This window comes from Macaca fascicularis, chromosome 19 (assembly GCF_037993035.2).
Source record: "Macaca fascicularis isolate 582-1 chromosome 19, T2T-MFA8v1.1".
Lineage (NCBI taxonomy): Eukaryota > Metazoa > Chordata > Mammalia > Primates > Cercopithecidae > Macaca > Macaca fascicularis.
This window is the reverse complement of record NC_088393.1, coordinates 66037262-66175423: the sequence shown is the minus strand read 5'-3', so window position 1 is coordinate 66175423 and position 138162 is coordinate 66037262. Positions and strand designations below refer to the sequence as shown.

General features: G+C 51.6%; 8 protein-coding genes and 3 long non-coding RNA genes across 26 annotated transcripts; 5 read left to right on the top strand and 6 right to left on the bottom strand.

Moving 5' to 3' along the window:
* Positions 1–8168: 8168 nt before the first annotated feature.
* Positions 8169–19332, bottom strand: LOC135968596 (uncharacterized). Its single transcript, XR_012428060.1, has 3 exons — positions 18797–19332; positions 9840–10111; positions 8169–9707 (listed from the first exon to the last, which is right to left on the bottom strand). It is a non-coding gene; the product is annotated as an uncharacterized lncRNA (long non-coding RNA).
* Positions 19333–19610: 278 nt separating this feature from the next.
* ZNF132 (zinc finger protein 132) lies at positions 19611–26993 on the top strand. The gene is made up of 3 exons (XM_015441469.4): positions 19611–20025; positions 22561–22729; positions 24541–26993. Exons 1-3 carry the CDS (start codon positions 19963–19965, stop codon positions 26430–26432), a joined length of 2124 nt encoding a protein of 707 aa, XP_015296955.2. The 5' UTR covers positions 19611–19962; the 3' UTR covers positions 26433–26993.
* A 15461-nt stretch (positions 26994–42454) lies between these two features.
* ZNF584 (zinc finger protein 584) lies at positions 42455–51800 on the bottom strand. Of its 3 annotated transcripts, none has more exons than XM_005590602.5 (4): positions 51284–51800; positions 50362–50512; positions 44969–45091; positions 42455–43965 (listed from the first exon to the last, which is right to left on the bottom strand). In XM_005590602.5, the coding sequence occupies exons 1-4, from the start codon at positions 51299–51301 to the stop codon at positions 42989–42991; spliced, it is 1269 nt and encodes a 422-aa protein (XP_005590659.3). In that variant the 5' UTR covers positions 51302–51800; the 3' UTR covers positions 42455–42988. The 3 variants fall into 3 exon arrangements, with proteins under 3 accessions (XP_005590659.3, XP_015296954.3, XP_065392105.1); XM_015441468.4 differs by having other exon boundaries at positions 50362–50488; XM_065536033.2 differs by having other exon boundaries at positions 50362–50447.
* A 10542-nt stretch (positions 51801–62342) lies between these two features.
* RNF225 (ring finger protein 225) lies at positions 62343–63606 on the bottom strand. The gene has a single exon (XM_074025055.1). The coding sequence runs from the start codon at positions 63481–63483 to the stop codon at positions 62473–62475; it is 1011 nt and encodes a 336-aa protein (XP_073881156.1). The 5' UTR covers positions 63484–63606; the 3' UTR covers positions 62343–62472.
* A 1220-nt stretch (positions 63607–64826) lies between these two features.
* Positions 64827–72911, bottom strand: RPS5 (ribosomal protein S5). Its single transcript, XM_005590600.4, has 6 exons — positions 72841–72911; positions 71940–72048; positions 66472–66681; positions 66170–66298; positions 65040–65138; positions 64827–64949 (listed from the first exon to the last, which is right to left on the bottom strand). The coding sequence occupies exons 2-6, from the start codon at positions 72045–72047 to the stop codon at positions 64881–64883; spliced, it is 615 nt and encodes a 204-aa protein (XP_005590657.1). The 5' UTR covers position 72048; positions 72841–72911; the 3' UTR covers positions 64827–64880.
* Positions 72912–73416: 505 nt separating this feature from the next.
* On the top strand, positions 73417–77206 carry LOC123570335 (uncharacterized). 2 transcript variants are annotated; one of them, XR_012428066.1, is made up of 2 exons: positions 73417–73701; positions 76668–77206. It is a non-coding gene; the product is annotated as an uncharacterized lncRNA (long non-coding RNA). The 2 variants fall into 2 exon arrangements; XR_006694439.3 differs by having other exon boundaries at positions 73625–74007.
* Positions 77207–79779: 2573 nt separating this feature from the next.
* ZNF837 (zinc finger protein 837) lies at positions 79780–94018 on the top strand. 3 transcript variants are annotated; one of them, XM_074025048.1, is made up of 4 exons: positions 79780–79870; positions 87433–87554; positions 91735–91844; positions 92300–94018. In XM_074025048.1, the coding sequence occupies exon 4, from the start codon at positions 92329–92331 to the stop codon at positions 93907–93909; it is 1581 nt and encodes a 526-aa protein (XP_073881149.1). In that variant the 5' UTR covers positions 79780–79870; positions 87433–87554; positions 91735–91844; positions 92300–92328; the 3' UTR covers positions 93910–94018. The 3 variants fall into 3 exon arrangements, with proteins under 3 accessions (XP_073881149.1, XP_005590653.3, XP_005590652.3); XM_005590596.5 differs by lacking the exon at positions 87433–87554; XM_005590595.5 differs by lacking the exon at positions 87433–87554 and having other exon boundaries at positions 91735–91945.
* On the bottom strand, positions 90077–98702 carry LOC102132746 (uncharacterized). 2 transcript variants are annotated; one of them, XR_006694442.3, is made up of 3 exons: positions 98540–98702; positions 97030–97093; positions 90077–90351 (listed from the first exon to the last, which is right to left on the bottom strand). It is a non-coding gene; the product is annotated as an uncharacterized lncRNA (long non-coding RNA). The 2 variants fall into 2 exon arrangements; XR_012428064.1 differs by lacking the exon at positions 90077–90351 and adding an exon at positions 95051–95600.
* On the top strand, positions 98444–106064 carry ZNF497 (zinc finger protein 497). Of its 2 annotated transcripts, XM_045380549.3 has the most exons (3): positions 98444–98608; positions 101984–102427; positions 102727–106064. In XM_045380549.3, exon 3 carries the CDS (start codon positions 102741–102743, stop codon positions 104232–104234), a length of 1494 nt encoding a protein of 497 aa, XP_045236484.2. In that variant the 5' UTR covers positions 98444–98608; positions 101984–102427; positions 102727–102740; the 3' UTR covers positions 104235–106064. The 2 variants fall into 2 exon arrangements, with proteins under 2 accessions (XP_045236484.2, XP_015296952.3); XM_015441466.4 differs by lacking the exon at positions 101984–102427.
* Positions 106065–107967: 1903 nt separating this feature from the next.
* A1BG (alpha-1-B glycoprotein) lies at positions 107968–114508 on the top strand. The gene is made up of 8 exons (XM_045380536.2): positions 107968–108056; positions 108133–108168; positions 108263–108532; positions 108911–109183; positions 109769–110065; positions 110827–111123; positions 113739–114029; positions 114334–114508. The coding sequence occupies exons 1-8, from the start codon at positions 108023–108025 to the stop codon at positions 114339–114341; spliced, it is 1506 nt and encodes a 501-aa protein (XP_045236471.2). The 5' UTR covers positions 107968–108022; the 3' UTR covers positions 114342–114508.
* A 5403-nt stretch (positions 114509–119911) lies between these two features.
* Positions 119912–137209, bottom strand: ZSCAN22 (zinc finger and SCAN domain containing 22). Of its 9 annotated transcripts, none has more exons than XM_065536030.2 (4): positions 137119–137209; positions 135672–135775; positions 126121–126574; positions 119912–123637 (listed from the first exon to the last, which is right to left on the bottom strand). In XM_065536030.2, exons 3-4 carry the CDS (start codon positions 126521–126523, stop codon positions 122559–122561), a joined length of 1482 nt encoding a protein of 493 aa, XP_065392102.1. In that variant the 5' UTR covers positions 126524–126574; positions 135672–135775; positions 137119–137209; the 3' UTR covers positions 119912–122558. The 9 variants fall into 9 exon arrangements, with proteins under 9 accessions (XP_065392102.1, XP_073881150.1, XP_045236466.2 ...); XM_074025049.1 differs by having other exon boundaries at positions 126137–126574; XM_045380531.3 differs by lacking the exon at positions 135672–135775 and having other exon boundaries at positions 136917–137209.
* Positions 137210–138162: the final 953 nt, after the last annotated feature.

Sequence of the window (138162 nt, the reverse complement as noted above, 5' to 3'; positions counted from 1 at the left end):
TATATAACCTCTAACTTTAGTCAGTAGGGAGGGGTGGATTTGAGACTTGTCTTTCTTCTCCAGCTATATGCATTGTCTCAGTGATTGAATTTCAGTGTGGCAAACAATGAGACCTAGGCTGAAACACTGATGTTTGGCAATGCTCCTAAGTGTTATTTATTTTTAATAAGCTGTCTGGAAAATTTTGATCCAGTCTACCACCTCTGGCTTGAGCTGGACTCCCAGGCCATCCTAGTTGGAGGTGAGGCCCCAGGACAGAAAAGGGCCAGGACCTGAGGGCAATGAACACCACAAGCCAGAGTGCCAGCTTCCTTCTGGGGAAGGTCCTCATAGAGAAGAGTCAGGGACGACTCCTTGAACATGGGGGCACTAATGTGAAGGGGGATGATCTCACATGGCAGGAATTGCAGTTGCTCTTCCGGCTTTCAGTCTACGGTCAGTTGGTGCAAATGCAGGGAAAATGGGTGCATTTAGTCATAACTGCAGAGAAGGTGCAGTCATAATGAGACTTCTTTTCACTAAAAGGAGAGTGTCAATTGCTGTGGTCACCTGAGCCCCTAGAAGACAGAAAAGAGGACTGATCCAGAGGGCCTGAAATGCAGAGAATCAAGGGGAGCTCGATCAACATCCAACAAAGATGCCACCTTTATACCCCCGATCACAGTTGCCAGTTTACATTTGCTAGTGTGATTTGATTAATGTTGTCAACACACTGCTGACAGAGCAAAGGTTCAGTCAGTAAAGAGACAATAAGCTCCATACGGATTTAGATAGTTTATGGTTTACATAGGCATTAAAAAGTAGCCAAAGGTGCCAGCTCTCTGGTCCTGTCCCACACACCCAAAAAGGACACTAAAATGAAGGGGGCCAGAGAACTGCAACACGAGTTGGGGGACATCCCTTTGCTGAGAGTCCAATTCCAGACTCCAGCTAAGTAGCTGTATTGTCTGCACCTGTACCCCGAGGGCGAGGGAAAGGCAGGTATCCTCACGCCTCATCAGAAGGTTGGGGGCAAACAGAAACAGTCACATGATAGCCTCACAGTCAGAAAGAGGCAAGCAGGAGACGGCCTTGTAGCAGCTCCTCCTAAGCTTCCCATTCTCTCCTGTTCTGGGAGGATCAGGAGGCAACTGCTAAGTCTAATAAGTCGTGACTCAGACCTTCGGTGGCCTGGTCCACGTGGGTACCCGGGAGGTGGAGCTGTTCTACACATGCTTACCTCTCTCACTGAAAGTCAGCTCCCCGGGGAAGGGCACTTGTGCATTTTGTTCGCTGCTGAGCTAGTCCACTGCCCACCACAGTGGGGCTGAGGCAGCACATGTTAGGTAAGTGAACATGTACAAGATACTTGCTTGGGTGCAGCAGGGTATAGGGCATTTCAATCACCCCTCACAGTTCTCTTGTGCTTCCCTGCAGTCAACAACTCCACCTCTGCCCCATCAGAAAACTGGTTTGGGAGCCAGGTTCAAATCTATTTTAGCTTCTTGTCAGTATGGATTAGTTTTGACTTTTCTAGAACTTCTAATAGATGCAATCACAGTAGTACAAACTCTTCTGTGCCTGGTTTCTTTTGCTCATCATTTTGTTGATAATGAGAGTTATCCATGATCCCCTTTATTGTGAAGTAGGATTCCATTATATGGATGTAGGACAGTTGATTTTTCCATCATCCTGTGGTTGGACATTTTGGTTGTTTTCAGATTTTTTAGCTATTGAATGAAATTACTATGAACATTGTGTAAAATTTTGGTTTGGGACACAGGTTTTCATTTTTCTTAGGTGAAAACTAGAAGTAAGCAATTATATGTTTAACTTCATAAGAAACCAAGGAACTATTTTCCAAAGCTATTTTACTACTTATAGTCCCACCAGCAATGTATGAGTGTTCCAGTGGCTCTTCATTCTTTCCAACACTTAAAATATTTTAAAATTATTATTTTTTTTTAGACAGGGTCTCATTGTGTCACCCAGGCTGGAGTGCAGTGGTGTGATCTCGGCTCACTGCAACCTCCACCTCCTGGGTTTAAGTGATTCTCCTGCCTTAGCCTCCCCAGGAGCCAGGATTACAGGTGCACACCACCATGCTCGGCTAATTTTTTTTTTTTTTGTATTTTTAGTAGAGACAGGGTTTCGCCATGTTGCCTAGGCTGGTCTCGAACTCCTGGACTCAAATGGTCCACCTGCCTCAGCTGCTCAAAGTGCTGGGATTACAGGCATGAGTCATCCTGCCCGGCCCAAACTATTAATTTTAATTGTGGTAAAATACACACAAAATTTACTATCTTAATCATTTTAAAGTATACCTATTAACCAATAACTTCCCGTTCCCCCTCCATGCCCCTGACAAACACCATTCTACTTTCTTTCTCTATGGATTTGGCTACTCTAGGTACCTTATGTAAGTGAAATCATTTGCCAACACTTTTCAACTGTTATAGTGGGTGTGTGGCAGGACCTCATTGTGATCTTAATTTTCATTTCTCTGATGATTGCTGATATTGGGGATCTTTTCATGTACTTGTTGACCATTGGTGCTATCTGAGCTTCCTGAATCTGTGCTGTTTGTCATGAATTTTAGAAAATTCTTGCCACCATTTTTCGGTTATTATTTTTTCCTGTGTGCATTTTAGCTTCAGAAGTTTCCATTGGCCATGCACAGTGGTTCTCACCTGTAATCCCAGCACTTCAGGAGGAAAGGGCAGGAAGATCACTTGAAGCCATGAGTTTGAGACCAGCCTGGGCAGCAAAAGTGAGACCCTATCGGTACAAAAAAAAATTTTTTTTCTTTTTTTTTGAGACGGAGTCTCGCTCTGTCGCCCAGGCTGGAGTGCAGTGGCCGGATCTCAGCTCACTGCAAGCTCCGCCTCCCGGGTTCACACCATTCTCCTGCCTCAGCCTCCCGAGTAGCTGGGACTACAGGCGCCCGCCACCGTGCCCGGCTAGTTTTTTGTATTTTTTAGTAGAGACGGGGTTTCACCGTGTTAGCCAGGATGGTCTCGATCTCCTGACCTCGTGATCCGCCCGTCTCAGCCTCCCAAAGTGCTGGGATTACAGGCTTGAGCCACCGCGCCCGGCCCAAATATCTTTTTTCAACAAATGGTCCTGGAAAAACTAAAGATACACATACAAAAAAAAATAAATAAATCTAGACATAGACTTACATCCTTTCCAAAACTTAGCTCTGCCCTGGTCTCTCAGCAGGTCGGAAAATACACCAAAGTTCCTGGAAGCTTTCCCATGCTTGACACTCCCAGAGTATCCCTCCACTGGAGACAGACATGTGATTCCACATCTGGCTGAGGGAAATTTCAGAAATGCTCATACTGTCTCTCACATGCAATTCATTTTTTTTCTTCTTTTTTCCAAGGTTCATTTTAAGTTCAGGGGTTGCATGTGCAGGTTTGTTACATGGGTAAATTGCATGTTGCTGGAGTTTGGTTTACCAATGATGTCACCCAGATCGTGAGCATAGTAACCTCTTCCTCAAGTTTTTTGTTTTTGATCCTCATCCCTCACCCTCCACTCTCAAGTAGGCCTGGGTGTCTATTGTTCTGTTCTTTGTGTCCATGTGTACTCAATGCTTACCTTCCACTTAATGAGTGAATATGTGCAATATCCGGTTTTATGTTCTTGTATTAAGTTTTTTTATTTTTAATTTTTTTTTTAGACAGTCACACTCTGTTGCCCAGGTTAGAGTGCAGTGGCAGGATCTCGGCTCACTGCAACCTCTGCCTCCCTGGTTCAAGCGATTCTCCTGCCTCACCCTCCCGAGTAGCTGGGACTACAGGCACCCGCCACCATGCCTGGCTAACTTTTGTATTTTTAATAGAGACAGGGTTTCACAATATTGGCCAGGCTGGTCTCAAACTCCTGACCTTGTGATCCACCTGCCTTGGCCTCCCAAAGTGCTGGAATTACAGGTAATTTGCTTAAGTTCATGGCCTCCAGCGGCATCATGTTGCTGCAAAGGACATACTTGCATTCTTGATTAATCCATGTGTAGTATTCCATGGTGTATATGTACATTTTTAGAAATCCAATCCATTGCTGATGGGCATGGAATCTAGGCTGATTCTATTCTTTGCCATTGTGAATAGTGCTGCAATGAACGTACAAGTGCATGTCTTTTTGGTAGAACAATTTATATTCCTTTGGGTATATGCCTGTAATGGGATTGCTGGGTCGAATGATAGTTAAGTTTTTGTTTGTTTGCTTGTTTTGTTGTTGTTGTTTTTGAGACAGTCTTGCTCTGTCGCCCAGGCTGGAGTGCAGTGGCACAATCTCAGATCACTGCAAGCTCCGCCTCTTGGGTTCACGCCATCCTCCTGCCTCAGCCTCCCGAATAGCTGGGACTACAGGTGCCCGCCACCACACCTGGCTAATTTTTTTGTATTTTCAGTGGAGACAGGGTTTCACTGTGTTAGCCCGGATGGTCTCCATCTCCTGACCTCGTGATCCGCCCGCCTCAGCCTCCCAAAGTGCTGGGATTACAGGCTTGAGCCACCGTGCCAGGCCCAAGTTTTTTGAGAAATCATCAAATGGCTTTCCACAGTGGCTGAACTAATTTACATTCCCACGAGCAGTGTGTAAGTATTCCCTTTTCTCCACAACCTTGCCAGCATCTATTATTTTTTGACTTTTTAATAATTGCCATTCTGACTGGTATGAGGTGGTATCTCATTGTGGTTTTGATTTGCATTTCTCTAATGATTAATGAACTTGAGCACTTTTTCATATGCTTGTTTCATAAATGTACGTCTTCTTTTGAGAAGTGTCTGTTCATGTCCTTTGCTCATATGTTAATGTTTTTGTTATTGCTTGTTAAATTCCTTATAGATTCTGGATATTAGAACTTTGTCAGGTGCATAGTTTGCAAATATTTTCTCCCATTCTGTAGGTTGTCTGTTTACTCTGTTAATAGTTTATTTTGTTGTGCAGAAGCTCCTTCCTTTTTTTTTTTTTTTTTTTTTTGCAATTGCTTTTGGAGACTTTGTCATGAAATCTTTGTCAACGCCCCCGTCCAGGATGGTATTTCCTAGGTTTTCTATAGTTTTAGGTCTTATATTTGTCATTAATCCATCTTGAGTTGATTTTGTGTACATGGAGTAAGGAGGTTCAGTTTCAATCTTCTGCATATGGCTAGCCAGTTATCCCAGCACCATTTATTGAATAGGGAGTCCTTTCCCCATTGGTTTGTTTTCCCCATTGATTTGTTCCCCATTTGGTTCAGCTTTGTTCAAGACGAAATAGATGTAGGTGTGCAGCTTTATTACTGGGTTCTCTAACATGTTGCATTGGTGTATGTGTCTGTTTTTATACCAGCACTATGCTGTTCTAGTTACTGTAGCCTTCTAGTGTAAGTTTGAAGTCAGGTAGTGTGACGCCTCTGGCTTTGTTCTTTTTGCTTAGGATTGCATTGGCTATTCAGGCTCTTTTTGGTTCCATGAGAATTTTAGAATAATTTTTTCTAATTTTGTGAAAAATGACATTGGTAGTTTGATAGGAATAGCATTGAATCTGTAAATTCCTGTGGACAGTATGACCATTTTAACAATATCAATTCTTCCTATCCATAGCATGGAATGTTTTTCCATTTGTTTGTGTCATCTCTGATTTCTTTCAGCAGTGTTCTGTGGTTCTCATTGAAGAAATCTTTCGCCCCCTGGTTAGCTGTATTCTTAAGTATTTTATTCTTTTTGTAGTTATTGTGAATGAGATTGAATTGTTGATTTGACTCTCAGCTAGGATATTATTGGTGTATAGAAATGCTACTGATTTTTGGCCAGGTGTGGTGGCTCACGCCTGTAATCCCAGCACTTTGGGAGGCCAAGGCAGGGGGATCACGAGGTCAGGAGATCGAGACCATCCTGGCGAACATGGTGAAACCCCGTCTCTACTAAAAATACAAAAAAAATTAGCCAGGCGTGGTGGTGGGCGCCTGTAGTCCCAGTTTCTAGGGAGGCTGAGGCAGGAGAACGGCGTGAACCCGGGAGGCGGTGGAGCTTGCAGTGAGCGGAGATCGCGCCACTGCACTCCAGCCTGGGTGACAGAGTGAGACTCTGTCTTAAAAAAAAAAAGAAAAAGAAAGAAAAGAAAGAAATGCTACTGATTTTGGCACATGATTTTGTATCCTCAAACCTTACTGAAGTTGTTCATCAATTCTGGGAGCCTTTGGGCACAGACTATGGGGTTTTCTAGGTATAGAGTCCTATGATCTGCCAAGAGAGAGACTTTGACGTTCTATCTGGAAATCTTTATTCTTTCTCTTGACTGACTGCTCTGGCTAAGACTTCCAGTACTATGTTGAAAAGGAGTTGTGAGAGATGGCATCTTTGTCTTTTTCCAGTTCTCCAGGGAATGCTTCCAGCTTTTGCCCATTTGGTATGATGTTGACTGTGAGTCTGTCATAGATGGCTCTTATTATTTTGAGGTATGTTCCCTCAATGCCTAGTTTATTGAGGATTTTTAACATAAAGGGCTGTTGAATTTTATGAAAGGTTTTTCAGCATCTATTGAGATGATCATGTGCTTTTTGTTTCAGTTTCTGTTAATGTGACGAATCACATTTATTTATTTGTGTATATTGAACCAACCTTGCATCCCACGATTAAAGCCTTCTTGATGGTGGTGGATTAGCTTTTTGGTGTGCTGCAGAATTCACTTTTTATTTTCTTTTTCTTTTTTTTTTTTTTTTTTTGAGACAGAGTCTCACTCTGGTGCCCAAGCTTGAGTGCCGTGCCATGATCTCGTCTCACTGCAACCTCCGCGTCCTGGGCTCAAGCGATCCTCCTGTCTCAGCCTCCTGAGTAGCTAGGATTACAGGTGCCCACCACCACACCCAGCTAATTTTTGTATTTTTAGTAGAGACGGGATTTCACTATGTTGACCAGGCTGGTCTCGAACTCCTGGCCTCAGGTTATCTGCCTGCCTTGGCTTCCCAAAGTGCTGGGATTACAGGCGTAAGCCACTGTGCCCGGCCGGGAATTCATTTTTATACTGACAGGATAATAGCAGCAGGGCTCTGAAGTGTCACTTAGGTTTTATGTTTGTTTTTAGAGCCAGGGTCTCCTTATATTGCCCAGGCTGGTCTTGAACTCCTGGGCTCAAGCAATCCTCCCACCTTAGCCTCCTGAGGAACTGGGACTACAGGTGCATCCTATTGCATCCTGCCCATTTTTATACTGAAAATGTCACAACAGCAGTTGAAGGGGTTTCTAGGTTCACTGCACTCATATGCCTTTTTCTAACACAAACCTTGGTGCTAAACGAGTGCACTACATGGGCTAAACATTTTCTCACATTTGCCACATTAATAAAGCCTTTCTCCAGCATGAACTATTTGGTGCCTGTCAGGAACAGAGAAGGGACTGAGATTTGACCCTATGGCAAGTTACAAGTTACCCTGACAAACTATGAGAGCCAAGCTTTGAGCCTCCAGAATAGGTCTAGAATCCACACTCTCAACTTCCTTTTTTTTTTTTTTTGAGACAGAGTCTCACTCTGTCACCCAGGCTGGTCTCAGCTCACTGCAACCTCAGCCTCCCGAGTAGCAGGGATTACAGGTGTGCGCCACCACACCCAGCTAATTTTTGTATTTTTAGTAGACACGGGGTTTCACTATGTTGGCAAGGCTGGTCTCCTGACCTCGTGATCTGCCCGCCTCGGCCTCCCAAAGTGCTGGGATTACACGTGTGAGCCACCACGCCCGGCCCATACTCTCCACTTCTTATCTCATAAGATTGTAGGGAGGATACAATAAAATAATATGAATTAAGTGAACATGAGCATAACTGGTCCAGAATAAGCAGTCAGCAAACAGTACTGATGTTGGGGCTGGGTGTGGTGGCTCATGCCTGTAATCCCAGCACTTTGGGAGGCTGAGGTGGGCAGATCAGCTGAGGTCAGGAGTTCAAGACCAGCCTGGCCAACATGGCGAAACCCTGTCTCTCCTAAAAATACAAAAAATAGCCAGGCGTGGTGGCAGGTGCCTGTAATCCCAGCTATTTGGGAGGCTGAGGCTGGAAAATCACTTGAACCTGGGAGGTGGAGCTTGCAGTGAGCCGAAATCACACCATTGCACTCTCCAGCCTGGGCGACAGAACAAGACTCCACCTCAATAAGCATAAAAATAATAATAGTATTGATGTTATTAACATCATGGCTATTCCTTTTGTTTGATCAATGTACATTGGTTTTTCTAGGTCATAAGGTATGGAACAAGTATGTCCATCCTAACAGCATGTGAACTAAGGCCTGGAGGCTAACAGCCTGGGCCTCTAGATAGGCGTCTTCTGTGGATTGAGTGGGCTGAGCTGCTAAAACAAGGGGTTAAAGGGAAGGATTGAAGCTTGGAGGGCCTTCCCCCACCCCCTTTCGGGTTTGGACTTCAGTGAAGAGAACTGGAAACCAAAAGGTAACGCTCTCTGCACTCTCAAAGGCAGGATGGGTGGCAAACGAAGGTCCAGGTCTTGGATAGAACCAAGGCGAATTGCAGAGCCAGTTCCACCTCCAGGAGGCACTGCAACTGACATGCCAGCCACTGTGGCTGGCTTCCTCAGATGCCTCACAGAAGCCTCAGATTCAGTCCCCTGCTGTGCAATCATCTTACTTTTAGGTAATGGCATCTTAAAATCTTGACTATTTCACAAAAATTAGCTGGGTGTAGGCCAGGTGTAGCGGCTCACGCCTGTAATCCCAGTACTTTGGGAGGCTGAGGCGGGCGGATCATAAGGTTAGGAGTTTGAGACCAGCCTAGCCAATATAGTGAAACCCCGTCTCTACTAAAAATACAAAAATTAGCCAGGTGTGGTTGCATGAGCCTGTAGTCCCAGCTAGCTATGCGGGAGGCTGAGGCAGGAGAATCACTTCAACCTGGGAGGCAGAGGTTGCAGTGAGCCGAGACCACACCATTGCACTCCAGCCTGGGTGACAGACTGAGACTCCATCTCAAAAAAAAAAAAAATTAGCTGGGTGTGGCAGCACATGCCTATAATCCCAGGTACTAGGGAGGCTGTGGCAGAAGAACTGCTGGAACCCAGGGGGCAGAGGCTGCAGTGAGCCGAGATAGCTCCACTGCGCTCCATCGTGGGCAACAGAGTGAGACTCTGTCTCAAAAAACAAACAAAAAAAAGGAATCCTGAGTATTTCACAAGCCCTTTGGGGAGCCTCAAAAGCAACTGTTACCTTGGAGCTGGATTTCCCAGACAGCCTTGGATCAGGAGAAAGCTTGGGAGGTGGAGATCGGTCAGGTCCTAAGAGAATGGGTAATTACTGGGCTTGGTAGTGGTGGGGATAAAGACAGAGCCTGGGGCATTCACAATACCTGTGTCAAAGGTTTTCCAGAGACAACTTGGCAGATGACTGCAGTCAGGCCTGAGTCTAGGTGTCAAGGAAGGGAGTGGGGAAAACAATATCATCTCCTTTTAGGGAACCACAGGGGCTTGTGGGTAGAGGAACAGTATTGGGAGAGTCAGGGGTTGTTGATGTGGCCCCTGGCACTGAAGTCTGCAGGCAAAGGTGCTCAGTGGATTCCACATCCAGGAATCTTGGTGTCCCCATAAGGCCAGCATGGAGGCTACCGTAAGCGTTCACAGCATCTCTGGACTTCTGGGCAGGTCAAAGGATAAGGTCAGCAGGCTGTGGCACGGGCTGTTCTGGCATCACCATGGAAACATCCCCACTGCACTGACCCCCAGCATGGCTGTTACCTAATGGCCCAAGTGGAGAGATTAGAGCACAGAATGGGAGCAAGGTGTTCAAGATCTAACTGTGGCTGCCCAAGCAATGTACAATTAAGCTCTGATGGCCCATGCCACTCTCCCACCCTTCATGCAGCTTACCTGGACATTTACTCGGGCTCCACTGACCTCTGTCTCCAGTAGTGTTGAGAGAAACTTCAGAAGGTATGTTTTTCAGGGCACATACTTTTTGGCGTGGATGTCATTTCTTCCTCTAGACGGGTAGGTCTGAAGCAACCTGAGTAGTCCAGAGGACTTCTGGAATTACCAGGGAGGTGTCAACTTGGCTGACTGTGTTTTTGCCAACAATGAGACTGGACAGGGTATATAAGTCCTTCCATGGGTGATGTCATCTCCTTCCTCTCTTCATGGTGCTAGGTAGGGCAGACAGGCACAAGGGCATGAGAGACAGCAGCAGTTGCCACTCACCCAGTGACATAGTATGGGGCAGACTTGGGGCTCTCCATCCTTCTCAGGCCAGCCCTTTTGAGGGCAGGGTGCGTTTAGGGGGTTTAACCCTTATCTGGAAGTCATAGCGTAGCCCGGGGATCATTCATGGACTATACATTGGTTTTGCTGAATAGAACCTTTTCCTAACTCCTTAAGTGTTTTGTAAATAGGTAGGAACTTTTACAAACGAGGTGATTTCCACATACAGTTACCTATCTCCCATTCCTCTTGGAAGTCTGGAGAATCCAACAGTCTTGTGTTACCTTGCCCACCCGCTTCCCATTCCTTGTTGGGGTTAGCCCTGCCTCAGTGAGAATGTAACCAGAAAGGAATGAAGATCACAGCTGCTAGAGTCCACCAGGAAGCCTCGCTGAGTCTCGCCTTTCTAACAGTCCTAGAGTTCCTGACCGCATAGTGATGCCCAAAAGGTGCCTGGTCCAAGGGAGCATGACAGGAAGGTATAAAAATTATTTTGGTGGCCGGGCACAGTGGCTCACACCTGTAATCCCAGCACTTTGGGAGGCCGAGGCGAGCGGATCATCTGAGATCGGCAGTATGAGACCATCCTGACCAACATGGAGAAACCTTGTCTCTACTAAAAATACAAAAAAAAAAAAAAAAAAAAAAAAAAAAAAAATTGGTTCTTTTTTTTTTTTTTTTTTTTTTTGAGACGGAGTCTTGCTCTGTCGCCCAGGCTGGAGTGCAGTGGCCGGATCTCAGCTCACTGCAAGCTCTGCCTCCCGGGTTTACGCCATTCTCCTTTCTCAGCCTCCCGAGTAGCTGGGACTACAGGCGCCCGCCACCTTGCCCGGCTAGTTTTTTGTATTTTTTAGTAGAGGCGGGGTTTCACCATGTTAGCCAGGATGGTCTCGATCTCCTGACCTCGTGATCCGCCCGTCTCAGCCTCCCAAAGTGCTGGGATTACAGGCTTGAGCCACCGCGCCTGGCCAAAAAATTGGTTCTTTAAAAGGCCAGGAGCGGTGGCTCATGCCTATAATCCCAGCACTTTGGAGGCTGAGGCAGGTAGATCACGAGGTCAAGAGTTTGAGATCAGCCTGACCAACATGGTGAAACCTCGTCTCCACTAAAAATACAAAAATTAGTTAGGCGTAGTAGTGTGCACCTATAATCCCAGCTACTCAGGAGGCTGGGGCAGGACAATCGGTTGAACCTGGGAGGCAGAGGTTGCAGTGAGCCGAGATCGCACCACTGCACTCCAGCCTGGGTGACAGGGCGAGACTCTGTCTCCAAAAAAAAAAAAAAAAAAAAAAAAAAAAAGCCTTTTGGCATTTGTATGGCTTTGATAGATGTGCAAGTCTGCAGGTCCTGAGAACCTTACCCTGCATGGACTCAACCATCAAAGCAAAGTTTTGGCTGTCCCTATGGACTGGATACAGTTCCTTCAGGTCACTGATCTCACTCACTCCCTAATTCCTCACACCCGTATTTCCTTACCATTTAGTATACCGACTTGGCCACTGTCTGAATACAAGGAAGTGACACTGCCTAACACAGTCTGGCGTCCAGATGGCAAATGTTCATAACAGCATTATTTTTTATTTATTTTTTTTTTTTGAGACAGAGTCTTGCTCTGTCGCCCAGGCTGGGGTGCAGTGGCCGGATCTCAGCTCACTGCAAGCTCCGCCTCCCGGGTTTAGACCATTCTCCTGCCTCAGCCTCCCGAGTAGCTGGGACTACAGGCGCCCGCCACCTCGCCCGGCTAGTTTTTTGTATTTTTTAGTAGAGACGGGGTTTCACCGTGTTAGCCAGGATGGTCTCGATCTCCTGACCTCGTGATCCGCCCGTCTCGGCCTCCCAAAGTGCTGGGATTACAGGCTTGAGCCACCGCGCCCGGCCAACAGCATTATTTATAATAGCCAAAAACTGAAAACAATCCAAAAGTCCATCAACTGGTGAATAAATAAAATGTGGCATATCCATGCAATGAAATGCTATTCAGCAACACAATAAATAAAAGAGTGATTTATAATATGTATGAACCTCAAAAACATTCCAGTAAGTGATAAAAGCTGGACACAAAAGGCCACATATTACATGATTCCATCTACATGAGATATCCAGAAAAGACATAAAAAGGATTAGTGGTTGCCAGGGGCTGGGGGCGGATCTTAGCTGCAAAGGCTGTAAAGGAACTTTTGAGTCTGATAGGAATGGGCTAAGATGATGTTTGTACAACTGTATAAATTTACTTAAAATCATTAAATTGTACACTTATAATGGGTGAACTTTATATGTATATTATTTGACAGTTCAATTAAACTGTTTTTTAAAAAGGAGGTATAGAGGATGTTTGTCACAATCCTGGAGTTCCTGACCACATGGTGGTAACCAAAAGTACCCAGCCCACTAGGAAATGACAGGAATTCATAAAACCTTTTGTTATGAGTAGAGCTGTGGGAGATAAACGGGTGGACAGGCCTCAAGACATTGCACATCCTCATTCTGCAAGGGTTCAGTCACCAAGCAGTTTGCTAGGCTCCCCATGCTCTATTTCCTCACATCCAGTGTTTCCTTATCCACCTATGATACTTGACCTAGTGCTTGTATGAATACCAGAAGGTAATATACTACCAAGGTGTGGCCTCCAGAGGGCTTGCTTTCGACATTGCTGGGGGAGACATTCCTTGGAAGAGAGGCCACTTTCTTGCTTCTTCCAGACCAACCACTCCCCTCTCCAGGCAAACTCCAGGTCAGAAGCTTCAGAACACAGCCTTTCATTCTTTCCCAGGGGCAGCCACAATTAGACAGAGAGATGCTCCCTGCTGCTGTGCTCTGAGTCAAGTGCACAGGGGCTCCTGGTGGCCAGTCTGAGAACACCTCCATGCTCAATTCACTCCATCCTCTAAACAGGACTCCAATACCAAAGGTGAACCAATGAGTGATGAATGCATTATGACACAGTCCAGTGTACTCTCTGAGGTAAGGGCACCAGAGCTAGGTGATGACAAGAATGCATAAAACCTCTGTTATAAGTACTTAATGAAGACATCATGGATGTCAAATGCACACTTTTCTTTTTTTTTTTTTTTTTTTGAGACGGAGTCTCGCTCTGTAGCCCAGGCTGGAGTGCAGTGGCCAGATCTCAGCTCACTGCAAGCTCCGCCTCCCGGGTTCACGCCATTCTCCGGCCTCAGCCTCCCGAGTAGCTGGGACTACAGGCGCCCGCCACCTCGCCCGGCTAGTTTTTTTGTATTTCTTAGTAGAGACGGGGTTTCACCGTGTTAGCCAGGATGGTCTCGATCTCCTGACCTCGTGATCCGCCCGTCTCGGCCTCCCAAAGTGCTGGGACTACAGGCTTGAGCCACCGCGCCCGGCCAAATGCACACTTTTCAATGTCTGTGGAAAATGGGAAACTTACCCACAAGTCCCTCAGAAACTATCCAATCAGGGCTGGGCGCGGTGGCTCACGCCAGTAATCCCAGCACTTTGGGAGGCCGAGGTGGGTGGATCACTTGAGGTCAGGAGTTTGAGACCAGCCTGGCCAATATATGGTGAAACTCCATCTCTAGTAAAAATACAAAAATTAGGCAGGCATGGTGGCACCACCCTATAATTCAAGCTACTTGGGAGGCTGAGGCAGGAGAATTGCTTGAACCTGGGAGGCAGAGGTTGCAGTGAGCCGAGATCACACCACTGCACTCCAGCCTGAGCAAGAGTGAGACTCTGCCTCAAAAAAAATAGAGAGAAGAGAAGAGAAGAGAAGAGAAGAGAAGAGAAGAGAAGAGAAGAGAAGAGAAGAGAAGAGAAGAGAAGAAAAAGAAAAACAGAGAGGCCGGGCACAGTGGCTCATGCCTGTAATCTCAGCACTTTGGGAGGCTGAGGCGAGTGGATCACGAGGTCAGGAGATCGAGACTATCTTGGCCAACGTGGTGAAACCCCGTCTCTACTAAAATACAAAAAATTAGCCAGGCGAGGTGGCACGTACCTGTAATCCCAGGTACTTGGGAAGCTGAGGCAGGGGAACTCTTAAACCTGGGAGGCAGAGGTTGCAGTGAGCTGAGATCGCACCACTGCACTTCAGCTTGGCGACAGAGAAAGACTCTGTCTCAAGAAAAAAAAAAAAAAAGAGAGAGAAAGAAATTATCCAATTAGGCTCCTTACTTGGAATGGGGTCATGTCCATATCAGAGCCCATCACGAGTGAGCATGATACCACCCCAATGCGTGCAAGGCCCCTACCATCCCTCCAAGGTAGTATAAGCAAGAAACAGGGAGTGACTTACATTGAAGAACTAGGAAGTCACCATCAAACCCAGATGGGCTTCCACCACAGGACCCAGTGGTGTCATAGCTCTGCCAAGGTCCCTCAGTGGGCTGCAGAACATGGGTTCTGTCGGCTTCTCCACATGCAGGGCCATCATGGAGTGTCTCCTCAGGGAGGAATCCTCTACACAAGGTTTAGCTGTGGCCGAAGGCTACTCATGTAGGGCTTTTTGTTGTTGTTGTTGTTTTGAGATGGAGTCTTACTCTGTTGCCCAGGCTGGAGTGCAGTGGCATGATCTTGGCTCACTGCAATGTCTGCCTCCCGAGGTCAAGTGATTCTCCTGCCTCAGCCTCCTGAGTAGCTGGGATTACAGGCGCCTGCCACCACGCCCGGCTAATTTTTCTGTTTTTAGTAGAGACGGGGTTTCACTATGTTGGCCAGGCCGGTCTCGAACTCCTGACCTCAAATGATCTGCCTGCCTCGGCCTCCCAAAGTGCTGGGATTACAGGCATGAGCCACCATGCCCAGTTGTGTCTCTATTTTTTTTTTTTGGTGGGGGAGACAGGGTCTTGCTCTGTCACCCAGGCTGGGGTGCAGTGGCTCCAACTCAGCTCACTGCAACCTCAGCCTCCTGATGTCAAGCGATTCTCCTGCCTCAGCCTCTGGCGTAGCTGGGATTACAGATGCGCGCCACCACGCCCAGCTGATTTTTGTATTTTTTGTAGAGAGGGGGTTTTGCCATGTTGGCCAGGCTTGTCTTGAACTCCTGACCTGAGGTGATCCCCCTGCCTCAGCCTCCCAAAGTGCTGGGATTACAGGCATGAGCCACCACACCTGGCCAGTGTGAATTCTTTTATATTAAATAAAGGAGCTGAAGACTTTCCTACATTTACTATAATAAAAAGGCTTTTCTCCAGGGTGAAGTTTCTGGTGCCAAGCAAGGCAGGAGCTGTGGCTGATGCTCTCCCACACTGGCTGCACTCCTAGAGGTTTTTTCCAGGGTGAATCACTTTGTGCACATCAAGGCAGAAGCTGCAATTTTTTGCTCTCCTACATGCTGCACTCACAATGCTGTAAAGTAGCTGGTGCTAAATAGGATTAAAACTGTGAGAAGAGGCTTTCCAACATTAGCTGCATGCACTGGGCCTTTCTCTGGTGAGAATTCTGCAGGATGAAGTTTCATACTTCACTGAAAGCTTTCAAGTAGTTATTGCATTTGTACAACCATTCTCTGGTGTTAATTTGTTTTTGCTAATGAAAGCAGAGCTCTGAATATAACATTTATGAACCTCAAGTCAGGTACCAGGGAAGCCACCAGGACAGCTGGCACTGCCCCACTTTCCCTGAACTTAGGAGTCCTTCATAGGGTATGACCATTTTGGTGCAGAAGAGTTTTGCAAAATTTTGCTCACGGCTGGGCCACACTCCTTGCGCTTATGGGGACTTTCTCTGGGGTGAATATTTTGGGCTCAAAGGAGGTAGAGTTCTGGCTGGAGGATTCCCCATGTTACTACACTTGTAAGGCCCTTCGAAGATGTGCGTGTACTCCTACTTTCTCAGGATGAAGACAAAAGTGAAGGCCTTCCCATGCTCATAACACACTTGCAATTTTTCCCACTGTGAAGTTTTTTGGTAGGACAAAAGGTTTGCTTCTTCTCAAACACCTTTCCATATGCTATGTATTTATCAGATATCTCTTCAGTGTCAGTTCTCTGTAGGTTCTGCAAAATGTGGAGCTGCAGGGCCCTCGTGTCTGGTGACAGGCCAGTACCATGCAGTGAGCGAAGCCCGGGTCTTGAACCATTGACACCTATGCCCACACTCCTCAAATGGAACAAGCCAGTCTCATGGAAGAACGGGTTTTCAAAAACTATGTATTTATGTTCTATTTATATTGGAGATAGGATCTCGCTCGCTATGTTGCCCAAGCTGGACTCAAACTCCTGGACTCAAGCGCTCCTCCTGCCTCAGCATCCCAAGTAGGTGGGACTATAGGTATGAGCCACCATGCGCAGATAACAACTATTTAAAGATACATTATCAGTTCAAGACACATTACAGGGAGGCCAATGGTAGGAGATCTGGCCATTGGAGGGGAGGAGGGGAGAAGGGGAAAGAATGAGTCTTGGAAGACAGAGAGGAGGCCATCCAGGGAACAGGAGTCAGGGGAAAGTAGGATAGAGTGTCAGAAGAACGTCAGGAAAATTTTTTAAAAAGGCATGTCTGGCCAGGCTCACGCCTGTAATCCCAGCACTTTGGGAGGCTGAGGTGGGCAGATCACCTGAGGTCAGGAGTTCGAGACCAGCCTGAACAACATGGAGAAACCCCGTCTCTACTAAAAATACAAAATTAGCCAGGTGTGGTGGTGCATGCCTGTAATCCCAGCTACTTGGGAGGCTGAGGCAGGGGAATTGCTTGAACCCGGGAAGTGGAGGTTGCAGTGAGCCGAGATCATGACATTGCACTCCAGCCTGGGCAACAAGAGTGAAACTCTTGTCTCAAAAAGAAAAAAGAAAAAAAGGGCATGGCTATACATCCTGGTGCCAGGACAATAGAGGTCACAACTCAGGTACCAGGTGAGCCACCAGGGCACTGCCAACAGCTCTCCCACAGCTGTCTTCCATTCAACAGAACTGGTGCACCATGGGGCCTCTCTGTCCATGGCCTAATTCAAGCCACCCTGTCCACCAGCCAGGTCTCTTCATTAGTTCTAGTTAGGTGATCACAAGGCACGGGTGGCGGCAGTGATCCTATAGAGCTCTGATCAAGTGGTTTGTGAGAAGGCAGCCCACGTCAAGGTGATCCACCCCATGACAAACCACCGTAGGCGAAGATCACCTGTCCAGGTATATAGCTGGGAAGAACTGAACCTCACAAAGTCAATGCTCAGTGACCCCACCATCAATGACCCTGTCAGTGCCCACTGGGACTCGCAAGGGACAGCTGGCAGAAAAATTCTACTAGAGTGAGGGGATGTGGCAGAAGGGACAGAAAAGTGACAGATCCTGACAGCGTAACCTAGCCAGGAAACCACCCAGCTGCATGTGATATGCTACACAGGTTTTGAGACTTATGATTCCAGGTCGGCGTTGAGGGGCGGGACTTCCGGCACCGCCATAGTGGTCCTCACTTTGCGGCTGGTGTGTTGGGCTACAGGAGACCTCGGGAGCCGGACAAGGGCGAGGGAGTGGGTGCAGGGGCCGTCACTGCAGCTTCACAAGGTTGTCAAGGTCCCAGGGCAGAAGGTGTGGGGGTTTATGAAGCAGCCAGGGATAAGTCGCAGAACACTGGCCAGTGCCAGGGCCAGCAGCACCTCCCACAGGGAACAAGGGAAAGGCGGAGGAAAACCTAGATTTCATGTGTAGTGGAAAGAGGAGACACAGTAGCCTTACCTAGTGAGCACAGGAATACAAAGCTCTGTAGCATCACGTCACTATAGAAGCCCCCCTGGACCTCACTAAGGAGCCCCACATTTTTGGAAGATGTACTGACCCTGCCCTTAAAGGTCACTAAGCCCTGCAACACCAAGTCAATGGGCAGACAGATGTGATCTAAGCACTGGGCATCAGCCCTAGCCACTGGTCCTTAGTCTCAACACTTCACCGCGAGGGCCCATCTGTAACTCCAACCTAAAACCCCCCTTCCCAAATCCTATCCTCAGGCCCTTCCCTGGTCCAGGCCACCAACATAATGCAGGCTGGAGGTCCGGAAACCACACCAGAATGCTATACATCCAGAGGCCCATTTGACTCCTCCACTCACAGGCCTCCAGACAATTCAGACCCTATAACTACAAAATCCATCACTAATCTTCCAAGAAACGTCCTCCTCCTGCCAACTGCCAACCTCTATTCTCCACAGGAGGCATCCTAATTCTTCCTAACTACTTGGGATGGTCCTTCACCCCTACTCATGCTTATTCCACTTATCTAAGGTAGCAAAAAATTCCATTAGCTCTATCTTGAAGATCTATTGGGAATCAGATCACTTCTCCCATCTCTCTTGCTTCCGTTCTGGACATGCCACTATCATAACTGTCTGGAACAATACTGCAATAACCTCCCCACAGTCTCCCTGCTTCCAGCCCCGCTACAACCACCTTCTCCAGTACTGTGTTCATTCAGCAGCCACTGGAATACTTTCCAAATTCTAAGTCAGGTCATGTCCATCCCTTTTCTGTCCAACACCTTTCATGGCTCCCAGCGCCCTCAGTGTGCCAGGAGAGGCAGGACTCCTCTTACGCTCTCCACTCACTGCCGAGGGGGCACGAGATCCTTCCTGAACGCTCAGGTCAGTCTCACGTCCAAGTCTTCGCATATGCAGATCCCTCCTTCTGTACCCTCCACGTCTCAACAAACTGGATTCTGAAATGGTGACCCCCCTACCTGTGAACGCTCCACACTGTTCGGTGGGGCTGCAGAGGACCTGGGGAAGGTACTTCTCAATTGGAGACTTAGGGCAATGGTGCTGAGTCCAGCCGAGTGGGTGCCAGGAGACCCTTGGCACACGCTCCAAGCTTGCAGCCGGGCGCACGCTGGGTCAAGACCTCCCAACGCGTGGCTTTTCTTGGCCTCGGCCTCGCGCTCCTTAAAGCCGACACAACGCCAAGGGCGACCACTCCCGGGAGCCGCGGACACCTCCGCGCGGTGCGACCTGAGGGTCCCATTGGGCCGGCTTTATCTACGGCCGGAGGGAACACTGGGGCTCGGGGGGCGATATTCGCCGCGGTCGGGGCGCTTATATGTCACGGAGGCGGAACTTCCCCGACTCTCGTGCCTTCCTCACTCCTGTTTTCATGGGCCCAGGGAGCCTCCAAGATTCCGTCCCTCGCCTGACAACGCGGTCCCTTCAGATGCAGACAAAATCGAGAAATGCCAAAGTGACGGTCCGAGGACGACGACAGAAGTCCCGCTTGCAGACTGATTGGCCCGCGTCTTCCACCCCGCCCGGAAGTGCCCTTCTCCTGGGCTGCCAATGGCCAGCCCTGAGGCACGGCGAGGGTCCTTCTGGATAATGTAGTTTGCGTTGCGTGAGCGGCGACGCGATAAACGCCTTTCCTCAATCACCTTGGCAACGGCCTAGCGGCAGCGTGACGGGCATAGGAAAATAGCGTCATAGTCGGCGGGGAGCCTTGAGCCAATGAAGGCGCGGACCAGGAGCAAGTCAGAGCCGGCATTGAGGGGCGGGACTTCCGGCGCCGCCATTGCGGCGCTCATTTTGCAGCTGGTGGGTTGGGCTACAGGAGGCCTCTGGAGCCAAACAAGGGCGCGGGAGTGGGTGCAGGGACCAACAACGCGCCTTCGCACGAACCATAACCCCCGGCTAATTACTATGCTTTTATGAGCCAAGGTGTTCCCGAAAGTGGAGCCAGCGCCACGCGTCTCAGGGGTCTCCATCCCCAGCCTTCGTCCCTGCGGTGCCCGGAGGCCTTGCGCGCATTTTGTATTAGGAAAGACAGGTCCTGAGTGCGACCGTCACCCAGCGTTCGCGCCACTCAGTGGAAGTGTGAGGGTTCGGCTGAGCGGCAGGGCTAGTCCTAGCGCCTCCTAGTATGGCCCTGCCCAGCCCACAGGTTCCAGTGGGGTTGCCAGCGTCGCTGATGGGCCCGGCGCAGGTGAGTGGAGTGTGCCCCAGGCCCTCACCCGCTGGGATTCCGGCCCTTAGGATCCTGAAGCCCAGATAGAGGGGATGTTGGTGTCCTGGGGCGCTTGGCCGTGTCCTGTCCTCACACGTGGGTCTTGGGCCCTGCCCTGGGAGTCACTTACCCTTACCATCCTGAATCCAGGCCAGGCGTTATATCGAGGGATTCCCATTTCTGGAATCCTGTGTAATGAGATCTGGAAGGCTGTCCCAGGCACAGGGACCAGCATGTGCACCTTGCTTGGTTGTGATGAAATGGAAGCATTCCAGGGACTGCAGGTCTCCATTTAGTCTGGTGGAAACAGAGCAGGGAAACCAGAGTTAGGCCTGGAATGGCAGCCTGAGGAGCTGGGCCTGTATTCTGATGGTGGTGGGAGCCATGGAAGGTTTGGAGCAAAGGAAGGAGGTGCTCTGACTCCAGTCTTAACAGACTCCCTATAGATGCCTAGTGGGCAGCAGACTGGAGGGATGGTGAGGGTGGAGCAGGAAGGCCAGTGAGGAGCTGACAGACGTGGTCCAGATGTGTGCTTTGGGTAGCTGGACAGAGGGGTGCCCATGGAGGTAGGACAGATGGTTGGCTTCTGAATCTGCCCAAATTGGGCCATAGATTACCGGATGTGGGACAGTGAAAGAGAGTGAAATGTTAAGATTGACTTTAGGCTGAGCGCAGTGGCTCACACCTGTAATCCCAGCACTTTGGGAGGCCGAGGTGGCCGGATCACTTGAGGTCAGGAGTTCAAGACCAGCCTGGCCAACATGGTGAAACCCCGTCTCTACTAAAAATACAAAAAAATTAGCCAAGGCATGGTAGTGCGCGCCTGTAATCCCAGCAACTTGGGAGACTGAGGCAGAAGAATCGTTTGAATCTGGGAGATGGAAGTTGCAGTGAGCTGAGATCATGCCACTGCGCTCCAGTCTGAACGACAGCGAGCCTCTGTTTAAAAAAAAAAAAAAAAAGGTTTCCAGGCCCAGTGGCTCGCGCCTGTAATCCCAGCACTTTGGGAGGCCCAGGCGGGCGGATCACGAGGTCAGGAGATCAAGACCATCCTGGCTAACACTGTGAAACCCTTTCTCCACTAAAAATACAAAAAATTTGCCAGGCGTGGTGGCAGGTGCCTGTAGTCCCAGCTACTTGGGAGGCTGAGGCAGGAGAATGGCATGAACCCGGGAGGCGGAGCTTGCAGTGAACCGAGACCACGCCACTGCACTCCAGCCTGGGTGACAGAGCGAGACTTCATCTCAAAAAAAAAAAAAAAAAATTGACCTTAGATCTTTCAGATGTGGAAGTTGGTGTGAGGAGTAGATTTCAGGGGGAAGATAAAGAGTTGGATTTTGTTGTATTTGAGATGTCCCAGACACTACCAAATTGAGTTGCCAAGTAGACCCCTAAACATGCGATTATGAAATTACGTCGGGTTTAGGCTGGAAACATCCAAGGGATGGATGCTTGTGGGTGGGCACTGCATGCAGTTGTGGGTTGGGTTCAAGATAGTGGCCGAGCCTCCTAAACAGAGAGTAGGTCTAGGACAAAAATGAAGCATAGCGGCAGAAGTAGGATGAGAGTTGGGCTTTGGTTTAGGTTGATTTATCTCTCTACAGCTCACTACATTGTCGTGGCCATCCTTGTGGTCAGGGCATGTTACCTCCTCTTAAGTAGGGTCCTGGGGTTTTTGTCAGGCTGGTGTAGTGGCAGGATCAGAAAGGATCAGCCTAAGCTGAGTCCCCAAGCCAAGGTGGGGGCCAATGGGTCTTGGATTTGAGTGTTAGGAAGAGCAAGGACAGCTATGACTGGGAAGGAGACAACACATACAAAGGCAGATATATAAGAGGGAAGAGATATTTGAGATCTGCTTATGGTTCTGGGCAGCTGATGGTTGAAGAAATAGGGAAAGGACGGGAGGCATTGGCTTGAGGGGCTATGGCTGCCTCTGGCAGTGGGGTTTTTGGAGCCCTGTTGTTGGCTTGGACCAGGATTGGATCCTGCTTGCGTCTGTCAGGTATGCTATGTGCATGGTGAGATGCTAGGGAGAATACCTACAGTGTGAACAGGGAGGAGGTGGAAATATAAGAACTGTATGGTCTGAGGAGTCACGTGTAAAGGTGAGGGAATGTGAACTATTGGGCCCATGGCCCTGGTACAAGAGTCTTAAGAGAAAGGGAAGCCCAAATTTTCTTATGTTTGGGAGGTATGAGCCAGAAGTCACAAGGAAAATTGACCAGCAGGAGGGAGGAGGCAGCATCCATCTGCCCACCTGCCTGTTGTTCCTCTAGGTTGGATTGGCCTGGATACAGTGACCAGTGGGACTACTAGGAGAGAGGGGCACCATTAATTCCAGGGCATGTTAGGCGGGGGCCCTGAGGAAGAAGATAAGCTGCGGATGGGTGAGTAGTGGATGGACTGAGAGGATCATAAGAAAAAGAGATGTTAGTGGTAGATGTGGCAGGATTCCGAGTCACACGGCAAGGGCCTGCATATTTCCATTTGACCAATTGTTTGTTTCTTTGTCAGCATACCTCTTGGCCCTGTGGCTCAGCTGTCCCCGCATTGAAGAGCCTGGTAACCTTTGAAGATGTGGCTGTATATTTCTCCCAGGAGGAGTGGGAGCTCCTTGATGCAGCCCAGAGGCACTTGTACCACAGTGTGATGCTGGAAAACCTCGAGCTCGTAACCTCACTTGGTAATACCCTGTCCCAGCATGGTGATGACCAGCTTATGCCCTGTGTCTTTTCCTCATAGAAAGCTCTGTTCATCCCAAAGCCAGATCACGGGTACTGCTTCCTTCTCAGGTTTCCTGTTGTAGGTGCTGGGGTGCTGAGACTCTGCTGTGTGTACTTCCCCTATCGCTCTCTGAGCAGCCTCATGAGCTTTCCTAATAGCTGTTGCCCAGAAGCCTTGTGGAGGCAAAGGTTGGGGATCAGACATCTCCAGTCTGCCTAACAGATCCCACTGAGCTTCACCAAATCCCTGGTTGGGTTACCCAGTATGAAGCCATGCCCAGATTTTGTCTCTGTCTCCAGTGAGATTTTTTTTTTTTAGATGAACTCTAGCTCTGTTGCCCAGGCTGCAGTGCAGTGGCGTGATCTCGGCTCACTGCAAGCTCCAGCTCCCAGGTTCATGCCATTCTCCTGCCTCAGCCTCCCAAGTAGCTGGGACTACAGGCGCCAGCACCACGCCCGGCTAATTTTTTTGCATTTTTAGTAGAGACGGGGTTTCACTGTGTCAGCCAGGATGGTCTCGATCTCCTGACCTCTTGATCCACCTGCCTCGGCCTCCCAAAGTGCTGGGATTACAGGTGTGAGCCACCGCGCCCAGCCCTCAATGAGATATTTTTTAAAAACAGCTTTATTAAGATAAATCATACAATTCACCTTTTCAAGTACACAGTTTAGTGATTTCTGTATGTTTTCACATGGTATAATCATTGCTATAATGTAGTTTTAGCATGTTTTCATCACCTAAAGAGAAACTATAGATCTCATTAGCAGTCCCATTAGCTGTCACTCCCCATCTTTCCTTATCCCTTTCCTTCCGGTCCTAGGCAACCACTAATCTACTTTCTGACTATATAGATTTACCTTTCCTAGACATTTTATAGAATACTATGTTTTTCTGTGACTGGCTTTCTCTTAGCATGTTTTTGAAGTTCATCAGTGTTGTAGCATGTATCAGTATTTCGTTCTTTTTTACAGCCAAATATTCCAGTGTGTAGATGGACTACAGTTTGTTTATCCATTTATCAGTTGATGAGCATTCAGCTTTTTTCCATTTTTTAGGTGTTAGAAAAAATGCTACTATAGAAGCTGGGCGAGGTGACTATAATCCGGCTACTCAGGAGGCTGAGGCAGGAGGATCACTTGAGCCCAGAGGTTTGAGACCAACCTGGGCAACGTAGCAAGACCCTATCTCAGTTTTTAAAAAATACTGCTATGAACAGTCTTGTACACATTTTTGTGTGGATGTGTTTTTAGTTCTCTTGTGTAGCTCTGTAGGAACAGACTTGTCAAACTATTTTCCAAATTGGCTACACCATTTCACATCCCTATCTGGAGTGTATAAGTGCTCCAGTTTTTCTACTTCATCTTCATGTATTGTTGTTTATTTTTTTATTATTATTTTAGCTATGTTAGTGAGTGTGAAGTGATATCTCATTGTGGTTTTGGTTTGCATACTCCTCATGATTAAGGATGCTGAACTTCTTTTCATATGCTTATTGGCCATGTGTGTATATATCTTCTTTTACAGAAATGTCTAAGTCCTTTGACCCATTTCTGTGTCCTTGCCCCTAGGGAGGTCTCCCTTATTCTGTTGCTTGGCTGGTCCCTATCCTGCCAATAGTAGTGGGCCCTTCCTCACCCTGATGGCCCCGTTGGCCTATCAGCAATCCCTGGGACCTCTTCTTGAGTGTGAATTCCTGGGTAACATTTCTAAGGAAGTCACCCATTCCCACCAAGTAGAATAGTTAGTTAACTGGCATTTCTGTATTTTCAGGTTGTTGGCATGGAGTAGAGGGTGAGGAGGCCCATCCCAAGCAGAATATTTCTGTAGAAGAGGTGTTACCAGTCAGGATCCCCAACGCAGATTCTTCCACCAAGAAAGCTAACTCCTGTGACATGTGTGGGCCATTCTTGAAAGACATTTTGTACCTGGCTGAGCATCAGGGAACACACTGTGAGGAGAAACCCTACCCATGTGGAGTATGTGGGAGAGACTTTTGGTTGAATGCAAATCTTCACCAGCACCAGAAGGAGCATAGTGGAGGGAAGCCCTTCAGATGGTACAAGGACAGGGATGCACTTATGAAGAGCTCTAAAGTCCATCTGTCAGAGAACCCCTTCACTTGCAGGGAAGGTGGGAAGGTCATCCTGGATAGCCAGGACCTCCTCCAGCTTCAAGCTGTTGACAGCGGGCAGAAGCCGTATTCCAATCTTGGGCAGCTTCCAGAAGTCTGTACCACACAGAAACTCTTCAAGTGCAGTAACTGTGGAAAAGCCTTCCTGAAGAGCTCCACTCTCCTCAGCCATCTGAGAACTCACTCTGAAGAGACACCATTTGCATGCCCAACAGGTGGAAATTTCTTAGAGGAGAAATCAACCCTTGGTAATCAAAAATTTCACACTGCAGAAATACCCAGTGTGTGTAAGGAGTGTGGGAAGGCCTTTAGTCACCCATCTAAGCTGAGGAAGCACCAGAAATTTCACACTGAAGTAAGATATTATGAGTGCATTGCGTGTGGGAAAACCTTCAATCACAAACTCACATTTGTTCATCATCAGAGAAGTCACTCAGGAGAAAGACCTTATGAGTGCAGTGAATGTGGGAAAGCCTTCAGTAACAGATCACACCTCATTCGGCATGAGAAAGTTCACACTGGAGAAAGGCCTTTTGAGTGCCTGAAATGTGGAAGAGCCTTCAGCCAAAGCTCCAATTTCCTTCGGCACCAGAAAGTTCACACACAGGTAAGACCTTATGAGTGCAGTCAATGTGGTAAATCTTTCAGCCGAAGCTCTGCTCTCATTCAGCACTGGAGAGTTCACACTGGAGAAAGACCATATGAATGCAGTGAGTGTGGAAGAGCTTTTAACAATAACTCCAACCTTGCTCAGCACCAGAAAGTTCACACTGGAGAACGGCCTTTTGAGTGCAGTGAATGTGGAAGAGACTTCAGCCAAAGCTCCCATCTCCTTCGACATCAGAAAGTTCACACTGGAGAACGGCCTTTTGAATGCAGTGATTGTGGTAAAGCCTTCGGTAATAGCTCCACACTCATCCAGCACCAGAAAGTACATACTGGGCAAAGGCCTTATGAGTGCAGTGAATGTAGGAAATCCTTCAGCCGCAGCTCCAGCCTGATCCAGCACTGGAGAATTCACACTGGAGAAAAGCCTTATGAGTGTAGTGAGTGTGGGAAAGCCTTCGCTCACAGCTCCACTCTCATTGAACACTGGAGAGTTCACACAAAAGAAAGGCCTTATGAGTGCAATGAATGTGGGAAATTCTTTAGCCAAAACTCCATTCTCATTAAGCATCAGAAAGTTCATACTGGAGAAAAGCCTTATAAGTGCACTGAATGTGGGAAATTCTTTAGCCGAAAATCTAGCCTTATTTGTCATTGGAGAGTTCACACTGGAGAAAGGCCTTATGAATGCAGTGAATGTGGGAGAGCCTTTAGCAGTAACTCCCACCTGGTTCGTCATCAGAGAGTTCACACACAAGAAAGGCCCTATGAATGCATCCAGTGTGGAAAAGCCTTTAGTGAAAGATCTACACTTGTTCGGCACCAGAAAGTTCACACCAGAGAAAGGACTTATGAGTGTAGCCAGTGTGGGAAACTCTTCAGCCATCTTTGTAACCTTGCTCAGCATAAAAAGATTCATATTTGAGTAGAGCCTTATGGAAGTGGTCTTCGTGAGAAAATCTTCAGCCAAGTCAAACTTTATGCAGCAGTATCCCCATACCAGAAAAATTACCTACATGTACTGCTAATGTGGAAAAGCCTTCAGAAGCTACCCTGTTTCTGACCAGCCCAGGAACCTTTGCAGGGCCATCTCACCCATGCAGCATAAGGTAGAAGCCATGGCCACTTTCCATCTTGCCTGGATCCAAAAATTTGCAGCAGTCCTGTCCTCTGGCTTGGGGAAAACAGTACCCTGAGCCTCCCTTCACCTGTCCTGTAGGGATTCAGGACTGTCCTCAGCTCACTGGAATGGTTTAATTCCCATTGCTTCTGAGAGGGTTAGGCAGTGAACTGAATGCATGCTGGCCGAGGGGCCTTGAGGGAAACCTAATTTGAGCTCAGGAAGATGCACATTCCTCGTGGATGTAGTCAAGTCTGTGTTTAACCCCTAAGATGTGTCCATTGAGACCACAAATCACCTGCCACTAGAATCACCTACCTTGTCTGCACCATACGCGTGATAATAAAGACCTTATTGATCAGGTCACCTTTAATCTTAGGGGTTCTGTTGGGGTCGGTTGAGAAAATGAATGGATAGAGTGGGGAGTGCCTTTTCAGGGCACAAAATCTGCCTGAGGGCACAGTAGAAGAGCAGGTAGTTGCTCTGTCCTGTTGTAGCCTACTTTGCATTGCTATGTGAGACTGAAAGGCTCTGGATTGAACGTAGTGGCCTATGTTTCAGTTACCACAGGGCCCAGAGCTTACCCTGAGGAAAAATAAATCCGTCTACAACACTAATGTGTCACAGGGTCACCAAGGCAAAGACCTAGAGGGGTCCAGGGAGGACTCTGCATAGAGAAACACTGGATGTGAGGTAATAACTAGGAATTTAGGGAGACTGTGGTGAACTAGGGCACATGCCATCATGGACAAAGAAGCAGCCATAGTTCCCCATCAACTGGGACTCTGCAGGGTGAGGGTGTGCAGAACAACTGCAGAGCTGCAGACCTTTGTATTTGCCATGTTAAAGTTTTTGCTATAGTTAAAGCAGATAAATGCAATATTGTTTACATTCACTTCTCTCAAACTGTATCTTGGCATCCATCACTCCCCAGGTAGGAACTGGGGACTGAGAGAAGCAATAGCCTGACGTCCAGGAAACTGTTTTTTGTAGTCTGGCCAGGGTTTCTGGTCACTAACACACACTTCATGCCTTCACAGTCTTGCTGGCCAACAGAGTGGGCACAGGCAAATGGGGGCGTTTAACACAGTTGACAGAGCTGGTATTTTAGAAGGAGATTGAGATTTGGAACCTTGCAGAATATGGTGTTTAGCACCTATTTTAAAAAGCTTATTTACCATGTAATTTCATCATCATCACATGTGAGTTGTTGCTGTTTCTTTGACCTCCCCCATACAAGGAAGTACTCATGAGAGCACTGGCTGGGATGTGAACAGGAGTCCCCATAAAGGAGAGGCCTGGCCAGGTGCAGTGGTGCACACCTATACTCCTAGCTGCTTGAGAGGCTGAGGCAGGAGGATCTCTTGAGCCCAGGAGGTTGAGTCCATCCTGGACAACATAGCAAGGCCCCATCTCTAAAAAAGAAAAGAGTGGCCTGGGCTCACATCACTGAACAGCAGTTTCAGTAGCCACTGCCAGCTGTCCTAGATCCCTCTGTTCTCCCTGCCCATGTGAATGTCACCTAACAGGCTCAGCAGTGGGGTATGTGACAGGACCAGTACTCCATGACTGGTCGTTCCTCACCCTGACCATGGCACCCTTGCCCTGCCAAAGATTGTACTCCTGGCTGAACATTAGGCAGTATACTCCAGATAGAAACCAAACAGAGTAGTGGATCAAACTTCACCAACAACAGACCATTTATGGTGGAGACCACCTTTTCAGATGTGACATGGCTCACAGTCTCATTTGTAAAGAGCACTTTTCAGTTCATGCACAGCAGGATTCATAAGTGAGAGGACTCAAGGACCAGGCATTTGTGAAGGCTTTCCAGGGTAACTACCCACTTCTGGCACTGGAGTACCCGAATAGTGAGAAGCTCAAAAGAGAATATGGAAATGCCTTCCTTTCTCCATCACCAGAGCACTCATGGCACAGGGAAGCCATGAAAAGTTGAGTGGGAAGATCCTGCCACACAGCTCCAACATCAGATAACACCAGGCAGGCCATGATAGGGAGAAGCCCTTCAAGAGCAGTGGCTATGGGAAGACATGAAGACTTTTGCCCTCTTCAACCACCTAAGAACCCACACTGAAGAGAAATCTTTAAACACTTGGTATGAAAAAAGACCCTCAAGAAGAAATCAATCCTTATCTATAACCAAAAAATTCACAATAGAGAAAACCCCTGCATGTAAGGAATGTGGGATGGTCGTTGGTCACCTCTCCTGTGTGAGAAAGCAATATAAAGTACCTGTGGGGAAAAGGCATTACAAGCGCAGTGAAAATGGGAAAGCCTTCAGCTGTAGACACCCCCTTTAAAGAAAAATCACCAGAGAATTCACGACAGAGTTATGGGCAACAAATGTGGGAAAGCCGCAGCTCCCAGAATCTTAGGCAGCACTGTATTACTGCTATTGCAGAAACCATCTGTATTAGTTACCTATTGCTGTGTAACAAATTACTCAAAACCTAGTGGCTTAAAACAATAGTTATTATCTCACAGTCTCTATAGGTCAGAAACTTTGGTGCAGCTAACTGACTCCTCTTCAGGGTTTCTCCCAAGGCTAACATCAAGATGTCACCTGGGGGGTGTGGTCATCTGAAGGCTTGCCTGGGGAAGGCTCTGCTTCCAAGCAAACTCACATAATTGGCAGCATTCAGGTTTTTTTTGTGGGCTGCTGGACTGAGGGCCTGTCTGTTGGTCTGAGACCTCCTCCAGTTCTCTGCCACATGGGCCTCTCCAAAATGGCAGCTTGTGGATCAAAGCTTGCAAGCTGATAATGCAATGGAGAATACCAACAAGTCAATCATTTGTAATCTAATAATGGAAGTGAGATCCCACCATCTTTGCTATGTTTTATTTGTTAGAAGCAAGTCACTTGGTCCAGCCCACAGTCAAGGGGAGAGGATTACACAAGAGCATGAATACCACAGGGCAGAGATCATTGGAAGCCATGTCAAAAACTGCCTGCCACACTGTGTCATCTCTGCCACCTGGCAAGATCTCATGATGTGTCAGTCTCCTCCACTGTGCTAAGGGAAGGCAGCCTACCTTTCCATTCTCTAGAGAGAATTTCATATAGTCTGAACCCTTTGAGTACCCTCATTTTCTTTCCCACTGATGGCTTTAGATTTTGGTATGACACAGTTCTTGCCAAGATCTGAGCTGGTGTCTTCTGGAGCTTTCCAGAAAAGGCTTCTTGCCTGGGCATGGTGGCTCACGCCTATAATTCCAGCACTTTGGGAGGCCAGGGCAGGCAGATCATGAGCTCAGGAGATTGAGACCATTCTGGCTAACATGGTGAAACCCCGTCTCTACTAAAAATACAAAAAATTAGCTGGGCGTGGTGGTGGGCGCCTGTAGTCCCAGCTACTTGGAAGGCTGAGCAGGAGAATGGTGCGAACCCAGGAGGCAGGGTTTGCAGTGAGCCAAGATTGCACCACTGCACTCCAGCCTGGGTGACAGAGCGAGACTCCGTCTCAAAAAAAAAAAAAAAAAGGTTTCTCTTCGTGGACACATTGTTTGCATCTACATTGTTTGCATCTACATGTGACACTTGGGAATGATTTGTTTAATCTCAATCACCCAGTCCTGGATCTGCCTGTCTCTCACTGAGATAATAAAGGCCTTAATGTGTAGCCACTTGCATCAGAGGTGGCGAGGTGAGTTGAAACAATTCATCCTAATAAAAAGAACAGCTTTTGTAGGGGGCACTGAGTGTCTCAAACAGCCGCATGGGCAGGAATAACACTCAGTCCAGTTTTGGTTGAATTTGCCTTGTTGCCCTAAGGCCTCCTGTGAAAAACTGACAGGCTCAGACTGAATCTTGTGGTTTAGACACCAAGGGTCACCTGTGGACCCAGAGCTGGCTCTGAAGAATGGGGTAGTTTCTTTGAGAACCTCCACAGCAAAAATTTGGTCCTCTGTTCCCAGTGCATGTCCTACTTTACTAGCTATGTCTCCCAGTACCTGCCCATGGCTCATGACTCATGAAATATAGAGCTCAGTAGGCAGGTATAACTGGTTCAGACCTGCCAGGGCTATGTGGAAACTATCATTGGTACAAAAACAGTGTGGAGAAGACTGTGGTAGACAAGAGGGGACATGTCTGTTCTAAGGGCATATCAGAAACTTCCAATGACTATGGCCAAGTGAGATAAGGGTGTATAGGACTTCTCAGGACATGCAGACCTATATGTCACTCATAGCTGAAATTCAAATAAATGTTTTGTGGATTTCCTGTGGACTCCCTGGGCTGTTCATCTCATGGCCATCCCTGCACAGGAAGGAACCTCCAGACACAGAAGAAGAAACCATGGTCTGGAGGGGCTTATGTGAGTAGCCAGGGTTTCTTGAGACTCACATAGCCGTGGCCTTCATCATTCCACTTCTGGTGGCCACCAAGCAGGTCTGTCCCTCTTAAGGGGTGGGGAAACAATATGGTGGAGTCAGTACAGATTTCCCATATCTCCTGCTTTTCCAAGAAGAGCCAAATATTCAGATTTTTATGTGGCATGTGATTTTATAAATGTTGAAAATCATTTCCAAAAACATTTCAATGCAAACTCAGTTCACCAAAACTATAGGTTGGCTTTAGATATTTCCCTGGGTCCTCCTGAGGCCTAGGGGAGAAAAGACCAGAAATCCTCTGACATGAGAATCTTTGGCCTGTGGTGTCCATCCATACTGTATGATGGATCAGAGGCCACTGCAGCTGCCATCTCTCCCAGAAGCCCCTGAGGGGACGGACAATGATAACCACATTGTGAGCAGAAGCCACAACAGTTTTGCAGTTAGCAGAGTTTACAGCAGGGCTTCTCAAATACTCCCCAGCACAGTGAGGTGTCTGGGGGATCCCTACCCTGCTTGGGCCTGCCTTCCTGAGTGTAATGTCTCCAATATGGAAGACGCATGTGGGATCAGAATTAAAGGTCAGTTGAGCCACATGGGGCTCAGGCTTCTAAGCTAATAAAGTTAGGGTAGACACATCATCAGAGCTCAGTCCTCTGTGTGAGTGGCCAGGATTAGATCTGATAAGATGGTGCTGGGCATGATGGTGGCGTGCCTGTTCCCAGCTACTTGGGAGACTGAGGCAGGAGGATCACTGGATCCCAGGAGTTCAAGACTGCAGTGAGCTATATTTGCACCACTGCACTCCAGCCTGGGCAACAGAATGAGACCTTGTTTCTAAAACAGGGGAAAAAGGTCCGGGCACGGTAACTCACGCCTGTAATCCCAGCACTTTGGGAGGCCGACACGGGTGGATCACCTGAGGTTGGGAGTTTGAGACCCGCCTAATATGGAGAAACCCTGTCTCTACTTTAAAAAAAAAAAAAAAAAAAAAAAAAAAAAAGCCAGGCATAGTGGCACATGCCTGTAATCCCAGCTACTCAGGAGGCAGGAGAATTGCTTGAGCCTGGGAGGTGGAGGTTGTGGTGAGCTGAGATCGCGTCATTGCACTCTAGCCTGGGCAACAAGAGTGAAACTCTGTCTCAAAAAAATAATAAAAAATAAAAATAAAAAAGGGAAAAAAAGGTTCCTAAAACATGAGTAGAGTCCTATGTGTTTCTATTGAACCTGCCTTCTGATCTCCGACTGGGTCTCAGTATACAGCACCCAACCTGTTAGGGGAAGAGAGAGAGATGTTTGCCAATAACGCCAGAGTATTCCAGGCAAAGTCTTGATGGCTCTGATCTTTGAGCTGTCCAGGTTACTAGCTTTTGTGGGATGCAGTGGTTCCACTGCTTTCAGACTATGCTCAACCCAAAAGGTAGTTGCCTTCAGCCCCTTGATGCAGTGTACTGACTACCCTGTTATTGTACACTCTGCTGTATGCAATGGTAGTTCTCTTCTGGAATCTACTGGGCAGTTCCATGCCCCTGGGCCTTTGCTTGTGCCCTCCCACATCAGGGACACCCTTGAAAGGCTTCTCAACCTCTCCCAATCATACCTCCAGATCAGCCGCAATCTCTCCTTTATGCTGGTGTCAGCATCTGTTGATTGCCTCATCTCCAACTCCCAAGCTTTGAGTGAACTATCCGGAACATGAGGGCTATGAAATCTGAAGAGTAGCAGATTAAGGCCAAGGGTGCCAAAACACTCAGTAACCTTCTCTGGCTTGGCTCAACTTGGACTCCTACTGCTAACAAATTATGTGATCTGGGACACAGACTCCCAAGTTTCAGTTGTCTCTTCTATAAATCCATTAAATCTGTCTCATAGTGTCACCAGAATTTCGGTCAACACAGAAAGCTCTCCATCAATATGAAGCCCTTTACACCTAGAGTGGGAATCACTACATTCCCCTTAGGCCACACCCACTAACCAGAGCTTCAGCCATTATACCCGGATGGCAGACAATGTTGTCCTACCATGCCATCCTCTCACCTTGGACCCCAATTTTGACATTTCCAGACTTGCCTCTTGTGAAACCCAGATCCTCTACCCCCAGCCCCAGCCTGCTTTTGGCACTCAGTGAAGTCAGCCAAGCTTCGATTGTGTGATGGGGGAGGCACGGCCTGACAACCAGTGACTCAGAGCTACCAGTCTCTGGCCTCTCCAAAATGCCAAGAACTCATCGATCTGCAGACCTTGTAACTCTCAAGGAATCACTATTCCCTCAATGGGTATGAAAATAGATACCACTGTGATTCAAGAAGGTGATCCCAGAAAGGAACACAAGTGAAAATTTATAACCAAGAGATTTCAACATGGGAGGGTGGAAATCTAGAGGTAGGGAGAGGTGAGTAAACAGTGGAAACATTAGACCCAGTTCACCTGCCTTGAAATCCCAGCTCTCTTTCTTACTAAATCCTACCTACCATGTGACCTTTGCATTAGGCTGTTTTTGTGTTACTTTTTTTTTTTTTTTTTTTTTTAGACGGAGTCTCGCTCTGTCCCCAGGCTGGAGTGCAGTGGCCGGATCTCAGCTCACTGCAAGCTCCGTCTCCTGGGTTTATGCCATTCTCCTGCCTCAGCCTCCCGAGTAGCTGGGACTACAGGCGCCCGCCACCTCGTCCGGCTAATTTTTTGTATTTTTTATATTTTTGTAATCCCAGCACTTTGGGAGGCCGAGGCAGGTGGATCACCTGAGGTTGGGAGTTCGAGATCAGCCTGGCCAACATGGTGAAACCACGTCTCTACTAAAAATACAAAAAATTAGCCAGGCATGGTGGCAGCGATTGTAATCCTAGTTACTTGGGAGGCTGAGGCAGGAGAAATGCTTGAACCCAGGAGGCAGAGTTGCAGTGAGCTGAGATCACAGCATTGCACTCCAGCCTGGGCCATAACAGCAAAATTCTGTCTCAAAAAAATAAATAAAAATGAAAGAAAGAAAAGAAATATCTAAGTCTAGACAGTTTATAAAGAAAAGAGATTTGGTCAGGCGCGATGGCTCACGCCTGTAATCCCAGCACTTTGGTAGGCAAAGGCAGGAGGATCACTTGAGCCCAGGAGTTTAAGACCAGCCTGGGCGACAGAGCAAGACCCCATTTTTTTTTTTTTTTTTTTTTTTTTTTTTTTTTTGAGACAGAGTCTTGCTCTGTCACCCAGGCTGGAGTGCAATGGCTCCATCTTGGCTCACTGCAAGCTCCGCTTCCCGGGTTCAAGCAACTCCCCTGCCTCAGCCTCCTGAGTAGCTGGAACTACAGGCACACGCCACCATGCCTGGCTAATTTTTTTGTAGTTTTAGTAAAGATAGGGTTTCGCCACGTTGGCCATGCTGGCCTGAAACTCCTGACCTCATGATCCACCTGCCTTGGCCTCCCAAAGTGGTGGGATTATAGCCATGAGCCACAGCGCCTGGCCAAATTGTTTCTGACTATCTCAAATGAAGCCGCTATAAACATTTGTGTACAAGTCCTTGTATGAATGTATCCTTTGAACTATCTTGGGTAGATACCTAGAAGTGGAATTTTGGGGGTATATGGTAGGTGTATGTTTAATTGTTTTTTTTGTTTTGAGATGGGGTCTGGCTATGTTGCCCAGGCTGGACTTGAGCTCCTGGGCTCAACAGATCCTCCCGCCCAATGTAGCTGGGACTACCAGTGCACTCCACCATTCCCAGCTTTTATGTTATGTTTAACATTTTAAGAACTGTCAAACTGTTTTCAAAAAAACTACGACACTTATATTAGAACTCACTGAGAGTTCTAGTTGCTCCACATTCTTGCCATATTTTTGTATGTTTGTCTTTTTCATTTTAATAATTCTAATAAATGTGTAGTGGTATCTCATCATAGTTTAAATTTGCATTTCCTGAATGACTAGTGATATTGAACTTTTCAAGTGTTTATTTGATAACCATATATCTTCTTTCAAAGAATGTTTGTTCAGATCTTTTGCCCATTTTTAACTTGGGATGATTATCAACTTATAATCAACTTGTGTTATTTATATATTTGAGATAAAAGATGTCAAATATATTTAGCAAATATTTTCTCCCAACATGTGTTTTTCCTTTTCCTTTTGCTTGTTTGTTGTTGTTGTTGTTTGTTTTGTTTTGTTCTTTTGAGACTGAGGTTCACTCTTGTTGAACATATTGAGACTTCCAGTTCATGAACATGGTAAATGTCCTCATTTACTTAGGTGTTCTTCAATCAGTCTCTCTGAGTCAAGCCATTCTCCTGCCTCAGCCTACCAAGTAGCTGGGACTACAGGCGTGGTGGCAGGTGCCTGTAGTCCCAGCTACTTGGGAGACTGAGGCAGAAGAATGATGGGAACCCAGCATGCGGAGCTTCCAGTGAGCCAAGATCACGCCACTGCACTCCAGCCTGAGCGACAGAGCGAGACTCTGTCTCAAAAAATAATAATAATAATAAAAAAATAAATCCAGTATTCATTAATTTCCTATCTAGATGATCTATCTGATGCTGAGAGTGGAGCATTAAAGTTCCTATTACTGTATCAGGGTCTACCTCTCTCTTTAGATAGAATATTTGCTTTATATATCTGGGTCCTCCTGTGTTGGGTACATATATATTGAGAATTGTTATATCCTCCTGCTAAGTTGATCTCTTTATCATTTATAATGATGTTCACTGTCTTTTTCTTTTCTTTTTGTAGAGACAGGGGTCTCACTATGTTGCCCAGGCTGGTCTAATTCCTGGCTTCAAGTAATCTTCTCACCTAAGCCTCCAAAGTGCTGGGAATTTAGGTGTGTACCATCACACTAGGCCTCTTGACTTAAAGCAGGTTTTATTAGTTCCTCTCGCTCCATTTTACTCCATTTTCTATCTGCATGGAGTACTTTTTTCCATCGTGTTACTTTCGGTCTTTATGTATCTTTACAGGTGAAATCAGGCAGGCTAATTCTTAGGCCTACAGGTGGCTTGCTCAGGTGCCGGCAGTGGCAGAGGTGGGCCAAACAAGGTCCTTGGGCCCCTAGGAAGCATGTGTGGCATGGGCAATGGCACCAGTGGCGGGACAATCCTCAAGTTCCCAGGCAGCATGCACAGGCATTACTATTGTCTGCAACAGGCAGGGCTGACCAGTCTCCAGAACCCCAGGTGGCAGGTATGGGAGGGTGCTGGTGGTGGCAACAGACTGAGTGGGCAAATCCTCAGGCCCCCAGGAAGAGTGCATAGATGCCAGCAGTGGAGGACAGGGAAGGGCGATCTCTAGGGCCCCAGGCAGTGTGGATACCACTCAAGCACACTGCCTGGAGTCCTAGGAATCACCGGTGCTTCCCTGTCCACCACTGCCGGCATCTGTGCCAGGGAGAACCTGTCCTCAGGGTGTGTGCAAGTGTGTGGTGGCCCTGATACTGGGAGGGGAGTAGGGTTGCTGTTGGTGGCAGCAGCCCCAGGCAAGCAGCTCTCAGGCTCTGGGGAGTACACACTTTGGCTCCCCTTGTCCCCGGGGCAACCTCCAGGGGAACTACACTGCCTTGGATGTGGAACTACACTGCTAGAGTGCAGGGGACCCGACCACACTGCTGGGTCCAACCCCTGTACAGCCACTGCAGCCTTAAAGATGGATGTAGGGGGATGTCAGAGGGGCTCCAGGGTTGTGTAGATGCAGGGTCGTTGGGTCCCAAGGCACGATACAGTCTGGTCTCTCAAATATGGCCATGCAGCATCTGACCTTAGGTCCAGCAGTGAAAGGGGTGGGGTGTGGGGGGAGGCGGGACACCACATGAGCTCCCTGTATGGAATAATGTCATTATGCAAACTCTAGACAAATCCCTATGCTAGTCTCAGGGGCTGTAAAGATTAAGGAGATCTGGCCAGGTGCAGTGGCTCACACCTGTAATCCCAGCACTTTGGGAGGCGGAGGCGGGTGGATCAATTGGGGTCAGGTGTTCGAGACCAGCCTGGCCAACATGGTGAAACCCCGTCTCTACTAAAAATGCAAACATTAGCCAGGCATAGTGGTGGGCACCTGTAATCCCAGCTACTTGGGAGGCTGAGGTGCGAGAATTGTTTGAACCCGGGAGGGGAAGGTTGCAGTGAACTGAAATCACACCACTGCCCTCCAGAAAAAAAAAAAAAAAAAAAAAAAGATGAAGGGGATCTCTTGTGACTGGGATGGCTGGAGACCATGGTGGGAACTTGGACCACTGAGGATGTCTCACTTTCCCTTTCCCTGCACTCAGGAGCCTCTCCCAGCCAAGTTGGATTCTAACTTCCTTCTTCCGTGCCTGAGGTGTTTCCTGTCACTTCTCTGCTGAATTCCATCGTTTTCTCTTAGGTACCGTATTCAAAATGTGATAATCTCCTTGCTATTTCGCTATTTCGTTGCCTCTTTGTGGAAGAGGCAATTGCCAGATGCCTCTATTCAGCCATCTTGGAGCCCCCTCTCAATTTAATTTTTAATGCGGTGTGATTTAAGGATCAAGGTTTCCATTCTGTTTTCTTTGCTTCTGTTGGAGTATGGCTATCCAATTGTTCCCGCACTCTGTGTTGAAAAGACTATACTTTCCTCCACTGAATTACCTCTGCTGCTCTCTCTAAAATCAATTGATGATCTATGTGTGTCTATTTCTAGATTCGGTTCTACTTAATTTGTCTTTTTTTAACTGTAGCTCTGTAGTAAGTCTTGAAATCATGCTATATAAATTCTTTATTCATTTTAAAGTTGTTTGGTCCTCTGCATTTCCATGTGAATTTTAGAATTAGCAAGTATATTTCTGTTTTTAAGAAAGCCAACAGTGGCTCACACCTGTAATCCCAGCACTTTGGGAAGCCGAGGTGGGCAAATCACTTGAGGTGAGGAGTTCGAGACCAGCCTGGCCAACATGATGAGACCCAGTCTCTACTAAAAATACAAAAATTAGCCAGGCGTGGTGGTGCGCACCTGTAGTCCCAGCTACTTGAGGGGCTGAGGCAGGAGAATTGCTTGAACCTGGGAGGCGGAGGTTGCAGTGAGACAAGATTGCACCACTGCACTCTGGCTCTGGTTACAGAGCAAGTCAAAACCAAAAAAAAACCTAGTGACATTTTTATTGGGACTGCATTGAATCTGCAAATCAACTTGGGGAGGATTAACATATTGAGACTTCCAGTTCATGAACATGGTAAACGTCCTCATTTACTTAGGTGTTCTTCAATCAGTCTCTCTCAGCAACGTTTTGTAGTTTTCAGTGTACAAGTCTTGCATAATTTTGTCAAATTTATTTCTAAGTATTTCATAATTTTATGCTTTTATAAATTACATTTTTAAAATTACACAGCTGGGCGCAGTGGCTCACACCTGTAATCCCCCAGCACTTCGTGAGGCCAAAGTGGGCGGATCACGAGGTCAGGAGTTTGAGACCAGCCTGACCAACATGGTGAAACCCCGTCTTTACTAAAAATACAAAAATTAGCCGGTATGGAGCCACACGCCTGTAATCCCAGCTACTCGGGAGGCTGAGGCAAGAGAATCACTTGAACCTGGGAGCTGAGACTGCGCCACTGCACTCCAGCCTGGGCGATGGGGAGACTCCGTCTCAAAAAAAAAAAAAAACAAAAAACTTAACAATTTGAATTGGCATCCATTCACCCCAAAAAAGCAGCACTGAGATTTCTTTTTTTTCTTTTTTGGAGATGGAGTCTCGCTCAGTCACCCAGGCTGGAGTGCAGTGGCACGATCTCGGCTCACTGCAAGCTTCACCTCCTGGGTTCACGCCATTCTCCTGCCTCAGCCTCCCGAGTAGCTGGGACTACAGGCGCCCACCACCACACCCGGCTAATATTTTGCATTTTTAGTAGGGACGGGGTTTCACCGTGTTAGCCAGGATGGTCTCAATCTCCTGACCTCGTGATCCACCCGCCTCGGCCTCCCAAAGTGCTGGGATAACAGGCGTGAGCCACCGCGCCGGCCAGCACTGAGATTTCCATAGGCAGCAAGGTGATCAATATCCTATCCAGCAGCCAGTCTGAGTGCACAGGCTGGGGAAGTGGGGAAGCAATGGAAAATGAAGGTAATTCCTCCCTCAATGGATTTTTGTGAAGCTGAGGGAGGAGGCAGATGGAACTCTACTCCAGAGCAGGTTAAAGACGCTGAAATCAGCAAGAGGCTGAAAGCACTTCCCCACAAGACAGGCCCGTCATTGCCATGGCAGTTTGCCATTGCCTTGGCAACACCCGGAAGTTACCACCCATTTTCTAGCCCATTCTGAATAACATTTAGCATCTTGTATGTCTTTAAGAGTGGGTATATAGGCTGGGCGTGGTGGCTTACGCCTGTAATCTCAGCACTTTGGGAGGCTGAGGTGGGCAGATCACAAGGTCAGGAGTTCGAGACCAGCCTGGCCAGCATGGTGAAATCCCGTCTCTACTAAAAATACCAAAATTAGCCAGGCACGGTGGCAGGTGCCTATCATCCCAGCTACTTGGGAGGCTGAGGTAGGAGAATCGCTTGACCCCAGGAGGCAGAGGTTGCAGTGTGCTGAGATCGCGCCACTGCACTCCAGCCTGGGCAACAGAGTGAGACTCCGTCTCAAAAAAAAAAAAAAAAAAATTGGGTATAAGCCAGGGACAGTGTCACACCTGTAAATCCAGCACTTTGGGAGTCTGAGGCTGGAAGATCACTTGAGCCCAAGAGTTCAAGATCAGCCTGAGCACATGGCAAAACCTTATCTCTTAAAAAAAAAAAAAAAAGAGATGGGGTCTTCCCGTGTTGCCCAGGCTGGTCATGAACTTCTCGGCTCAAGCGATCCTCCCACCTCAGTCTCCCAGAGTGCCGGCATTACAGGCATAAGCCACTAATCCTGACCCCCCACCGAAAAATTTTTTTTTTTTTTTTTTTTTTTGAGGCGGAGTCTTCACTCTGTCGCCCAGGCTGGAGTGCAGTGGCACCATCTCGGCTCACTGCAAGCTCCGCCTCCTGGGTTCGCGCCATTCTCCTGCCTCAGCCTCCCGAGTAGCTGGGACTACAGGCGCCCGCCACCACGCCCGGCTAATTTTTTTTGTATTTTAGTAGAGACGGGGTTTCACCGTGTTAGACAGGATGGTCTCGATCTCCTGACCTCGTGATCCGCCCGCCTCGGCCTCCCAAAGTGCAGGGATTACAGGCGTGAGCCACCGCGCCCGGCCAAAAAAATTTTTTTTTTGAGACAGAGTCTTGCTCTGTTGCCCAGGCTGGAGTGCAGTGGTGCAATGTTGGCTCACTGCAACCTCTGCCTCCCAGGTTCAAGCAATTCTCCTGCCTCAGCCTCCCAAGTAGCTGGGATTACAGGTGCCCACCACCATGCCCTGTTAATTTTTTTGTATTTTTAGTAGAGACGGGGTTTCACCATGTTGGCCAGGCTGGTTTCGATCTCCTGACCTAAAGTGATCTGCCCACCTTGGCCTCCCAAAGTGCTAGGATTACATGCATGGGCCACCACGCCCAGCCTAAAACGATTTTTTTTTTTTAATTAGCTGGGTATGGTGGCATGCACCTGTAGTCTCTGCTACTCAGGAGGCTGAGGTAGAAGGATCACTTGAGTCCCAGAAGTCAAGGGTGCAGTGAGCCGTGATCACACCACTGCACTCCAGGCTGTGTGACAGAGCAAGACTTGGAAAAGGCCCCATAAACCCCAAGATCTGGATCCATACTTTGGTTACCCCACCTGTCTCCCTTGAGCCCTAGAGGGAGAGCCCTGACGCTGTGACTGCAAAAACTTGACAGTGGAAAAGGCCACAGCATCCAGAGACACCGGGAGTACTGGCCAGGTCAGAAAAGGCACATCCCACGACTACAGAATCCTTCAGTCTCAGGATAATGGCCATGAGAAGAGAACAGCCCAGAGAGTATATGAGAATCCATAAAGTCTGTAAATTATTTGCTGACAGTGAGCTTGCTACAAATAACAGGTCTGCAATTGCTGAGTTCTGGTGCCCTCACTCCATGAAACCTCAGTTGCTGGAACATTTGTGGATGCGTCTTTAGAACTGGCACAAGCCCTCTTGTTTACCAGACACTTCACTCCATACTGCTTCACTATTTCTATGCCCACTTACTATACTCAGATTACTCTATCCAGCAGGCCCCTAAGGGTTTTACAGTCAGTCTAGAACTTACCTCCATGTTCCAGATTTTGGAGAATATGGCTTCTGAGCTGAAAATGGAAATAGCTCCTTCTGACTAATGCTGGAAGTTCTGGAACATTCCCTGGGAACAAAGAACGCAACTTTTTCTGTCCATAAACATACAGAAGATCTCTCACCAACTATTCCCTTCCTCAAGGTGAGCTCTGGACCCACAAAAAAAAGCCTGACATCCAGGCTACAAGTCTTTCCCTGGAGGACTCAGGGGCCAAAACAAATTAGGCCAACCTTGATTAGAGCTATTCTCTGTCATCCTGCCATCCCCACTGAGGCAGAAAAAACTCAAGAGACCACCCCCACAAAAGCCATTCCCTCAACTTATGGTGATAGTGCCTGATTCTATTCTCAACAATCTCTCTAAGTACAGGGATCAGAATCTCAATTTTTTTTTTTTTTTTTTGAGATGGAGTCTTGCTCTGTTGCCCAGGCTGGAGTGCAGTGGTGTGATCTTGGCTCACTGCAAGCTCCGCCTCCCGGGTTCACGCCATTCTTCTGCCTTAGCCTCCCAAGTAGCTGGGACTACAGGCATCCGCCACCACACCCGGCTAATTTTGTTTGTATTTTTAGTAGAGACGGGGTTTCACCATGTTAGCCAGGATGGTCTTGATCTCCTGACCTCGTGATCTGCCCGCCTCAGCCTCCCAAAGTACTGGGATTACAGGTGTGAACCACTGGCGCCCAGCCCCAGAACCTCAATATTAAAAGTGACTTGGCAAGGCACAGTGGCTCACAACTATAGTATCAGCACTTTGGAAGGCTGAGGCAAGAGAACTGCTTGAGGCAAGGAGTTCGTGACCAGCCTGGGCAGTGTAGCAAGATCCTGTCTCTGTAAAAAATTTTTTAAATTAGCCAGGCATAGTGCCACACAAGTACAATCCTAGCTATTCAAGATGCTGAAACAGGAGGATCACTTGAGTCCAGTAGTTCAAGTCTGCAATGAGCTAGGATCACACCACTGCACTCCAGCCTGGGCAAAAGCATGAGACCCTGTCTCTAAAAAAACTAGGCCAGGCACAGTGGCTCCCCGCACTTTGGGAGGCCAAAGCAGGAGAATAGCTTGAGGCTCAGAGTTCGAGACCAGCTTGGGCAATGTAGCGAGACCGTGTCTACGAAAAAAAAAAAAAAAAAAAAAATTAGCCAGGTGTGATGGCACACACCTGTAGTGCCAGCTACTCAGGAGGCTGAAGCAGGAAGATCCCTTGAGACCAGGAGTTCAAGGTTGCGGTGAGCTATGATGGCACCATTGCACTCCAGCCTGGGCAACAGAATAAGACCATCTCAAAAATATTAAAAAAAAAAATTTTAAGCGGCTTAAACCATAAAGCCTTTATTGCCACACAGTCCAGAGCAGTATGAGACAGTCCATGCTAGAGCATGACAAATACCACGTATGATGTCAACCATGTCCATGAAAGTGGTAAACCTTCCCAGGAAGCCCCCAGCAGATACCAGCTCAGCTCCTCTGGCCAGAGGTGGGTCATGTCCACAGCTAAACCAGTCAGGGGTAGGGAATGAGGTCTGTTTTGGGCTCTACCATTAATGATTCTCTACTGTTTAGAGCAAGGAGCACAAGGTCTCCTGTCCCACTTGCTGTAGGGACCTTACAGGGTGGACAGAGGAGGATGGCGGTGGATAAACTGACAGTGATGTGACACTCCCAACAGCCACAGGCAATTCAGAGTGCAGTGTGGCTCCTGAAAGCTTCCCACACGCCAGGCACACATGGGAACTCTCCCCGGGGTGGATGTTGGGATGTACAAGGTTTAGCTTCTTTCACATGGCACTCTCATGCCCACTCTCCTCAATCTCCTTCCTGGAAAAAGACCCTTCCTGATGAACACGGTGCTAGCAGCTAATGACTTTCCCATGTGAGCTGTCCCCCTGGGGCCTTTCTGAAGTATGGACTTTCTTGTGCTGAAGGAGGGTGGAACTATGTTTGAAGGCTTTCCCACACTCTGTACATTCATAAGACCTCTCTTCAGTGTGGAACTGCTGGTGCCGATTGCGGTAGGATCTGGTAGTGAAGGTTTTCCCACACAGGCTACATTCATAGGGCCGTTCCCCAGTGTGGACTTTCCAGTGCTGATAGAGGCCTGAACGGGTCACGTAGGCTTTCCCACATTGCTTGCATTCAAAAGGCCTTTCTCCAGTGTGAACTCTCTGGTGAAGAATGAAGCTATTACTGTATTTAAAGAACTTCCCACATTCTGTACACTCATAGGGCCTTTCTCCAATGTGCACTTTCCGGTGCCGAATGAGGGTAGACAGAACACTGAAGGTTTTCCCACATTTGCTGCACTCATAAGGCCTTTCTCCAGTGTGAATCCTCTGGTGTAGAACCAGGGCGTCTTTGCGGTTGAAGGTTTTCCCACAGTCACTACACTTAAAAGGTTTTATGCCTGTGTGAACCTTCTGGTGTTTCCTCAACTTGGACGGGTAACAGAAGGCCTTCCCACACTCATTACACACATGGGCTGTTTCTCCAGGTCGAATTTTTCGGGGATTAATGTGAGTTGACTTCTCCTTGGAAGCACTTCTGCCTGCTGGGCATCTGAAGGGTCTGTCTTCAGCATGTGTTATCAGATGGTCAAGGAGGGCGAAGGCCTTTGAGAACACCTTCCCACAGTCACTGCATTTGAACAGCTTCTCTGCCACATGGACTTCTTGCTGTTGCCCACAACCGGAACCAGGTGGGAAGGCTGCCCCATGCTCACTGTGCCTTCTTGGTTTCCCCTCACCATGAGTGTCCTGGGGCTGGATGACTCTGTAGCTCTTTAGATGCTTAGGACGGGCTCTCTCATCCTCCACTCTACATAGACCATCTGAAAGCACAGATGAATCTGTTACTAAGAGTTGAACTAGAGAGAGGAGGTACCTTCATCACCAGTGCATGTCAGACACACCCAAAGGGACTCCATAGAATTGCTGAAAGGCTCAGGTGCGGTGGCTCACGCCTGTAATCCCAGTGCTTTGGGAGGCCAAGCTGGGCAGATCACCTGAGGTCAGGAGTTCAAGACCAGCCTGACCAACATGACGAAACCCCGTCTCCTCTAAAAATACAAAATTAGCCAGGCATGGTGGCGTATGCCTGGAATCCCAGCTACTCGGGAGGCTGAGGCAGGAGCATCACTTGAATCCGGAGGCGGACGTTGCGGTGAGCTGAGATCGCGCCACTGCCCTCCAGCCTAGGCAATAAGAGCAAAACTCCGTCTCAAAAAAAAAAAAAAAAGAATTGCTGAAAGGTTGCTAGGAAAGGTCTGGACTGGGAAAGCCTGGCCCAACTGAACATGGCTCCACCAGACTACAGAATAAGGAAAACCTCAACTGAGGTGAAGGCACAAGATAGGATGCAGTGCAGGGAAGAGAAGTGGGGTCTCCAAGTCACCCCTCTGCAAACGGTTTCAGCAGGGCCTTGGCTGCTGGGGACAGTCAAGCATTATGAGGAGGCATGCATCTAGACCCAGCAAAATGTGATTCCAAAGTAGTAGCTAGTGTTTAAGTAAAAATTAAGGATGGGCTGAAGTTCAAATACCTGTTTAAGGATATGAGCACATCTCAAGACACGCACTGAGTCGCCAATAATAGACAGCTCTGCACAGATACAGAGAAGGGCAATGAGGAGACACAGGCCAGACAGGCAGGAACATGCGGGGCCTAAAGTCATGGTAGAGATGGCAGACTGCACAGTGTCCAGATAAGACAGGAAAGGTGGAAGGAAATAAGGTATGGTCACTGCCCTCAACACCAAGGTAACAGTGTATGCAGATACTCAGCATTCTGTGAGCCCACTGTTGAAACCAAGGTATTCCCCTCCATGCCACTTACCAAGACCGAAACCTCTCCTGGCTTCTGCTCTGCTGACTGGAGTCACATCCACCCAGCTGCGCACCCACAACTGTTCATCCTTCTCCAGTTGGGGAAACACAGGGGATCTCGAAGGTGCAAGTCCTGCGGGCGACAGGTAGTAAAAGAAACAGGCTGGGCATGGTGGCTCATGCCTGCGATCCTAGCACTCTGGAAAGTGAGGTAGGAGATCGTTAAGCCCAGATGTTCGCAACCAGCCTGGGCAACACAGTAAGACCCCAACTCTACAAAAAATATATTATTTTAATTAGCTAGGCATGATGGCATGCACCACCTGCAGTCCCAGTTACTAGGGAGGCCATAGTGAGAGGATTGCTTGAGCCTAGGAGGTCAAAGCATCAGTGAGTCATGATTACACCATTGCACTCCAGCCTGGGCCACAGAGTGAGACCCTGTCTCAAAAACAAACAAACAGGCCAGGGACGGTGGTTCACGCCTGTAATCCCATCACTTTGGGAGGCCAAGGCGGGTGGATCACGAGGTCAGGAGATCAAGACTATCCTGGCTAACACGATGAAACCCCATCTCTACTAAAAATACAAAACATTAGCCGGGTGTGGTGACAGGCAACTGTAGTCCCAGCTACTCAGGAGGCTGAGGCAGGAGAATGGCATGAACCTGGGAGGCGGAGCTTGCAGTGGGCTGAGATCGCGCCACTGCACTCCAGCCTCGGGGACAGTGTGAGACTCCGTCTCAAAAACACAAACAAACAAACAAAAGGAAAAAAAAAAGCCTTTCTGTGAACCAAAACTGACATAACTGAAGAAACAGACAGTTCAGCAATAGTAAAGATTGTAATTTCCTACCATCAATAATGAATAGAACCACAAAGAAGAAAATGAACGAGGACATAGCAGACTTGAACAACAATGAAAACCAACTAGCCCTAACAGACACCTACAGAGCATGCCATCTAACAACAGCACATGGAACGGTCTTCAGAACATACCATTTGTTAGGATATAAAATAAGGCTCGGCCGGGTGCAGTGGCTCACGCCTGTAATCCCAGCACTTTGGGAGGCTGAGGCGGGTGGATCATAAGGTCAGAAGATCGAGACAATCCTTGCTAACACAGTGAAACCCTGTCTCTACTAAAAATACAAAAAAAAAATTACCCAGGCGTGGTGGCGGGCGCCTGTAGTCCCAGCTACTCGGCAGGCTGAGGCAGGAGAATGATATGAACCCAGGAGGCAGAGTTTGCAGTGAGCCGAGATCGTGCCACTGCACTCCAGCCTGGGCGACAGAGTGAGACTCTGTCTCAAAACAAACAAACAAACAAACAAATAAATAAATAAGTCTCAACAGATTTCAAAGGACTGAAATAACATCAAGTACGTTCTCTGTCCACAAATGAATTAAAACAGAAATCAACAACAGAAATAAATTTGGGAAACTCACAAATTTAAGGAATTTAAACAAAACATTCCTAAAAATCCAGAGTCAAAGAACAAATAAATCATATGAAAATTACAAAGTAGGCCGGGCGCAGTGGCTCACGCCTGTAATCCCAGCACTTTGGGAGGCGGAGACGGGCGGATCACGAGGTCAGGAGATCGAGACCATCCTGGCTAACACGGTGAAACCCCGTCTCTACTAAAAAATACAAAAAACTAGCCGGGCGAGGTGGCAGGCGCCTATAGTCCCAGCTACTCGGGAGGCTGAGGCAGGAGAATGGCGTGAACCTGGGAGGCGGAGCTTGCAGTGAGCCGAGATCCGGCCACTGCACTCCAGCCTGGGTGACAGAGCGAGACTCCATCTCAAAAAAAAAAAAAAAAAAAAAAGAAAAAAGAAAATTACAAAGTACTTTGAGAGGAATGAAAATAAAAACACAACAGGCCGGGCGGTGGCTCACACCTGTAATCCCAGCACTTTGGGAGGCCGAGGCAGGTGGATCATGTAAGGTTGGGAGTTCAAGACCAGCCTGACCAACATGGAGAAACCCCGTCTCCACTAAAAATACAAAATTAGGCCAGGCACGGTGGCTCACGCCTGTAATCCCAGCACTTTGGTAGACCGAAGTGGGCAGATCACCTGTGGTCAGGAGTTCGAGACCAGCCTGGCTAACATGGCAAAACCCCGTCTATACAAAAAAAAAAAAAATACAAAAATTAGGCGTAGTGGCACATGCCTGTAATTCCAGCCATTTGGGAGACTAAGGCAGAAGAATCGCTTGAACCTGGGGGGCGGAGGTTGCAGTGAGCCAAGATTGCACCACTGCACTCCAGCCTGGGCGGCATAAGACTCCATCTCAAAAAACAAAAACAAAAACAAAAACAAAAACAAAAATATTAGCCGGGCATGGCAGCACATGCCTGTAATCCCAGCGACTTGGGAGGCTGAGGCAGGAGAATCACTTGAACCCAGGAGGTGGAGATTGCAGTGAGCCAAGATTGCGCCATTGCAGTCCAGCCTGGGCAACAAGACTCCATCTCAAAAAGAAAAAGTAAAAAAAGAAAACAGAAAAAGAAAAAAAAACACAACAAAAAATTATGGGATGCAGAAAACGCAGTGCTTAGTGGGAACATTATAGCTATAAATACCCATATTTTAAAAGATCTCAAACCAATAACCTAACTTTACATCTCAAGGAACAAGAAAAAGAAAAACAACTAAACCCAAAGATAGCAAAAGGAGAAAAATAATAAATATTAGAGCAGAAACAAATGAAACAGAGATTAAAAAAAGAGAATCAACAAACCAAAATTTGGTTATTTGAAAAAATCAACAAAATTGGCAAACATTTACCTAGAGTGACAAGAAACAGAGAGAAGACTCAATACAACTTCAAACAGGAATGGAAAAATTAAAAAATAATGAAATACTATGTAAAAATGTATGCCAACAAATTAGACAACTTAGATGAAATGGACAAATTCCCGAGTAGACACAAACTATCAAAACTAACTGATTAAAGAAGAAATAAAAAAGTCTAAATAAAAGTGTAACAAAGAGGTTTTTCTTGTTGTTATTAAAAAACTTTCCCCCCAACAGGCACATAACCCCAAGCCCCGATGGCTTCAATGGTGGATACTAACAACACTGAAATAAGAATCAACACCAATACTTAACAAACTCTTCCAGAAAACAGAAGAGAAGGAAACATTCCCAACTCATCCACTGACGCCAAAATTACCCTCATACTCAATACAGAGACATTATAAGAAAACTACACCACTGGTCGGGGATGGTGGCTCACACCTGTCATCTCAGCACTTTGGAGGCCGAGGCGGGTGGATCACCTGAGGTCGGGAGTTCAAGACCACCCTGGCCAATATGGTGAAACCCCCGTGTCTACTAAAAATAAAAAAATTAGCCGGGCATAGTGGTGCATGCCTGTAATCGCAGCTACTCGGGAGGCTGAGGCAGGAGAATCACTTGAACCCAGGAGGTGGAGGTTACAATGAGCCGAGATTGTGCCACTGAACTGCAGCCTGGGTGACAAAGTAAGACTCTGTCTAAAAAAAAAAAAAAAAAAAAAAAAAAACAAGTATTATAAGCCATGACAGGGAATTTATCCCAGTAATGCAAGGTTGAACATTTGAAAATCAGTTACTGTTGGGAGGGCGAGACGGGTAGATCACAAGGTCAAGAGATTGAGACCATCCTTGCCAACATGGTGAAACCCCATCTCTATGAGAAATACAAAAATTAGCTGGGTATGGTGGTGTGCACCTATAGTCCCAGCTACTCGGGAGGCTGAGGCAGGAAAATCACTTGAACCCTGGAGGTGGAGGTTGCAGTGAGCCGAGATCGCACCACTGCACTCCAGCCTGGAGACAGAACAAGACTCTGTCTCAAAAAAAACAAGACAATTATTGTAATACACCACGTTAACAGAAGAAAGGACAAAAATCACACAATTATTTCATTAGACATTGGAAAAGCATTTGACAAAATCTAGGGACCTTTCTTTTCTTTTTTCTTTTTTTTGAGACGGAGTTTGCTCTTCTGCCCAGGCTGGAGTGCAATGGCACAATCTTAGCTCACTGCAACCTCCACCTACCAGGTTCAAGCGATTCTCCTGCCTCAGCTTCCCAAGTAGCTGGGATTACAGGCATGTGCCCCCTTTCACAGCTAATTTTTTATTTTTAGTAGAGATGGGGTTTCACCATGTTGACCACGTTGGTCTTGAACTCCTGACCTCACCTCAGGTAATCCACCCGCCTTGGCCTTCCAAAGTGCTGAAATTACAGGCATGAGCTACTGCACCTGACCGTGACTTTTCTTAGTAAACACATTAAATGAACTAGAAAGAGCAGGGAACTTCCTCACCTGAAATGGGCATCTGCAAAAAACCAACAGCTAACACTATACTTAATAGTGAAAGACTGAACACCCTCAAGATAGGGAACAAGGATGTCTTCTCTCCCCATTTCTACTGAATAAAGTACTGGAGGGTCTAGCTAGGTCAGTGAGGCAAAGGAAGAAGTAAAACTATTTCTATTCATAGATGGCATGATCTTATATATGGAAATAGGAAGGAATCCACTAAAAAACTATTTGAACTAATAAACAGACTTAGTAATGCTACAGGATACAAGATTAGTATACAAAAACCGATTACATTTCTACAACTAGCAACAAACAGTCCAAAATTAAATTAAAAAAACAATTCCATTTAAAATAGCATCAAGCCAGGTATGGTGGCTCATGCCTGTAATCCCAGCACTTTGGGAGGCCAAGGTGGGCAGATCATGAGGTCAGGAGTTCGAGACCAGCCTGGCCAACATAGTGAAACCCCATCTCTACTAAGAATACAAAAATTAGCCGGGCATGGTGGCACAAGCCTGTAGTCCCAGCTACTCGGGAGGCTCAGGCAGGAGAATCGCTTGAACCCTGAAGGCGGAGGTAGTGGTGAGCCAAGATTGCACCACTGCACTCCAGCCTGGGCAACAGAGCGAGACTCTTGTCGCAAAAAAGGAAAAAAAAAAAAAAGGTAATATTCTTCAAACTGTTCTGATTAAAATTCATGGGTCAAGGCTGGCCCAGGGAGGTCCCTGCAAAATTTATTTTGTAGGAAGTCAAAACCCGGAGCACAGAGAAGCCATGTCTTCAAGAGTCACTGGCCAGGAAGAGGCAGAGCTTGGTGGGATTTGGTGGGCAAACTATGAAACATCTGACCCCCAAAACCTGCTCCACTGGCTCCTGGGGCAAGAGGTGTTGAGACTGCCAACAGCATTGCTCAGAGAAAGGCAGAGAAAGAGCACACAGCCGAGTCCCACCACCCACAACACCTACAACAGGGAATCTGGGAAGAAACAGCTCCTGTGGTTTGGCTTCGTTACGGACAGAACTTCGCATGGGGAAAATGCGGGGGTAGTCAGTGTGCTGAGGGACAGTGTGAGAGACTTACCCAGTGAGCTAACGAGTGCAAAGTTCTCCAGCATCACATCCCGGTATAGGCCCTTCTGGGTCACATTAAGGAGCCCCCACTCCTCCCTGGAGAAATATACCGCCACATCCTCAAACATCACCAAGCCCTGCAATGATGGGTCCAACTGAACCTTGGGGTCAATGATGGGCAGAAAAAAACAACCAAAATATGGACAGATGGACATATTCAGGCCCTTGACCTGTATCTCAGGGTCCTATCACATCTCCCCGACATTATCCTTCCCTATGAGACCCAAACCCCTCCTCACTATACTCCCTACACATACCCTTATACCTTCCTTCTCCTATCCCAGAGGAATATCAGAGCTGCTGGTGTTATTGATGTCTCTGGTGTTACTACTGGAAACTGTGTCCAGCCCAAAGCGACAACAGGCTGGTGACCAGACTGATGCCATCTATGTGCAGGGCCAAGCACACAGGCTCCACTCTATCTCCTGCCTGCCAATTCCAGTCCCAGAAATCACCTCTCTCAGGCGCAACCAAACCTATGCTCATCCTTCTCCCTTAGGTCCCAAGTACCTGGTCCCAGGGTCCAGTCTGCCTCCTGCTCGACAGGCACAAAAATGGACAGCAGAATGCCTAAAACTCTACACCCTCAGCACAACCTCCCCAGTTTACCCTATAGGCAATCGTCTGGCCTTCCACACGCCGTTCTGCACATGCGGCTCCAGAGTGCCTGGCACAGCAACTACGACCCCATCCTGTCCCAGTCCTGCGGCACATCTCCAATGGCTCCCACTGCCAAGGGCATGCCCCAGCCCTGCATCAAAGACCTCCCCCGAGAACCATACGCAGACCTCCTGCCCTCCTCCAACTGCCCTGGCACACGCCGCCCCCCACTTGGCGGCCCCCCTCATTCCTCGGAGGCACCCTCTGCTCACCTCCGCCTCCCCGGCCATCGGACAGTGCGGGCGGAATCCGTGGCCTGGACCCACGGCCTCAGCCGAAACGCGTCCCAGGGGCTGAAACCCTCGGCCGCCGTGGAATCTTCTCAGGAAGCTCTCCCCGCGCGGTTGAAATGCGTCCGAAGACAGGGAGCCGCTTCCCGGAGCCGCGAGGAAGGAGGACGGTACGGAGGCCCGGGAGACCCACGGCGCCTGTCCGCGAGCGACAAGTCTGAGGAAGATGGAGCCACTCGCCGGTGGGGCACGGAGCGTGGAAGGCGCGGCAAGGGTCCTTGCCCTTCACCTCGCCCAGGGGATCGCGAGAAAGTCACTCTGGCCCACGCAGAGCTGCCTGGGGCGCCGGGACAGATTTCCCGCCGAGGACTGCGGAATGCCGGGCAACGCCGGAACTCCCGGAACTCCCGTGGCCTCCGCCTCCCGTAGCTCGGCGCCCCTTACTCCACGACCTCCATTCCCGGCTCTCCTCGCGGCGCGGCTGGGTCGTTGCCAAGGCGATAAGGGAGGGCGCCGCTAGCTCCTGAAGCGGGGCGTGAACTACATTTCCCATAAGGCGCCTCGACGTGCGACCGTTCAGACTTGGCCAATGGAGGCCCAGGAAGGGGAAACGTTCGGGCGGGCCCTGCGCGGGGCGGGGCTTTCGGATTCGACTTTCGGCGCTGGCTTTGGGGCGGTTTGCGGCAGTGGGATCGTTGGGCCGTGGGCGGTTTCGAGGAGGGTCCGCTGGTCTTATTGATGCCTCTGGTGTTACTACTGGAAACTGTGTCCAGCCCAAAGCTACAAGAGGTTGGTGACCAGACTGATGCCATCTATGTGCAGGGCCAACGAGCGAAGGCGCGAGAGTCCGAAAGTTCTGCGTCGATGACCTGTACGCGTCCTGGCCGCAGTGAACGTTGCTGAGCTCCGGTGACCTCACAGTGGAGGGGCGGCCCCGTGGGGCCATCGGACCGCGCCGCGCGGGGGCGTTCGCCAGGGCCTCCGCAGAAGCCCGCCTGTGCCCGCAACCGCCCCGAAACCCTCTCCCTGGCACCGTGTCCGCTTTACGGAGCCCGGAGCAAGACTCAGAAAAACGTCCCAGCCAGAAACATGGTACATGCCTGTCATCAGGCAAGTCTTCGAAGAGCGTCTGGGACCGGGGGCCGGGGGCCCTCGTTAAGAGGCGGTGTCGGGGGAAGGTCAGCGGTTGTGTTTCAGATGTGTTGGGCTTTCCGCGCCCCACAGTGCGGGCGACGTGTGGGCCACAGGTGTGAATGTCAGGGACACGTCGCCCTGCACATGGCCGAGGCACGGTAGACTCGTAGTCTACCCCATATCAGGCCATGGTGATCTCAGGTGTGGGGGCCTGGGACAGGAGGGTGGGTACATGACTACGTCAGGGCACGGCGTCTGGGACACATCAGGGGAGGACGCTGACAGGAGAGTAAACGGGCTCCTGGGTGTCTTGCGCTGAAGTTAGACGCGTTCATGTTAGAGCATGTGGGCCTGTGTCCCCCCGGACGAACGGAGTTCTTAGGCAAGGTCCAGAGGAACTTCTACCTCAGGGTGATGCAGGAGAACTTCGCACTAGGTGCTGGGTCAGATCACTGGCATCATCACTCTCCCCAGCCAAAACTCTAGTTTTTTTCCTCTGCTCTTTCCATGTTCCCCTTGGAAGTCGCTGTTGGTCGTGGCACTGAGGCCCAGATCATGCCACCTCCTCTAACAAGTGACTGAGTGGACACTCCAGTCTACCCAAGGGCCACGAGTGGCGAAGATCGGGGCTCAGAAGTTTCTGAATCTTTGCAGCAGGTCATGTCCAGCTCGGTCACTTCCTGTAAGATTCCAGGCACTGCATGCACTGACATGGGTGCGTGTGGGGCCACCGGGTCCTGCCTGGGAGCCTTCCCTGGATGTTCATTTTGTGCAGTTCTGTGTTTGTCTTGGAGTAAGGATTATTCTCACTTGCTGGGGCATGGTGTTTTGGCCTCTCCTGGGCTGGACTCCGAAAAACTCATCCTCCATAGGTCTGATGGCTTCTACATTCCCACCAGCAGGTGGACCACATGAACTCAAAACTAGTTGTGGCAGGGGGACCCTGAAGAGATCTACCCCTGGTGAATGCCCCCAGGTGTGGGCTGTTCTCACCTGGTGCCCAGCCTGTGCCCTCGCAGGTCTTAGTGCCTCCTGTCAGCTCCCCAGTTCCAGTTTTCTGGCCATGCCCCCACTCTGTTCCCTTCTCTCAGTGTCTAGCTGTGCAATGTTTGCCTCTCCTTAACATGTCCTCAGCTGACCCCATACATATCCTCAGATAGTCCTTGCAACCCTGTTCCTCAATGACTCCTGTGTATTCTCTCCAGTGGAGACGCAGGTGGGACACCCCCAAGCTCATGGTACCTGCCTGTCATCAGTACCCCTGGACTGCCATGGTGGGTCAGTCTGCCCTAGGCTGGACTGACCAACCTGTTCATTCCCCCACAGGATTGCCCTTTACAGTTCATGAGTTCCCCCAACTGGAGTGCAGACAAGAGCACTGATTGATGGACCAGGTAGACTTGAAACCAGGAATAACACAAAAGTTATCAGAGGCTCAGCCATGGAGATTGCAGGCTGGGGATGGAAGTATCCCTGGAGTTGAGCTGTTCTCACACCTGGTACCTGAGTTATACCCCTGGTGTCTGGGTACCAAGGTCACTAGCCTTGCCACTTTTCTATGTTCCTGATCCCCTACTAAACAGTCTACCTTTTTGCCTACTTCCCCTGACGCGTGTACCCTGTCCCCAACTTGTCCCCTCTTTCTGCCTAATTTGAAGACATTGGTCATCCCATAACCTGTCCTGGGCTAATATATATCCTCGAATTGTTCTTGAAAATCTGTTCCTGGCCGGGCACGGCCCAGCACTTTGGGAGGCTGAAGCAGGTGGATCATGAGGTCAGGAGATCGAGACCATCCTGGCTAACGCGGTGAAACGTCTCTACTAAAAATACAAAAAATTAGCCAGGCATGGTAGCAGGCGCCTGTAGTCCCAGCTACTTGGGAGGCTGAGGCAGAAGAATGACGTGAACCTGGGAGGCGGAGCTTGCAGTGAGCCGAGATGGCTCCACTGCACTCCAGCCTGGGCAACAGAGTGATACTCCATCTCCAAGAAAGGAAAATCTGTTCTCTGTGAGATGGGCCTGATCTCTCCCATGGGTGGAGCAGAGAAGTAGAGGGTCCAGGGGGCCTGAGTCTCCCATAGGCTGTTTGCCCTGAGTCATAAAGCCAGTGGGAGGCAGTGCTACAGTTTGATTCCAGGAAGTCTCAGGCCCAAGCTCTTACTCTTTTTTTTTTTTTTTTTTTTTTTGAGACGGAGTCTCACTCTGTCGCCCAGGCTGGAGTGCAGTGGTGCAATCTCGGCTCACTGCAAGCTCCGCCTCCCGGGTTCACACCATTCTCCTGCCTCAGCCTCCTGAGTAGCTGGGACTACAGGCGCCCGCCCCTGCGCCTGGCTAATTTTTTCTATTTTTTTAGTAGAGACGGGGTTTCACCATGGTCTCGATCTCCTGACCTTGTGATCCGCCCACCTCGGCCTCCCAAAGTGCTGGGATTACAGGCGTGAGCCACCACGCCCGGCCCCCCAAGCTCTTACTCTTAACCAGTTACCTTTCCTGGGCTTAACAACTCATTATGTTTTTCCTGGCACTGCTTCATTGGACTTCACTTTAGTTTCACTTTTTTTTTTTGAGATGGAGTCTGGCTCTGTCACCCAGGCTGGAGTGCAGTGGCGCGATCTCACTGCAACCTCCACCTCCCGGGTTCAAGGGATTCTTCTGCCTCAGCCTCACAAGTAGCTGGGACGACAAGCACATGCCACCACACCCGGCTAATTTTTGTATTTTTAGTACAGTCAGGGTTTCACCATTTTGGCCAGGATGGTCTCTATCTCCTGACCTCATGATCCGCCTGCCTCAGCCTCCCAAAGTGCTGGGATTACAGGCGTGAGCTACCACATCTGGCCTATTTGTTAACATTTTAAAATGAATATTAGTACATTATTAACTAAACCCGTATGTATTGTACATTATGTGGGTTTTCACAAATGCATAAACTCATGTATCCACGATTACAATATGGCACAAAATACTTTTACTGCCCAAAAAAAAAATTACTTGTGCTACTATTCATTCCTCCCTTCCTCCCTCCCACTGAACCCCCCCCCCCGGCAGTCACTGCTTTACTGTCTCTATAGCTTTACTTTTTCCAGAATGTCATAAACTTGTAATCATACAGTATGTAGCTTTTTCAGTCTGGTTTCTGTCACTTACCAATATGCATTTCAGACTTCTCCATGCCTTTTCATAGCTTGGTAGCCAAGTTAATTTTATTGCTGAATGATATTCTATTGTGCGGATGTAACAGAGATTAGCCATTTATCTATTGAAGGACATCTGGGTTGATTCAAGTTTTGAGCAATTATGAATAAAGCTGCTATAATAATTTGTGTGATTTTTGCATGGATGTAAGTTCTCATTTGTGCAAATACCCAGGAGTGTGACTGCCGTATCATATGGTAAGACTACATTTAACTTTTTGTAAGAAACTGCCAAAGTGGCTATACACCATTTTGCCTTTCTACCAGCAGTAAATGAGAGTTCCCATTGCCTCACAACCTTGCTAGCATATGGTGCTGTCAGTGTTTTGCATTGTAGCCATTCTAATAGGTGTATAGTAGTATCTCATTATTGTTTCAACTTGCATTTCCCTAATGGCTTATGATGTGGAGCATATTTTCATATGCCTATTTGCCATCTATGTATTTTTCTTAGGTGAGGGGTCTATTCAGATCTATTGGTTTTTTTGTTTTTTTGAGACACAGTTTCCTCCTTGTTGCCCAGGCTGGAGTGCAATGGTACAATCTTGGCTCGCTGCAACCTCTGCCTCCCGAGTTCAAGCGATTCTCCTGCCTCAGCCTCCCGAGGAGCTGGGATTACAGGCATGTGCCACCACACCCGGCTAATTTTGTATTTTTAGTACAGATGGGGTTTCTCCATGTTGGTCAGGCTGGTCTCGAACTCCTGACCTCAGGTGATCCGCCCACCTCAGCCTCCCAAAGTGGTGGGATTACAGGCGTGAGCCACCACGCCCGGCCTTAAATTGTACACTCTAAATGGGCAAATGATATGGTATGTAAATTATTTTTCAAAAAAGCTGTAATTTTTTGAAAGCACAAGTAGATATCTGGGAGATTCTTTGAAGAAGTCCAATACTTAATGTGAAGTTTTCCACAAGGATAAAAATGAAAGCATCCATCCCCCTGGTGGGAGGCCACAGGCCACAGGTAGCTTGTGGCCCCTCTTAGGCACTTCTCCTATCACCCTCTGCTCCTTCTGCAGCGGCTGACAGAACAGAGTAAACCCCAACCTAGGGCGAGACTCCCAGCTTTGCCATGCCAAGCCGGGCCCCAGGGGAGTCAGTCTCCCTGGGATGAGAAGACCTCAGCACTAACCAGGTTTGCGGGTGGCTGTGGGGTTAGGGTGGGTCAGCTATGTGATCCAATCAACCTATGTTCGAATTTGACTGCACTAAAAAAACAAAACAAAACAAAACACCTTTTTTTTTTTTTTTTTTTTGAGACAGAGTCTCACTCTGTCGCCCAGGCTGGAGTGCAGTGGCCGGATCTCAGCTCACTGCAAGCTCCGCGTCCCGGGTTCCCGCCATTCTCCTGCCTCAGCCTCCCGAGTAGCTGGGACTACAGGCGCCTGCCACCTCGCCCGGCTAGTTTTTTGTATTTTTTTAGTAGAGACGGGGTTTCACCGTGTTAGCCAGGATGCTCTCTATCTTCTGACCTCGTGATCCGCCCGTCTCGGCCTCCCAAAGTGCTGGGATTACAGGCTTGAGCCACCGCGCCCGGCCAAAAAAAGCTTTTTTTTTCCCCCGCCTCAAACGGAGTCTCTCGCTCTGTTGCCCAGGCTGGAGTGCAGTGGCGCCATTTCGGCTCACTGAAGCCTCCGCCTCCCGGGTTCAAGCGATTCTCCTGCCTCAGCCTCCCGAGTAGTTGGGACTACAGGCGCAGGCCACCACGTCCGGCTAAAAAGAAAAAAAAAAAATTTTTTTTTTTGAGGAGTCTCACTATATAGGATCCTCACGTTATCCTGTTTGGATCTGCGTTAAAATATATTCATAACTATATGATCTGTACTCACAGCCACCGCCCCCCAACAACTTAAGCCCGCGAGACTGTGCCACAGACCCGCCCCGGCGTGGCATGGGGACAAAACACGTGAGGGCGCTCGAGGGGCCTGGCTCTCTCGCTTGCTGCTCACCTAAAACCCCGCAGCCTCCTGTCCCCCATCTTGGGGTCCCGCAACCTCGAGTCTCACAACCTCGGGCGCCACAGCCCCGCTCTGCGCGCCGCAGCCTTTCCTCTCGCCAACGCCATCCGAGTGTTGGTGCTGACTGTGCTCACCGCTAGCTCCCAGAGTTCCCCGCGGCCCCGGCACCTGGCGCATTCTCCGGCGCAACGTGGTCGTCATGGCAACGCCGGCCTCGGGTCCCTGATTGGCCGTCGAGTCTGGCGCGCCTTCCCTGCCTCACCTAACCGGGCTGCGGTGCGGAGGCGACGATGGAGGCGCAGCGCAGGCGGGATGAGTTGTTATGGCGACCAGAGTCCCGCCTCTTCAACCCTACATAGGGCCTCCGATTGGTCCGCGCTTCCCCGAAGGCCTCTCCGCGTTCTGGGCGGGGCCAGCCCGGGGCATGACTAGGGAGAAGGCAGGGTGGTGACTCTAAGGGCGAAGGAGAGAACTGCAGCTGTGATCTTGGGAAGGAGGGAAACCCAAAGATGCCAGCACGTGCGGTTGAGGTGAGAAGGGATCTTGCAGAACGCTTCCAGGACCCAGGTTCGAATGCACGCCCTGCCCAGCTGGTCAGCCTCAGTTTCCCCATCTGTCAGTCTGGACAGTGATCCTCCCAGCGTCCGGCGAAGCCCCGCTCTTGGCCCTTGGTCCCTCGGCCTCATCACAAGAGGGTGTCGCGACGGCCGGGAATGGGTCTGGCGTGGGCAGGGACCTCTCCGACCCTCATTGAGGAAAGAGTGGCGGAACCCGAAAACCGGGCCCTGGTGTCCCTCCTGCAGGGTGGGTAGGAGAGCTGGATGGCAGGATTTGGGAAGGGCTTGGGGAGCAGGGGACCCCTGAGCGTGGCGGGGGAGGCAATGCTACCGGAACCATGACTCGGTTGGCTTAGCCCCCTGGACCTCGTCTGCTCCCTGAGGTTGGTCCTTGCTCCGCACACTGGTGCGGCCTGGTACACAGAAGGCGCTTAGTAAACACTTGTGGATGAGAGAAAAAGAGGATTTATTGTCCTTCATTTACAGAAAAGAGAATCAAATGCTGTCCCGTGCTGGGCCCTCTGGCACCGGGCTTCACAAGCACCCAGGCCTGCCAGGAAGAGCAAGTCTGGGGCCGAAGTGCTAAGGGGCAGGGTGTACATTAGTGATGGAGTGGTCAGAGAGAGGCTAGAAGGGCACAACTCCAGCTCTGAAGAAGAGAAAGAGGAGATTGGCTGAGGCTGCGCAAGGGTGGGAGGCATCCCCCTGGGTGGTTTCAGGCAGCCCCTTTGTTTGAAGGCAGTGGGTAGGCAGGCAGACACCGGGCACTAAGGTAGTAATCAGCAGACCAGATGCTCGACAACCCCTAGGCTCAGTTATCAGCCTCAATTTACTGCAAGAGAGAATGAGGCCCCTGGCTCCAAGCTGATATAGTGCAGAAGCCACAAAAGCCCCTGGGAGCGAGCTGGTTAAGACAGAGAGTGGGGGCCGGGCGCGGTGGCTCACGCCTGTAATCCCAGCACTTTGGGAGGCCGAGGCGGGTGGATCACAAGGTCAGGAGATCGAGACCACGGTGAAACCCCGTCTCTACTAAAAATACAAAAAATTAGCCGGGCGCGGTGGCGGGCGCCTGTAGTCCCAGCTACTCAGGAGGCTGAGGCAGGAGAATGGTGTGAACCCGGGAGGCGGAGCTTGCAGTGAGCCGAGATCGCGCCACTGCACTCCAGCCTGGACGACAGAAGAGACTCCGTCTCAAAAAAAAAAAAAAAAAGACAGAGAGTGGGGCCAGCCCCACCCAATACCCTCAGCCCCACCCCTGGCCTCCCCAGGTCCTCCTGTATTTGTGCAGGCTATGCCACTGGCCTCAATGCCAACTCCTGAGCATCCTTTAGGACATAGCTCTAGACAGCCTTCCTGGACCACCCTCAGGCAGAGAGCATCCTCTCTCCCTCTTCTGTGCAACACCAGGCAAGAGCCCCTTTCTGACCCCCTGCTTGGCCCATCTGGGTCAGATCTACTATTGCACACCCCCACTCTCCTAGGTTGGGTGGGAGAGGGAAGCAATGAGGAGGATCTCTGATACCCTATGGTAGGCAGAATAATGGCCTCCAAAGATATCCCAGTCCGAATCCCTGGAACTTGTGAATCTTTTACCTGACACCACAGAATGGACTTTGCAGGTGTGATTAAATTAATGATCATGAGATGGGGAGACTATCTTGGATTATCGGGGTAGGTGCCATGTGCTCATAGTGTCCTTTATAAGTGAAAGAGGGAGGCAGGAGGGTCAGAGAGATTTGAAGATGCTGCACTGCTGGCTTTGAAGGAGCCAGGAGCTAAGGAATGCAGCCCTAGAAGCTGGAAAAACTAATGAAATGGATTATCTCTTAGAGCCTCCAGAAAGAACTAGCCCTCCACTTTAGCCCAGGGAAACTGATTGTGGACTTCTGGACTGCAGAACTGCAAGATAGTAAGTGTGTGTTTAGCCAGGCATGGTGGCCCGTGCCTGTAATCCCAGCACTTTGGGAGGCGAGGTGGGTAGATTACTTGAGACCAGGAGTTCAAGACCAGCCTGGCCAACATGGTGAAACCCCATCTCTATTACAAATACAAAAAGTCGGACATGGTAGCAGGCGCCTGTAATATCAGCTAATTGGGAGACTGAGGCAGGGGAATCGTTTGAACCCAGGAGGCAGAGGTTGCAGTGAACCGAGGTTGCGCCACTGCACTCCAGCCTGGGCTACAGAGCGAGACTCTGTCTCAGAAAAAAATTAATTAATTAATTAATTAATTAATTAATTAAGGCTGGCCGCGGTGGCTCAGACCTGTAATCCCAGCACTTTGGGAGGGCGAGGTGGGCAAATCACAAGGTCGGGAGTTTGAGACCAGCCTGACCAACATGGTGAAACACTGTCTCTACTAAAAATACAAAAATTAGCCCAGCATGGTGGCGGGCGCCTCTAATCCCAGCTACTTGGGAGGCTAAGGCAGAAGAATTGCTTGAACCCGGGAGGCAGAGGTTGCAGTGAGCCGAGATCACACTGCACTCCAGCTCAGGCGACAGAGCGAGACTCAGTTAAAAATAAATAAATAAATAAACGCATGTCCTAAATAATTAAGTTGGGGGTATTTTGTCACAGCAGCCAGAGAAAATGAATAGACCACCAACTCTGCTGCTGTCTGACCAGGTTTCTTCCCTATGAGGCTGGGCTGTGGCTGCCCAGTGACTCAGTACACTGGTCCCAGCCCCTGTGGGTGACATCGGCATGTGGGTGTGGGCAAGAACTGGTCTGGGAAGACACACTATGGACTCCCTAGTATTCCTCCTCTGGTTCCCACCTGGAAGCAGCAGCTTACACCAGAGCTAGCTCTAGACAGTCCTGGGCCCAGGGTGCATTCCCAGGTTGCCTGGGTCACCTGCAATTCTGACACTCCCTTGTTTGGCACCTACTGTATGCTGGTATACTGATGCTGAGAACACACGTAAACAAATCAAACAGGAGCCTCCAGCTACGTAGAAGTCATATTTCTCTTTGGAACATGCTGGGTGCCCATTCCCAAAACACAGCACTCCATCCCAGAGTGAGGTGAGGCAGGATGCGGGGGTGCAGGGCCTGGGAGGAAACAGAAGCCCCAGGTTCAGTCTGCACAGAGGATAGCTGCCATCTTCCCCCATAACTAACCCAGGAAGGCTTCTGGGAGGAAGAGGACAGGAGCCCATACACCACCTTCCCTGCAGGCTGCTGTCTATCGGGAAGGCTCAGGGTTCACCTTGAGGCACAAGAAGGGAGGCTGAGCAGGACAGATGGAGCCCTGGAGGAAGAACTGCAGTAACTGGCACCAAGAAATTAATCGGGGGTGATGGGGACTCTGGTGGCCAGGGAAAGGGACTAGGATGCCTCTGGCTAACCAAGGAGGTCCAGGACTCCCACCCCCACCATTGTCTGCCTCTGTGTGACCCCTGGGGTGACCTTGGCCTCTCTGAGCCATGATGAGCTCAGCTGCACCACAGCATATTGGGAGGAACCTAGAAGCCACGACCCAGGGGGAAGCGGAGGCTCCCAGAGCAGTTTGGGACTTAGGATTGCGGCGGGTGCCAGTCTTTAAGACTCAAGTTCCTCCCCAGCCCTGGCCAGAACACCCTGCTCTTTCAAGTCTGAGCCCCAGCCCCAACCAGGTGTGCAGGATGGCAACTCTACACCCAGGATCAGCATGTAGACAGCTGGAGCCCACCCAGGCCCAGCCTGCAGGCAGTAGAAAACAAACTCCACAGATGGACGGAGAGGTGGGACATCCCCTGCAATGGGCCAGTTGGGGAGGCGCTGTAACCAGGGAATAATAGCCGCAACAGCTCTGCCCTCCAAAGATGGCTGCCACCTGTGGCCAGTCCGAAGGCCTCCGGTGCTGGTAAGGACGCTCCCCCGGCACTCTGTGGTGAGAATGAATGGGGGTACTCCCAGCAGGACCCGTTCAGGGATCCGTGTGGGGCTGCCCCTGGCTGGGCACCTGCATGGATGTCAGTCGGGGGTGTCCACAGCTGGACTCCTACAAGGGATGAGGATCAGGGATGCTTCCACCTGCACCCCCACGGAGTAGGGGTTCCGGAGCAGGAGCAAGCCCTAGCAGGACCCTTATGGAGGTCACGGTCAGGGCACCCTCCGCTGTATAGCCACAAGAATGGGGGTCAGGGGTGTTCCCAGAGGATCCTTGTGGGATGACTGCGGTGTCTGCTCCTTGAGAGGATCCAGCCCCACGATGACAATGCCAACGATGCTTGCCCCAGGCCCCAGCCTGGAGAAACAGGTAAGTGCTGTGTGCCCTGCTAAAGGCCCCAGATAACACGGGGGTGCCAGGCCTGGCGGCAGGACTGCAGTGCTGGCGCCCTTACTGTGGGCCCCACGGCCTCCTCGCACCCCGTGGCCACGGGGCCCAGCCGGGGTCAGCCTCTGTGCCCCACGTGCCGTCCGATCGCCTGTCCAGCGTCCCCTCGTTCTCCGCCGGATCCTCGGGGCCCGCCTGGGGCTCCAGCGCATCTTCTGCAGTTCCTGGCAGTGTCGTGTCTAGGTCAGGGCCCGTGGGGCGCGGCGTCCAGGCGGGGGTCCAGGGCATCCCCGGCGTGGGCCTCGGCGGGAACCAAGAGAAGCCTGGCGCTGGGGCGAGCGCCACGAGCTGGGGCCGCGCGGGGCCGGAGGAGGTGGCGTGCGGGATGAGGAAGAAGATGTAGACGCCCGAGACCACGAGGCCCGCGGCCACCAGCACGGCCAGCGCCACGGCCGCGTTGAAGACCCAGGCCGGGCTGGCCAGCGACAGGCGGCGCGACAGCGGGCGGCCCAGGCGCAGAGGCGGCGGGGGCGGCGGGGCGCGGGCCTTGCGCGGCCCGGGCGGGGGCGGCGGCGGCCGCAGGTAGAGGAGGCCGCGGCGCCGGTCGAAGCGCACGGAGCCCTGGCGAGAGGGCGGCGCGCGCGCGTCGCGGGGCAGGAGACCGGACTGCGTGGGCAACGCGGGGAGTCCGCGGCGGGGGGCCAGGCGCGTGGGTGCGCGGCACACTGGACAGGCCACCGCGTTGCCGCCGCCCGCCGTGGCCAACGACAGGCGCGCCAGGCACTCGAGACAGAAGACGTGGCCGCAGTCCAGGCGCTTGGGCAGCTTGAACACGCCGTCGAAAGACGACACGCAGATGAGGCACTCCACCGGGGAGGCGGGGGACAGGATGGGGCTGGAGCCTGGGCTGCCGTCCCCCTCCTCCTCCTCCTCCTGGTCCTCCCCTCTGCTTGGGGAGCTGGGACCCGAGCCCTGGGGGGCCCGGGAATGGCGGAGCCAGAACGGCCGAGGGCAGGGCATCGGGACGGACCTGCGAGGAGAGGAGGTCAGGCAGGGAAGAAGGCGGTGGAGCATGGAGCGGGTTCTGAGACCACCAGGGAATCCAGGGAAGACTGAAGACTGTACTTTAGAGAGGATCCCCCAGTACAGAGCAGGACCATCCCGAGAAGGGTATAGTTACGTCCAGGAGCAGGGAAGATGGGGAGGCCCGAGGCAGAGACTGGGGATAGGAATGGACCCACGGGGGACCAGTTCCTGCATTGGAAATGTAGACAAGTTGAACACGGAGATGGTGAGGACTCCAGACAGGGATGGAAAAGACCTAACCCAGAGAGGAGCAGAGATATGCAGCCCTCAGGAGCTCGGCAGAGGGAACCTGGAGGACCATACAACACCCCAGTGGAAGAGACATTGACACCTAGGCTGGGAAAGGAACTCTGCTGAGAGAGGAGCCAAGCACAGGAGCCAGGGGGCACCCACAGAGCAATGACAGACCCCAGCCGGCCTGCGGGACCCTTCCTACCTGTGGACGCCTCCTCCCTCTGGCCAGTGGCGTGTCCCTGCCTGTTCTGACCGTTTCCGGCCTACCTGCAGCTGGGCTCAAAAGTACCCTCCCAGGGGGAGGGTGCTCATCTGGGGCCACCCCTCCAGGTCCCAGGTACCCGCTGGACCCGTTTGACTGCCTGCCCCGCCCCCTGGGCCAGCGCCACGAGGATGAACACCAAGCCTGCTTTGGCCAGATGATGGGGGCTGTGGAAGGGTGGGCTTGGGCCCACCCCACCCCACCCTTCAGAACCTGATGAGTCCTCTACCAGAGTCACCAGCCTGTGGCCCTGGGTGGGTCCCAACCTGTCCCCAGCAGCCTGATGACGCTGCATGGACACTGGCGGAAAGGAACCCGTACAACCCACGGAAACCGGGCGTACAGGCCTGGGCTGCAGCCACAACCAGTGTGGCCGGGGAGGTAACCAGGAGTGCAACCTAGCCAGGGTGAAACCAGCCCACACTCCAAGAGGGGGGCAAAGCTAGAGATCCAAAATCAAGTGGCCCCAACAGCTGAACTTTCCTGCTCTCCCCAGGGCTACTTCAAGGTGACAAGCCTCTCAGGATGGTCTTGTGACTACCCAGACCTCACAGGCACCCAAGCCACCCACCCACCCAGACCACAGCAACATCTCACACGCCACGCCCTCAGAAGTTATGGACAACCCCATCTCATTTCCAGTACCTGCTGGGACACTCCAGGAAGCCTGGCCTGCTTCCGATGCCCCACCTGCTAGCCCTGGGGTGCCACGGTTCTGAGTCAGCAATGCTTCCAGGTCCCCACAGGCAAACAGGTCAGGAAGGTGAGCAGCTCCCAAGGCCACCAGGACTATGCCACCCACACCACCCCCAACGAAGACAGACAACGGCAGAGGTGGGTGGGGCTGCCCCAAAGGGCAGACAGTTTTATTGGACAGCAGCCGGGAAAATCAGCGGTTGGACTTGGCCACACGCTCCAGCTCGTCCTTCTTCTTAATGGCATAGGAGTTGGAGGAGCCCTGCAAGGAGACAGACAGTCAGCTCTGAATTCTGAAGGACCCCCACAAACGCTGAACTTAAGACCCCCCAACCAGAGTGCCCTCACCCACCTTGGCAGCATTGATGAGCTCATCTGCCAGGCACTCAGCAATGGTCTTAATGTTCCTGAAGGCAGCCTCACGAGCGCCTGTGCACAGCAGCCAGATGGCCTAGAGAGCGAGCAGGGGTCAGGCTAAAGGACAGACTGCGGTCCTCCCAGCACCGTGGGCCCACCCCCAAGAGATGCTGTCAGCCATGTCACCCATAGGTCCACTGAGACAAGAGGTAAGGGGAGGTGACATCATGCCAGATTTGCAATCAGACAGAGGGTCACAAGAGCAAGTGTCCAGACACACACACACAGGCTGAAGTTGCATCCCCAACGACAGGAGATTGAGACCCGTCTCAACAGCAAACTGCTAGATGGCCAGGCGCGGTGGCTTGCGCCTGTAACACTTTGGGATGCTGAGGCAGGAAGATCACTTTGGCAGGGAGTTTGAGACCAGCCTGAGCAACGTGGTGAAAGCCCACCTCTACAAACAACAAGAAACCCAACGACAACAAAAAATGCGGCCAGGTGTGGTGGCTCATGCCTGTAATCCTACCACTTTGGGAGGCTGAGGGGACAGGATAATTTGAGACCAGGAGTTCAAGAACACCCTGAGCAACACAGACTCGATCTCAATTATTTCTTAAAAAAAAAAAAAAAAAAAAAGAGGCAATATATTTGCTTTTAACTTGGACCCGACTGACAATGAGCCACTATAAAGGGCATTCTGGGCACAGATGCTAAATGCAACAATGACTGATTTGACTATTCTACTACTGTTAAATTCGTTCCTGGGGGTGACGATGCGAGTAGGTCATCTTTGTTAAGACACCTGCTGTGTTCAGGGGAAACACAATCAGAATATCTGCAACTGATTCTCAAACTATCCAAGAAAAAAAAAAAAAAAGTACACATACACACACAGTGTAAAAATATACACCCAAAGGAAAGACCTCTGCGAAATGTGGTCCAGAAGAGGACCCAGCGCCTGGATCTGCCCCTATGCAGGGTGGGAATCCAGGAAGGCTTCCTAGAGGAAGTGATGCTGCAGGTAAAACACGTAGGCAGAGACAAGCCTTCCTGCCCCAGGCAAGACCCCACCCACTCCCATGGCTGTGTCCACCCTGCCACGTGCGTAAGCCCCAGGCTCACCTGATTCACACGGCGCAGTGGGGACACGTCCACAGCCTGTCGTCTCACAGTCCCGGCACGTCCAATGCGGGTGGAGTCCTCCCGGGGACCACTGTTGATGATGGCGTTCACCAGGACCTGCAGAGGGTTCTAGAGAGAAGGGGGCTATGAGCCTGACATCCAGCCCCATGCATTCCTCCCCCTTCCTCACCCCTAAAACAAGAGTGACCACACCACACAGGGGATACGCCTGGCATACACACTGTGGGGCTTTGGGATGTACTGAGGGCACAGCCTGCCCTCACCAGGCCACAGAGCCCTACCTCGCCTGTGAGCAGGTGTATGATCTCGAAGGCATGCTTGACGATGCGCACAGTCATCAGCTTCTTGCCGTTGTTGCGGCCGTGCATCATCATGGAGTTTGTGAGGCGCTCCACAATGGGACACTGAGCTTTGCGGAAGCGTTTGGCGGCATACCGCCCTGCACTGTGAGGCAGGTACTTGGCATACTTCTCCTTCACTGCTATGTAATCCTGGGGCAGCAGGGAGCAGGAAATGAAGGGAAAATGGTCAGGAGCAGCATGGGTGTTGGCCAGACACCAGAGGAGAAATCGAGTACCCATTTGGGGGTAGTCCAACAGCCGTCTGGGACCCTGGTATGCCTCCTCCCTAGGGGACTTGGATATAAGCCCCATCCACCATGAGGAAAAAAACCCTGAACAGGTGACTTTACCAAGTCGCTAAAAAGTACACTTCCTTTATAATCAAAGAGTGGGAATCTAAGGAGACTAGATTTTGGACCAGATAATTGTTTGGGGGGCTATCCTACACACTATAGGATGTTTTTTTTTTTTTTTTTTTTTTTTTGAGACGGAGTCTTGCTCTGTCACCCAGGCTGGAGTGCAGTGGCCGGATCTCAGCTCACTGCAAGCTCCGCCTCCCGGGTTTACGCCGTTCTCCTGCCTCAGCCTCCCGAGTAGCTGGGACTACAGGCGCCCGCCACCTCGCCCGGCTAGTTTTTTTGTATTTTTTAGTAGAGACGGGGTTTCACCGTGTTAGCCGGGATCGTCTCTCGATCTCCTGGCCTCGTGATCCGCCCGTCTCGGCCTCCCAAAGTGCTGGGATTACAGGCTTGAGCCACCGCGCCCGGCCCACACTATAGGATGTTTAACAGCCATCTGGTATGCCACTGGCAACCCCCCGCCTTTTTTTTTTTTTTTTTTGAGACGGAGTCTCACACTATTGCCCGGGCTGGTGTGCAGTGGCGCCATCTCAGCTTGCTGCCACCTCTGACTCCGAGATTCAAGCAATTCTCCTGCCTCAACCTCCAGAGTAGCTAGGATTACAGGCGCCTGCCACCATGCCCAGTTAGTTTTTTTTTTTTGTATTTTTAGTAGAGACAGGGTTTCACTACGTTGGCCAGGCTGGTCTTGAACTCCTGAACTCGCGATCCACCCGTCTCGGCCTCCCAAAGTGTTGGGATTACAGGCGTGAGCCACTGCTCCTGGCCTGTTCTTTCTTTTTTTTCCCCCTCGACTGAGTCTTGCTGTTGCCCAGGCTGGAGTGCAGTGGCGCGATCTTGGCTCACTGCAACTTCTGCCTCCTGGGTTCAAGTGATTCTCCTGCCTCAGTCTCCTGAGTAGCTGGGATTACAGGCACATGCCACCAAGCCCAGCTAAATTTTTTGTACTTTTAATAGAGAAGGCGTTTCACCATTTCGAGCAGGCTGTTCTTGAACTCTTGACCTCAAGCGACCTGCCCGCCTTGGGCTCCCAAAGTGTTGAAATTACAGGCATGAGCCACGGTGCCTGGCACCCTACCGGTCAGTTTTCACACCTAAAAATGTATCCAGACATTGCTAAGTGTCCCCTAAGACAGGGGACCATAAGAGCTACAGTTTTTTTGTTTTTCGTTTGTTTTTTGAGATGGAGTCTGTCTCCCAGGCTGGAGTGTAGTGGTGCAATATTGGCTTACTGAAACCTCCGCCTCCCAGGTTCAAGCGATTCTCCTGCCTCACCTTCCCAAGTAGCTGGGACTATAGGTGCATGCCACCATGCCAGGCTAATTTTTGTATTTTTAGTAGAGATGGGGTTTCGACACATTGGCCAGGCTGGTCTTGAACTCCTGACCCCTGGTGATCTGCCTGCCTCAGCCTCCCAAACTGATGGGATTACAGGCATGAGCCACCGTACCTGGCTGACAACTTTTCTGTTTTTTGGGGTTTTTTTTTTTTTTTTGAGACAGAGTCTCACTCTATCACCCAGGTTGGAGTGCAATGTCGCCATCTCAGCTCACTGCAACCTCCGCCTCCTGGGTTCAAGCAATTCTCCTGCCTCAGCCTCCCAAATTGCTGGGATTACAGACATGCGTCACCATGCCCGGCCCAGTTTTTTTTGAGATGGAGTTTCATTCTTGTTGGCCAGAATGGAGTGCAATGGCATGATTTCAGCTCACCCCAACCTCCACCTCCCAGGTTCAAGCGATTCACCTGCATCAGCCTTCCAAGTAGCTGGGACAACAGGTGTGCACCACCATGCACGGCTAATTTTTATATTTTTAGTAGAGACAGGGTTTCACCATGTTGACCAGGCTGATCTCAAACTCCTGACCTCAGATGATCTGCCCACCTTGGCCTCCCGAAGTGCTGGGATTACTGCACCTGGCCCAGAACCACAGTTTTAAAACAATCATTTAACAAGCCTTCTTATACTTACATAGCCATCCCCCCATAAAAATCTAGAAAAATGCCAAAAAATTAACCCTGTGTATGTACAGGGGAAGAGAGGAGCTATGTGTATTCCAAGAAGACTGCTGTTGATAGCTCCATTACAAAATGTACCCAAGGCCATTCTATCACTTGCCTCTTAGAATATATACAAACTACCTGTTTCTAAAAATACAAGGAATGATGGGAAAAGAACACAAGACACTGAAACTCTCAGTACTATTTCATAGTCTGGCTGCAAGAAAAAAAAACTCACAGTCTGGTGAAGGGCATTCAGGCAGGGCTTTCATTATACAGCAAAAAATTGCACACACCAAATTCCCCAGCAAGGGTTTGGCCCAACAGTGGAGCCTTGCACAGGTGTTTAAAATACAGTGAACTCCTGTTGATGTTTATTTCCCTAGTGGAACAGGCACCTAACAAATGTTTAGTAGATCAAGGAGTTTGAGGCCAGCCTGGCCAACATGGTGAAACCTTGTCTCTACTAAAAATACAAAAATTAGCTGGGCGTGGTGGCATGCACCTGTAGTTCCAGCTACTAGGGAGGCTGAGGCAGGAAAATCACCTGAACCTAGGAGGCAGAGGTTGCAGTGAGCCGAGATCATGCCACTGCACTCCAGCCTGGGTGAGAGAGCAAGACTCCATCTCAAAAAAAAAAAAAAAAAAAAGTAACAGAGACCCAATGTGGCCCACGAAGTCTAAAACACTTACTATCTGGGCCTATAATGAAAATGTTTGTGGGCTGGGCGCGGTGGCTCATGCCTATAACCCCAGTATGTTGGGAGGCTGAGGCAGGAAAGTCACTTGACCTCTGGGAGGCAGAGGTTGCTGTGAGCAGAGATCGCACCACTGCACTCCAGCCTGGGAGACAGAGTGAGACTCTTATCTCACAAATAAATAAATAAGGCCAGGCGTGGCGGCTCATGCCTATAATCCCAGCACTTTGGGAGGCTGAGGCGGGTCGATCACCTGAGGTCAGGAGTTCAAGACCAGCCTGGCTAACAGAAACCCCTCTCTAATAAAAATACAAAAATTAGGCCGGGCGCAGTGGTTCATGCCTGTAATCCCAGCACTTTGGGAGGCTGAGGCGGGCGGATCACCTGAGGTCAGGAGTTAAGAGATCAGCCTGACCAGTATGATGAAACCCCATCTCTACTAAAAATACAAAAATTAGCTGGGCATGGTGGCATGTGCCTGTAATCCCAGCTACTCGGGACAGCAGAATTTTGTATTAAGTTTTGCAACCGGGAAGTGTGAGCTGTCTTACTTTGTTCCTACTCCATACAGTTTTACACATACCCTTTTTCTCCCCTCCCCACCAAGGCAGGAGAATCGCATGAACCCAGGAGGCAGAGGTTGCAGTGAGCCAAGACTGCACCACTGCACTCCAGCCTGGGCAACAAGAGTGAAACTGTCTCAAAAAAACAAAAAGCTGGACATGGTGACAGGCACCTGTAATCACAGCTGCTCGGGAGGCTGAGGCAGGAGAATCACTTGAACCTGGGAGCCGGAGGCTGCAGTGGGCCGAGATTGTGCCACTGCACTCCAGACTGGGCGACAAGAACGAACTTCTGTCTCAATAAATAAATAAATAGGGGCCGGGCGCGGTGGCTCAAGCCTGTAATCCCTGCACTTTGGGAGGCCGAGACGGGCGGATCATAAGGTCAGGAGATCGAGACCATCCTGGCTAACACGGTGAAACCCTGTCTCTACTAAAAATACAAGAAAATTAGCCGGGCGAGGTGGCGGGCGCCTGTAGTCCCAGCTACTCGGGAGGCTGAGGCAGGAGAATGGCGTGAACCCGGGGGGGCGGAGCTTGCAGTGAGCCGAGATGGCGCCACTGCACTCCAGCCTGGGGCACAGAGCAAGACTCCGTCTCAAAAAAATAAATAAATAAATAAATAAATAAATAAATAAATAAATGTTTGTGGACCCCCTGAAATAACCCATGAAGGAAAGATCTACAAGATATTCAGAGTGAAAAACAAGGCTGAATTATCCATTAGGTAAGGTGTCTAAGTCCCCTGACATCTTTACAGACAACAAAAAAGTTTTCATTCTTTCTAAAACAAAAGGTAGCAGATTTGGTGGCATGCACCTGTGGTCCCAGCTAGTTGGAGTCTAAGACAGGAGGATCCCCTGAGCCCAGGTGTATCGAGGCTGCAGTGAACTGTGATCATACCACTGCAGTCCAGCCTGGGTGACAAGAGAGCAATCCTATCTCGAAGATAAAACTTTAATGATTAAAAAAAGAAAAAGAGGAGGAAAGTGAATAAAGTACAACCCAAATTATATTCATCTTTATACCAATGTAGTCACAAAATTTAATTTCAAATACTTTCTTTTAATGGAGGAAGGGCTCACAAAAGTGAAAGTTCCTAAGGCCCACAAAATTCTTAATGATGCCTTGGTGGGGAGGGGAGAAAAAGGGTATGTGTAAAACCGTATGGAGTAGGAACAAAGTAGGACAACTCACACTTCCCAATTGCAAAATGGGGGGGGAAAAAAAATCTCTTTAAGAGATGGTATTGGATAACCGGATATTCACATGCAGAAGAATGACACTGGATATTATGTATTTTACTACAAAAACAGTAACAAAAATACCATATGTGAGAAGGACAGACATATAGACCAATGGAATACAACTGAGAGTCCATAATGAAACCCATACATCTACAGCCAGCTGATTTTTGACAAGTGGCCAAGGCCATTCAATTGGGGGGGAAAAAAAATCTCTTTAAGAGATGGTATTGGATAACCGGATATTCACATGCAGAAGAATGACACTGGATATTATGTATTTTACTACAAAAACAGTAACAAAAATACCATATGTGAGATGTGATGCTCCTTCTGGTGAAGGAGTCCTCTCCTGACAAAAGTTGTAGTCATCTCTGAACAGGATGTAAGAGCGGATATGGTAGATGTGGTGGTCAAGGAATCCCTTCTTTACCTGTTATGACCTCTATTCTTGACTTAGTGGCACATCAACAAGTTTGATGTGTTCCTTCCTGGAATAATCTCCGCCCCCAGCCGGGAAGGCCAATCACAAGTTCCCCTCACCTGTAGGGAAATGTCATTGATCTGCACATCATCGGTGCTCCACTTCCCAAAGAGCTTGATGTCTGGGGTCTCTGCCACAGCTGGTGCCGCTGTCTCCCACTCGGTCATCCTGGGACAGGGTGATGACAAGAAAAAAACGTCAGAGCCCAGCTAGCATGGAGCACAGGCGCAGCCATCCCCAACTCTGAGGCTACCCCAGAGCTGATGAACTGGGGAGTCGCAAAGGACCAAGAGAGGCTGTGAACGTGTTTTCAAGCACTAGAAAAATTACTCAGCTCTCAGCAAGAAGCATTTGTCTTTCACCTAGAACCCCTGGGCTCAAGACTTGGCAGCCCACCAGTCAACAGCTGCTGCATTGGGACCAAGGTATAACGGCTCAGCAGATGCCAAATGTCCTTACATTGCATCGGCTGTAAATCAAACCACAACCTCGCCATTCACATGGTCTTTGACCCAAGTTAACATTCTGCCTCGGACTGTTTCCTTGGCCGTGAGGTGGGACCGCTATATGACATCAAGGACCACGGTAGGTACTGTGTGGCACAATCAACCCAAAGGTTTCGATTCTTGACCGACAGTATGAAGGTTCTAGGGGCTGCTATTAAGGAGGGAAAGTTACACAGAGCAGAAGAGTGCACTGTGTGCCTAAGAAATAGAAATTTCCTCTCAGAGTACAACTGCATAGTCCAAACCAAGATCCCCAAGCCCCGCTATGGGGAAAACCTAGAAGCAGCGAAGCACCAGGAAGAAGTCAAGAGTAACTGGTACCGCGCCCGTTTCTTCTACATTTTTTTTTCCAGAGACAGAAGTAAGACCTAATGAGAAAGGCCTACGTCACGGCGTACTATCCTGGAAAGACCATGAACCGTCCCTAGGATCCCCGGCCCCGCGGCGGTCTCACCTCAGAACACAGCCTGAGCGTCTCTGCCGCTCACGGAAGACCACGCGCCGCCCTGGCACAGACAGGAAGAGGCCGCGCGCAGCGGGCCAACGCTTTTAACTGGGAAGAAAACTTCCGGGTCAGCAGGGGCGACGCTTGCGTAAAAGGCCATCATGTCCCTAAGGACCAATCCGGAGGAAGGATGTAGAGGAACCTTTTGGACTAGAGGGAACGGGTGCAGCCCAAGCGCATGCGCAGTTGCAAAAGCGGCCCTAGAAGCGGGTCTGGCGGATGTTGGCTACCCCGTACTTGCCCTGTCTTGTGGGCGCCTGCAGAAGCGCAGAGATTTCCGTGAGGCCAACGCCGCCATGTCTAATAAGTAAAAAAGTCCGGCCCGCGCTCGCTTCTTTGTTCAGCTGCTGACCTTAAATCCCACCTGTCGCGGGAGTAGCCAGTTCAGTTCCCTCTGGCTCCTCTCCGCGGCGACAGCCGCCTCACAGGCACGCGCGTGCTGCGGACCTGGGTTGGCGGAGTGGGGCCCAGTGGTCACCGCCACTCCACAGGTCCGGGTTGCCGCGCGCGTGCGCCTGCCCACACGCGGCCCCTCCCCCACCTCCCGACCTGGGAACGCCACGCTCGCGAGTCCTGGGTCCCAAGCCTCTGGCGGGGCCTTTTTCCCAGGGGGACCCTTCCTGTCATACCACGCTGGGTTCCCCCACAACCTCCGCGCCCTTCACGCCTGCTATGCAGTAATCGCGCCCGCGAAAGAGGGGAGACCGCCGGCACGAGGGCCCGGGGTTGCGGCGGCTGGAGCAGCGCTACCCGCTCGGGGTGGAGCACGGAGGTAGCCTACAGGCTACGCGCAGTGTCCGGGAGGAGGGGGTCAGTAGGTCGGGGGCCTTTCGTGTTTGTCCTTGCGTCCTCCACGGCCGGGGAGCCCGCGCGAGGGCTTGCAGCTCCCTGCCCTCAGGGCTAACGTCACGAAGCCCTCGTGTCTGCAGACCTGGCTCTCAGGGGTGGGTGCCTCTTGAACGGGCCGACCTCTCCGAGGGCCAGAAACATAGGTTTTTAGCCAAAGACTGAAAGGAGGGATGGAAGATTAAGCCATGAGATGGAGATTATTCCCGCCAGCAAACAATCCGCTGCCCCCCCTCACTTCTGTCCCTTCCCCCAGCTGCCTGTGAACAGGTAGGCCCTCTGAACAGCTCAGGCCTGGCTGGGCAGACAGCGAACCCTCTCAGAGGGCCTGAGCTATTGCGTGGGATTGAGGACGTGGGTCTTCGACCCGGGGTCCTCATCCGTGCGTGGGGTTGGCACGGTAGTGAGTGCCCCAGCTCACTCTATTCACTTGGCCACCCTGGCAGCCAGTGTGGACAGTATGTCTGCCCATGACTCCTTCATATCCCTCTGCCTGTCCCAGCTTGTTAGACCTAGTCTCATGAGCAGAACTGGGTTTCCGGAGGTAGCGACCACTGTTGACTGTATGTCTGCCTGCAGCACGCATAGACGTGGCCTTCACGAGGCCAGACTCCAGGACCACCTGGGGCCACCCTCTGATGCCCACCTCTGCCTCCAAGGGGGTATCCCTCCAACTCGGGATCCCAAGGGCCCAGCCACTTGACCCAGGTCCCAGGGCTATGCCTGCCCTCTACTCCCACCCCTGAGGCATGCACATAGCAGATGCCCAGCAGCTGTGTTTCTTCACTGCCTGCCTGTAAAGGCTCTTCTTACCCCAATCCAGGGGCATTTCTGTCTGGCTGCTGAGGACTCCCTACAGTGGGCCCCTTGGACTATGGTCAGTTACAGCTCAGGAAAGGACACATGCCCTGAAGCTGGCCTGATCAGGGGGTCAGTCTCTGGTGAGGGGCACAGCCAACTGCCACCACCCAATGGCCTTTACCCCTGCCCTCCATCCTGTGCAGAGTAGCAGCCTCGGGGCTCTCACTGGGGTCTGCGTGGTTGCAGGAGGGGCTAGGTGGGCTCCTCCCTGGTCTTGAGGGGCATGGGGGAGTGCTGGTTGTAGGGAGGGTGGGAGCAAACAGGCAGCACTCATCAGGATAGGTTCAGCCCACCCCTCTGAACCTGTTTTCCCCTTCAGTGTGGAAAGGAGAATGCAATCTCAGGCAAGGTCAATGTGAACTCTGTGGCCTGGCCACCATGGTCACTTAATAATGGACATCTTTATAGACCTCATGAGAATGACCCACCATGCTGCAGAGGGCAGGTGCCCTCAGGTGTGGGGTGGTGAATACTACAGAGCCAAGACTCATGCACCCGCCTGCCAGGCCCAGGGTGGTCCTGCCTCCCCAGGTCCCCAAGGTGCTAGGGTAAGATGCAGAATATGACCTCATAGGTCTAGGGCTGCTGGTGCTATGTTCTTCAGACTGGATGAGGACCCCAGGGACTCTGCAGAGATCTACCTCACTTCTGGTACATTGTGTCCATCCTGAGTGGCCCCAGACTGGAGTCCTCACTTCTGGGAAGGCACCCTCTGGGCCCTGCTGGGCCACCTGCCCACTCTCCAGGCAGTCACTTTGCCTGTCCACCCTACCAGCCACAGTCCTACTGTCAGCTGATCTTATGTCCTTGTGATGGCTCCTTTTTTTTTGGAGACCGAGTCTTGCTCTGTCACCCAGGCTGGAGTGCAGTGACCCAATCTTGGCTCACTGCAAGCTCTGCCTCCCGGGGTCACGCCATTCTCCTGCCTCAGCCTCTTGAGTAGCTGGGACTGCAGGCGCCCGCCACCACGCCCGGCTAATTTTTTTGTATTTTTAGTAGAGACGGGGTTTCACTGTGTTAGCCAGGATGGTCTCGATCTCCTGACCTCGTGATTCTCCCGCCTCGGCCTCCCAAAGTGCTGGGATTACAGGTGTGAGCCACCGCGCCTGGCCATGATGGCTCCTTAATGCCCTTACTGGCACTTTGGTTGTCTGTTGAAGTCACCAACCTGATTATCAACTCGTTTGGAGTGCGCTGGATTCAGTCCACCCAGTTGCCTGACAGAGCCAAGCCTGGCCCTGCCATATCCCAAACCTGATCTTGTGCCCATGGTTGATCCTTCACGGGCTACTTTGGCCCAGCCACTGTCTGCTTCCGTGGGATGCCCACCTATAATGGATTGAACGGCAGCCCCCAAAAAGATAAGTTCATGCCCTAATACCCAGACCCAGTGAATATGACCTATTGGAAAAAAATCTTTGCAGATGTAAATTAGTCAAGGATCCCAAGATGAGAGCATCCTGGATTAGTGGGGTAGATCCTAAATCCAATGGCAAGTGTCCTTATAAGAGACAGAAGAGGGCCGGGCGCAGTGGATCATGAGGTCAGGAGATCGAGACCATCCTGGCTAACACGGTGAAACCCCATCTCTACTAAAAATACAAATTAGCTGGGCGTGGTGGCGGGCGCTTGTAGTCTCAGCTGCTTGGGAGGCTGAGGCAAGAGAATCACTTGAACCTAGGAGGTGGAGGTTGCAGTGAGCCAAGATTGCACCACTTCACTTCAGCCTGGGTGACAGAATGGGACTCCATCTCACACACACACACACACACACACACACACATTCCATCACACACACACACACTGCATCACACACACACTCTCCATCACACACACACACTCTCCATCACACACACACACACTCCATCACACACACATACACACACACATACACACACACATATTCCATCACACATACACACACACACACACACACACACACACACTCTTAAGGAAATCTGGCCAAGTATTCCAGGATGCTTCAGCCACTGGGGTTTGCTTTCATGGCTCACCAACACCTTCTCCCCTCCTGGGAACTGCCAACTTCCATTTCTCCTCTGTTCTTCCAGATCCTACAACCAGGATTCTGTGGTGGGGAGCCAAGATGCCCTGCTGAAGCCTCCATCCCCTGAGGCTGCTTTGCAGTAAGCTGCCCGGGCCCTCAGAAGAGGCCTGAAATGGAGTAGAGGCCCTTTGCTGAGGACAGCATAGAGCCAAGAGGGGGACCTCTGTGGAGGGATGGCCAGTAGCAGGACAACTCTCCAGGGTGCAGGGTCCCAGGCCTGCAGACATAGAATAAGCCCTAGCCCAGGGACCTGTGGGATTGGTAAAGTTGGACCCCTTGGGTGGGTGCCCCACTGGAGCTTCCTCTCCAGGTCCTTGCCTGATTCAGAGTCTCGTTCCTGAAATCGCTCCTGTGTGACCGTTGTCACAAGATGCTTCTCTGGTGCTGCCCCTGCAAGAACCCTGCAGGGTCACTTAGACAACAGGCTTGTGTAGACGTGAAGAAAGCCGGCCGGGCGCGGTGGCTGAAGCCTATAATACCGGCATTTTGGGAGGCTGAGATGGCCGGATCATGAGGTCAGGAGATCGAGACCATCCTGGCTAACACGGTGAAACCCCGTCTCTACTAAAAAATACAAAAAACTAGCCGGAAGAGGTGGCGGGCGCCTGTAGTCCCAGCTACTCGGGAGGCTGAGGCAGGAGAATGGTGTAAACCCGGGAGGCGGAGCTTGCAGTGAGCTGAGATCCGGCCACTGAGCTCCAGCCTGGGCGACAGAGCGAGACTCTGTCTCAAAAAAAAAAAAAAAACAAAAAAAAAAAACGGCCGGGCGCGGTGGCTCAAGCCTGTAATCCTACCACTTTGGGAGGCCGAGACGGGCGGATCACAAGGTCAGGAGATTGAGACCATCCTGGCTAACATGGTGAAACCCCCTCTCTACTAAAAAAATACAAAAAACTAGCCGGGCGAGGTGGCGGGCGCCTGTAGTCCCAGCTACTCGGGAGGCTGAGGCAGGAGAATGGCGTGAACCCGGGAGGCGGAGCTTGCAGTGAGCTGAGATCCGGCCACTGTGCTCCAGCCTGGGCGACAGAGCGAGACTCTGTCTCAATAAAAAAAAAAAGAAGAAAGCCTACAGACTGTCACAGACCCCATAGCCAGTCCCCTCCAGACAAGTCCCCCACACCTATGCCTGCCAAATGGTAAGGCCTTTGACTGGTGCTTCAAACTCCACTCCAGGGCTGCCAGTCAACCCATGCCAGCCCTGCAGGGACAAGGCCTTTGTGTGGTGGCCAGGCCTGTGGTACCACCAGATGCTTCACTCCAGAGGGAGGCCCTTTCTGTGCCTGGGAGTGGGAAGTTCTTCCACATGGGCTCAAGACTCCTCCAGTAGCAGTGCACCCACAGGCGTGAGAAATCCTACTTGTGTCAGGCCAGGTGCAGTGGCTCACACCTGTAATCCCAGCACTTTGGGAGGCCGAGGCGGGTGGATCACGAGGTCAGGAATTCAATACCAGCCTGGCCAAGATGGTGAAACCCCATCTCTACTAAAAATACAAAAATTAGCCAGGCGTAGTTGTGGGCACCTATAATCCCAGCTACTCGGGAGGCTGAGGCAGAGAACTGCTTGAACCTGGGAGGCAGAAGTTGCAGTGAGCTGAGATCGCGGCCACTGCACTCCAGCCTGGGCAACAGAGTGAGACTGTCTCAAAAAAAAAAAAAGAAATCTTACTTCTGTCCCAATTGGGGCTACTGGCCAAACCTGTCACATATCTGCACTCCTTTATCTGTGACAATTGTCAAGGCTTTCCTGTGCAACTCTCTTCAGCCACCGAGGGACCCACAAGGCGGGCAGCCCTCCAAGTGCCCTTCAGCCTCCTGCTCACCCTCAATGAGCTTGGTGAGCCCTGAGTTTTGTACTTGGGCAGGGAGCTAGACCTCTTGACAAGGCTTTCCATGTCCAGACACCCAAAGGATGGAGAAAGGGAGTGGGACAGTCCCAGCATCCCTGAAGCAGATGCGGTGGCGGCAGAAAGGTAGGGCAAATTGGGTCGTATATATGTGCTGGACTAGCCAACAAAATTAGATGTCCCTATGGAGGGCAGGAGCCACACAACAGATGGGGGCAAGAGCTGGGTGACAAATGGGTAGGAGGCCTGACCAGTTCATCCTACCTGGGAGGGCCCTAGAGTCTGCAACACCCAAAGGGGCCGCACATGTTAGAATCAACTGGGGGCCAGGCTAGGGCCCTGGTGCACTGGCTCAAGTCTGTAGTCCCGGCAATTTGGAAGGCTGAAGCACGAGGATCGCTTCAGCCCAGGAGTTCCAGACCAGTCTGGGCAACATACGGTCTATCTCTGAAATAAATAAATAAAAATAAAAAAACGATCCAGGCATAGTGGCTCCCACCTATAGTCCCAGCTATTCGGGAGGGTGAGGCGGGAGGGTCGCTTCAGTACAGGAGTTCGAGACCAGCCTGGGCGGGACAATGGGAAGAAGAAGGCAGGGGGAGGGAGAGAAGAAAGAAAATTAGCCGGGCGTGGTGTCGCGCGTCCGTGTTACCAGCTACTCTGGAGGTTGAGGTGGGAGGATCGCTTGAGCTCAGGAGGTCGAGGCTGCAGTGAACCGTGATGGTGTCACTGCATTCACCTGGGCGACAGAGCGAGACCCTGTCTCAAAAAAGCAAACCAAAAACAACAAAAAAGTAGACTCAACTGAGGACTTTTGACGCGCAGATGCTCGGGCCCACTCCCAGATTCTGATGTTATCGGTCTGACTCGCAATGCGCTCACCAGGACACTTCAGAGCTTCCCAAGCGCTTCACTGCCCAACCTTCCCACCCGAGGGGAGGCTGCGAGCGGCAAGTCGTTTCCGGGTTGGGACCTCTTAGAAATCAGATTGGGAGAAGGAGGCTATCAAGCATTATCATGACCAATCCCCCGCTTTCACGAGGAGGAATGGGCGGGACTCTGCGGCCCTGTCCGGAACGCCGTTTCCTTGGCGACGACGCAGCCGCGTCCTGCCTTTTAGGTGTGGCCGGCCTCTGTTTCTACGACAACGGAAACCCAAGCCTCCCGCTACACCGCTTTCTCCGCAGCGCCAAAGCGGGACAAGACGGGACTACGTTTCCCAGCAGTCCCCGCGCGGATTCTTGCCTGCGCTTGCTGTGGCCTGGGTCCCTCAGTGCCGCGGCGGCCCGGAGGTGGCGGGAGGACGGCTCCGCGCTGCATGCGGGGCGGGGACCAGGGGACCCGTGCGGGCCGCCTCCAGCGAGTAAGTGGCATTCTGCGCGGACCCGCAACCTCGGCCTGCGAGGCGGGGACCTCCCGGCGCATAGCGCGGCCACCACCCCAGTCCCCTCTCCACCTCCGCGGGCGGGGCCCGGGGCAGAGGCTTGACGCCGCGCACTTCCGGTCCTCGCGCTCCGGGTCCGGACCGGCCACAGCAGTCACGACCTTGAGTTCCGGGCGGGACGGGCTGCTGTAGTTCTGGCCCCCGCGTTTCCGTGCTGGGTGTCATTGAAGCCCGCGAGGGGAGGCTCCAGGCCCGGGACGCATCCTGGCGGCCTGCGACTCTCGGAGTCAAGCCCACCTGCTAGCCGAGGCCGACGCCGGCCTCCCTACCGCCTCTGCCCCCGCATCCTGGCCTTTGCACTTGCTCTTCCCTTACCTTGTCCCCAGACCGGTTTCATGCCCGCTCCTCACAGAGACCCGAAGAGTCCGCTGCCTCCCTCCCCGGCGCCCTCGCGCTGCTCCCTGTCTGATGTTCTTCACGTGTTTTTCTCTCTTAAATTGTCTCCTTGTTCATTTCTTCTTGTCTGCGGCCCCCTCCTTCACTCACTGTTAGAGCAGGATACAGCACCGTTTGGCCCTGACACTGGATGTCCTGCGAGGGTTGAAACTTGCTAATCCTCGAGGGTGGAGGCACTGTGGGGAGGACAGGCACAGAAGGGAGCTGTGCCTGCACTCAGAGGACATTTCTTCTGCTGTACAATGCGTGGTGCACTGTTCTTCCCCTTGCGTGCGCAGTGTAGAATTGGACATAGGGGCTAGAGTCTGTGTCCCCTGGGACTGTCAGTGTGGGTGAGGTTGGTTTTTGGCTCAGAGAGGTGGAGCCACGCTGAGCTGGGCACTAGCCTGTGTCCTCCACACCTCAGAGCCACCAACGTTGACTTCTCTGCACATTCTGGTTTTTTTTTTTTTTAAATTGTTGTTGTTTTTGTTGTTTTGAGATGGAGTTTTGCTCTTATTGCCCAGGCTGGAGTGCAGTGGCGCGATCTCGGCTCACTGCAGTCTCCGCCTCCCGGGATCAAGCCATTCTTCAGCCTCAGCCTCCCGAGTAGCTGGGATTACAGGCATGCACCACCGTGCCCAGCGGCTTCCCGTCACATTCTCTTGGGCAAATAAGACCTCACTGTGCCGTGTCCAACCTCCATGAGGATGTGGAACCTCAATAGCTTTCCTGTGTGTGCTGTCGCTCTGCAGTTCTGCAGGGTTCAGCCTTGGCCACGTTAACCTCTCAGTCCCCCTAAATTGGTAGCTCTGCATCCTGTTCCCAACACCAGAAGCCCTGAGGACAACTAGAAAGGCTGGGCGAGCACCCAGGTGCAAGCATGCTCACCTGGGGCAGATGGGAGATCACTGTCAGAACAGCCTGGGAGAGCTGTAATGCACCATCAAGGATGGGCTCCTGGGGCCTGGGACCCAGAGCCTTGATGTGTTTGCTGTGCTCAGCCTCAGATCATGGGTCCATGGCTGGAATGTCACCCACCTACAGGTGGGATAGTTGGACAGTGCATCCTGGGAGCAGATCGAGGAGATGAAGAGACTCGGCCATGGTCCACAGCTCCCACCTGCTGTGTCTGGTGCTGGGAGGCAGGTTCTTGTTGCAGCAGAGGAGCCACCCATGGGAGCAGGGCATCTGGGGACCAATCCAAAGATGCTCTTAGCACATGGCCAGCAGGCGCCCCTCAGCCCCCACCTCTCACGAGTTCAGGGTCCCTTTCTGCCAAGTGGGGACTGCTGGTTCTTCAGGACAACCCAGCTTCCCCAACCCTCTGTTCAGACACTGAGCAGTCCTCTGACTCCCCATCACTAGGGATCAGGAGAGCCCCACACAACACACCCATTCTGTCGAGGGTGCTAGATCAGTCTCTATTAGTTTCTATGCTGCTATAACACACTACCACAAACTGGGCAGTTTAAAACAACAGAAAGTTATTCTCCGAGTCCTGGAAGCCAGAAGTCTGAAATGAAGGTGTCGGCAGGACTGTGCTCTCTGACGGCTCTGGGTGGGGTCTTTCCTTGCCTCTTCTGGCTCCTGGCGGCTCCAGGTGTTCCTTGGAGTGTGGCTGCATCACTCCAATATCAACCTTCATCTTCACATGGCCTCCTCTTCCCCGTGTCAGAACTCCCTTTGCCTCCTTCATAAGGACACCTGTCATTGGAGTTAGGACACACCCAGGTTATTCAGAGTGATCTCATCACAAGATCCTTACTTATGTCTGCAAAGACCTAATAAGGTCACATTCTGAGAGTTCCAGGGTTAGGGCGTTGGATGTATCTTTTGCAGGGTGAGGGATATCTTTCAACCTATTACAGCCTCCTTCAGTGGAAGCTGCCGGTCCTGGGTGACCTCATGTGCCCATCCATTCTTGGGCCTGTCCATTGATTCCATGGTGACCAATTGTCCCTGTTTGGCCAGGCTGCCCCAGGTATGGTCTTTTACCTGGGAAGTCCGCAGCCCCTACCTCCCTAGAGTTCTAGGAAGTCATGCTGATTGCTGATCCTTGCCCTGCTCATGCCACCAGCTGTTGTACAGACTGTGACATGAAGCCGGCAGCCTTGGAGCTAATAGCAAGGCAGGTGGCCAGGTCCCTCCATCCCTGACACTTGGGTCCCTGTGACCTGGAGTTATGTCAGAGAGGTCCAGATCCTGACTGTGGGGCTTCTGGGATGGCACATTGTGAAAGCGGGGCCCCTGATCTCCTGCTGCTCAGCATCCATAGTGGCATGCTCCCTCCGCCGTGTAAGGGGCTGGAGTCCACACTGGTACCCCCATCAGAGTTTATGGCTGGGGAGTTCCCAGCCCTGTGTGTGGGGACCTCAGATCCCAGCCTGGCAATGACCCTGGACCGACCCCCTTAGCAGTGGGTCCTGGTGGCTTTCTCAGGAGCTCTTCAGTCAGCCTGGCCTCTCAGAGGCAGACTAGGGAACACTACAAAACCTGCAGTGCTCAGATAGAGGCTTAAAGAGTGTGGGGAGATGGGCAGGATGGGCCTGCCCCGAATAGCCAGGTCCATGGCCAGCAGATGGACTCCAGAGAGAGAAGCCTACACCTGTGAGAGAAAGACGCCAGATACTGGGGATGGTGGTTGGGAGCCAGCGGGCAGCCTGGGTGTGGACAGAGCTCCATGGTCAGACAGACCAGAATATGTGTCTCCATGTCCTGCGTCCTGCCCTCAGTCTCCTCCCTCCCAAGTCACAACTTCCCATCTGGTGGCAGCAATGCCCTTGGGCATGTGCCCCTGTAAGGAATTGCCCTGTGCCCTGAATATCATTCCCAGCGAGCATGTTCAGTTTCTAATGAGTTTTCTTTACTTTCTTTTTTTGAGATGTGGTCTCGCTGTGTTGCCCAGGCTGGCGTGCAGTAGTGCGATCTTAGCTCACTGCAGCCTCGATCTCCCAGGCTCAAGCGATCCTCCCACCTTAGCCTTCTGGTAGCTGGGGCTACAGGCATGCACCACCACACCCAGATAGTTTTTGTTTTTGTTTTTTTTCTTTTTCTTTTTCTTTTTTTTGAGACAGAGCCTTGCTCTGTCGCCCAGGCTGGAGTGCAGTGGCGCGATCTCGGCTCACTGCAAGCTCCGTCTCCCGGATTCAAGTGATTCTCCTGCCTCAGCCTCCCGAGTAGCTGGGATTACAGGCGCCCGCCTCCACGCCCGGCTAATTTTTTGTATTTTTAGTAGAGATGGGGTTTCACCATCTTAGCTAGGCTGCTCTCGATCTCCTGACCTCGGGATCCATGCGCCTTGGCCTCCCAAAGTGTTGGAATTACAGACGTGAGCCACCGCGTCCGGCCATTTTTTTTCTTTTCTTTTTTTTTTTTTTTGAGACGGAGTCTCGCTCTGCCGCCCAGGCTGGAGTGCAGTGGCCGGATCTCAGCTCACTGCAAGCTCCGCCTCCCGGGTTCACGCCATTCTCCTGCCTCAGCCTCCCGAGTAGCTGGGACTACAGGCGCCCGCCACCTCGCCCGGCTAGTTTTTTGTATTTTTTAGTAGAGACGGGGTTTCACCGTGTTAGCCAGGATGGTCTCGATCTCCTGACCTCGTGATCCGCCCGTCTCAGCCTCCCAAAGTGCTGGGATTACAGGCTTGAGCCACCGCGCCCGGCCCATTTTTTTTCTTTTTTCTTTTTCTTTTTTTTTTTTTGAGACGGAGTCTCGCTCTGTCACCCAGGCTGGAGTGCAGTGGCGCAATCTCGGCTCACTGCAAGCTCCGCCTCCCGGGTTCACACCATTCTCCGGCCTCAGCCTCCCGAGTAGCTGGGACTACAGGCGCCCGCCACTGCGCCCGGCTAATTTTTTTCTATTTTTAGTAGAGACGGGTTTCACCATGGTCTCGATCTCCTGACCTTGTGATCCGCCCGCCTCGGCCTTCCAAAGTGCTGGGATTACAGGCGTGAGCCACCGTCTTTTTTTTTTAAGACAGAGTCTCGCTCTGTCACCCAGGCTGGAGTGCAGTGGCGTAATCTCGGTTCACTGCAAGCTCCGCCTTCCTGGGTTCATGCCATTCTCCTGTCTCAGCCTCCCGAGTAGCTGGGACTACAGGCGCCCACCACCACACCCGGCTAATTTTTTGTATTTTTAATAGAGACGGGGTTTCACCGTGTTAGCCAGGATGGTCTCAAACTCCTGACCTCATGATCCGCCTGCCTCGGCCTTCCAAAGTGCTGGGGTTACAGGTATGAGCCACCGCGCCTGGCCTTTTTTTTTTTTTTCCCAAATAGAGACAGGGTTTCACCATATTGCCCAGGCTGGTCTCTAACTCCTGGGCTCAAGCCATCCACCCACCTTGGCTTCACAAAGTGCTGGGATTATAGGCATGAGCCACCACACCCAGCCAAGTTTTCTCTTTGACATGAGTGAATTAACAGACACCTGGCTAAAGAAAATGCTTTTACCCAGAGCTTAAGCCTCTGATGTGGAAACTATGCTCGGTACTCTGGTACGCAGTTGACTTGGCTGTGTGTGAGAAATTACTTTATTTTCACCTAGAGATTTAAAAGAACTTGTTTTTCTCTCTTTCTTTTCTTTCTTTCTTTTTTTTTGTTTGAGACGGAGTCTTGCTGTGTCGCCCAGGCTGGAGTGCAGTGGCCCGATTTCGCCTCACTGCAAGCTCCGCCTCCCAGGTTCACGCCATTCTCCTGCCTCAGCCTCCTGGGTAGCTGGGACTACAGGCACAACCAGGCCTGGCTAATTTTTTGTATTTTTTTTTAGTAGAGACAGGGTTTCACTGTGTTAGCCAGGATGGTCTCGATCTCCTGACCTCGTGATCCGCCCGCCTCGGCCTTCCAAAGTGCTGGGATTACAGGTGTGAGCCACCGCGCTCGGCCAGGAACTTGTTTTTCTCAATACAAATGTATTGTTTAAAAGAAACCACCTTCGGCCTGGCGCGGTGGCTTGTGCCTGTAATCCCAGCACCTTTGGGAAGCCGAGGGGCAGATCACTTGAGGCCAGGAGTTTGAGACCAGCCAGGCCAACATGGTGAAACCTTGTCTCTACTGAAAATACAAAAATTAGCTGGGCGTAGGGGGCGGGCATCTGTAATCCCAGCTACTCGCCAGGCTGAGGCAGGAGAATTGCTTGAACCTGGGAGGCGGAGCTTGCAGTGAGCCGAGAGTGTGTCATTGCACTCCAGTCTGGGCGCAGAATGAGACTCTGTGCCAAAAAAATAAATAAATAATAAAAACAAACAAACCACCTTCATCCCATGCAGTGCTTTCATGTGACCAGGGCTCAAATGACATCCCGGATGTTACAGGGTGGGCAGACGCCTGGCAGGCTGCAGGCAAGAACACCGTGGCATGGGTGCATTCTACTCTTTTTTTTTTTTTTTTTTAAGATATAAATCAGCCGGGTGCAGTGGCTCACACCTGTAATCTCAGCATTTTGGGCGGCCGAGGCAGGCGGATCACGAGGTCAGAAGTTTGAGACCAGCCTGGCCAATATGGTGAAACCCCCTCTCTACTAAAAATACAAAAATTAGCTGGGCGTGGTGGTGTGCTCCTGTAATCCCAGCTATTCAGGAGGCTGAGGCAGGATAATTGCTTGAACCCGGGAGGCGGAAGTTGCGGTGAGCTGAGACCGTGCCCCTGGTTTCCAGCCTGGGTGACAAAGGGAGACTCCGTCTCAAGAAAACAAAACAAAAAGATATAAATCATGTAACAAATAAATCATTTTACAATTCAGGTTGGGTTTTAGTATATATATATCTAATATATGTATTTACATTCTATATAAATATATACTCTAAATATATATGTAATTATATATATATATGTGTGTGTGTGTATATATATATTTTTTGAGACAGAGTCTCGCTCTGTCACCCAGGCTGGAGTGCGGTGGTGCGATCTCAGCTCATTGCAAGCTCCGCCTCCCAGGTTCACGCCATTCTCCTGCCTCAGCCTCCCGAGTAGCTGGGACTACAGGCACCGCCACCAGGCCCGGCTAATTTTTTGTACTTTTAGTAGAGACGGGGTTTCACCTTGTTAGCCAGGATAGTCTCAATCTCCTGACTTCGTGATCCGCCAGCCTCAGCCTCCCAAAGTGTTGGGATTACAGGCGTGAGCTACCTGCCCGGCCACGTTTTCGTGTGTACATATATAGGTGTATATATATATACACACACACATATATGGTTTTTTTTTTTTTTTTTTTTTTTTTTTTGTGATGGAGTCCTGCTCAGTCACCCAGGCTGGAGTGCAGTGGTGCGATCTCGGCTCACTGCAGCCTCCACTTCCCAGGTTTCAGCGATTCTCTGCGTCAGTCTCCCAAGTAGCTGGGACTACAGGAATGTGCCACCACACCCGCCTAATTTTTATATTTTTAGCAGAGATGGGGTTTTCACATTTTGGCCAGGCTGGTCTCGAACTGGCCTCAAGTAATCTTCCCACCTTGGCCTCCCAAAGTGCAGGGATTACAAGTGTGAGCCACCGCCTGGCCAGGTTTTAGTAGATTGTTTAGGTTTTAATATATTCACTATGTTGTGCAACCATCACCACTATAATTTCCAGAACATTTTAATTACACTAAAACAAAACTCGATATCCATAAAGCAATTACTCCCCATTCTTTTTCCCCTCAGCCCCTGGCGACCACTAATCTCCTTTCTGTCTCTATGGATTTCCCTATTCTGGATATGTCATATAAATGGAATTATGTAATATGTGGTCTTTTGGGACTCACTTCTACTTCCCATGTTTTCTAAAGTCCATGTTGCAGTATGTGTTAGTACGCATCCCTTTTTATGGCTGAATAATATCCCATTCTATGGATATACCACATTTTATTTGTGCATTTGTCATTTTATATACTTGGCTTGTTTCCCCATTTTGGCTACTGTGAACAGTGCTGTTGTGAACATCTGTCAGCCAGTGTTTGTTGAATGCCTGTGTTACTTTTTCTTGGGCGGATACCTCAGGGTGGAATTGCTGGGGGTGCAGTAGCTCCATCTTTACCTTTCTGTGGAACTGAAGGTTTCCACGGCAGCTGCACTGTCTGGATCCCCACCAGCCAGGTTGGAGCGTGTTCTCTGCTTTCCTCTTTTTTGCCAGGTCTTCTGGTCTTCAGGGCAAACACTGAGCGTGGTTAGTGCCAGCTGAGGCCAGTCAGCTCACCTGCAGTTGGGGAGCCCCAAGACAGAGCTTACTGCCAGCAGCTTTGCCAGTCCTGGTGTGTGAGTGGTGCTTTTTGAAATCTGGACCTCCCCGCCACGCCCCAGCTCATTTACTTTATTCCCACAGTGAGTCCATACTCCACATTCTGGAGAGGCTTCCCTTGTCTCGCTGCGGGGGCCTGGGAGAACCCCATCCGGACTCAGGGAGCCCAGCTCCCTCTACTCTGGTGTCTGTTGTGGGTTAGATTCACGTCCACCTGCTGTTGGGACGGTCAGTGCCCATGAGCAGGTGGGGCCCATGGCTGCTTGCCTCCCCATGTGCCCATATCATTCCCCATCCTGTTCTTGGGAAGCTGCATGGTCAAGACCTGAGGGCAGAAGGGACAGAAGGAGAGTAACAAGCTACATCAGCAGCCAGCCAAGCCCTCACCTGGAAGGAGGAGCCTCAGACAGATCCACAAGTGTTTGGGAAGAGGATGTTTGTAACTGAGTGTCCGTTCTCTCTCACACCCTTCCACCTGCGTGGGAGGTGACAGGTCACCCTGTGCACAGTCCAGGCCACAGGGCAAAGCATGCTGGTGTTCAGCACCACCCAGACGTACTCCCACTCAGAGAAGTCCCTTACTTCCAAGCATGCCTCCTGGAGTCGCAAGCTCCAGCTGGCTAATTTGATAGGTGGAGAGACGAAGGCACCAAGTGGCAGAGCCCACAGTGGGGGGAAGGTGATAGATTTTCTCTAAATTAGACCTGACTAGTGCCACTCTTGAAGGAGGAAGATCGAGGAAGGATCAGCGCCTCTGTGAGTCTGCATCTGGCTCCAGAAGTCTCAGGAAAACCCAGACCCTGAGTGGCTTTTTTTTCTTTTTTTTTTGAGACGGAGTCTCGCTCTGTCGCCCAGGCTGGAGTGCAGTGACGCGATCTGGGCTCACTGCAAGCTCCGCCTCCCGGGTTCACGCCATTCTCCTGCCTCAGCCTCCCGAGTAGCTGGGACTACAGGCGCGCACCAACACGCCCGGCTAGTTTTTTGTATTTTTAGTAGAGACGGGGTTTCACCGTGTTAGCCAGGATGGTCTCGATCTCCTGACCTTGTGATCCGCCCGTCTCGGCCTCCCAGAGTGCTGGGATTACAGCCTGAGCCGCCGCGCCCGGCCTGAGTGGCTTTAGGTGCAGAGAGGGAGGGGCAGCCTCACCTTTCTTGTCTCACACAGGCCTGGAGGGGACAGGAGGGTTGTGCAGTGGTCACATGTGACACGTGAGGCTGAGAAACCTCACATCACACCAGAGTCCCTTTGTCCTTACTGTCACCCGGGTTTATTAGCAAATGCCTGGCCTGGAACCAGTACCTGCTGAACCCTTGCACTGGGCCTTTCTGCTCTCCAGCTCAGGCCAGCAGCCTCCCAGAGAGCAGAGCAGGAACCGAGCCTGGCTGCTGGGAAAGCCCTTCGTGACCTGCAGAACTTGTCCAGCTCTGCATTTTTGTCTTTAACCAGTTCGGTATGTTTAATTTCCACTCAAAAACATTCATCCCCAGAGTGCTGGTCATCAATGCATTTCTGTCATTGTGGTCATGATGTCCAAGAACGAAATAACCCCCCAGGGACAACTGGCAGCAGCTTCCTTTGGAGAACTGCGGCCAGTCGCCCTGAAGTGTCCTTGGCTGAAAAGTCAACATGTAGAGTCTTGGTTAAATGCTTCGTGAGTCCTTTTAGTTCCTGGTCATGTTATTTCAGGCCACCAGGTGGCCCAAGGCAACTGCCTGTTAGAAATTTGCAAAACAGACAGAAAAAGTGACATCAGGTCAAGGATGTCTCACTAAATACTTAGATTTCGGAGACATTTATTTATTTATTTGTTTGTTTGTTTGAGATGGAGTCTCACTCAGCTGCCCAGGCTGGAGTGCAGTGGCGTCATCTTGGCTCACTGCAACCTCTGCCTCCCGAGTTCAAGCGATTCTTCTGCCTCAGCCTCCACACCCGGCCCTCTGAGACATTTAATAAATGGATATCGACTAGGTGTGGTGGCTCACGCCTGTAATCCCAGCATTTGGGGAGGCCAAGATGGGTGGATCACCTGAAGTCAGAGTTTGAGACCAGCCCGGTCAACATGGTAAAACGCCAGCTCTACTAAAAAAAAAAATGCAAAAATTAGCCAGGCTTGGTGGCGGATGCCTATAATCCCAGCTACTCGGGAGGCTTAGGCAGGAGAATTGCTTGAACCCAGGAGGTGAAGATTGCAGTGAGCCAAGATCGTGCCACTTCACTCCAGCCTGGGCAACATGAAACCCTGTCTCTAAATAAATAAAAATAAATAAATAACAAACAAATAAATAAATCAAGGGATATCTGGCCGGGCACGGTGGCTCATGCCTGTAATCCCAGCACTTTGGGAGGCTGAGGTGGTCAGGTAACAAGGTCAGGAGTTCAAGACCAGCCTGGCCAACATGGGGAAACCCTGTATCTACTAAAAATACAAAGATCTAGCCTGGCGTGGTGGTGGGCACCTGTAATCCCAGCTACTCAGGAGGCTGAGGCAGGAGAATTGCTTGAACCCAGCAGGCGGAGGTTGCAGTGAGCTGAGATCATGCCACTGCACTGCAGCCTGGGTGACGGAGACTCCGTCTCAAAATAAATAAATAAATAAAAATAAATAAATAAAATAAGGGGATATCTGCTTTCCACAGAAAAAGGAATACAGGACAAAGGAGAAGAATCTGAGCTCCTGTGCTCAATGAAGCGGCGATTTAGAAGGTGCCACAAGTGTGTCCATCTTGTGCTCTGCATGTGACGTTAGCCATCCGGGATTCATAGTCCAAAGGCTGCACTGGACAGATCCATCTTTGTTCTGGAAACAATAAGATCTAGGGAGGGGACAGGAGGATAGTGCGGTTATCACTCGTGTGAGGCTGAGAAACTTCACATCACAACACAGTGAGGAAAATTCCCTTTTTTTTTTTCTGAGACGGTGTCTCGCTCTGTCGCCCAGGCTGGAGTGCAGTGGCGCGATCATGGCTCACTGCAAGCTCTGCCTCCCAGGTTCACGCCATTCTCCTGCCTCAGCCTCCCGAGTAGCTGGGACTATAGGCTCCTGCCACTACGCCTGGCTAATTTTTTGAGACGGGGTTTCACCGTGTTAGCCAGGATGGTCTTGATTTCCTGACCTCATGATCCGCCTGCCTTGGCCTCCCAAAGTGCTAGGACTACAGGCGTGAGCCACCGTGCCCAGCCCCTCCCTCCCTCCCTTCCTTCCTTTCTTCTTTCTCTCTTTCTCTCGCTTTTTTTTTTTTTTTTTTTTTTTGACGGAGTTTCGCTTTGGCTGGAGTGCAGTGGTGCAATCTTGGCTCACTGCAACCTCCACCTTCCGGGTTCAAGTGATTCTCTTGCCTCAGCATCCTGAGTAGCTGGGATTACAGGCGTGCACCACCACGCCTGGCTAATTTTGTATTTTTAGTAGAGATGGGGTTTCTCCATGTTGGTCAGGCTGGTGTCAAACTCCTGACCTCAGGAGATCCACCTGCCTCGGCCTCCCAAGGTGCTGGGATTGCAGGCGTGAGCCACTGTGCCCGGCTGTCCTTTGTTTTCACTTGCTCTTCAATTGCTTGCTTAAGAGATGAATATGTATATATGCACGTGTGTGTATCTCGGCAAAGTCCCCTGTCGTAGGCAGGATAAGGGCCCCCTGAAAGATGTGCACGTCCTGGTCCCTAGAACCTGTGAATATGTTACTTCCCAAGGCAAAAGAACTGAGTGTGGTGAGGTTTTGGATCCTGAGATGGGGGGGATTCCTGGATTATATGTGGTTGGCCCAGTGTGATCACAAGAGGCAGAAGGGTCAGAGTCCTGTAAGGAGTATAAGAAGATTTGACGACAAACCCAGAGAGACGAAGATGTCTTACTGCTGGCTTGAAGATGGAAGAAAGAAAAGTAGGTGGCATCTAGAAGCTGGAAATTGTCCTCAAACGTCCTCCCCAAGAGCCTCAGGAAGGAACCCACACTACTGAAACCTTCCCTTAGGACTTCTGACCTCCAGAACTGTGAGATAACACGTTTGCATTGTCTCAAGCCACTATGGGGGTGGCAGTTTGTTAAAGCAGCAGTAGGTAACTAATGTAGCCACAGCAGAATTTTAAAATAGTAATAGCAGGCACTAGGCCTTGCTAATGTCCACACTTGCTGGAATGATCTGGGTTGCCTGTCTCCCTACTCAGCTGTTTACACTTACCGTTATCATACCCATTTTGTAGATGAGGCTGCCAGGCTTGAGAGAACCACCACTACCTGGTTGAAGAGGGGAGGGGCAGCTCAGCATTGGCCTCTGCAGCTCGGATCTCCCGGCCAGGCTCTCAGCTGTCAGGTGAGTTCACCTCACACCTCCCAGGAGACACGGACAATGGCAGTGAATGGAGCCAGGAGGACCCGGAGTGTGGGCTTGCCACTGAGAAGCTGAGGCCAGGAGTAAGTGAGATTCTGGGGAGCTCGCAGCTGAGCAACGGGGGAGTCCCTGTTGCTTGGGGAAGGGGGACCAGGGAGGGCCTTAGCCAGGGGCACAGTGTTTTGGGAGCTATTGTTGGGGAGGAGCAGAGATGCGGGCAGGGAGAGCCTGGGAAGCTGTTCTCTGGGGTCTGGGTGGTGACAGTTTGAAGAGGGGCAGGAGGCCCTGCCTATATCACTCCATGTCCCCTTTCGAATCTGCAGAGAGCTGGGGGCTGCCCAGTAGGTGCCAGCTGTGGGATGGTCGCTCTTTGGCCCAGTTCTCCACTTCTCTTCTCCTGGGAACCGCAAACCTCCATTTCTTCTCTGCTCTTCCAGATCCTACAACCAGAACTCTGTGCCCCAGGATGGAGGCTCTGGCCCAGAAGGCTGGGCAGGGAGGAATCTCCACGGCCGATGCCCGGGGTGCCTCTGGGGCCTGGGAGAAGAGGCCCGAGGAGCCGAGGCCCCTCGAACAGGACCGAGCTGGGAGCCGCCCCACTCAAAAGGGGGACCTGCGTGGAGGGATGGCGGACGGTAGGACGACTCCCCCAGGTGGGGGCTCCCAGGGCTGCAACCTCAGGGTGAGCCCGGGCTCGGGGATCAGACCCCTCGTGCGGGAGCCGCGCAGCCCCACCTCTTCTCAGGACCCTGAGCTAGTTACCCGCGAGGGGCTGCAGGCCGGGGAGGACCCCTGTGGGAGCCCGGCGTGTGGCAGGGACTGTAGCAGGAACTCCTGCCTGGCGCGGCATCGCGGGGTGCCCGCTGGGGAGACGCCACCCGTGTGTGACCCCTGTCCGGAGCGGCTCCAGAACTGTCCCCGGACTCAACTGTGTGAGGTCCACACGGACTGTTGGCCGTGCCAACTGGGGACGGGCGCTCCGACCTGCCCGAGGACCCCAAAGCCGACCTCCCGCGGGAGGAGCCCCTCGGTGGAGCAGCCCCAGGCTTGCGCGTGCGGAGAGGCCTTTGCGTGGAGGGCCCTGCGGATCCCCCAGGAGCGGCTACAGGCGATGGAGGAGCCCCGTCCGTGTGCCCGGTGCGGGAAGCGCTTCCGCCCCAACCAGCAGCAGCAGACGGGCAAGGGCCCCCCAGTGTGTCCTGAGTGCGGCCAAACCTCGCGACCTTGCCCGGGTGTCCCCAACCCCCCGGCCCAGCGGCTGTACGCTTGCGACGAGTGTGGCAAGGCCTTCACGCGCACCTCCAGCCTGCTGCAGCACCAGCGCATCCACACGGGCGAACGGCCCTACGAGTGTGCCGAGTGCGGCAAGGCCTTCGTGCGCTGCTCCGGCCTGTACCGCCACCAGAAGACGCACTCGGCCGAGCGCCACCGCCGTGGCCCAGTCCTGGCCCGGCGCGCCTTCCGGCTGGGGTGCCCGCCCTGCGGGGACTGCAGCGAGCGGAGTCCCCGACGGGGGTCGGGAGCCGGGGAGAAGCCGTACGAGTGCGCCGACTGCGCCAAGGCCTTCGGGCTGTTCTCGCACCTCGTGGAGCACCGGCGTGTGCACACCGGCGAGAAGCCCTACGCTTGCCCCGAGTGCGGCAAGGCCTTCAACCAGCGCTCGAACCTGAGCCGGCACCAGCGCACGCACAGCAGCGCCAAGCCCTACGCGTGCCCACTGTGCGAAAAGGCCTTCAAGGGCCGCTCGGGCCTGGTGCAACACCAACGCGCGCACACCGGCGAGCGGCCCTACGGCTGCCCCGAGTGCGGCAAGACCTTCCGCGGCTGCTCCGAGCTGCGCCAGCACGAGCGCCTGCACTCGGGCGAGAAGCCCTATATCTGCCGCGACTGCGGCAAAGCTTTCGTGCGCAACTGCAGCCTGGTGCGCCACCTGCGAACGCATACGGGCGAGCGGCCCTACGCGTGCGGGGAGTGCGGCCGCGCCTTCAGCCAACGCTCCAACCTCAACGAGCACCAGAAGCGGCACGCAGGCCGCGCCGCGCCTTGACCACCGGGAGCCGACGCTTCGCCCAAGCGAACCCTGCGTCGAGGAGGGGCCTTTGTCCCCGAAAACCCACTGTTTGTAACCTTGATTAAACTTCACTTTGTACACATGGCGTCACCAGGCTTCCACTAACTCGAGTTTTATTTGACCTTTTCTAACAGGGCACACAGCATCTGGTTGCAGGCATACGCAGTAATAATCTCGAGTGGCAGCAGATCCGGCCCAGACGCTGTGTCCACGATCTCTGTCCACACAGAGCCGCAGTGCCTGTTACTTGGCTCTCTGGTATGCGAGGAAACGGGGAAAAGTGACTCTCCAGAGGCACAACCATAAGACGGTGAAGGCAGGATTCGAACCTAGGGCCTCTCATGCCCCTTAGGCGGCTTCAGGAGCCTTGGGACCTCGGGGTGTTTGCACACGCTCTACCGTAGCCGGCCTGGCACAGCTCATAACCCTCCAGAGGTGAGACCTCAGAGCAGGCTTCTGCCTGTCCCGGCCCTGGCGGCTCCGTAGTCGCGGCAGAAAGGGTTCCCTTTGGTGAAGTGCGATGCCCTGGCAAGCTTGCCCTCGTCTGACTGACGGTCGGGGTCTCCCTATTGTCGTCCCCTGCCGGACTCCAGACTGAACTGAATCTCCCCAAGCCTCCGCGGTGTGAGTGGAAGTGGGTGCCTGAGGTGTCAGCACAAAGTCCCCAGCACCGCAGAGGTGAGAGTCCACCGGGATCTAGCACAGCATGCTTTTTCCCAGCTATGTAAGTGGCTGTCCATGGCTATGATTCCAGTTTCTCCCTGCATTTCATCCACGCTGGTTCCAGACAGACCCAAGGCTCCCACTCCAGAGGCCGACTGGAGCAGGCCGACTAGGGACAGATCTGTACAGAGCACCTTGCCCTTTGGCGTGCGGTTTCCTCCTCACACCAGCTGGGAGGGCCGGGAGGATGCTTGCTCCTGGCTCAGCTAGAGCACTGGAGAGGGCAGAGCCCTGGGCCCTCAGGGCCTAGGCCTTGTTGCTTCCAGTAGGGTTCCCCAAGTGTGGCCTGGGACCCCCAAACAGAAGAATCCTAAGTGGCCCCTGCAGCCACACTGGGGACCACCTGGGCTGGTCACTTGACATTTACCACACTCTGTGGCCCTCATGCTACTGTGCAGACGGGCACTGTTTACGCCTCAGACATTGGTGACCCCCCACGGAGTACCTTCTTATTTGCCCTTGCCAAGGTCAGACCAGGGAAAGCGCCTCTGAAGGGTGGATGCTCAGAGCTTCCAGTGGGGCAGCCAAAGGGTAGGGCCTGAAACCAGCCTCAGAGGCCCCTGGGGAATCCACCCAAGAGAAACTCACCTCACAGTGTCCTCTGTCTTCCGCAGCCTCTAAAAGGCCCAGGTCTTGGTTAATCCAGGACTCACCCACCAGGGGCTTAAATTTTTACCCTCTGTTCTGGGAAAAGCATCCTGATGAGGCAGGCCCTGCCCATGGTCCTCCTACCTGGTAATCTCCTTGATGCTCTCCCCAGCCTTCAGGAGAGGGAGAGCAGTGCTCTCCCTGCCCCTAGTCCCCCAGGACACTTCCCGCAGAATTTCCCCAAGCAGCAGCTCTCCTGGTGTTCTGTGGCTTTTATGTGCTGCTCAGTCAGGTGTGGCCAGAAGAAGAGACACAGGACAAGCTCAGGAAAACAAAGTCCATCATGCTTACAGATCCTGGAAACAGGAGGCACGGCCCATGAGGAAGGACACATGAGAAAGTACAGCATCTGTCGGAGGCAGCAGGGGCAGGAGCAAGGGGGAGCTCTAAGCCAGAGCCTTTACTGGGGTTTCCAAGGGAAAAGCAAGGCAGAGCAGAGCTCACAGCACAGGACTGGCTAGCTGGAGTGATTCCTGTGGGCCTTCAGCTGTGGGAGTGTCCCCCAGCTGCTTGGCTCCTGTTCCTGGGATGATTAAGACAGAGGAATATTGTCTCCTGCGGTGTGTGGACCAGATAGAGCCACCGGTGAGGCTCTGGATTGGTTAGTCTGCATATCAAGGGTATGCTCCAGGCCAAGCGTTGTGGCTCAGGCCTGTAATCCCAGTGCCTTGGGAGGCTGAGCTGGGCGGATAGCTTGAGCTCAGGAGTTCGAGACCAGCATGGGCAACGTGGCAAAACCCCGTTTCTACTAAAAATACAAAAATTAGCTGGGCATGGTGGCATGTGCCTGTAATCCCAGCTACTTGGGAGGGTGAGGCACAAGAATCCCTTGCACCTGGGAGGCAGAGGTTGCAATGAGCTGAGATCGCACCACTGCGCTCCAGCCTAGGTGAGAGACCAAGACTTTGTCTCAAAAATAAACAAATAAACATTTATCATTGCACACATTTTCTGTGGGTGGGGAATTTGTGACCAGCTTGGCCTGTGATTCTGGCTCAAGGTCTCTCACGAGGTTGAAGTCAACATGGCAGCCAAGACTGCAATCATCTGAAGGCCCCACTGGGTTTGGAGGATGCACTGCTCCACTGCCTCTCCACAGGACCGCAGACCTGAGTTTCCTCATGGCCAGGCAGCTGAATTCTTCCAGCATGGGTGACCCAAGACTACAGGCACATGCCACCACGCCTGGCTAATTTTTGTATTTTTAGTAGAGACAGGGTTTCACCATATTGGCCAGGATGGTCTCGATCTCTTGATCTCATGATCCGCCCGCCTCAGCCTCCCAAAGTGTTGGGAATACAGGCGTGAGCCACTGCGCCCAGCCCCGCTTTTTTTTTTTCTTGAGACAAGAGTCTAGCTCTGTCACCCAGGCTGGAGTGCGGTAGTGCAATCTCGGCTCACTGCAACCTCTGCCTCCCAGGTTCAAGCAATTCTCCTGCCTCAGCCTCCCAAGTATCTGGGATTACAGGTATGTACCACCACACAGGGCTAATTTTTGTATTTTTAGTGGAGACGGGGTTTCACCATGTTGGTCAGGCTGGTCTCAAACTCCTGACCTCATGATCCGCCCACTTCTGCCTCCCAAATTGCTGGGATTACAGGCCTGAGCCACCCTGCCTGGCCAATAAAAATTTTTTTAAAGCTAAAATTGACTCTCAGGCAAATGAGATAAAATGAACATACGTTAAATATTTTAACTTAATAAGAGAAAGAGTAAGACGTTACCAGTTATTTAATGATGGAGGAAAGGACCAAAAGCCAAGGAATACATCGAATGCAGCTCTAGGTGCTGAAAAAGACAAGGAAAGGTTCTACGTTAGAGCTTCCAGAGGGAGCTCAGCCCTGTCAACATCTTGTTTCAGGTCACTTATATCGATGTCAGACTTCTGGTCCCCAGAACTGCGAGAGAATATATTTCTGCTGTTTTAAGCCACCAAATTTGTGGTAATTTGCTGCATAACCACAGGAAACTAACACACCATCCCTCAGTTCTGCTTTTCTGTATGGACTCCATTCTCTAACAGATTCATCCCTCATGAGGGCAAGAAGGCAGCAGCTGCCCCAGCTGACAGGTGCTCACAGCCTCAGGTTCAAAGCAGATAGAGGCCCTAACAGTTCAGAGAGAAGTCCCATGATGCTAACAGGTCCAAAGTGACCATTGCCAGGGCCGGGGGATGGACTGCCCCGTGCTGCGGACCTGGGCCATGTACCCACACCTGCCCAAACCACCTGGGCTGGGGTGAGAGCTCCCTAGTACAAATTGGTACAAAAAAAAGCTCGTGGAGGCCGGTGCAGTGGCTCACGCACGTCTGTAATCCTAGCACTTTGGGAGGCCAAGGTGGGAGGATCACTTGAGCCCAGAAGTTCAAGACCAACCTGGGCCATGTAGCAAGATCCCGTTTCTAGCTATTCATTTATTTTAACTTACAGCATCCGGTCTATGTTGTTTTTTGAGACGGAGTCTTGCTATGTCACCCAGGCTGGAGTGTGCAGTGGCACGATCTCGGCTTACTGCAACTTCTGCCTCCCCGGTTCAAGGGATTCCCCTGCCTCAGTCTCCAGAGTAGCTGGGATTATAGGCGCACGCCAACAACCCGAATTTTTGTATTTTCAGTAGAGACGGGGTTTCACCATATTGGTCAGGCTGGTCTCAAACTCCTGACCTCGTGATCTGCCCGCCTCGGCCTCCCAAAGTGCTGGGATTACAGGAGTGGGCCACCGCGCCCTGCTTATTTATTTTAGCCAACAGCGCCCGCTGTTCCCAGGCGGTCTCCCAAGTACTAACCAGGCCCGACCCTGCTTAGCTTCCGAGATACCGACTCTAGGGGATGCCAGCTTAGTGGGTGTTCCACAGCGCGTGGGTGTGAGATGCAACTCAGTGGCGTGAACTCAGCGAGTTTCCAGGGTGGTAAAGACGGCCTGGGGCGGAGGAGGACGGCCAGGGAGAAGCTACATCGGCCCGACCTGCGTTCACGACCCGGGCAGCCCTGGGCGCCTGTGTAGCTGTTGGATGTGTGCCGCAGCGGCGTGCCGGGTACAGGAAGGGGCGGAGCGCATCCATGGCAACGCAGGACGCCAGAGTAGCTCGGCCTTGGCACCGCCCCATGGGAACATGAAGGCGCGCGCCCGCAGCCGCGCCACAGTTACGCAGGCGCGGTGGGGAGAACCGCAAGGCTTTGGGGCGCTCCGCCGAATGCAACCGCGCCCCCCAGGAGACCCGGTACCCCCTTCCTACCATTCCCCGTGCCTCCGTGCGGGCCCCTCTCAGGCAGCGCGTAGTGGACGCAGGGGCGGGCTGAGGACGGTGAGTGACGCCAACGGACACCCTCCGGCCAAGCACAGATCTGTCCTCCGGCTCCAACCACTCCCGCCGCGCGGGGCAGGGCGGGGCTCGGCCCAGAGCAGCGCCCTCTGGGACCACAGAGATAGGCCTCCGCGCCCTCCAGAGCGACCCGGAAGTGGCTCTGCACGGGCCAGAGGCGACCGTGGTCGGGGCGGAAACGGCTCCTGTCTGCCGCTTGCTCGGTGAACGCGAGCCTTATAGCATTCAGTTCTGTAGCATCGTTCCTCCTGCTCGTTTATTCTTTGACTCATTCACTCATCACTCCTCCAGCCTTGTGGCTCGGCCTTCATGTCCTGCCGCGCCATCATTTCTTCCCACATTCATTTATTCGTTCATCAACCCTCACCCGCGCCTCGTAGTTCCGGAGCTCACCAGGCTAGGCCTCGCCTCCGAGACTGCGGAGCTGCCCGCACAGGCCTCGCGCCACCCGGCCGCAGCCTCTTCCCATTTATCCACCCCGTATTTGTCCACTGTAGGCCTTGGGGTTTGGTGGGGAGACAAATACCCGTGACCGATCAGACGAATGCCCGTTGTTGGGGGCGTGGGCGCTGGGACTGACGCGGGAGGTGGCTCTGATCATGTCGTGGTGAGGAGGAGGCGTTCAGGTTCAGAAAGGGCACGCGGCGTGGATGTGAGTACGTCGGGGAGGCTGGAGCAGCGAGGCCGACAGGAAGGACCTTCCGTGGCTCACATAGTATCCCACGACGAGGACGGACTCAGGACGGCAGCCCTATTAGATGGGGCTGGGGGCTGGCGAGTCGGGGTCGCACAGCACAGGCCCTGGATGAAGGGGCAGCGGTGCCTGGCTCCACCTTAAGAAACATGGGCCCTTGGGGGCCCGGATTTCTGGGTCTTCAATACACAAATATAGATTTTTATTGAAATCGGATGTCATTTTAAAATTTAACCTTTGATTTGAGGTAATTATAAATTCACATGCAGTAACACATAATGCATACCCTATGTACCCTTTACCCAGTTCCCCTAAAGGTGGCATCTTGAAAAACTAGAGGTCAGGTTCGGTGGCTCATGCCTGTAATCCCAGCACTTTGGGAGGTCAAGGAGGGTGGATCCCTTGAGCTCAGGAGTTAAAGACCAGCCTGAACAACGTGGTGAAACCCCATCTCTACTGAAAACACAAAAATTAGATGGGAGTGGAGGCTGGTGCCTGTAATCCCAGCTACTCAGGAGGCTCAGGCAGGAGAATCGCTTGTACCCAGGAGGCGGAGGTCGCAGTGAGCCCAGATGGCGCCACTGCACTCCAGCCTGGGCAACAGAGTGAGAGACTGTCTCAAAAAAAGAAAAGAGAAAAACTAGAGTACAATATCACAACCGAGATGCAGAACATTTCCATTACCACAGGATCCCTGTGTTGCCCTTTCAGAGCCGCATACCCTTCCCTCCTACCTCTGCCCCCTGTTAACCTCTTTTTGTCAGCTAGTAATCTGTTCTCATGTCTACCATTTTGTCATTTCACGAATGTTGCATAGACTGGGCGAGGTGTCTGGCGCCTGTAATACTAGCACTTTGGGAGGCCAAGGTGGGTGGATCACCTGAGGTCAAGAGTTCGGGACTGGCTGACAGGCCGGGAGCGGTGGCTCACGCCTGTAATCCCAGCACTTTGGGAGGCCGAGGAGGGCGGATCACGAGGTCAGGAGATCGGGACCATCCTGGCTAACATGGTGAAACCCCGTCTCTACTAAAAATACAAAAAATTAGCAGGGCGTGGTGGCAGGCGCATGTAGTCCCAGCTACTTGGGAGGCTGAGGCAGGAGAATGGTGTGAACCCGGGAGGCAGAGCTTGCAGTGAGCCAAGATGGTGCCACTGCCCTCCAGCCTGGGCGACAGAGCAAGACTCCCTCTCAAAAAAAAAAAAAAAAAAAAAGTTCGGGACCAGCCTGGCCAACATGGTGAAACCCCGTCTCTACTAAAAAATAAAATATAATAAAATAAAATTAGCCAGGCCTGGTGGCAGGTGCCTGTAATCCCAGCTACTGAGGAGGCTGAGGCAGGAAAATCGCTGGAATCCTGGGGCAGAGGCTGCAGTGAGCCGAGATTGTGCCACTTCACTACAGTCTGGGCGAAAGAGTGAAACTCCATCTCAAAAATAAAAAAATAAAAAATTAGCCAGGTATGGTGGCACGCACTTGATGTCGCAGCTCCTTGGGAGGCTGAGGTGGGAAGATGGCTTGAGCCTGGGAGATGAGATCATACCACCGCACTCCGGCCTGGGTGACAGAGCCAGACCCTGTCTCAAAAAAAAAAAAAAAAAAAAAAGAAAAGAAAAGAAAAGAAAGTATTGCATAAATGGAGTCATACAGTTTTTAAGCTTTTGAGATTGGTTAACTTTTTAAAAAACATAAATACCATAAAATTCATCCTTTAAAGTATATGCTTCAGTGGTTTTTAGTATATTCAGTATTGCACAGTCATCACCACTAATTCCAGAATATTTTCATCACTCCCACAGCTGTATCTCCCATTTCTGTCTTCCCTTTAGATCCTGGCAAACACTAATCTACTTTCTGTCTCTTATAGACTTATCTGTTCTGGACATTTCATATAAATGGAATCACATAATATGAAGTATTTTGTGTCTGAATTTTTTCATTTATACTTAGCATAATATTTTCAAGATTCATTCACCTTGTAGTGTGTACCTACTTTATTCTCTTTTTATTTTATTTTATTGGGACAGAGTCTCGGTTTGTCACCCAGGCTGGAGTGTAGTGGCACGATCTCGGCTCACTGCAACCTCCACCTCCCAGGTTCAAGCAGTTCTCTGCCTCAGCCTCCCGAGCAGCTGGGATTACAGGCACCTGCCACCATGCCTGGCTAATTTTTGTATTTTTGGTAGAGAGGGGGTTTCACCATGTTGGCCACGCTGGTCTTGGGGAACTCCTGACCTCGTGATCTGCCTGCGTCGGCCTTCCAGAGTGCTGGGACTACAGCCGTGAGCCACCGTGCTTGGCCTAACTTACATTTTTAAAACACTTCCTGGAGGGGACAAACAGGACCCATCTGCTGGTCTGACTCCGGGTGTCCTGTTCACAATCTCTGCCTTAGGTGTTCTGTGTGTGGGATGAAGGGAGCCAAGGAGACAGGGCTGGGCAGGGACCCTCAAGAAAAGCAGGGAGAGGGGAATGGATGGTACAAGCAGCCATGGCACCTCATTGTGTCCCTCAGGCACCTGGACACACAGGTGGGCAAAGATGCTGACGCTGGGGGCCAGAAGCGCTGATACCCCCATTCTTCCATTTTTACTCAGTCTCAGGTGGTCCCAAGGAGGGGACCTTCGTGGCCTTGCTGTGCTCACAGGCTAACCTTTGTTTCCAGCTCCAGAGAAAGTACCCTGGGCCATGCAGCTGCCTTCCCCTCCCGGGGAAGGGGCAGGATGGCTGCCCAGACGAGTGGGGCATGAGCCCTGGCCCCCTAGGTCCTCCAGAGTCCACTGGAACTGATGGTGGGTGAGCCCAGCTCGAAGAGCCCTGGCCAGTGCTTCTGGGGGTTCCCCTATGAGGAGGCAGCAGGGCCCCGAGGGGCCCTGGCTCAGCTGCGTGAGCTGTGTTGCCAGTGGCTGATGCCCAAGGCCTGCTCCAAGGAGCAGATGCTGGAGCCCTTGGTGCTGGAGCAGTTATTGGGCACACTGCTCCCAGAGATCCAGGCCTACGCGCAGGAGCAGTGGCCAGGCAGTCCTGAGGAGGCCACCGCCCTGGTGGAGCGGCTGCAGCAGGAATCAAGCAAGGGGAGGAGAGTGGTGCCACAGTACAGCCAGTGCAGGTGCGTAGGCAGCTTTGAGTCCTTCCACGATGCTGGCGTCCCATCCCCTCCTGCTAGGCGGGGCCAGGTGTAGGGATGTGCACGTGGCCCCGTCAGGCAGGCCCAGAGTGCTGGCCCGTCCCGAGTGTCTAGCCCGCCTGCTGAACTTCCTGCTCCAGGCTCCAGAGGGCACTGGGCATCCAGGGCCGTGGAGGAGAAGAGTGGGGATGACAGCCCACCCACCGTCATGTCTCCCAAAGGCCCTCTGTCTGGTGTTCTTTGTATTCTCTAAGGCACTTACCTTTTCTCTCCTGTTTTAGGTCACAGGCGCGAGATGGAGTCCCCAGGAGGGAGGAACCTGCAGATGGCCCCAAAGGAAGGCCAGGGCCTCTGCAGTGTGAAGACTGCCACGAGGCGCCCCTCTGAGGGGGCTGTGTCTGGAGGCTGGGGGTCCTGGGAAGACTCCACGGAGGTCCCAGGGGAGGCAGGGGACGGCGAGCGGCAGCAAGCCACACTGGGGGCGGCGGACGAACAGGGGGGCCCCGACAGGGAGCTGGGCCCCGCAGATGGTGGGCGGGACGGGGCTGGGCCCCGGGAGTATGTAGATTGGACGTTGCGCCCTTCGCCTCTCCCAGAGGAGCCCGGCTGCTGGTGCGGGGAGTGCGGCAAGGCGTTCAGCCAGAGCTCCTACTTGCTGCAGCACCGGCGCGTGCACACAGGCGAGAAACCGTACACGTGCCCCGAGTGCGGCAAGGCCTTCGCCTGGAGCTCCAACCTCAGCCAGCATCAACGCATCCACAGCGGCGAGAAGCCCTACGCTTGCGGGGAGTGCGGCAAGGCCTTCCGCGCTCACTCGCAGCTCATCCACCACCAGGAGACACACAGCGGCCTGAAGCCCTTCCGCTGCCCGGACTGCGGCAAGTCCTTCGGTCGAAGCACCACGCTGGTGCAGCACCGACGCACGCACACGGGCGAGAAGCCCTACGAATGCCCGGTCTGCGGCAAGGCCTTCAGCTGGAACTCCAATTTCCTGGAGCACCAGCGCGTGCACACGGGCGCGCGGCCACACGCCTGCCCGGACTGCGGCAAGGCCTTCAGCCAGAGCTCCAACCTGGCTGAGCACCTGAAGATCCACGCGGGCGCGCGGCCACACGCTTGTCCCGACTGCGGCAAGGCCTTCGTGCGCGTGGCGGGGCTGCGGCAGCACCGGCGCACGCACAGCAGCGAGAAGCCCTTCCCCTGCGCCGAGTGCGGAAAGGTTTTCCGCGAGAGCTCTCAGCTCCTGCAGCACCAGCGCACGCACACGGACGAGCGGCCCTTCGGGTGCGCCGAGTGCGGCCAGGCTTTCGTCATGGGCTCCTACCTGGCGGAGCACCGGCGCGTGCACACGGGCGAGAAGCCCCACGCGTGCGCCCAATGCGGAAAGGCCTTCAGCCAGCGCTCCAACCTGCTCAGCCACCAGCGCACGCACTCGGGCGCCAAGCCCTTCGCCTGCGCCGACTGCGGTAGGGCCTTTCGCGGCAGCTCGGGCCTGGCGCACCACCGGCTCACGCACACGGGCGAGCGGCCCTTCGCCTGCGCAGAATGTGGCAAGGCCTTCCGCGGCAGCTCCGAGCTGCGCCAGCACCAGCGCCTGCACTCTGGCGAGAGGCCGTTCGTCTGCGCCCACTGCAGCAAGGCCTTCGTGCGCAAGTCGGAGCTCGTAAGCCACTGGCGTACGCACACGGGCGAGAGGCCCTACGCTTGCGGCGAGTGCGGGAAGCCCTTCAGCCACCGCTCCAACCTCAACGAGCACCAGAAGCGGCACGGGGGCCGCACTGCGCCCTGACCCGAGGACGCGCCTGAGCGGGAGGTCGCGGACACGCGGCACTGCGGGGTCCCGGGCGTGAGTGCACTGTCTGCTGGCCCAGCCTTTTTCGGGCCACCAGTGCGGGCGCCCTCCTGCTGGGAGTGCAGGGGTGGCATTGGGCGTGGGGAACCCTGGCTGCACAGTCCCTTTGACAATAGTCCCACCGGCCACCCAGCCCTGGCTGGGACATGTGGGATGGGCTCTTGACCTCAGGGAAGGTAGTAAGCTCCACTTCGGCGAGAGGTTCGTCCATGCAGAGGTGGGCAAGAACTGGGGTCTCCGACAGGTGTGGTGGTCTCCTCTGAGAACTGTGTGAAATTGCTCCGGCAGGGAACAAGGGCAGGGTGTGAGTCCCCTCTCCTCCCTCCTTCCACCCCAGCGAGAACGGAAGTTGTACGCGGGTTTTCTGTCTCCGGCCAAGGGCTAAGAGGTTTAGAGGCCTGGCTCTGGGGAAGGGTAGCAGGAGGCCTAGGGCCGGGGAGAGGAGCGGAATTCTGTCCACTTCTCCGTCCTGCCTCGGTTCTCTCCACCGTGGTGGCTGGGATTCGTTTTAAAGGATAACTCTGTCCCGCTTGACACACTGCTGGCTTCTTGTGGACGCAGCATCACATCCACAGGCCTCCGGTTGGTGCCACCCGGTTCTTCTCTACTGGGGAGCAAAAAGTCCCTTGCACGTGGACCTGTGCAGCGATTCAAGTCTGTGATGTGGCCCACCTCGAGCTGGGGGTGCAATGCAGACAGGTGGCTTTACCAGATCCTAGGAACTGGGAAGGGGGGCTTGGGTCTCTAAAGGCTGAACCATGGTGGTTGCTGGAACTTTGAGGGGGTGCAAGAGAGACAGTATTTTCTCTCTCTCTCTCTCTCTCTTTTTTTTTTTTTTTTTTTAAGATGGGGTCTGGCTGTGTTTGCCAGGTTGGTCTTGAACTCCTGGCCTCAAGCACTCCTCCTGCCTTGGCCTCCCACAGTGCTAGAATTACAGGTGTGAACCACCACGCCTGGCTTCAGTTCAGTATTCTTATGTGCCACAAACTCTGGGTTGCATCAGATCCAGTAGCCATGTTGAATCTTCTGGGTCCTAGGGCCCAAGTGGCAGCTTGCCTTGTATCCGGGACCTGCCATATGGACTTCTCTTGTTCTGAGCTCCACAAAAAATTGTAGATGATACGTGGACTGGATAAGCACACTTGAGTGTATACGTTGTGTCCAAAATCCAGAAGCCCACCAACCATTGTTCCCTTTTCCTAGTGGTAGATAGTGCATATTGCAACAACTGGTCTTCTTAGGAGGGGCTGTCCTAACAGGCTGCAGACCTCTAGGCACTTTACCAGAAGGTGGACCCTTAGCATGCATTTAACTTGGTTGCCTAAGCTACCTGCCACTTTGTGATCCAAGCAGCTGTTGTCATCCATATAGTGGAATGGCATGATATTCTGTGGGAAGTCAGAATGATCAAGAGCTACACAGGGATTATGACAGAATGAGAAAATTGTGTCTGGGCGCAGTGGCTCATGCCTGTAATCCCAGCACTTTGGGAGGCCGAGGCAGGTGGACCACCTGAGGTCAGAAGTTCGAGACCAGCCTGGCCAACGTGGTGAAACCCTGTTTCTACTAAAAAATACAAAAATTAGCTGAGTGTGGTGGTGCATGCCTATAATCCCAGCTACTTGGGAGGCTGAGTTAGGAGAATCGCTTGAATACGTGAGGCAGAAGTTGCAGTGAGCTGAGATCGCACCACTGCACTCCAGCCTGGGTGACAGAGTGAGACTCCATCAGAAAAGAAAAGAAGAGAAAAAAGAAAAGAAAAGAAAAGAGAAGGGAGGGGAAGGGAGGGGTTGCATAACAAGGTTGGGGAGTTAAGAAAAAAAAAAGTTGCAGATTTAGTCCTGAGGCAAGCTGTGAAGGTGTACTTTTGTCCTTGCCAAACAGAAAGAAGATAGTTTTGGTGGTCCTTGCATATTGATGGGAAAAAAGCATTTGCCAAATCAATAGTTGTTGAAAGAGAATCTCAGCCGGGTGCGGTGGCTCACACCTGTAATCCCAGCACTTTGGGAGGCCGGGGCAGGCGGATCACAAGGTCAGGAGATCGAGACCATCCTGGCTAACACAGTGAAACGCCGTCTCTACTAAAAATGCAAAAAATTAGCCGGGCATGGTGTTGCACACCTGTAGTCCCAGCTACTCGGGAGGCTGAGGCAGGAGAATAGCTTGAACCCAGAAGGCGGAGGTTGCAGTGAGCTGAGACTGCGCCACTGTACTCCAGCCTGGGCAACAGAGCGAGACTTTGTCTCAAAAAAAAAAAAAAGAGAATCTTCAACCTTCTAAGTAATCCTGAGCCTTTCTCCCTAGTAGAAGCAATCCTTCCTTCCCTGAGGGTTAAAACATTCTGATCACCTCCTTGTTCCTGCTGCCAATCATGATGAATCCAAGTCTCATCTCTGGCAGGTAGGCCCTGTTATTTGAGCTCTGTCACGTCCATCTTTCATCACCAAAATCAGAGGCCGTTTCAGTGGCAGCAATTCCGAGGGCCATACTGCCCCTCAGAGGACTGCCACTGCAGCAAGTTTCAGGGATATGGGTGCCCCACTGACTAATGTATTTCCCAGTGCTTTTGTAACAAAGATATCCTCCTTGGTACTCTGTGTGTGTACGTGATCTGGCACATGCTGAATGTATACATTAAATCCACTTCAACGTTTCCTGTATCCCTAAGCTTTTGGATTCCTTTCTCCAAAATTCCTACTCTCCCTGTACCAAGGGAGTTCTAGCAATTCAACCTCATTGAATTTGGGCCACCATTGAGTCCAGGTCTTAGTCAAGCTGTTAGACAAACTCAGTATCTTTCAAGCTGCACAAGCTTACATCTTAAATTGAATCTTTGTAAGTCATCTCCTGTAGATAGACTTGATCCAGTCTACTGTTGTGTCCCATCCTCCTTGATCAATTACCCTTAGATACCGTCACCATCCTTGTTCCCCAGGTTTATGCCAATTACATGAATGAAAACCTTGCAGTTATTCTGAAGCATAGTAGTATCTCTTGGGAGTGCATTTCACACTTGTCCATTTGCAGCGTGCCAGACTAGTTGGAACTCGGGGGGGGATAAGGGGTGGCTGGAGAGAATGGGGTTCCATTTACGTGATACCCAGTTTACAGACCCAGGTCAGTCCCCAGACACATGGCCCCTCAGTTGCAGGGAAAACAATCTTTTTTAAGGAAGAACCAGTCCTGCGGCAAGAATAGACAGTGTATCTTCCTCAAAGGGTTGCTGCCGTTTCCCTGGGGTGGGGGTGTGGCAGGAAATGTTCAGGTTTCTCAAGAATTCAGAGAGCCTGGCCCTGAGCTGAGGCTAATCCCCAAATACACATGCGGTTTGGTGTGACAGGGAGGGGCTTACTGGGCTTCAGCCCTGGCACTGTCCACTTGACCTCAGCAGCTCCAGGCAGAGTGGGGAGAGCTCAGGGTCCCATTCTAGAACAGAATCCAGCACTGAAATGAGGATGAAGTGATTTTAGCTTCATTTTATGACTCGTTGTTGATTTAGTTTATTAATTATCCATGATTATTGATCATAATTGTTGCTGAGCATCCTGAGGCCTCAGAAGTTAGCCCTTTGCCCTCACCCCATGGGGGCCCTGCCCTCGCCTTCCGGGAAGGACAAACACGGGAAGAGGTCAGTGTCCGAGCTGGCCCTGCCACCCTCCCTTGGGGCCTCATTGCTTCAGACGCTCACCGCAGACACTCACTGCACCGGAGTGAGCACGACCATCATGTCCATGCTGGTGGCCTTTCTCTTGTTCTGGGGTGAGGCCTCCCGGGGTCTGGGTCCCTGGGGCGGGAAGGGGCTGGAACGGGAGACTCACTGGGGCTGTCTCCGCAGGTCTCCCCATGGGCCCAGTGACAGAAGCAGCCACATGTGAGTGCAGGACTGAGGTCTGGGAATGGTGGGCCCAGGCCGTGGGTGAGCCCTGTCCCTGTGGCCCTGAGCTGATCCCAGCCACCCCTTGCAGTTTATGAGACCCAGCCCAGCCTGTGGGCAGAGTCCGAATCGCTGCTGAAACCCTCGGCCAATGTGATGCTGACGTGCCAGGCCCGCCTGGGGACCCCAGACTTCCAGCTGTTCAAGAATGGGGTGGCCCAGGAGCCCGTGCACCTTGACTCACCTGCCATCAAGCACCAGTTCCTGCTGACGGGTGACACCCAGGGCCGCTACCGATGCCGCTCAGGGTTGTTCACAGGATGGACCCAGCTGAGCAAGCTGCTGGAGCTGACGGGGCCAAGTAAGCTGGGGCATGAATTGGGGGTCAGGAGGCAGTGAGTAGGTGGCTGACAGGGGGGCCTCCCGTCCTCCAAGTCACCTGATGTCTCTGAGCCTCAATCTTCCCATCTGTCGAATGGGGTGATATCTGTGCTAACCCCAGAGTGTTGTGAGGAATAAATGGTTGTGTCCCCAGCAGGCCCGGCATGCCATACAGCTCCCACGCACTCCTTTCTCTTGCTGTATGCCTTGTTGCCACCAGTGCCTGGCTGCCTTTTCCCAGCAATGCCCTCTATCCCTGTCTCCCTCACATTTTTTGAGGATGGGGCCCAGGTTCTGCTGGGCTTCCCCTGTCTCCCGTGTTATACAGAACCACTCTTCAACTCCACCCCACCCACAGAGTCCTTGCCTCCTCCCTGGCTCTCAATGACGCCTGTGTCCTGGATCACGCCCGGTCTGAACACAACAGCAGTGTGCCGAGGCGGGCTTCGGGGTGTGACTTTTCTGCTGAAGCGGGAAGGCGACCATGAGTTTCTGGAGATGCCTGAGGCCCAGGAGGGTGTGGAGGCCGCCTTTCCTGTCCACCAGGCTGGCAACTATAGCTGCAGCTACCGGACCCATGTGGCAGGCGCCCTCTCTGAGCCCAGCGCTACCGTGATCATTGAGGAGCTCGGTGACTGTGGGAATCATCTCTGGGAGATGCTGGGGAGGGGGTTACAGGGGGCATGACCACATTGACCCTGACCTCCATGCTGAATGCCCCTGCCCAGGACCAGGTCCAGGAAGCTGGCCACACAGTTGCCTGGGTCTGATGGTTGCGAAGGAGTTTGGGCAGAGGATGCCCAAAGAATGGAAGGGTGGGCCGGGTACCGTGGCTTATGCCTATAATCCCAGCTCTTTGGGAGGCTGAGGCCGGTGGATCACAAGGTCAAGAGATTGAGACCAGCCTGGCCAACATGGTGAAACCCTGTCTCTACTAAAAATAGAAAAATTAGCCAGGTGTGGTGGCAGGTGCCTGTAGTCCCAGCTATTTGGGAGGCTGAGGCAAGAGAATCCATTGAACCCAGGAGGCGGAAGTTGCAGTGAGCCGAGATGGCGCCACTGCACTCCAGCCTGGGTCACAAGAACGAAACTCCGTTTCAAAAAAAAAGAATGGAAGGGTGTTCCTGGGGCTGCCACCTGGAGGGCAGAGGTCTGGGGACTGGGCAGAGGGCAGCTCCAGGGATGGGGCAGCCCAGTAATGCTGCCTGCATTGCAGCTGCACCACCACCACCTGTGCTGATGCACCATGGAGAGTCCGCCCAGGTCCTGCGCCCTGGTAACAAGGTGACCCTCGCCTGCGTGGCTCCCCTGAGTGGAGTGCACTTCCAGCTGTGGCGCGGGGAGAAAGAGCTGCTGGTACCCAGGAGCAGCACCAGCCCAGACCGCATCTTCTTTCACCTGAACGCGGTGGCCCTGGGGGATGGAGGTCACTACACCTGCCGCTACCGGCTGCATGACAACGAAAACGCCTGGTCCGGGGACAGTGCGCCAGTCGAGCTGATTCTGAGCGATGGTGAGCCGGGGCCAGCAGGGACAGGGGCTTGGCTGGGTCCCCGGGGAGCAGGAGCAGTACCAGGTGTAGAGCCTGGGGAAGTGCAACACTCTGGGCCAGGGTCCAATCCCAACTTTACCCGCCCACCGCCCCCCCCACCCCGCCCCACCATTAAAGATCCTGAACTGCCAATGGGACGATGAGCTTGGCAACTTTCAGGCCCCACAAAGAATAACTGGGTGAACAGGTCTGGCCCAGGCCACAGGGGGCACCACCTGGCCGGGGTCCCAACCCGGCTGCCAGGTCTGCGTGGGCACTGAGGGCCTGTCCTGAGGCAGCTTCTCTGCTCGCTTGCCCTGGGCCTGATGGTGTTTAGCAAACTCTGAGCACGGGACAGCAAACCCCATGCCCAGCGGACCACAGGGGCCCCTCAGTAGCGCGGACATTGGGGCGGTGCCCAGAAGACGCTTGGGGAGCAAATCCACTACTGAGCGGCATCGTGCACCAGGCATCAAGCCATGCACAAAACATGTCCCCGTCCCCGCTTCCCGTCTGTGTCTATAGACAAATTACTAAGAAACAGTGAAAGGGTGCGTGCGTGTGAGATATCCAAGAAGGACTGGGCTGGAAAGGTGGGGCGGGGCCGGAGGAGGCGAGGGAGGAAACTGGCCAGATCACTGCGGGCAAAAGACTCAGCCAAAGCAAAGAGCGCGAGGCCAGACCACGCGTTAGGGCCGAGCCATCCGCTCGGCGCCCGGATCAGCCCGCGTGCTGCTCCGCAGAGACGCTGCCTGCGCCGGAGTTCACTGCGGAGCCTGCGAGTCGGAACCCGGAGCCCGGCACGCGCGTGCGGCTGCGGTGCCTGGCGCCCCTGGAGGGCGCGCGCTTCGCCCTGGTGCGCGAGGACGGGGGCGGGCACCGCGTGCACCGTTTGCAGAGCCCCGCTGGGACTGAGGCACTCTTCGAGCTGCACAACATTTCGGTGGCCGACTCCGCCAACTACAGCTGCGTCTACGTGGACCTGAAGCCGCCTTTTGGGGGCTCCGCGCCCAGCGAGCGCTTGGAGCTGCGTGTGGACGGTGAGCTGGCGGGGCACCAGCGAGGGCGGGCGCGGGTTCAGTGCCCCTCGGGGCCTCCTGCCTTTGCCCGCCTTTCCTTGGGCGTCTGACGGCGGCGCTCTGGGCCTTGGTTCAGCCCCCATCAACTACTCTGGTGGGAAGCAGGCGATCGGTGGTCCAGGGTCCTGGGGACGCCTGGAATTTTGGCTTATTTCCCGCGGGTCGCAAGCCCGTAGGTCACGTGTAGCATCGTAGTCAGCAGCAGGGAGGCTGGACCCAGGTTTTCTTGGTCAGATTCGTGCAGCTCTATGGCTGCTCTGTTTTTTTTACTGGCCATGTCAGTCGTCGTACTGGCCCCCCAGCCCCAGCCCCGGCCCCGGGTCAGCAGGCGCACGGCTGATGTCCCTCTCCCCAGCCCCGCCGTCCCCAGCTTTGTTTGTCCCTCTGATTTCCTCATCGACGTCTCCAGGACTCGGAGCCCAGCGGAGCCTGAGAGCACAGGTCTGACCTCCAGACCTTGAGTTGTGCTGTTTGCTGGGAGCACTGTTTTCTCTTTTTTCTCTTTTTATTTCCTTTCCTTTCTTTTCTCTTTCTCTTTCTTTTCTTTCTCTCTCTCTCTCTCCCCCACTTCCTTCTCTCCCCCCATCTCTCCCTCCCCTCCCCTTCCCTTCCCTCTTCCTTTTGCTTTTTGGATAACTTACTTTTATTCTTTCAGGCTGGAGAGCAGTGGCGCAATCTCAGTTCACTGCAACCTTCGCCTTCTGGGTTCAAGCAGTTCTCCTGCCTCAGTCTCCTGAGTAGCTGGGATTAGAGGCGCGTGCCACCACGCCCATCTAATTTTTGTATTTTTAGTAGAAATGGAGTTTCGCTATGTTGGCCAGGCTGGTCTTGAACTCCTGATCTCATGATCTGCCCGCCTCGGCCTCCCAAAGTGCTGGGATTACAGTTGTGAGTCACCATGCCTGGCCTATTCTTGCAGTTTTACAAGCCACCTTCCACAATTGATGAAAAATGTTTAATTTTGGCCAGGCAAAGTGGCTCACGCCTGTAATCACAGCACTTTGGGAGGCCGAGGTGGGTGCATCATAAGGTCAGGAGTTCAAGACCAGCCTGGCCAACATGGAGAAACCCCGTCTCTACTAAAAATACAAAATCAGCCAGCCGTGGTGGCGCATGCCTGTAATCCCAGCTACTTGGGAGGCTGAGGCAGGAGAATCACTTGAATCCAGGAGGTGGAGGTTGCAGTGAGTCCAGTTAGTGCCACTGCACTCCAGCCTGGGTAAGAAGAGCGAAACTCCATCTCAAAAAAAAAAAAAAGTTTAATCTTTAAATTGTACATCATTATCCTAACTCCAAATTTTATCACTCTCCTTCAAGTCTGAAGAAAATGATTAATTTACCAAGCTCCACAGACAACACAGTCCCATTGACATAACATTTAGTATAATGTCCTACTCTCCTTTTAGAATTAAGTACAGCCAGTATCAAACTGGCCTGAAATCTGATTGTGTTCCTGGCTCAGAATAACTGTAGTAAATTTGTAAATCCACACTAAGACACAAAATTAAACTAGGATGTGTTTACGTTTCACAGTAAAAATCAACATTACGATTTTATCAAGTTTCAACATTATAGTTAATCCAATCAAGCTTTCAAAATGCCTGATTAGCTGTCAATTAATTGCAAGTAACTTCATGTAGTTAGCCCAGCATTTCAAAATGGATAGGGAATATAACTTTTAAAATGCGAAAGTATATTATACATATTGCACTTTTCTGCTAGGCTGAGCTAGTATCTTCCATGGCAAGATACTCAAACTAGTGAATAAAATACATGTTTAAATCAAGTACTTATATGTACTTCATTAATTTCCCTGAAATTATCAACAGTGTTACCAAAATCTTCCATGATTTTGTAAGATTTGATTCCTTACAGTTGATCCTTTTTCTGAGATGGAGTTTCATTCTGTCACCCGGGCTGGAGTGCAGTGGCGGGATCTCGGCTCACTGCAACCTCCGCCTCCCAGGTTCAAGCAATTTTCCTGCCTCTGCCTCCCGAGTAGCTGGGATTATAGGCGCACGCTGCCACGCCCGGCTATTTGTATTTTAGTAGAGATGGGGTTGCACCGTGTTGCCCAGGCTGGTCTCGACCTCCTGAGCTCAGGCAATCCGCCTGCCTCGGTCTCCCAAAGTGCTGGGATTACAGGTGTGAGCCACTGCGCCCGACACCTTAAATACACTTTTAAATTTAAGTTTAACTTACGGAGGGAAAAAACCTCATCTATTGACATAAATGGTATGTCCTTTTTTGGTTCCTCCCTGAAGGAGCACCGTTTTCTCCATCATTTCTTTTTCCCTTCACCCGTCCGAGGGACCGAGGCTGGGGACCCCAGAAACCCCAGAGCAGGCCCGAATCTGGGACTTCCACGGTCCCGGGGGAGGGGTGCGGGGAACACCAGACACCGAGGTGTCAAGCGGATGTCCAGGGTGTGAAGGCAGCGGGCGCAGCTCGGCGGGGCGGGAGGAGCCGTCTGCGCTCAGGAACGAGAGAGAGGGAAGATGAAGCCGGGGCTGAGGCGCAGGTGCGGGCGCGGCCTGGGGTGTGGCCGGGCCCGACCACCCGCCCGCTCCGCCCAGGACCCCCTCCCAGGCCTCAGCTCCGGGCAGCGTGGAGTGGGGCGGTGCTGGCGGGCCGAGACGCCGTCCTGCGCTGCGAGGGCCCCATCCCCGACGTCACCTTCGAGCTGCTGCGGGAGGGCGAGACGAAGGCCGTGGACACGGTCCACACCCCCGAGGCCGCTGCGAACTTCGAGCTGACCTTTGTGGGGCCCCAGCACGCTGGCAGCTACAGGTGCCGCTACCGTAGCTCCTGGGGGCCCAACACCTTCGAGTCGGAGCTCAGCGACCCCGTGGAGCTCCTGGTGGCAGGTGACGTTTCCCTGGGTCCCATCCGCTGGCGTTTGCCTGGGCTGTGCCCACCTCCAGGAGGGCCTCTCCCGGCTCCTCCCTTGGGCACCGTGGTTAGCGCTGGGTCTCCCCAGGGCTCGTGGGGGAATCACGGGCGAGGAAGCGCCCAGCAAAGGCTCTGCAGCTGGAGGCACAGATGGGGGTCTCGGCTGGCAGCCCATCACGCGCTTCCCGGGGGCGGCAGGGAGGTCGGCCTTGATTTCCGCAGGGAGGAGGGTATAGGATTTCCCCTCCTCCTCCACTTCTCTTTTCTCCCGTTATCTAGAAAGCTGATGCAGCCGCGGGCCAGGGTGCTGCTGGTGTCCTCAGAAGTGCGGGGGATTCTGGACTGGCTCCCACCCGTCCTGTTGCAGCAGAAGGCTGGGCTCCCTGGGGGGCTGGAGGGCGCTCCCTCATTCCTGCTAGGAATTAATAAATGTGAAGAGAGAGTTTGTTTAAAATGTCTTGGACTCCCAGGGCTGAGTGGGCTGGAATCCTGTGTCCTGAAAGTCGATGGGTTCCTTTTCTTTTTTGAGACAGGGTCTCACTCTGTCACCCAGGCTGGAGCCCAGTGGTGCAGTTGGGCTCCCTGCAGCCTCGATCTCCCAGGTTCAAGCGATCCTCCTGCCTCAGCCTCCCAAGTAGCTGGGAGCCTGGGCATGCATCGCCACGTCTAGAAATTATTATTTTTTGTAGAGCTATGTTGCCCAAGCTTGTCTTGAATTCCTGGCCTTAAGTGATCCTCCTGCCTCAGCCTCCTGAGTAGCTAGGACTACAGGCATGAGCCACCTTACCTGGCCAACTCACATTTTTCTTTCTATTATTTATTTTTTGTGGAGATGAGTCTCACTATGTTGCCCAGGTGGTCTTGAACTCTTGGGCTCAAGTAATCCCCCTGCCTCAGCCTCCCAAAGTGTTGGGATTACAGGTGGGAGCCACAGCACCCGGCCAACCAATGCTTCTCAGGGACTCCATCTGTGCTCTTCCAGGACGCTGCCTCTTACTCACTGGGCACCTTGGCCTGGTCCCAGCAGGTATGGGCAGGTTGCTTGAGGTTCCAGATGTACCCACCTCTACCTTGACCACATAAACCTCATCACCAAGAGGAAGTTCAGGGAAGCTGCATTTTGTGGTCTTGTCCTCCCAGTCACAGGGTGGTAGTGCTAGGCTGTTCCCAGCCTCCCACAGCAGAGCTGGACGCTGTGGAAATGGCTGGATTCCTCTGTGTTCTTTCTCATTATCCCTGGGCTCTGAGTCCCCTTTGCGCCATCTGACATCTGATGCCTTCCCAACCACTGCTGAGTTTCTGCCTGGAGCTGGGCCTCAAGGTCCTGGCACACAGAAGATGCGTATCAGTATTATCAACTAATAGTTGATAAATTGTGTTTCTCAACAAATTTGCTAGTGGTCTGGTTTACTGCCTTAGTAATATCTAGTTCCTAATATGCCTATGCATTTTAATGTCTGCACAGTCTGTGATGATGTCACTTCTCTCATGCCTGATGTGTCCTCTCTTTCTCTCTCTTGCTAGTGGTTTATCAATTTTTAAAACCTTTTCTTCTTTATTTGTTTTTGAGACAGAGTTTTGCTCTTGTTGCCCAGGCTGGAGTGCAACGGCGCGATTTTGGCTCACTGCAACCTCCACCTCCTGGGTTCAAGTGATTCTCGTGCCTCAGCCTCCTGAGTAGCTGGGCTTACAGGCACCCACGACCACACCCAGCTAATTTTTGTGTTTTTAGTAGAGATGGGGTTTCACCTTGCTGGTTTGCCAGGCTCGTCTCCAACTCCTGAGCTCAGGTGATCCACCCGCCTCAGCCTCCCAAAGTGCTGGGATACAGGTGTGAGCCACCACGCCCAGCCCCAGCTTAGTTTTTAAAAAGTTGATTTTGGGCCGGGCGCGGTGGCTCAAGCCTGTAATCCCAGCACTTTGGGAGGCCGAGATGGGCGGATCACGAGGTCAGGAGATCGAGACCATCCTGGCTGACACGGTGAAACCCCGTCTCTACTTTAAAAATACAAAAAACTAGCTGGGCAAGGTGGCGGGCGCCTGTAGTCCCAGCTACTCGGGAGGCTGAGGCCGGAGAATGGCGTGAACCCGGGAGGCGGAGCTTGCAGTGAGCTGAGATCCGGCCACTGCACTCCAGCCTGGGCGGCAGAGCGAGACTCCGTCTCAAAAAAAAAAAAAAAAAAAAAAAGTTGATTTTAACTATTCTAATAGGTGTGTAGACATATCTAATAGTGGTTTTCCTTTCATTTCCTTAATGGCTGATGATGTTAAGCATTTTTTCCCCATGTGTTCAGTTGCCATCTATATAGCGTCTTTGATGAAATGTCTGTTTATGTATTTTGTGCACTTCACAAAATTGGGTTGTTTTCTTTTTTCTTTTCTTTTCTTTTTTTTGAGATGGAGTCCTGCTGTGTCGCCCAGGCTGGGGTGCAGTGGCATGATCTCAGCTCACTGGAGCTTCCACCGCCCAGGTCAAGCAATTCAACCCCTCAGCCTCCCAAGTAGCTGGGATTACAGGCATGTGCCACCACACCAGCTGGTTTTTGTATTTTTAGTGGAGAGGGGGTTTCACCATGTTGGCCAGACTGGTCGTCAACTTCTGACCTCAGGTGATCCACCTGCCTCGGCCTCCCAAAGTGTTGGGATTACAGGCATGAGCTACCGTGCCCGGCCTGTTTGTTTTCTTACTATTGAGTTTTGTTTGTTTGCTTTTGGTTTTGTTTTTTTTGTTTTTTGTTTGTTTTTTTTTTTTTGAGATGGAGTCTCGCTCTGTCGCCCAGGCGGGAGTGCAGTGGCACAATCTCGGCTCACTGCAAGCTCCGCCTCCCGGGTTCACGCCATTCTCCTGCCTCAGCCTCCCGAGTAGCTGGGACTACAGGCGCCCGCCCCTGCGCCCGGCTAATTTTTTCTATTTTTAGTAGAGACGGGGTTTCACCATGGTCTCGATCTCCTGACCTTGTGATCCACCCGCCTCGGCCTCCCAAAGTGCTGGGATTACAGGCGTGAGCCACCGCGCCCGGCCTGGTTTTGTTTTTTTTTCCTCCCAGACTCTCGCTCTGTTGCCCAGGCTGGAGTGCAGTGGCGTGATGTCGGCTCACTGCAACCTCTGCCTGACAGGTTCAAGCAATTCTCCTGCCTCAGCCTCTGGAGTAGCTGGCACCCACCAGCATGCCCGGATAATTTCTTTTTATTTTTAGTAGAGATGGGGTTTCATCATGCTGGCCAGTCTGGTCTCGAACTCCTGACCTTGTGATCCACCCACCTCAGCCTCCCAAAGTACTAGCATGAGCCACGGTGCCTGCTCATTTTTTGTATCTTTAGTAGAGATAGGATTTCGCCATGTTGGTCTCAGACTCCTGAGCTCAAGTGATCCGTCCACCTCAGCCTCCCAAAGTGCTAGGATTACAGGTGTGAGCCACCGCACCTGGCCTCCAGCCATATTTTTCTTTCTTTTTCTTTTTTTTTGAGTCGGAGTCTCGCTGTGTCTCCCAGGCTGGAGTGCAGTGGTGTGATCTTGGCTCACTGCAAGCTCTGCTTCCCGCGTTCATGCCATTCTCCCGCCTCAGCCCCCCAAGTAGCTGGGATTACAGGTGCCTGCCACCACGCCCGGCTAGTTTTTTTTTGTATTTTTAGTAGAGATGGGGTTTCACTGGGTTAGCCAGGTGATCCGCGCACCTCAGCCTCCCAAAGTGCTAGGATTACAGGTGTGAGCAATCACGCCCAGCCGCCTCCATCTATATTTTAAAGATAAAATATTTGTGCAGTCTCTATCATTTAATTCCCAAAGTTCCCGCTTTCCCTATGGCATCATTTCCCTTCTACCGAGAGTTTCCTTTGGCATTTCTTTTCAGGCAGGCCTGCTGGCAAGAAATATATGTCTTAGGTTTGCTTCATTTGAGGATGTTTGTATTTTGCCTTTGTTCTTTAAGTATGTTTGCACTGGATATAGAATTCTGGGTTGAGTGGTTTTTTTTTTTGTTTGTTTGTTTTTGAAATGGAGTTTTGCTCTTATTGCCCAGACTGGAGTGCAATGGTGTGATCTCGGCTCACTGAAACCTCTGCCTCTTAGGTTCAAGTGATTCTCCTGCCTCAGCCTCCTGAGTAGCTGGGATTACAGGCATGTGCCACCACGCCCAGCTAATGTTTTGTATTTTTAGTAGACATGGGGTTTCACCATGTTGGCCAGACACTTTGGGACCAGGAACTCAGGTGATCCATCCGCCTCGGCCTCCCAAAGTGCTGGGATTACAGGTGTGAGCCACTATGCCCAGCCTTTTTTTTTTTTTTTTTGAGACGGAGTCTCGTTCTGTTGCTGAGGCTAGAGTGCAGTCACGCAATTTTGGCTCACTGCAACATCTGCCTCTGGGGTTCAAGCAATTCTCCTGCCTCAGCCTCCTCAGTAGCTGGGATTACAGGTACAGACCGCCACACCCAGCTAATTTTTTGTATTTTTAGTAGAGATGGGGTGTCACCACGCTGGTCAGGCTGGTCTTGAACTCCTGACCTCGTGATCCACCTGCCTTGGCCTCCCAAAGTGCTGGGATTACAGGCATGAGCCACCGTGCCCAGCCAAGTTTTTGTATTTTTAGTAGAGAAGGGGTTACACACCGTGTTAACCAGGATGATCTCAATCTCCTGACCTCGTGATCTGCCTGTCTTGGCCTTCCAAAGTGGTGGGATTACATGTGTGATCCACCGCGCCTGGCCCAGGCTGGCTAATTTTCATATTTTTTGTAGAGACGGTTTCACTATGTTGCACAGGCTTGCCTCGCACTCCAGAATGTAAGTGATCGGCCCATCTCACCCTCCCAAAGTGCTGGGATTACAGGTGTGAGCCACTGCACCTGTCTTCTTCAAATATTTTTTCTATCATCATAAAGAATGTGTTAGCCGGGCGCGGTGGCTCAAGCCTGTAATCCCAGCACTTTGGGAGGCCGAGACGGGTGGATCACGAGGTCAGGAGATCGAGACCATCCTGGCTAACATGGTGAAACCCCGTCTCTACTAAAAAATACAAAAAACTAGCCGGGCGAGGTGGCGGGCGCCTGTAGTCCCAGCTACTCGGGAGGCTGAGGCAGGAGAATGGCATAAACCCGGGAGGCGGAGCTTGCAGTGAGCTGAGATCCGGCCACTGCACTCCAGCCTGGGCGACAGAGCGAGACTCCGTCTCAAAAAAAAAAAAAAAAAAAAAAAAAAAAAGAATGTGTTAGCACTTCCAAGTACACTTAAGATTTTGTCAGTTTCTTACTGTGATTCTGTTCTACAAGGCTCATATTATGTGCCCGGTTTTGAACTATTACATCTTCCTAATAGATTGTTTCTTTTATAAAAATATAGTGACCAGCCAGGCGTGGTGGCTCACGCCTGTAATCCTAGCACTTTGGGAGGCCAAGGCGGGCGGATCACGAGGTCAGGAGATCGAGACCATCCTGGCTAACACAGTGAAACCCCGTCTCCACTAAAAATTAGCCAGGCGTGGCGGTGGATGCCTGTAGTCGCAGCTAGTCAGGAGGCTGAGGCAGGAGAATGGCGTGAACCCGGGAGGCGGAGGTTGCAGTGAGCCAAGATTGCGCCACTGCACTCCAGCGTGGGTGACCAAGCGAGACTCCACCTCAAAAGAAAACCCAAAAAACATAGTGACCCTATGATTCTTAAAACACTTTTGTACGTTAATGTCTGTTTTGTGCGATTAATGCAGCTCCTTCAGCTTTCTTCAGTTTCATGCCTACTTTGTATATCCTTTTCTATCCCTTTGCCCTCAACTTCCCGTATCCTTGTTTTAGGTGTATCTTTTCTAAAGAACATATGGCTGGTCCAAAAAGAAATTCAATCTGTTAGAATTTGTCTTTACACTTGGTTTGTTGAGTTCAGTCATGTTTATTGAAATTGCTGACATATTTGGATGTGTTGTCAAATCCCAGTGCTTCCAGTTCCTGGCAGTGTGACTTTGGTTAATCAGTTACATTCTCTAAGCCACTTCCTCCTCTGTAAAACAGGGATGGTTGTGTGAGGATGGAGATGTATATAAATTATTTGGTAGACTGGGCAGCACACACAGGCTCTCAGTAGATTCCCTCTTTTCTCCCTCATCTCCTCCCCTTTTAGACAGACATGGACAGACACGTCTCACGACCAAATGGGTGAAGATGCTCAGAGCATCAAGGGGATAGAGATCCAGTTCTTGTGACAGAGACTGAGCAAGTAGGGGGCAAAGAGAGATGTTGATGACTGCTGCGAGTCAGAGCCGGTGTGCAGGGCCAGGCTTTGGGTCGGTCTCTATACAAGGTGGGTCCTGTTCCTGGTTTACAGATGAGGAGGTCCCAAGAGTAGCTGAAGGGACGAGTCGGCTCTGTAGCCTGAATTCAGGCCCATGCCTTTTCTGTTCCCTCCAGCCTGCTGGAAGCCTGTGCAATCATTTCACTGGGAACGTGCATCTCTGCTCTCTGAGTTTTCCCCAAGCCTGTCACCCCTCAGTCTCTCAAGCTCTGCTACCACCTCTGTGGCCATCTCTGCCTGTGTCTGGGACTCCCTCAGAGGTAATTCCCCAAGGTCTCTGTCTCCCTGAGTCTTACCTTCATGTTATGAGCCTTTCTCATCAGTCTTTGTGGCTCCATTTACTCTTGACATAGAGGGAATGGGCCCCAAATACAGGGAGATACATAGGGAGAGATGGTGACAGTGACTAGCGCACAACACGCCAGGTCAAATGGTTCCCATGAGATGAGACCATCAGAGAAACAGAGGCATGAAGAACGACACCCTAACGGTAATGAACAGAAGCTGCAACATCCAGTGATAGACATGGACCCTAAAAATGGGACAGGGACGCAGCATTGTGAGAGGAGACCAGAGAACACATGGACAGGCAGTGTTCATGCTGGCAAAGACTAAGTCCATGACACCAGGGGACCTGGGGCCCTGGAAAAAGACAATACAGTCACATTTTATTGAGGCCACTGCATGCCAGGCTTATCTGGGTGCTGGCCCCAGGAAAATCAGATTGTTCTTGCTCTCCAGGGTTCAAGCTGCTGGGGAGACATCCATGTAAACATACATAAGGACAATGTGGGGCAGAGAGAGCATGGTGACTGCCTCCTGGGGGCACCAGTCACATTCATGTAAGAGACATCAGTCAGGGCCTACTGAGTCTTGTTTGTTGTAGATACTGAGAGCAAGACATGGCCCCTGCTCTCAGGAGCTCATAGTATCATTGGAAAACACAGTACAAGCTCTGCAAGGAGCAAGTAAGTAAAACAATGTGGTAGGAGTTGTAAGGGAGGTATCTAGGAGGTGCTCTGGAAGCAGAGAGGGCAAGCTGAAGTCGGTTCCCGGAGAGCAGGGAGGCTTCTTTGGGGGACATTTGAAACATTTTAGATGACAAAGGAGAGGAGGGTTCCAGGCACAGGTACAAAGGCACATAGGTGGGAAAATGTATGGCTCCTTCGGGAACCACAGTAGTTCTGTGTGGCTGGTGTATGGAAGGTGGAGTCATGGTATGAGATGAGGCCATTTTCACATCACTGCACGCACAGAAAAATGACAATATTCATACATGCATATGAGGATAACTGGAGAGGTTGCTCGGGGCCCAGAGTGGCCTGCATCTTGGCATACTTACACCCTGTTCAGGAAGCTGTGCTATAGAAGGAGATGGGTCGGAGAGCTTTCCACCTTGGAGTGACACAATCAGATTTGAGTAATAGCAAGAGTCCCATGGAGAGTGATACAGGGGCAGAGAATAAGGGCAGGAAGGGGTCAGGAAGGAGACCCTGGCTATAATCCAGGCAAGGGGCAATGAGGGCTCACATAAGGTAGCAGGAGTGGAAAAGGAGGTGCATTAGAGATAAGCTTCAGGTTAAACCAATAGTGCTGATGACTGGTGGGATGTGGAAGGAAAAGGAGAGAGAGGAACATGTTGGAGAGGTGTCAAGCAGCACCACTGATTACGATAGGAAACCATGAGAGAGGCAGGGTGGAAAAGGCATCTCACAAGTCAGCCTTGGAGTTAGGCACAGAATAGGCTGGAGTGGAAATAGTAGGTGCCAAGGCACAGAGGTGGGCATGGCAGGTGTCCCTTCTGGGCTAAGCAGCAGAAAAGCAGGCAAGAAGAGCCACATGAGAACGAGCTACAGTCTGCCTGCCCAGAGCATCCCGGGATGCTGAGTTCTGAGAGACATGTACCTTCATTTGCCCTGGCCCTGAGAACCAATCCAAATCCTCAGCTCAGCTGCCTTCTCTCTGGGACAGCCCTGAGTGGGAAACAGAGGGTAGCAGTTCAGGGCCCTTCTGGAAGCTTCTCCAGCTGGCCTGAATCACCTTGGCTCATCAGGGTTCCTCAAATGCAGAGTTGTTTCTAGACAGCCCGAGTCTGCCCTCAGGCACCTATCATTTTGGCAGCTCATCAATCACCCACCCTGTTTGTGGCTCTTTAGGAACTCAGGGTTTCTCTTAGATGTTGAGCCTCCAAGAAGGCGCTGTGCTGTGCCCCGAGGGTCGATTTCCGGTCACTGCAGTACCGTGATGTGGATCCGCAAGTGAACCATCAGGGCTGAGCTGCGGCTGAAGGCCTTCCCACAGTCACTGCACTTATAAGGCTTCTCTCCTGTGTGGATCCTCTGGTGCTCGATGAGGGAGGAGCTCTGTGCAAAGGCCTTCGGACACACCTTACACTGATAGGGCTTCTCTCCAGAATGGATTCTCAGATGTCGGATCAGGGCCGAGCAGTCGCTGAAGGCCCTGCCGCACACGTCACACTTGTAGGGCTTCTCCCCGGTATGGACGCGCTGGTGCTGAGTCAGGTGCGTGCTCTGGCTGAAGGCCTTCCCGCACTCGTCACACTCGTAGGGCCGCTCCCCCGTGTGCACCCGCTGGTGCTGGGTGAGGTGAGTGCTGCGGCTGAAGGTTTTACCACATTCCCCACATTCGTAGGGTTTCTCTCCAGTATGAATCCTTTGGTGCTGAGTCAGGTGGGTGACTCGGCTGAAGGCCTTCCCACATTCCTTACACTCATGGGGCTTCACCCCCGTGTGGACAACCTGGTGCTGGGCGAGGTGAGTGCTCCGGCTGAAGGCTTTCCCACACTCGCTGCAGGCGTATGCTGTCTTCCGAGAATGGGTCTTCTGGTGTGCCTCGAGCGCCGAAGCACTCTGGAACATCTTCCTACACTCGCGACACTTGGAGGACCTCTTCCCTGAGTACGTGTATGGAGGCTCTGTCCCATAAGCATCCACCAGATCAACTTTGTCTTCTGAAGGAGCCTTCTCTTGGGAGGTGAGGTTTGGCCACGCATTAGAACTGTTCCTCGAGGCACCAGATTCACGGCCACGCTGGTCTGTGGGGGCATCCTTGTAAGGCCCTGAAGTTTTCTTGAAATGGATCTGTTGGGCGATAGACTTTGTCCAGATCTCCCCTGATAGCCCAGACCTTCTCTCTGAGCTGCCCTCAGGTTCACAGGCCTTGTTAAAGGCGGGTCCAAGGGAAACACCTCCCATGAGGGTCTCAGTGACCACATTTGATGGCTCTGACTCTCCCGGGTCACTCTGCTTGCAGCTTGCGTCTGTGGGCTCAGCTCCTGGATCCCATCCTGAAACAATCCGAACCACAGCGTCACTCCTCCTACCACACCAAGCCTCCCTGACTCTGCCGAGGGCCCCGGTCACCCTTTGTAAGGGGAGATGTGGCTCGTTCCTAACATCTGGCCCCAGTTCCAAGGGGAAGTTTCTCATTTGGTGGCTTGGATGACAGAGGGTGCAGGGCTGTCCTCCCATACCATCCAACACTACATCATGGGTTCTCATTTCTCCTCCTCCCACCAAACTCTCTGTCTTTCAAGGCTCCCAAGTTTGGCTCAAGAGTCAGAGGAGAAACCCTGATGTGGAACTGATCTGAAAGACAGAGAGAGAGAGGGTCTGTCCTTGTCAGGACCCTGAGCACATGCACCGCTGCAGGCTCTGATCTCTGTGAGGTTGCAGTTCTGTCCCTCACACTCAACACCTTGCCTGTAGGCCTGGATGTGTCCAAAGGTGCTCAGTGAACTCTGGCTGAATGAGGGAATCAATCCAGATGCCCATGATGGTGAAAATTTCTGCAAGTAGAACCGCAGGGAGAATATGGCTGCTGGGGGCGAGTAGGTGAGGTACCCACCTGGCCTCTCAAGCCCTATGTTATAAAGTACTGTGAAGGCAGAGTGTGGCGGAGGTGCTCTTGGAGATCAGAGTGTGCATGAGGTAGAGGAATGCTCACACTGACCTGCCCTGGATGGGTGCAAAGGACACATAATCTGGCACATCTACTGGATGAATTCCAGGGAGGAGACAGAGACAGGTGGAATACCCACTGCTCAAGTCCACAGTGGGGTTCAGCAGTGCAGAAACTGGACTCAAACCCCAGCTCTACCACCTTAAGCAGTCCTGTCCTCATCTGGGACTCAGTCTCCCCATCTGTAAGCCATGGACGCTGTGCCGCTGGCCTCCCAGGGCCACTAACCATTATCAGGCTCTTGTCATGTGCTGGGCCCCAAGTCCAGTGGGTGACTTCCCTTGTCTCATTTCAGCTTTGACCTGCTCTCAGAAGGAGGTACTGCTGTGATTCTGTTGCAGATGGGGAAACTGAAATCCAGCTGAGGGAAGGAGTTGAGTAACTGGTACAGGATCACAGCTAGTGGCCCAGTTGGGATTTCAACTCCAGAATCTTCTCCAGGTCCACAGGCAGCCTCTCCTGCTCCCCCAGCCATTTGCTTAGCCCTGCCTCCCACTTTCTTCCTCTACTCCAGAAACATCACACCACCTGCTTTTACCAGAATGCATCAGTGCAAATCACACTGCCGGGCCTCTGACCCCACCATTCCCTCTGCATTTTGCCCTTTCTCTGAGCTTTGGCCAACCCTGTGGGAAGATGGGGCCACTCCCTCTTTCCTCTCCCTGTCTCTGTGACATCTGCTTGGGCATAGACCAACCTCTGTTCCAGAGAGGCCTGTTTCTCCCGGAGCTGAACAAATTATCCTAACAGTTGCAGTTACCATGTATTTAATCTGTGCCAGGCACCGTTTCAGGTCTGCATGGGTATTGCCTTGTATCTCTCAACACCACTAAGGTGGGCGTTTAATCCCCATTTACCCATGAGTAAACTGAGGCACAAGGGAGTCACATGGCGAGGAAGAGAAGCAGTGGTTGGATCTACTGAGCCTTGATGATTCAGCTGTATCCAGACCCCACATTCCTCCTGCGCACTGCACGTTTCCTCCCAGTGTGTGGTACACCCACTTCTTATCTGCTGCCAATAGGCCAGGCCAACCCCATCTCAGACGAGCCACCCCTCCCTGCTCTGGACTGTCCCAAGGCTGGGTCTTCCCTGCATCCCACTGGACTTCCCTGGGTTGGGATGTTTGTGTGGGTCTCTCTGAGTAACAGTGTCCAGCTGAGCCTGGGGCAGGTTTGACTCACCCAAATCCTGGAGGCCAGCACAGGGTGGGCACAGAGAAGGTGCACAGGGACATCTGGTATTTCCGTCTCCCCCAACAGCCACCCCAGGCACCCGGCCCTTCGTCTGGTTTCCTCTGAGAAACAGCCAGTTGCTCACTGACAGGCACTGGGATTTGGTTGGCCAAACACAAACATAAGATCCCAACCAGGCCAGTGGGGGCTCAGACCAGGAACCTCTTACTGTTATTACCCTGGGATTTCTACATTGGTAAGATGTAAGCCTGGGGTTCCTGGCTATCTTTGTCCCCTTTGGAAAGAGAACCTAAAATAAGAAGGAAGCTAACACAGAAAAAACCAACCGAGAAACAGAACAAGAGAAGAAGAGAGTTCTGATGCTGTCAACAGATTTTCTGGATATAGCCGTATTTGCTGCCTCCTTACCCTTCTTTGCTTCAGCCCATTTCAGGTCGTTTTTGGTCACCTGCAACCAAAACACACCTGTCTACAACAGTGTGTGAGAGTTAGGGTAAAGTACAAATGTGAGAATGAGTGCATGAGTAACCCCAAACCAGAGCCCTGTGCTCCCATGTTCCTGTCCAGCGTGTACCCCCAGTGTGCCATGAATCTGCCCACAGCGCCCCTTTACCTCTCTTGTCCAGCACCTGAGTCAGATCCTCCACCAGCACAGCGGCTTCCTCTCCACTCTTGGGACTCTGGGCTCCCACCCAGGCTTGGATCTCTGGGGGCAGCGCACCCAGGAACTGCTCCAGCACCAGCAGCTCCAGTATCTGCTCCTTGGAGCGCGCCTCGGGCTGCAGCCACTGACAGCACAGCTCTCGGAGGTGGGCCAGGGCCTCGTGTGGACCAGATGCCTCCTCATAGCGGAAGTGCCGGAAGCGCAGGCGTGCAGCCTCAGGGTAAGCAATGTGGTCGTGGCTGGATTCTAGGCCCTGGGAGAGGCTGGCTTCCTCTCCCTCCTCCACCTTCACTTGAAGGAAGCTGTCCTCTTCCCATGGCACTGGGCTCAGGGAGTGCTTGGGGATGGCCATTGGGTAGCAGTGCTCAGCGAGACACAGGATGCTGGAGCCTTGGAACTGGGCCTGCAGGAATGTCAGAGCTTCAGCATCACATGGAACCTGGGCCCTGCCTCATGCCTACAGATCAGGGAAAACACAGGCTTGGGGCCTGTGAGATGCGAAAGACTCTCACAAAGACATAGACAATCATAATAATTAGGGAGCTGAGCACTGTTCTAAGCTACTACGGCTTGCATGTAGATTCATTTAAAACTCACAACACACTCAGCAGGTGAGACTTTCTAGCTATTTTATGGATGTAAAAACAGACACACAGGAGGAAAAGATTTGCCCAAAGTCCCTCAGCTAGTGAAGGGTTAACAGAGAGCTAAGCTACAAACCCAGGCAAACCTACAGCCAGCCTGTTTAAGGCGTGCTCCCCCCCACAGAGCCAAGTCTTTCTCCCTCTGTCTCACATTCCCCAGGAAGCCACATGGTCATTCTCTCACTTTATTTGCTAATTATTTTGTAGTGTTTTAGATTGATACATAATTGACTTTCAGCCTTTCCTCTTTTCTAATGCACACATTTAAGGCTATACATTTCTCTCTAAACACAGCTTTAGCTATACACCACAAGTTTGATATGTTGTATCTTCATTACCATTTAGTTAAAAATATTTTCTTTTCTTTTTTTTTTTTTGAGACGGAGTCTTGCTCTGCCGCCCAGGCTGGAGTGCAGTGGCGTGATCTTGGCTCACAGAAAGCTCTGCCTCCTGTGTTTATGCCATTCTCCTGCCTCAGCCTCCCTAGTAGCTGGGACTACAGGTGCCTGCCACCGCACCCGGTTAATTTTTTTGTATTTTTAGTAGAGATGGGGTTTCACTGTGGTCTCGATCTCCTGACCTCGTGATCTGCCTGCCTTGGCCTCCCTAAGTGCTGGGATGGGATTACAGGCGTGAGCCACTGCACCTGGCCCATTAATTATTTTTTAAAATTTATTTTATTGAGATGGAGTCTCCCTCTGTCGCCCAGGCTGGAGTGCAGTGGCACTATCTCGACTCACTGCAACTCTGCCTCCCGGGTTCAAGCAATCCTCCTGCCTCAGCCTCCCAAGTAGCTGGAACTACAGGTGTGAGCCACCACATGAGGCTAATTTTTGTATTTTTAGTGGAGATAGGGTTTCGCCATGTTGGCCAGGCTGTTCTTGAACTCCTCACCTCAAGTGATCTGCCTGCCTCAGCCCCCCAGAGTGCTGGGATTACAAGCGTGAGTCACCGCGCCCGGTCCCATTGGTCATTTAAAACTCTCCTGCTTCATTGCCAAACAACTGGGGGTTTTCTAGTTGTCTTTTTATTATTGATGTCTAGATTAAGTCTGCTGTGGTCAGAAAACATGCTACGATGGTTTCAATCATTTAAAATTTGCTGAAACTTGGTTTGGGACCCAGTGTATGGTTAATTTTGGTTAATGTTCCATGAATACTTGAAAATAATGCAAAGCCTTCTTAGCTATGACACCAAAAGCATAAGTAACAAAAGAAAAAATAAACTGGACTTCATCAAAATTAAAAGCTTTTGTGATTTGAAGGACCACATCAAGAAAGTGAAAAAGCAGCCCACAGAGTGGGAGAAAATATTTGCAAAACATGTATCTGATAAGCGACCTGTATCTAGAACAACTCCATAGTAAAAAGATGAATAATACTGGGCTGAGCGCGGTGGCTCAAGCCTGTAATCCCAGCACTTTGGGAGGCCGAGACGGGCGGATCACGAGGTCAGGAGATCGAGACCATCCTGGCTAACACGGTGAAACCCCGTCTCTACTAAAAAATACAAAAAACTAGCCGGGCGCGGTGGCGGGCGCCTGTAGTCCCAACTACTCGGGAGGCTGAGGCAGAAGAATGGCGTGAACCCGGGAGGCGGAGCTTGCAGTGAGCTGAGATCCGGCCACTGCACTCCAGCCTGGGCGGCAGAGCGAGACTCCGTCTCAAAAAAAAAAAAAAAAAAAAAAAAGGTGAATAATACCATTTAAAAATGAGCAGAGGATGTGATAGACATTTCTCCAAGGAAGATACACAAATGGGCAATAAATACATGAAAAGATGCTTAACATCACTAACAACCAGGGAATTGCAAATGAAAACCACAATGAGATAGCACTTCACACCTGCTGGGATGCCGAGAAGCAGATAACATGTGTAGGCAAGGATATGGAGAAACTGTAATCCTCATATGCTGCTGCCGGGAATGTAAGATGGGATAACCACTGTGGGAAACACAGTCTGGGAGTTCCTCAAAAGCTTAAACAGAGTTACCCCATGACCTAGCAATTCTACTACGTGTATACCCAAGAGAAATGAGAACACGCCCTCACAAAACGTTATACGCAAATGTTCATAACAGCATTACTCATAACAGCAAAAAAGAAACAATCCAAATGTCCATCACCTGATGAATGGATAAAATGCTGCATATACATACAATGGAACATTATTCACCATAAATAGAAACGAAGTACTGATTAATGATACACCATGGACGAACCTTGAAAACATGATGCTAAGTAAAAGAAGCCAGACACGGCAGGGTGCGGTTGCTCACACCTGTGATCCCAGCACTTTGGGAGGCCGAGGTGGGTGGATTGCCTGAGGTCAGGAGTTCAAGACCAGCCTGGCCAACACAGTGAAACCCCATCTCTACGAAAAAATACAAAAATCAGCTGGGTGTGGTGGCAGGCACCTATAATCCCAACTACTTGGGAGGCTGAGGCAGGAGAATCGCTTGAACCTGGGAGGCGGAAGTTGCAGTAAGCCGAGAGTGTGCCACTGCACTCCAGCCTGGGTGACAGAGCTAGACTCCGTCTCAAAAAAAAAAAAAAAAAAAAAAAAAAGGAAAGCATATTAGTGTTTGCCAGAGGCTGAAAAGAGACACAGATGGGAGTGGTTGCTAATGGGTTCGGGGATTTCTTTTGGGGATGATAAAAATGTTCCAGAGGCCAGGCGCGGTGGCTCATGCCTGTAATCCCAGCACTTTGGGAGACTGAGGCGAGTGGATCATGAGGTCAGGAGTTCAAGACCAGCCTGACCAACATGGAGAAACCCCACCTCTACTAAAAATACAAAATCAGCTGGGTGTGGTGGTGCACGCCTGTAATCCCAGCTACTTGGGAAGCTGAGGCAGAAGAATCCCTTGAACCTGGGAGGCGGGGGTTGCAGTGAGCCGAGATTGTGCCATTGCACTCCAGCCTGGGCAACAAGAGTGCAACTCCATCTCAAAAAATAAAGCAAAAATAAAACTTAAGCCGGGCGCGGTGGCTCACGCCTGTAATCCCAGCACTTTGGGAGGCCGAGGCGGGCGGATCACAAGGTCAGGAGATCGAGACCACAGTGAAACCCCGTCTCTACTAAAAATACAAAAAAATTAGCCGGGCGCAGTTGTGGGCGCCTGTAGTCCCAGCTACTCGGGAGGCTGAGGCAGGAGAATGGCGTGAACCCGGGAGGCGGAGCTTGCAGTGAGCCGAGATCGCGCCACTGCACTCCAGCCTGGGCGACAAAGTGAGACTCCGTCTCAAAAAAAAAAAAAAAAAAAAAAAAAATAAATAAATAAATAAATAAATAAAACTTAAAACAAAAAAATGTTGGCCAGGCACAGTGGCTCACGCCTGTAATCCCAGCACTTTGGGAGGCCAAGCCAGGCCGATCACGAGGTCAAGAGATCGAGACCATCCTGGCCAACATGGTGAAATCCCGTCTCTACTAAAAATACAAAACAATTAGCTGGGCATGGTGGCGCATGCCTATAGTCCCAGCTACTTGGGAGGCTGAGGCAGGTGGATCACAAGGTCAGAAATTCAAGACCAGCCTGGCCAGCATGACGAAACCCCATCTCTACTAAAAATACAAAAACTAGCCAGGCGTGGCGGCGGGCACCTGTAATCCCAGCTACTTAGGAGGCTGAGGCAGGACAATTGCTTGAACCCGGGAGGTGGAGGCTGTAGTGAGCAGAGATTGTGCCACTGCACTCCAGCCTGGCCGACAGAGTGAGACTCTGTCTCAAAAAAAAAAAAGTGCATTTGATAATTGTTGGGTGTTCTCTCCCTTATTTAAGTCAGGCTTCTACACAAGAGACACCTTATCAGTAAGTCTCTGTGCTTCCACACTGCTTTATTTGCTCTTCACCACCTGATGTATGATACACTTATGTGATTACTTGTTTATTATTTACTTGCCCCTGTTGGAGTGTCAGCACATCAAGGGCAGGGGTTTTCATTTAGGTCATTGCTTTATCCCCGGTGTCTACAGAATTGCTGGGGACATACATCAATAATAAGTTTTGTTCAACACACCTCTATTAGGTGCCTACTCTGTGCCCAGCACTGTATTAGGAATGCAAATACGGGGAAGACACGGGTCCTGGGCTCAACGACCTCAATGGAAGGACAGTGACACACATGATACAATAATCATTATGATGGATATGGGCATAGTATGCTACAGGAATAAAAGAAAATGGGAACAGACAGACAATGGGAACCTATTGGCTATCAGGCCACACTAGCCTTTTATATCTGTTATCCTGTTCAAGCCTTAGCACTGCCCTGTAAGTCAGTATTACCACTCCCACTTTCAAAGTTGGAGAAACTCAGCTGCTAGAGTCATCTGGTCAGTAGGCACAAAGCTAGGATTTGAGCTCAGGCAACTGTGAGCATTGAATGCTGGTCAGGGCCAGCAAAAAACTACTTTCTTGTTTTGTTTTTTTTTTTTTTTTTGAGACGGAGTCTCGCTGTGTCGCCCAGGCTGGAGTGCAGTGGTGCGATATCTGCTCACTGCAAGCTCCACCTCCAGGGTTCACTCCATTCTCTTGCCTCAGTCTCCGGAGTAGCTGAGACTACAGGCACCCACCACCACGCCCGGCTAATTTTTGTATTTTTAGTAGAGACGGGGTTTCATCGTGTTACCCAGGATGGTCTCGATCTCCTGACCTCGTGATCTGCCCACCGTGGCCTCCCAAAGGGCTGGGAGTACAGGCGTGAGCCACTGCGCCTGGCCAAAAAACTACTTTCATGTACTATTGGTGAGGGCGATCAATTAGAATATCTTTGGCAAACAATTTGGCAGTATGTTGTAAGAGTTTTAAAATGGCCAGGCTCTCCGTCTCAATATTAATTCTACTTCTCAGAATCTAGCCCCATTTCTAGATGGGGGTGCTACCGACATTCAGAGGGGGATAATACTTTCTGTTTGAAATTTTTTAAATTTTATTATTATTATTATTATTTTTGTAGAGACAAGGCCTCACTATGTTGCCCAGGCTGGTCTCGAACTCCTGGGCTCCAGGGATCCTCAAGTGATCCTCACCTCAACCTCCCAAAGTGTTGGGATTACAGCGTGAGCCACCATGCCTTGCCAAAAAGTTCATGTTCTTAATGATATGAGAAAATGCTTATGCGATAGTGTTAAGTAAAAGAGTCAGAATGGGCCAGGCACAGTGGCTTATGCCTGTAATCCCAGCACTTTGGAAGGCTGAGGCAGGTGGATCACGAAGTCAGGAGTTCGAGACCAGCCTGGCTAACATGGAGAAACCCTGTTTCTACCAAAAATACCAAAATTGGCTGGGCATGGTGGCGGATGCCTATAATCTCAGCTACTCAGGAGGCTGAGACAGGAGAATCGCTTGAACCTGGGAGGTAGAGGTTGCAGTGAATCGAGATTGTGCCATTGTACTCCAGCCTGGGCGACAGAGCAAGACTTCATCTCAAAAAAAAAGAGTCAGAATGAAAAACTGCATAGAGAATTGAGACCTGTCTTTGCTATACCACTCCCACCTCCCCCAAAAAAGGCATTAAAAACACTGGAAAGTATTAAGTTGTCCTATATGTGGTAGGTTCCTCCCAGGTTGTGGGGCTATGAAGTCACCCTCATTTTTTTACTTTAAAAAAAAGTGTGTGTGTATGTGTGTGTATACATATATATATATATAAAATTATATAATTCACATACCATAAAATTTCCCCTTTTAGTGGTTTTAACATATTCACAAAGTTGTGCAGCTATCACCAAAATCTAATTCCAGACAATTTTCATCATCATGAAACTTATTAGAAGTCACTCCCCATTTCCTTTCCTCCCAGCCCCTGCCAACTACTAATATACTTCTGTGGTTATTGATTTGTCTATTCTTGGCATTTAATATCAATAGGATCATAAAATATATTATATTTTGTGTCTCGCTTCTTTCACTGAGTATGTATGTATTTTAGGTTCTTTTTTTGTTTTGAGACAGAGTTTCACTCTGTTGCCCAGGCTACAGTGCAGTGGCACAGTCTCGGCTCACTTTGAGCTCTGCCTCCCGGGTTCACACCATTCTTCTGCCTCAGCCTCTGGAGTAGCTGGGACTACAGGCGCCTGCCACCATGACCAGCTGTATTTTAGGTTCATTAAAAAACATTTTAATGGGCTAGGTGCGGTGGCTCACACCTATAATCTCAGCATTTTGGAAGACCAAGGGGGGCGGATTACTTGAAGCCAGGAGTTCAAGACCAGCCTGGCCAACACAGCAAAACCCCATTTCTACTAAAAATGCAAAAATAGTCGGGCATTGTGGCAGGTGCCTGTAGTCCCAGTTACTCGGGAGGCTAAGGCATGAGAATTGCTTGAACCTGGGAGGTGGAGGTTGCAGTGAGCTGAGATCATGCCACTTCACTCCAGTCTGGGTGACAGAGTAAGACTGTCTCAAAAAAAAAAAAAAAAAAAAAAAAAAAAAAGAAGAAGAAGAAAAGAAAAAGAAAAAGAAAGTGTTAATGAACCTGAAAATGTTCATTAAAATTACTGTCATCCCCCCTCTGCCAATGATTCCCTACATTCATGGGTAACCATGCTCCGCCTTTCCTAGTCATTCCATTTGCTTAATGCCTGTGTATGGTGCACCTGCTATAGTGCAAGTCCTGTGTACTGTGGCTCCAGGACAGCCCAGCCTCTCTGAGGAAACAGTACAGAGCTAGCGAAGAGTTACCCAGGGTACTCTGGGAAGAGGACTTAGACTAGTACCAGGTATCTGGGATGACACCTGAAGAAAGTGGCAGCTAAGATGAGGCATGTTATCAGTACTTCATTCCTTTCCATAACTAAATAATATTTCATTGTATACGTATACTACATTTTGTTAATCCATTCATCAATTGATGGACATTTGGTTGTTTCTACTTTTTGGCTATTATGAAAATTGCTGCTATCAATAGTAGCGTACAAGTTTTTGTATTGGCAAATGTTTTCAATTCTCCTAGGTATACACCTAGGAGTGGAATTCCTGGATACAATAACTCTATGCTTAACTTTTTTTTTTGGTTTTTTGTTTGAGATGGAGTCTTGCTCTGTTGCCCAGGCTGCAGTGCAATAGTGTGATCTCGGCTCACTGCAAGCTCTGCCTCCCGGGTTCACGCCATTCTCCTGCCTCAGCCTCCCGAGTAGCTGGGACTACAGGCGGCTGCCACCATGCCCAACTATTTTTTTTTGTATTTTTAGTAGAGATGGGGTTTCACCGTGTTAGCCAGGATGGTCTCAATCTCCTGACCTCATGTACCGCCCGCCTCAGCCTCCCAAAGTGCTGGGATTACAGGCATGAGCCACTGCGCCTGGCCGAGTCCAGCCTATGCTTAACTTTTTAAGAAACTGCCAGGCTGTTTTGCAAATTGGCTGTACCATTTTGCATTCCCACCAGCTGTGGATGAAGGTTCCAATTTCTCTACATCCTTACCAAGGTATTATATACTATGGCAGTTCCCCTTATCTGCAGGGGATGTGTTCCAAGACCCTCCAGTGGATGCCTGAAACCATGGATAGTACTCTGGCTCCAGGACAGCCCAGCCTCTCTGAGGAAACAGTACAGAGCTAGCGAAGAGTTACCCAGGGCACTCTGGGAAGAGGACTTAGACTTATATTTTTTCTTATACATATATACCCATGATAAAGTTCATAAGTTAGCCATAGTAAGAAATTAACAATGACTCATAAAATAGAACAATTATAACAATATACTGTAATAAAAGCTATATGAATGTGGTCTTTCTCTCTCAAAATATTGTACTATACTCACCAAAACTGAACACAAGGGGTGACTACTGTATTACTTTTCTCGACATTCTCTACTTCCCACAGTGAACTTGTTTTCTCTTATAGTCAGGAAGAATACCCTAAATTAAGTGTAACCTCTCCTAGGAGACCTCAACACTTTGCTTTGGCCACACACTACTCCTTACTCAAAGACTTAGCCTCTCTGTCTCCCATCCACGACTCCCACAGTTTTAAGTATTTGCAGTTCTTCTGTTTCCTTTCCTTCAATGTCAGCCAGGACACTCAGTGTGCTTGGAGTCTCTGCTCAAGGAAGTCACCCTGGACAGAGATGCAGGAGGCCTGAGAAAGAGCAAAGGCCTTGGGCACAGGAAGAAGAGAACGTTACTGTAAAACAAGACCCCAATCCTTAAACCTTTTGGTGACAGCTGGTGACCTCTGGCAACCTCTGGCAAAGCTGTGTTTAAGCCCCTTCACTGCACTGTAAAGTTCTCTTGGGTCTCTCAGAGCCTTCCTAAACCCCTTGTTGCCCCTGCTGTTCTTGAGTTCTGAAATCCCTCTCTGACTGATTCCTCTGGGCTCTCTAGGCCTCATCTCAGCTGCCACTTTCTTCAGGTGTCATCCCAGATACCTGGTACTAGTCTAAGTCCTCTTCCCAGAGTGCCCTGGGTAACTCTTCGCTAGCTCTGTACTGTTTCCTCAGAGAGGCTGGACTGTCCTGGAGCCACAGTACACAGGACTTGCCCTATAGCAGGTTCACAATAAACAGGCATTAAGCAAATGGAATGACCAGGAAAGGCTAAGCATGGTCACCCACGAATGCAGGGAATCATCTGGGGAAGGGGAGGGGAAGGAGGAGCATGGGTATCAGGGATGACAATACATGCAGCAACAGCTTCCAAATTCTCTTTTGCACCCCTGGAACACCTGTTCTGGAGAAATCCCTCATGACAGTCTCTGAAATACATGTATGTGAAACTTCCTCAGCCTCATCAGCCAACCTCAACTCCTATCAGGCTGAGGTTCCCCATCCACAGCTGCTTTACCAACCAAGGAGGGTGGTTCTTTTCATTTCTCACACATGGCTTATACCCAGCCTGATAATGGTACCTACCTCAGAGGGTTGCTATGAGATTATGTGAGGCGATTTATTACAAGTGTCCAGCACAGGCCTGGTGCACAGTAAACATGCAGTAGATGTATGGATTCCATAGGCCCCTGCTACACATAAGCACACACTGGGCGACATATCCGTAAGCCCAGCTGAATGACCAATAGTCGCCCAATTTCAGCTGCAGACATGGCAAAGCATAAATCCTCTCTCATATGCTTGGTAAACTGTTTGTGGATAGCCCAAGTTTTAGTCTCCCTGATAAAAATCTCAGTCAATCATATATTAACACATATTATCTCAGGTACGGTCTGTCAGCCATAGCCTTCAAAATACCCAGACACAGGAAATATCGCAATGTCACCTATAATCAGTCAAATAAACACAGGCCTGGCCAGGCATGGTGGCTCAGCCTGTAATCCCAGCGCTTTGGGAGGCCTAGGCGGGTGGATCACCTGAGGTCAGGAGTTCCAGAGCAGCCTGACCAAGATGGTGAAACCCCGTCTCTACCAAAAATACAAAAATTAGCCAAGTGTGGTGGCGGGCGCCTGTAATCCCAGCTACTCCGGAGGCTGAGGCAGGATAATCTCTTGAACCCGGGAGGCGGACGTTGCAGTGAGCCGAGATTGCACCGCTGCACTCCAGCCTGCGCGACAGAGCGAGACTCTGTCTCAAAAACAAACACAAACACAGGCCCTCGCAGCATTTCCATCACACAGTATTATTCTGATCACAGTCATTCATAATCTTAGTCCCTATCTCAAGGACACATAAAGAATATCAGTCACACTTGAAATCACACCGTCACACACTCACCCTCTCACTTACAGTATCTCACAACCCATCTACAAAGTCTCAAAGGGCAACCATCTCTGTCAGTCACACACTCCGTGGTTAGTGTTACACTCAACCTATCACACACTCCAACCCGTCAGATACACACACAGGAGGTGTCAGACACAGAACTGCCTATCAGACACAATAACGGGTCCGTCCCACACCCTCCCAGGCCACTGGTTCTACATTTTATCTGTTGCCTGTCCGCCTGCTCCACACTTCGCCCGCCCCACACCGGTCAATCAGTCCATCCGACACTCTCTCCGTCGGTCCGACACTCTCTCCGTCGGTACGTCCGACACTCTCTCCGTCGGTACGTCCGGCACTCAGTGTGTCAGTCCGCACCACATCCAGTCCGTGAGTGCGTCTACACTGGGTCCGTCGGTCCGTGCACACCCGGTCCGTCCTCACCGGGTCCGTCAGTCCGTCACATCCTCTGCGCGTGTGTCCGGCACTCGCAGTCCGTCTATTCACGGCTCCTAGTCAGCCTCTCACTCTATCCGCTGGGAGGTACCCCGCATCTTGCTCTGGCCACCCCAGACGTTCGCGGCTTCTGGACCTGCTGTACTCCCCTTTGACCTGGACCAGGGCGGAGAACACCCCCGAAACCCACCTCACCAGCACAGCCGGCGGACCCTTCCGGAGGTGCCCGCAGAGACAAGCCAGCTTGCGCGCCCGCCACCCCGGACCACAGCTCCCAGCACGCCCCACGGGCCCACGCCCGCCAGGACTACAATTCCCGGCGTCCTCCGGAAGCTCAAGCGTACCCAGGCGCGGCGCCTGCTGGGAATTATAGTTGTCATTGGTCAGCACGCGGGCCACGGGATCCCAGCCCCGCCTTTGTGGGACTGAGGTGGCGCTGAGTGGGAGAGCAGCAGGGGATGCGCGAAAGGCGGGACGTGGAGGTGAGAGAAGTGTGAAGGCTGAGGGTGACAGTACCTGTGCGAGGCTGAGGGTGAGGGTGGCTGTGTGAGGGCTGAGGGTGAGGGTGAGGGCGGCTGTGTGAGGGCTGAGTGTGAAGGTGCCTGTGTGAGGCTGAGGGTGGCTGTCTGAGGGTGAGGATGGCTGTATGAGGTCTGAAGGTGCCTGTGTGGGGCTGAGGGTGCCTGTGTGAGGGCTGAGGCTGAGGGTGCCTGTGTGAGGCTGAGAGTGCCTGTGTGAGGGCTGAGGGTGGCTGTGTGAGGGCTGAGGGTGGCTGTGTGAGGGCTGAGGGTGAGGGTGCCTGTGTGAGGGCTGAGGGTGAGGGTGCCTGTGTCAGGGTGAGACTGAGGGTGGCTGTGTGAGGGCTGAGGGTGGTTGTGTGAGAGCTAAGGGTGAGGGTGCCTGTGTGAGGGTGAGGGTGAGGGCAGCTGTGTGAGGGCTGAGTGTGAAGGTGCCTGTGTGAGGCTGAGGGTGGCTGTCTGAGGGTGAGGATGGCTGTATGAGGTCTGAAGGTGCCTGTGCAAGGGCTGAGGGTGCCTGTGTGAGGCTGAGGGTGACTGCGTGAGGCTGAGAATGCCTGTGTGAGGGCTGAGGGTGGCTGTGTGAGGGCTGAGGGTGAGGGTGCCTGTGTGAGGCTGAGGGTGGCTGTGTGAGGGCTGAGGCTGAGGGTGCCTGTGTGAGGCTGAGAGTGCCTGTGTGAGGGCTGAGGGTGTCTGTGTGAGGGCTGAGGGTGTCT

What these genes read in the sequence shown, in the direction of transcription:
- ZNF132 (XM_015441469.4), top strand. Translation starts at nt 19,963, where the DNA reads ATGGCCCTGCCCAGCCCACAGGTTCCAGTGGGGTTGCCAGCGTCGCTG. An exon ending in CGCTGATGGGCCCGGCGCAG is followed by an intron (nt 20,026 to 22,560) that starts GTGAGTGGAGTG and finishes TTTCTTTGTCAG; the next exon opens with CATACCTCTTGGCCCTGTGG. An exon ending in CGAGCTCGTAACCTCACTTG is followed by an intron (nt 22,730 to 24,540) that starts GTAATACCCTGT and finishes CTGTATTTTCAG; the next exon opens with GTTGTTGGCATGGAGTAGAG.
- ZNF584 (XM_005590602.5), bottom strand. An exon ending in TGCACTCGTTAGCTCACTGG is followed by an intron (nt 45,092 to 50,361) that starts GTAAGTCTCTCA and finishes TGTCGCCCGCAG; the next exon opens with GACTTGCACCTTCGAGATCC. An exon ending in CAGGAGAGGTTTCGGTCTTG is followed by an intron (nt 43,966 to 44,968) that starts GTAAGTGGCATG and finishes CTGTGCTTTCAG; the next exon opens with ATGGTCTATGTAGAGTGGAG.
- RNF225 (XM_074025055.1), bottom strand. Translation starts at nt 63,483, where the DNA reads ATGCTCCACCGCCTTCTTCCCTGCCTGACCTCCTCTCCTCGCAGGTCC.
- RPS5 (XM_005590600.4), bottom strand. Translation starts at nt 72,047, where the DNA reads ATGACCGAGTGGGAGACAGCGGCACCAGCTGTGGCAGAGACCCCAGAC. An exon ending in TCAATGACATTTCCCTACAG is followed by an intron (nt 66,682 to 71,939) that starts GTGAGGGGAACT and finishes CTGCTGCCCCAG; the next exon opens with GATTACATAGCAGTGAAGGA. An exon ending in CACTGCGCCGTGTGAATCAG is followed by an intron (nt 65,139 to 66,169) that starts GTGAGCCTGGGG and finishes CTCGCTCTCTAG; the next exon opens with GCCATCTGGCTGCTGTGCAC.
- ZNF837 (XM_005590596.5), top strand. Translation starts at nt 92,329, where the DNA reads ATGGAGGCTCTGGCCCAGAAGGCTGGGCAGGGAGGAATCTCCACGGCC.
- ZNF497 (XM_015441466.4), top strand. Translation starts at nt 102,741, where the DNA reads ATGGAGTCCCCAGGAGGGAGGAACCTGCAGATGGCCCCAAAGGAAGGC.
- A1BG (XM_045380536.2), top strand. Translation starts at nt 108,023, where the DNA reads ATGTCCATGCTGGTGGCCTTTCTCTTGTTCTGGG. An exon ending in GGCCTTTCTCTTGTTCTGGG is followed by an intron (nt 108,057 to 108,132) that starts GTGAGGCCTCCC and finishes CTGTCTCCGCAG; the next exon opens with GTCTCCCCATGGGCCCAGTG. An exon ending in CTTGGAGCTGCGTGTGGACG is followed by an intron (nt 111,124 to 113,738) that starts GTGAGCTGGCGG and finishes CGCTCCGCCCAG; the next exon opens with GACCCCCTCCCAGGCCTCAG.
- ZSCAN22 (XM_045380531.3), bottom strand. Translation starts at nt 126,523, where the DNA reads ATGGCCATCCCCAAGCACTCCCTGAGCCCAGTGCCATGGGAAGAGGAC. An exon ending in TCAGGTGCTGGACAAGAGAG is followed by an intron (nt 123,638 to 126,120) that starts GTAAAGGGGCGC and finishes GGATTGTTTCAG; the next exon opens with GATGGGATCCAGGAGCTGAG.